This window comes from Anomaloglossus baeobatrachus, chromosome 3, assembly GCF_048569485.1.
Source record: "Anomaloglossus baeobatrachus isolate aAnoBae1 chromosome 3, aAnoBae1.hap1, whole genome shotgun sequence".
NCBI classification, from domain to species: domain Eukaryota; kingdom Metazoa; phylum Chordata; class Amphibia; order Anura; family Aromobatidae; genus Anomaloglossus; species Anomaloglossus baeobatrachus.
The window spans coordinates 583113906-583235801 of NC_134355.1; the positions used below are offsets into that span (position 1 = coordinate 583113906).

Genomic DNA, 121896 nt, shown 5'->3' on the forward strand with positions numbered 1-121896 from the left:
CAAAGCTCACTGTTTTTACCCATCATGCGATGTTTCTTGTGTGGCATCTTTTTATAGGTCATCAGTGGAACCAGTTGATAAAATTTTTCACTAAGTGGCAGGATTGCTTTTTAATTACTGATAGATTACAGATGGAGTCATGACTTTTCATGGCTTTTTGCAACTCTCTCTTCCTGTGTTTAATAATTTTCCCCGATGCCATTTCTCATTATTATTGATTGTTCTCAGTGGGAGAAACAAAATAATTATCTTGTAGTTATCATACCTTTTAATGGCTAACAAACATAAAATAAATGATGTTACAAAGCAAGCTTTTGTAACATTTATTTTATTTCTGCATTATTTTGTTTCTCCCGCTGAGGACAATCAATCTTTCTTCAACTGGCGAACATGCTACCAAACCTTTTCTGCTCTTTTTCTCATTATTACACAATCCTTAATTTATGGACATCTATGGTTTGATTTCTTTGCCTGTGTGGGTTAGATGGGTTGTTACTGATATCTGGTTCGAATTTTATGTCAATAGCACTTTTATATTAACTTAGAAAATTGGTAACGTGTTCAATATTTATTTCACCTACTGTGTAAATGTATATATATATATATATATATGTATACACTTTTGCACAAGTATGCATGTAAATAAGATGAAAGCAAATGAGGAAGTGCTGATCATACCGCCGAGAACACGAGACATATCCCTTGCATATTGGACACTGACCAGTAATTTAATATTCTTTAGCCATTTCCTCTATACTATTAGCACAGCGGGATATAATACTTTCCAAATACATTTGTCATTACGCGTAATCTTATGTTTTGTTGCTGATCTAAGCTACAGACGGCCTGTAAAGAGTAGTAATTGCCAGCTAAATCATGTACTCACCAAATATGAATGCTAAAAGTCTCAGTATCTCTTGGCAAGTCATGAAAAGTAACATTATCAGTTACACTGAGAGGATTAATAAAAAGACCGGGGCTAATGTAAGCACATTGTACTTACCCAGCAGCTTAGCAGCGGTAACAGCTGAGAATATTAGCGCGCAGGGCTCTGATTAAATTGCTGAGCTTGCTGAGTCTTGGTATTTCAGCTCTAATGCACTATGGCATAGAGGTTTACTCATTCTAGTAATTTGTAGAGTGGCCCATGCCACCATGTAGGGCTATATGCTCACAAGAAGTTGTTGCCGTATTATACCTTCACTGGTGGTGGTCTTAAAGAGGAGCTGTCAGCAAGATATTTCATTCCAAAACTAAAGCTAGGAGTGTAAAGACCCTATAAGGCTTATTACATTTATACCTTTCTAATAGAATTTCATTGGGGCATTAGTAAGAAATCTACTTTTCAAGGTTTATTCTCAAGTGCATTGGGGCATGCACTTCACTCATTAGCTCTGCTGTACTTCACTGCCCACCAGTTGTTGATTGACAGGTGCCTCTTCCCTCGGTGACCTGTTTCTCTTGCGCAGGTGCCATTATTGCCTGAGTTTGTTTCATCAGAAGAGACAGTGCCTTTGCGGCGAGTCCCTAATAAGCTGCGTGAACAATTTACCCCTCCAATAGCCCATTCTGGTGAAATGAACTTGGTCAATGACAGTGTCTGCACAGGGGAGACAGGTCCCTTAGGAAAGGGTGACCTACCAATCAACGTCTGGAGCTCAACAGTGAGCGGCAAAGTAAGGCGTCTTTCACACTTCCGTCTTTTTCCATCAGTCACAATCCGTCTTGTGACTGATGTGACGGATGCGTTGTAGATTGTGGTACAACTGATGGGATGGATCCGTTAAAAAATGGATCCATTGTAGCAGTTTGTACCTGGCAGAGAGAATCTAGCTGTAGCCGCGGGTAACCTGAGTGACGTCACCGCTGACAGTGCGACTCACTTCAGTTTCTCCGTGGAGCTCACAGCGAGCGGCGGTGCTATACGGCCGCTTCTGTCAGCTTCCAATGTAGCAGAGCTGAAAGAGTCATGGAACCTCGTGTGGATTACACCGGATCTGGAGGGGTTTAATAAAATGGTAAAGAGAGTGTTTTTTTCTTTTATTTCAAATAAAGGATTTTTCGGTGTTTGTGTTTATTTACTTTCACTACAGTTTAGTGATGGGGGGTGTCTCATAGACACCTGCCATTACTAAGCTAGGACTTAGTGGCAGCTATGGGCAGCCATTAACTCCTTATTACCCCGATTGCCACCGCATCAGGGCTATCCGGGATGAGCTGGGCAGAGTCCCAGGACTGTCGCATCTAATGGATGCGGCATTTCCGGGCATCTGCTGGCTGATATTTTTAGGCTTGGGGGCTCCCCATAACGTGGGGCTCCCCATCTTGAGAATACCAGCCCTCAGCCGTGTGGCTTTACCTTGGCTGGTATCAAAATTGGGGGGGAACACATGCCTTTTTTTTTTAATTATTTATTTTACTGCAAGATATAGACCAGCCTACCGGTGGCTGTGATTGGTTGCAGTGAAAAGGCTGTCACTCAGCGTGGGGGCTCATCTGACTGCAACCAATCATAGTCGCCAGTTGGCGTAGGAAGCAGTGAATATGAAATGTAATAATGAGCAGCCGGCATTTTCAAAAGAGGAAAAGCTGCCAGAGCTTTGTGACAGCTGTGCAGCGCCATGCCGGTGATCGGTGAGTATGAGAGAGGGGGTGAGAGGAAGAGGCTGACGGACCGACAGACAGAGAGAGACCGACAGAGAGAGACTGACAGAGAAAGAGACTGACCGACAGACAGAGAGATATTTTCTAACCAGAAAGGAATTTACACATCTGAGCATGCTCTGTTGCTAAAACACGGAACCGTCACCGGCATCCGTCATTTGACAGATTGGACGGATTGAGGCGCCCATAGGCTTACATTTTAACCAACGACGGATGCTGACGGAATCCTGCGCACTGCGTTTTTTCGACGCTACAAAAAACGTTGCATTCTGCGTTGCTTCCGCCCGGCGGTCAGTCATTCCATGACTGATCAGTCGCATAGCGGATGCAATGCAGGGCCATGAGTCGCAATCCGTTGTTAATACAAGCCTATGGAAAAAAAACTGAATCCTGCAAATTATTTTGCAGGATGCAGTTGTTTCTCTAAGCGACGGATTGTGATTGATGGAAAAAGACGGAAGTGTGAAAGCGGCATAAGTAGGGCTGGTGAGTAAAGTGCGCGCCCCAATGAACATGAAAATGAAGCTTCAAAAGTAGATTTCTCGCCAATACCCCGATGAAATTCTACAAGAAAGCTATGAATGTTACATGCGTTAAAGGGGAATTCCCATCCCCAATATCCTATCCTATCCCAATATGTATTATTAGCAAATACCTCCAAAGCATAGCATTGCCCCTGCCTTCTTTGACCCCTCTTCACCACCCCCTGGTAAGCTTTTTTAATTTTAAGACGCACCCCTCATTTTCCTCCCAAAGTTTTGAGAGGAAAAGGGCGTCTTATAATCCAAAAAATATGGTATATACAGAAGTTATTTTCAAGAAGGTTGGACTTTTCAAAAAAGTAGGAATCAAAATCGCTGGACGAATCATTAACAATCTTAAATATGCAGATGATACAACATTATAATAGCAACAAGCATAGATAGAATGAAGGGTTTATTACTGAGTGTCAAGATGGAAAGCTCAAACATGGGACTCCTACTCAATACAAAGAAGACAAAGATATGGACTATGGCCAGGTATGACCGGGGCACATCTGAGATGGACGGCGACAAACTGGAAGGTGTAAAGGACTTCAACCTGCTCAGATCAATGATCACTCAAGATGCAGCGATGACACCAGAAGTCAATGGGAGAGTAGCTATGGGGAAAAACAATGAAGTAACTCGATAAAATCCTCAAATCAAGGAACATTTCACTGGTGATGAAGACATGGCTCATATACTGTATAGTCTGGACTTTTCTGCAGTCACATATGGATGAGAAACCAGGACAATAAAAAATCAAAACAGAAGAATAAACGCCTTTAAAATGTGGTGCTGGAGAAGGATCTTATCAATACCATGGATGGCAACAAGAACAAACAAATCAATTTTGGAACAAATCAAGCCAGACACGTCACTAGAAGCAAGGATCACCAAGCTATGACTTGCCTACTTTGGACACATATGAAGAGAGCAATCACTGGAGAAGGACATCACGGTGAGAAGAATAGAAGAAACAAAGCGAAAAGGAAGACCAGCAACCTGATGGCTTGATACTATCAAGATAACAGCAGAGAAGACCCTGGTGGCCCTGTCTAGGTTTTGCACAAGATCGATTTCCCTACAAAGCATTTCTCCATCAAGTTGACATGGCTTGAGATCGAGATGAAGGCCGTTAAAAAATTTATAAGGACCCCCCACCAGAGACTATGCATTTTCCATACCTAGTGCCCTCCATCTTGCTGCCACTGCTTCCCTCTGGTGGATATTCAGCTCTCCACAATCACTGGAGTTCGTGTCCTGACTTGTATCTACTACCCTGGAAGAGCCGCTGAGTCCTGTGATTGGCTGCAGCGCTCATATGCACTATAGTCATGATGTCACCACTGCAGCCTGTAAAAAGACCTGAGCGGCATCAAAGAGACAGCGCTAGAGTGGGGGAGGGTGAGCATCAGTGTGATCATTATTCACAATATACGCAAGACTGTAGAAGAAAGGAAAATATTCCTGGTCAACCCCGTTAATGGATTTTAGGGTCTGAGGCAAGGGTCATGTGCACTATGCCCGATTTAAGGTCTTTATGTTGGGGGGCATTTGCTGGTATGGCCATATGAAGGGGGCATACAACCATAAACCTCGTGTGCATACAGACAACAAGGGTGTGTATAGCGCAGCCTCAGACATTGACCTTGTCCATACACAGCAGGCGCCGGCTGTGGTATACTGCCAGCATTTACCTCCACAGCAGTGATCGTAAGCACATAGAGATGGACGCTGCTGCCAATCACTGACAGCAGCACTAAAATGATCTGGGTGGTGGTGTGCCTGCTGCTGGGCGCACATAGATGGACGCTGCTGCCAATCACTGACAGCAGTATTAAAATGATCAGGCTGGTTGTGTGTCTGCTGCTGGGCGCACATAGATGGACGCTGCTGCCAATCACTGACAGCAGTATTAAGATGATCAGGCTGGTGGTGTGCCTGCTGCTGGGCGCACATAGATGGACGCTGCTGCCAATCACTGACAGCAGTATTAAAATGATCAGGTTGGAGGTTTGCCTGCTGCTGGGCGCATATAGACGCTGCTGCCAATCACTGACTGCAGCATTAAAATGATCAGGCTGGACGTTTGCCTGCCGCTGGGCGCACATAGACGCTGCTGCCAATCATTGACTTCAGCATTAAAATGATCAGGCTGGAGATTTGCCTGCCGCTGGGCGCACATAGATGGACGCTGCTGCCAATCACTAACAGCACAATTAAAATGATGTGGCTGGCAGTGTGCCAGCAGCTGAGCATCGCAAAACACTGCAACGATATCCCATCGTGTATGTAGCAAAAATGGCCTCAATAAATACAATAGGGAAAAACAAGCCCTCATACGGCTGTAGGGGGAAACAAAGTTAAAAAAAAAAGTTATGGCTCTTGGAAAGAAAGGAGGTAAATAACAAAAGCGCAAAAATAGAAAAAAACGGAAAAAAACAACGACACGGTCACGGTCATAGACTGTTTTTCCGCTCATAATGTTGTTCCCGGGTGTCCAGTAATAACTGAGGAGCAGGCGGAGACCGGAGCACTGTGCGACTTCACCACCAGAGAGCGCTCCACTAGTCAAATAGCGAAATGCACCCAAGACCGAGCAGCCGGCGTTAGCCAATCACAGTAGTGACCTGCTAAACGGCCACATATCACGTGACGTCCACAGATAGTAATACTGAGCTGCCTAGCTCTGCGCCCCTCCTACTTCTCAGGCTCCACCCCTCCTCAGTACGCAGTATTTATTCTCACCCCTAGAGCTTCCCCTTCTCCCCCGGGTTGGTCTCCACTGTATCCGCCATTTTTGTTGTCACTACGTTATCAGTTATTACCAGCATTGGTCTTCAACAAAATGCCGTCATGGGCGCACACTGTGTGGATTAGCAGCCGGTCTGTTCTGAAAGCAGCTCCAGTGTTTTGAAGTGCAATATTATTACCGGGACTTGACTGCTGGAGGAGTGATTGCAGGACGGGTGGTAGGTATGTGCCGTATATATTGTATAGTCTATGCACCTGGCAGCAGTGTACAAATAATGAGGAGCAAGTGTCAGAAAGCTGACATAGAAAACTAAGCTGTAGGATTATAGTCCCAGCAAACCTAGGACTAGATATAGGTATAACAGGAGACGGGGGTCCCAGACCATATTACTGCAGCCCCTACATAATTCCAGCTATCGCTGTCTATGTGCCGCCCCTGCAGCAGTCGAACCGCTCGGATCCGGGGGTCGCTGTGGCTCGAGGATCTCCGGACCCGGGGGCTCACGGCCACTTCAAATGAAAAGGGGGGATTTATAGGGGAGTGAGAGTTTGTGACGCCACCCGTGGTTCGCGGTAAGGGGAGTACCCGGGGGAGATGGAGTGGGACAGCCAGATGACATTCCCTCCACGGGTAGGGGAGGCCCCGGGACTCTGGATGGTGGAGGTGTAGGGGAGTGGTGCAGATTGGAAGCAGGGGAGGACAGCGTACGCACTCAGGCAGTGTTGCCACCGCAAAGCAGACTCTGACACATAAGTAAACCAAGTCTCTGGGTGCCGCTGCCACTTCAGGGGAGCTCGTCCGGGAGTCCGCTCCCGTTGGTATTGCTGATAATTTGTATCTTGCCTCCATGCACTGTATTTTAGATGTTCTGAGTGTCCCCTATACTTGAAGCTGTCGGGGGCCCACTCCATACTGTTAAGTAGGGAAGCTGTGTTCTCGATTGTCTGACACTTGGGATTTCAGTGGGCCGCATAAGCTGGAAAGCTCTATCCCCCTCGTTGTGTTGATGCCTTCGATCTCTGAGCTCTTGGGGAAATTTCATAAAGAGACTGTCCTCCACAGGTGAATTATCAGGTTGCGTGAAGCTACTCCCTGATCTAGGGTCCAGTACCCTGTCGTGCTCTGTACCGGTTCGGTTACTAGGTACTCCGGTGCCAACCGTTCCCCAAAACTAAGCCTGACACCTTTCTCCAATACCCTGCAACCAGGTCTCCTGCTCCTCCTGTCTCGGGCCACCGTCTGCGACCTAGCCAACATCTCCCAGGGAGCTCCAACTCCCCCAGCTCCTCACTCTCTGAGGGCTACCCCTCTTTTGACTCTGCTCCTCCCACCAGTCTGCCTGACCCCTAGGTGGGTGGCCCTGTTCCAGCTAGAACACCCACTGGCGTGCCTGACGGTGTGATGTGAGGTGTGACTAAGATTTGCATGCTGATGGAGTAAAACCAAACGTTAGGATCCCAGAACCATGGGTGGTTGAGCTCTGCACCAGAAGGAAAGACGTGCAGTTCCCTGTGACACCCTGACTAGTTCAGGGGCGTCACCTCTATAATAGTGTACTGCACGAGGCCTTCAGATTTTGCAGAAGAGTCATAGTTTTGATAATTTCATAAATTCCCAGTGCAGTAAAATAGATAAAAAAAAATCCCCCAAGCTTTAAAAAACAACCCAAAAAAACAACAACAATCATGAAGTTATTTAAAAAAAAAAAAAAAGAACTCAAAAAGGGGGGAAAAAAACGCTCACCTCTGCAGGAGCAAGCCTGTGTAAGTCCTCCAAATGAATATCCTGGGTCCCAGCACGGTTCTCAGCAGCCAGCCGTATGGTAACATGAAACAGGAAAAGGGAGGAAGGATCCAGCTCAGACTCCAAGGATTAAATAAAACTTAGACTTTTATTTCATCTTGTAAAAATAGTTATCCAAATAGGTATTCTGGCACTGGCTTGGTCACACCGACAGATGGCAGATGTGTAACACACAACGCGTTTCAGCGGAACGCCTTCTTCAAGTCATTAACCTGAAGAAGGCGTCCCGCCGAAACGCGCTGTGTTTCTGCCATCTGTCAGTGTGATCAAACCGGTGCCATAACACCTATTTGGATAACTATTTTTACAAGATGAAATAAAAGTCTAAGTTTTATTTAATCCTTCGAGTCGAGCTGGATCCTTCCTCCCTTTTCCTATTTCATGTTAAAAATTAAGACTTTATCTTTCTATGGTTAGGTGAATGTGTCTCATACCATTTCAGTCGTAGGGACTGTGCTATTGATGTCTTCAGTCATTGTCAATCAACATCAGTCATGCTGTTTTTAACTTAAATCATGCCCCCCTCCTACCCATTAGAAATGATTGCCGTGTTTGCCACGATGTGTGGTGAAACTCCGTCCACAGCTCAATCACTCAGGGAGACTGGGTCCCGCCTCGGTAATGTCAGGTCACCTTCCAATTCTGGAAGTTGAAGTGACATCACCAGACATCAGAAGTCACTGCAGCCCAGGTCATGTGATGGGGATGAGCGGGACAGCAATAGCGCCACTCACAGGCAGAATGGACAACAGAAGGCATTTAGAAAAAGCCTTCTGTCTCAGCTTTTCATCGATGTGGCCCCTATGCTTTGTAGTGGACCAGTCCTTTAAGGATGAGCCATTTTGTTTCTTATTGCTAGAAGAGCTAAGTAAAATAGAAGCCTGAAACCTCCCCCCCTAAGGCGGCTTTCACACTACGTTTTTTTAACATGCGTCATGAACGTTTTTTAACGCAAAAACGGATCCAGTGCAAATGCGTTTTCATTTCAATGCATTTGCAATGGACTCGCGTCAACATGCGTTCACCTGCGTTTGTGTGCGTTATAGTGAGGATCCAGCGACTTGCAGTTTTTTAACTTTTTTCAAAAACACTACTTGTAGCATTTTTGAGCTGTGTCCAAATACTGTTTTTCACTGGATTCTGACTATACTGCACGCAAACGCATGTGAACGCTGGCATGCTGATAGACAGGATCCTGCTTACTCTACTGAGCATGCCCAGAAACCAGCCTGGCGTGATCAGTCCCTCTCTGCCCCTCCCCTCTCTGCCCCTCCCCTCTCTGACCCTCCCCTCTCTGACCCTCCCCTCTCTGACCCTCCCCTCTCTGACCCTCCCCTCTCTGACCCTCCCCTCTCTGACCCTCCCCTCTCTGACCCTCCCCTCTCTGACCCTCCCCTCTCTGACCCTCCCTCTCTATGGTGTGATCCATGAAACACGTACCAGAAAAACACGGACATTTAGAAAAAGATAAAAGCTTTTTATACTCTCCTTCTCCAGCGACGCTGTGTTCAGCCTCTGCTGCCTCCTCCTTCCAGCCCGGCTTGTTACTCTCATGCATATTCATTTATGCAGCGAGCAGCCGACCCGGAAGTAGCTGCAGCTGGGGCGGAAACACAGCAGAGTCAAAGAGTTCAGCACCACGGACAGCAGGAGTGGGGACAGGTGAGTATACGTCCATGTGCAATCACGGATGATGAACACAGATAGCACATGGATAACCCACGTGTGCCATGAATCACGGCACACAGAGGGACATATGCGTTTTTTACACATCAGTGAAAAATGTCTGTTTTTCACTGGCGTGTGAAATAGGCCTAACACTTTTATTTTTGCTCTGTGATTACTTTCTAGAATTCTCTATTAAGGTGCGTCTGACAGTAGATTTCACAGTTATCTGTATGCATTAATAAGTCTTAGACCTGATGATCCGTCTGTGCTGAGTTTGAAGATCCTGATATTAAAATTAGCCTTTTATGAGTCCATTTGTAGCTGCATATTTTAATACCAAGTGGTAAAACTTTTAAAAACATTAGAAAGCCATCCTGATTTGGATTTTCCAAGAAAATATACCATCTGGTATAAGAAATCTTTTTACTAATATACAGTACAGACCAAAAGTTTGGACACACCTTCTCATTCAAAGAGTTTTCTTTATTTTCATGACTCTGAAAATTGTAGATTCACATTGAAGGCATCAAAATTATGAATTAACACATGTGGAATGAAATACTTAACAAAAAAGTGTGAAACAACTGAAAATTTGTCTTACATTCTAGGTTCTTCAAAGTAGCCACCTTTTGCTTTGATTACTGCTTTGCACACTCTTGGCATTCTCTTGATGAGCTCGGTGAGAACGGCTGTGGAGCTGCACTGGCTGCACGCCCTCTGCTGCTGTGACCCGGGGAGGGAGATTCTTTGCACCCACACTCCTCACTCCTAGAAAATGGGGGACACGTTCTTTTTTTTTTTTGTTTATTTTTTTCTTCTACTTTTATTACTGACAGTTGGTGATGTCGGGTATCTGATAGACGCCATGACATCACAAACTGCTGGGCTTGATGTCAGGTGACATTAAACATCTGGTATCAACCCCATTTATTACCTTGTTTGCCACCGCACCAGGGCACAGGATGAGCTGGGGCGAAGCGCCAGGATTGGCGCATCTAATGGATGCGCCACTGCTGGGGCAGCTGCGTCCTGCTATTTTTAGGCTGAGAAGGGCCAATAACGATGGACTTTCCTGCTCTGAGAATACCAGACCACAGCTGTCCGCTTTACCTTGGCTGGTGAACCAATTTTGGGGGAACCCCATTTTTTTTTATTATTATTTATTTATAAATTATAAAAAAGAGCCTGGGGGCCCTCCAAATTGGATCCCCAACCAAGGTAAAGCTGCCAGCTGTGGTCTACAGGCTGCAGCCATCTGGTTTACCCAAGCTGGCTATCAAAATGGGGGGACCCACGTTGTTTTTTTTTGTTGTTGTTTTTTTTTTTACTTATTTATTTTTTTGGCTAAATACAAGGCTAGGCACCCTTTAGTGCCACATGAAAATCACTAAAGAGTGCCAGATTAGAATATGCAGGGAGGTGGGACCTTATATATGTGTTTGACATCGGTCTGCCTGTCTATCTATCCATCTATAATTTTTTTTCTATCCATCTATAATTTTTTATCTATCCATCTATAATTTTTTATCTATCCCTCTATCTATCTGTCCCTCTATCTGTCCCTCTATCTGTCCCTCTATCTGTCCCTCTATCTGTCCCTCTGAGGGATAGAGGGATGGATAAATAATGGATAGAGGGATGGAGGGATAGAGGGATGGATAAATAATGGATAGAGGGATGGAGGGATAGAGGGATGGATAAATAATGGATAGAGGGATGGAGGGATAGAGGGATGGATAAATAATGGATAGAGGGATGGAGGGATAGAGGGATGGTTAAATAATGGATAGAGGGATGGAGGGATGGTTAAATAATGGATAGAGGGATGGAGGGATGGTTAAATAATGGATAGAGGGATGGAGGGATGGTTAAATAATGGATAGAGGGATGGAGGGATAGATGGATGGATAATGGATAGAAGGATGATAGAAAGAAGATAGCTTTTATTTGTGATGTATATAGATAGATGGATAGATAGATGATAGCTTTTATTTGTGATGTATGTGTTCCCCTCCCGCCCCCAACAGTATGTGTGATGGAGCAGTGACGCTGCATGAGCTTGGATCTGAGTTCTCGCAGGGTTACTGACGGTCAGTGACGTCACTCTGAGTTGTGCTTTACGGCAGCACTGAAGTTCTCGCGAGCGGTAATGTATTAACATCACCGACCGTGAGAAATGACCTGGAGTTACCCCTGCAGCGTCATTCATGGAATGAGGCTGCATTGAGCACTCACAGAAGTCGCTGAATCACTGTGGATTACGCCGGACCTGGATATTTGGGGGGTTAATAAAGTGGTGACAGAGGGGCTTTTTGGTGTTTTGTGTTTATTTACTTTACTTACAGATTAGTGATGGCGTGTCATAGACGCTGCCATTACTAATCTTGGACTTAGTGGCAGCTATAAGCTGCTATTAACTCCTTATTACCTTGTTTGCCACTACATCACGGTAACACGCCGGGACTGCCGCATCTAATTGATGCAACATTCTCGGCGCAGCAGTGGGCTAATATTCTCGGCTGCGAGAGGTGGGCCGTAACCATGGCCCTCGCCCTCCCCAGCCTGAGAATACCGTCCCGCTGCTGTGTGCTTACCTCGGCTGGGTATCATTTATCATTGGGGGGGGGGACCGCACGTTGTTTTACATTATTTATTTATTTATTTATTTATTTATTTTACTACACGATATAGACCCGCCCACCAGCAGCTGTGATTGGTTGCAGTAAGACAGCTGTCACTCAGTGTGGGGGCGTGTCTGGCATGTGTGACTGCAACCAGTCATAGGCCCCGGTGGGTGGGGGAAGCAGGGAATACGAGATGGAGTATTGTGCGGCCGGCATTTCCAAAGCTGGAGCACCCGCCACAGTGTGACAGCCGTGCAGTGCCGCGATTGTGATTGGTGTGTAAGAAAGAGAGAGGAAGAGACCGACTGACCATAATGGCCGCTGGCCTATATAGCCCCTATGACGCTGTGCGGCCAAGCCAATCACAGTAACACCACAACAAAGATGGCTGCGGCGTTACTGTGAGGGCAAGCAACGTCAGATGTGTTCATTTGCTGGAAAAAGGCGCCAGGAAGTCAGAAATGAAAATTAAAGTATCAAAGTGAATACCATATTAGCCATCAGATAGCGAATACCTCGAATACCCCATTATCTGCCGGATACCGAATAGTGGCAAATACATTCACTCATCCCTAGTGCTGATACATCTGAAAATTCACATTGCGGTGCAGGATAACGTCACACAGTAATTGTCAGGTGGCCCTATAGAGTTGTTTGGAGGTGAAATGTGCACCAATATAAGCGATTTTGTACTGTGCTCACTTTTTTTTTTTTTTTTTGCTTGTACCACAGGCTCCTAATGAGCAGGATGGAGGCCTTGCTACAAGGAATGCAGGAGAAGAAGATGGGGTGAGTGTAACACAATTTAAGAGATTGTACCAAGTATTTAAGTTACCCCCTCCAACCTGTGTGGCCTCACTGGAAAGTGACGTAGCCTAAATAGACCAAACTTTTGGTGCAGATTTCTGCCACAGAGCTAATAGCTGGATGCGCACACTATAAATATCAGACAGCCTTAAAGGGAACCAAACATCAGGATTTTCATGTATAAGGTGCAGCCAGTGCAGTACTGGCACTATCAGGCACATTATGTACATACCATTAGTGGGCAGCTCGGGTGTTTAGGCAGTGAAATCCAACTTTATAAAGTTTGAAAATTCGTGCACTTTTTTTTTTTTTTGACGTGTGCACCTCTCTTCTAATGTCCGGGGGTGTTATGGACGTTTATCCCTGCCTCCCCCCGCCGCCTGTTCCTCCCTCACTGGCCGTATGTAAATTTCTCTCTTCAGAAACATGGCGCCGGTGATAAGCGTTATGCGCAGCTGCCAACTCCGGCGCCATGTTTCTGAAGCCCGCTGTACTTAGTATTTTGGAGGAGAGGGCGGCGCATGCGCCCTCGCTTCTTCAGATCGCGTTGTGACCGCGGGAGCGCGCGTGGTCACAACAGGACTGCAGAACAGATGATGAGAGGACGCGATTGCAGCTAATCAGGGTAAGATCAGCTGTTCTGCAGTTCTGTTGTGACCACGCGCGCTCCCACAGTCACAACGCGATCTGAAGAAGCGAGGGCGCATGCGCCGCCCTCTCCTGCAAAATACGAAGTACAGCGGGCTTCAGAAACATGGCGCCGGGGATAAGCGCTATGCGCAGGTGCCAACTCCGGCGCCATGTTTCTGAAGAGAGAAATTTACATACGGCCAGTGAGAGGGAGGAACAGGCGGCGGGGGGGCAGAGATACAAGTGCATAACACGCCTGGACATTAGCAAAGAGGTGCACACGTCAATCAAAAAGTGCACACAAGTTGGATTTCACTGACTAAACACCCGAGCTGCCCCCTAATGGTATGTACACACTGTGCCTGATAGTGCCAGTGCTGCACTGGCTGCACCTTATACATGAAAATCCTGATGTTTGGTTCCCTTTAAAGGGAACCTGTCAGGTCCCTGGTGCTCTAACCTACAAGCAGGGTGATGTGTGGCCTAGAAACCTGTTCCTACCCATCCCTGTGTTGTAATAGTGTTTAATATGAATGTATAAAAATGTTTTATTACTTACATGTTCCGTATGTAAATGAGCAGAGACACTAGCCCCCCGGGCATCGCATCGCCCTGTGGGCATTTGCATGTTTTCCGTGGTATCACGCCCTTGTGGGTGTGATACCATAAAATTACATGAGCGACGTCCCCGTCGCTCCTTGAGATCCCGCGTGTGCGCACTTACCATTCCCGCAACCTTGGTAGCCGGGTGCTTGCTTTTTGGCTTTAGACGTGCACTGCACATGCTCAGAAGACTCCTGCGGTTCCAGTCATGCGCTGTCTCGGCTGTTTACTTGCCGGCTTCAGACGCGCTCAGACATTGCACATATGGCAAAGATCAGTTGCACTTCAGAATTTTTAATAATATAAATCTTTTATTATATAGAAAACGTAAAAAAAATAGAAAAGACAAATAAAAACATCTACAAATGTGCACATTGCACCACAATTTGTTAACTAGGCCAAAATCTGGCACTGGGATACAACCCATATGATCAGTATGATAAACATCAGAGCCATGTATACAGTGAAGGAAATAAGTATTAGATCCCTTGCTGATTTTGTAAGTTTGTCCACTGACAAAGACATGAACAGTCTATAATTTAAGGTTAAGTTCAATTTAACAGTGAGAGACAGAATATCCAAAATAAAATCCTGAAAATCACATTGTATAAATTATATGAATTTATTTGCATTTTGCAGAGAGAAATAAGTGTATCATTCCTCTGGCAAACTAGACTTAATAGCAAAACCCTTGTTGGCAAGCACAGCAGTCAGACGTTTTTTGTAGTTGATGAGATTTGCGCACTTGTCAGGAGGAATTTTGCTCCACTTCTCTTTGCAGATCATCTCTAAATCATTAAGATTATGAGGCTGTCGCTTGACAACTCAGAGCTTCAGCTCCTCCATAAGTTTTTTATGGGATTAAGGTCTGGAGACTGGCTAGGCCACTCCATAACCTTAATGTGCTTCTTTTTGAGCCACTCCTTTGTTGCCTTGGCTGTATGTTTTGGGTCATTGTCGTGCTGGAAGATAGAGCCACAACTCCTTTTTAATGTTGTGGCGGAGTAAAGGAGGTTGTCACTTAGGATTTTACGGTACATGGCTCCATCCATTGTCCCATTGATGCGGCGAAATAGTCCTGTGCCCTTAACAGAGAAACACCCCCAAAACATAATGTTTCCACCTCCATGTTTGACAGTGGGGATGGTGTTCTTTGGGTTATAGGCAGCATTTCTCTTCCTCCAAACATGGCGAGTTCAGTTAAGGCCAAAGAGCTCAATTTTTGTCTCATCTGACCCCAGCACTTTCTCCCAATCACTCTTAGGCTCTGTGCGCACTGGGAAATGAAATTTCCTTGCGTAAATTCCGCATGCTCTCAAAGATTACCGCACCCGCGGTAAAAAAACGCGGGAAACCGCACCCGAAAACCGCATGCGGTTTGCCGCGGTTTGCTGCAGTTTTACCGCGGTATTGTTTGCGGTATTGCCGCGGTTTTGCCGCGTGCAGGTTGGGATGTGCTTTATTGCATTCAATGCAATAAAGCACATTGAAGAAAAAAAAAAAAAAAAATACATTTAATTCTGATAGTAGATAGACAGAAGAATAGATAGAGGGATAGATAGATAGATAGACAGACAGATAGAGGGATAGATATTGGACAGATCGCTGCATTTCCCACGGTCGGCAGTGAGTTCACATTACCGGCCGTGGGAAATGACCGGTAATTACCTCTGCTGTCTGCTGCTTTCATTCAGCAGTGTCTGTGTCAATCGCGGCTGGATGGAAGCAGTGCAGGACGTCGGACCTGTGGATTACGCCGGAGCTTTGTTTGGGGGGGGTTAATAAAAGGGTGAACGAGGCTTGTTGGTTTTATTTAAAATAAAGGATTTTTCGGTGTCTGTGTTTTTTTCACTTTACTTACGGGTTGATCATGTCAGCTGTCACATAGACGCTGCCATGATCAAGCCTGGGGTTAATGGCGGTGGTCCCCCCATCACCATTAACCCCTTGTATTACCTTGCCACCACTGCTACACGGTGGCAAGAAGAGCCGAGGACACTCCCGTTGCTGCCACATATTGCATGCGACAGTGCCGGGGCAGCTGCGGCTGATATTCTCGGCTGCGGGAGGGAGAGTGAGGCGGGGGACATTAACCCTGCCCCTCGCCCTCCCCAGCCTGAGAATACCGGGCCGCCGCTGTGTGCTTACCTCGGCTGGAAGGTAAATATGCAGCGGAGCCCACGTTCTTTTTTTTCTATATTTCCGTTTGCTTTCTATGTGTGTTCTATGTGTCTGTGTCTGTGTTCTGTGTCTGTGATGTGTGTGTCTGTGATGTGTTTGTGTTTACTCTCTGCTTTGCTTCCTCTTCCTGTAATGACATCACTTCCCTGCAAAACCGCAGACAAGCGATGCACATTACCGGAGGTAAACCGCGAAATACCGCAGGGAATAACGCAGGAAAACGCAGTGAACCGCACAGAATTTGCTGCCTGCGTTATTCCCTGCGGGTTTTTATGATTAACATTGGAGTCAATGGAGTGAAATCCCGCAGCGACGTGCGGAAAAGAAGTGACATGCACTTGTTTTTGCTGCGGGATTCCCGCAGCAAAACATGCAGCTGTCAAATTCCGCCTAGTGCGCACAGGATTTTTTTTCTCCATAGGATTTGCTGGTGATTCACTGCAGAGATGTTATGAACATTTTCTGCAGCGAAACATGCAGCAAATCCGCGGAAAATCCGCGGCAAAATCCGGTAAGTGCGCACATAGCCTTAGAATCATCCAAGTGTTCATTGGCAAACTTCAGATGGGCCGGCTGCACATGGGCCTTCTTGAGCAATGGGACTTTGCGGGCACTGTAGGATTTTAATCCTTTACGGCTTAATGTGTTACCAATGGTTTTCTTGATGACAGAGGTCCCAGCTGCCTTGAGATCACTAACAAGTTCTCTCAGTGTAGTTTTAGGCTGTTCTCTCACCTTCCTCATGATCCTGGATACCCCATGAGGTGAGATATTGCATGGTGCCTCAGATCGATGTCGATTGACAGTCATTTTGTATTACTTCCATTTTCTTACTATTGCACCAACAGTTGTTTTCTTCTCACCCAGCGTCTTACTTATGGTTCTGTAGCCCATTCCAGCCTTCTGCAGGTCTATGATCTTGTCCCTGACATCCTTAGAAAGCTCTTTGGTCTTGTCCATGTTGTAGAGGTTAGAGTCTGACTGAGTGTATGGACAGGAGTCTTTTATACAGGTGACAATTTAAGACGGCTGTCTGTACTGCAGGTAACAAGATGATTAGGAACATCTAAGTGTCTGTAGGAGCCAGATCTCTATAATGGTTGGTAGGGGATCAAATACTTATTTCTCTCTGCAAAATTCAAATAAATTTATATAATTTTTAAAATGGGATTTTCTGGATTTTATTTGTGATATTCTATCTCTCACTGTTAAAATTAACCTACCCTTAAAATTATAGTCTGTTCATGTCTTTGTCAGTGGGCAAACTTACAAAATCAGCAAGGGATCAAATAAATATTTCCTTCGCTGTATATAATGGATAGGAGAAATAGATTTAAATAGAGACTACCCCTAAAATGATGTCAAGTAGTATTGAGTAAGGATAAAATGTACAATACAGACAATTTAGGCTGCTTTCACACTACGTTTTTTTAACATGCGCCCTGAACGTTTTTTTGCTGCAAAAGCGGATCCTCTTTTTTCCAAAGAGAAACGCATGCTAACACATGTGATGCATGTGTTCTTTTACAGGATCCTGTCACTTGAAATTATGGGCGGGTATAGGAGTTATGTGATCGGGAGTGAGGGGAACTGAACGTGATAGACTGGAAATTCAGAATTCAGAGGTAGAGGAGAGGGGAGGAGAGGAGAGGGAGGGAGAGGAAGGGAGAGGAGAGGGAGATATGGAGAGGAGAGAGAGAGAGAGAAAAAAAGAGAGAGAGACACTACCGCCCCCATCATCGCCGCACAAACGCATACACTACCGCCCCCATCATCACTTCACACACACCGGCACTACCTTAGTTACGTGACCGCTGACAGCGTGATTCACTTCAGTTGCTCTGTGGAGATCACAGTGAGCGGCGGTGTTCTACTGCCACTCCTGTCAGCTTCCGATGTAGCAGAGCTGGAAGCGTCGTGGGACCTCTGTGGATAACGTCGGACCTGGTATTTGGGCATTTTAATAAAGTGGTGAAAGAGGGTGTTTTTTGTTTTTTTTTTTTGTCTTTTATTCCAAATAAAGAATTTTTCGGTGTTTGTTTTTATTTACTTTCACTTACAGGTTAATCATTGGGGGTGTCTCATAGACGCCTGCCATGATTAACCTAGGACTTAATGGCAGCTATGGGCTGCCATTAACTCCTTATTACCCCGATTGCCACCGCACCAGGGCAATTCGGGATGAGCCGGGTAGAGTCCCGGGACTGTCGCATCTAATGGATGCGGCAATTCCGGGCGGCTGCTGGCTTATATTTTTAGGCTGGGGGGCTCCCCATAACGTGGCTCCCCATCTTGAGAATACTAATCTTCAGCCGTGTGGCTTTACGTTGGCTGGTATCAAAATTGGGGGGAATCACACTTCGTTTTTTTAATTATTTATTTATTGTACTGCACGATATAGACCCGCCCAACGGCGGCTGTGATTGGTTGCAGTGAGACAGCTGTCACTCAGCGTGGGGGCATGTCTGACTGCAACCAATCATAGGCGCCAGTGGGCGGGGAAGCCGGGAATACGAGATGGAATAATGAGCAGCCAGCATTTTCAAAAGAGGAGAAGCTGCCAGAGCCGTGTGACAGCTGTGCAGCGCCTCGCCGGTGATCAGTCAGTGATCGGTGAGTATGAGAGAGGTAGTGAGAGGGAGAGACTGACAGAGGGAGAGTGAGACTCTGATCATGCCAGGCTGGTTTCTGCCCAACAGGAATCCTGTCGATCAGCATGCCAACGTTCACATATGTTTGCATGCAGTATAGCGAGGATCCAGTGGCAAACAGTATTTGGACACAGCTCAAAAACGCTACAAGTAGCGTTTTTTCAAAAATGTTAAAATACTGCAACTCGTTGGATCCTCACTATAATGCACGCAAACGCATGTGAACGCGCGTCCATTGCAAATGCATTGAAATTAAAACGCATTTGCAGTGAATCCGCTCTTGCAGCAAAAAAACGTTCAGGACGCATGTTAAAAAAACGTAGTGTGAAAGCAGCCTAATTTAGTATGAAAAGTGACACTGCAATAAAGTGCAGAGTTGAGTAAAGTGGCTCAAACCTTAAGCGTCATCAGGGCCGTATTTGCCACTAGGCACCCGTGGTCCCGTGCCTAGGGCGGCACGTTGCGGGGGGGCGGCACTTTCTGGCAGCAAAAAAAAAAAAAAATATATAAATTTTTTTTTTTTTTTTTAAATCCCCGCCCCCCGCCCCTCCCTCCGTTGCACTTCGCTGTGTTGTCGGGGGGGGAGGGGGGCGTTGAGAGGGGGAGGAAAGGCGCACTTCTGCCTCTTTAAATACACGGAGGGCGCCAGGCATAGTGAGCTGATTAACCCCGGAAGTTCCAGCGCCTGCACTTCCGGGTCAGAGGCGCGCGGGCGCGCCAATCAGCTCACTGCCCCGTGCTGCAGCGTCCAATTCTGCAGCTGACACACGCCGCGGAGGAGGACGCGACTGGAGCTGGAGCCAGCCAGAAGAGGATAATAGCAGAGCAGGGCAGCAGGCACCGGAGCAGGTATGCGTAAGGCAGAGCCTAGAATGTATGGGCACCTTACAGGTTAGTTAATGATCGTTGCGATGCCTCTTTTTGGCTGGGGGGAGGCTGGGAAAAGAGAGAGGCTGGGGGGAGGCTGGGAAAAGAGAGAGGCTGGGGGGAGGCTGGGAAAAGAGAGAGGCTGGGGGGAGGCTGGGAAAAGAGAGAGGCTGGGGGGAGGCTGGGAAAAGAGAGAGGCTGGGGGGAGGCTGGGAAGAGAGAGGCTGAGGCTGGGGGGGAGGCTGGGATGAGAGAGAGGCTGGGGGGAGGCTGGGAAAAGAGAGGCTGGGAAAAGAGAGAGGCTGGGGGGAGGCTGGGAAAAGAGAGAGGCTGGGGGGAGGCTGGGAAAAGAGAGAGGCTGGGGGGAGGCTGGGAAAAGAGAGAGGCTGGGAAAAGAGAGGCTGGGGGGAGGCTGGGAAAAGAGAGAGGCTGGGGGGAGGCTGGGAAAAGAGAGAGGCTGGGGGGAGGCTGGGAAAAGAGAGAGGCTGGGGGGAGGCTGGGAAAAGAGAGAGGCTGGGGGGAGGCTGGGAAAAGAGAGAGGCTGGGGGGAGGCTGGGAAAAGAGAGAGGCTGGGGGGAGGCTGGGAAAAGAGAGAGGCTGGGGGGAGGCTGGGAAAAGAGAGAGGCTGGGGGGAGGCTGGGAAAAGAGAGAGGCTGGGGGGAGGCTGGGAAAAGAGAGAGGCTGGGGGGAGGCTGGGAAAAGAGAGAGGCTGGGGGGAGGCTGGGAAAAGAGAGAGAGGCTGGGGGGAGGCTGGGAAAAGAGAGAGGCTGGGAAGAGAGAGGCTGAGGCTGGGGGGAGGCTGGGAAGAGAGAGGCTGAGGCTGGGGGGAGAGGCTGAGGCTGGGGGGGAGGCTGGGGGGGAGAGAGGCTGAGGCTGGGGGGGAGGCTGGAGGAGAGAGAGGCTGAGGCTGGGGGGGAGGCTGGGGGGGAGAGAGAGGCTGAGGCTGGGGGGGAGGCTGGGGGGAGAGAGAGGCTGAGGCTGGGGGGGAGGCTGGGGGGAGAGAGAGGCTGAGGCTGGGGGGGAGGCTGGGGGGAGAGAGAGGCTGAGGCTGGGGGGGAGGCTGGGGGGAGAGAGAGGTTGAGGCTGGGGGGGAGGCTGGGGGGAGAGAGAGGCTGAGGCTGGGGGGGAGGCTGGGGGGAGAGAGAGGCTGAGGCTGGGGGGGAGGCTGGGGGGAGAGAGAGGCTGAGGCTGGGGGGGAGAGAGGCTGAGGCTGGGGGGGAGGCTGGGGGGGGGGAGAGAGGCTGGGGGGGAGGCTGGGGGGGGAGAGGCTGAGGCTGGGGGGGAGGCTGGGGGGGGAGAGAGGCTGAGGCTGGGGGGGAGGCTGGGGGGGGAGAGAGGCTGAGGCTGGGGGGGAGGCTGGGGGGGGAGAGAGGCTGAGGCTGGGGGGGAGGCTGGGGGGGAGAGAGGCTGAGGCTGGGGGGGAGGCTGGGGGGGAGAGAGGCTGAGGCTGGGGGGGAGGCTGGGGGGGGGGAGAGAGGCTGAGGCTGGGGGGGAGGCTGGGGGGGGAGAGAGGCTGAGGCTGGGGGGGAGGCTGGGGGGGGAGAGAGGCTGAGGCTGGGGGGGAGGCTGGGGGGAGAGAGGCTGAGGCTGGGGGGGAGGCTGGGGGGGAGAGAGGCTGAGGCTGGGGGGGAAGCTGGGGGGAGAGAGGCTGAGGCTGGGGGGGAGGCTGGGGGGGAGAGAGGCTGGGGGAGGCTGGGGGGGAGAGAGGCTGGGGGGAGGCTGGGATGAGAGAGAGGCTGGGGGGAGGCTGGGATGAGAGAGAGGCTGGGGGGAGGCTGGGATGAGAGAGAGGCTGGGGGGAGGCTGGGAAAAGAGAGAGGCTGGGGGGAGGCTGGGAAAAGAGAGAGGCTGGGGGGAGGCTGGGAAAAGAGAGAGGCTGGGGGGAGGCTGGGAAAAGAGAGAGGCTGGGGGGAGGCTGGGAAAAGAGAGAGGCTGGGGGGAGGCTGGGAAAAGAGAGAGGCTGGGGGGAGGCTGGGAAAAGAGAGAGGCTGGGGGGAGGCTGGGAAAAGAGAGAGGCTGGGGGGAGGCTGGGAAAAGAGAGAGGCTGAGGCTGGGGGGAGGCTGGGAAGAGAGAGGCTGAGGCTGGGGGGAGGCTGGGAAGAGAGAGGCTGAGGCTGGGGGGAGGCTGGGAAGAGAGAGGCTGAGGCTGGGGGGGAGGCTGGGAAGAGAGAGGCTGAGGCTGGGGGGGGAGGCTTGGAGGAGAGAGAGGCTGAGGCTGGGGGGAGAGGCTGAGGCTGGGGGGGAGGCTGGGGGGAGAGAGAGGCTGAGGCTGGGGGGGAGGCTGGGGGGAGAGAGAGGCTGAGGCTGGGGGGGAGGCTGGGGGGAGAGAGAGGCTGCGGCTGGGGGGAGGCTGGGGGGAGAGAGAGGCTGAGGCTGGGGGGGAGGCTGGGGGGAGAGAGAGGCTGAGGCTGGGGGGGAGGCTGGGGGGAGAGAGAGGCTGAGGCTGGGGGGGAGGCTGGGGGGAGAGAGAGGCTGAGGCTGGGGGGGAGGCTGGGGGGAGAGAGAGGCTGAGGCTGGGGGGAGAGAGAGGCTGAGGCTGGGGGGGAGGCTGGGGGGAGAGAGAGGCTGAGGCTGGGGGGAAGGCTGGGGGGAGAGAGAGGCTGAGGCTGGGGGGAAGGCTGGGGGGAGAGAGAGGCTGAGGCTGGGGGGGGGCTGGGGGGAGAGAGAGGCTGAGGCTGGGGGGAGAGAGAGGCTGAGGCTGGGGGGAGAGGCTGAGGCTGGGGGAGGCTGGGGACAGAGGCTGATGCTGAAGGCGGGGGAGAGAGGCTGCTGCTGGGGGAATGGGAGAGAGGGGCTAATGCTAGAGACAGAGGACAAGGGTTGAGGGATAGTGCAATGACAAAATCGATGGGGGGAGTGTAAGGACTCAGAATGAGAGGGGGGCAGCATTGGGAGCTCATTATGGAGAAGGGGCAGCATGTGTGGGATCAGTATGGAGTGGAGCAATGTAGGGGAGTCAATATCAAGAGTGGGGTAGTGTGTGTGTGGGGGGTGGGGTCTCAGCATAAGCGTTAGTGTGGTGGTCTTAGTATGATGAATGGGGCAGCATGGAGGTGTCATTATGGAAAAGAGTAAGGCAGCATTAGGAGCTCATGGAGAGGGGCAGCATGCATGGGACACTGAGGAGGGGGCAGCATGCATGGGACATTGTGAGGAGGGGGCAGCATGCATGGGACATTGTGAGGATGGAGCAGCATGCATGGGACACTGTGAGGAGGGGGCAGCATGCATGGGACACTGTGAGGAGGGGGCAGCACGCATGGGACACTGAGGAGGGAGCAGCATGCATGGGACACTGTGAGGAGGGGGCAGCATGCATGGGACACTGTGAGGAGGGGGCAGCATGCATGGGACACTGAGGAGGGGGCAGCATGCATGGGACATTGTGAGGAGGGGGCAGCATGCATGGGACATTGTGAGGAGGGGGCAGCATGCATGGGACACTGAGGAGGGGGCAGCATGCATGGGACATTGTGAGGAGGGGGCAGCATGCATGGGACATTGTGAGGAGGGGGTAGCATGCATGGGACACTGTGAGGAGGGGGCAGCATGCATGGAACACTGTGAGGAGGGGGCAGCATGCATGGGACACTGTGAGGAGGGGGCAGCATGCATGGGACACTGTGAGGAGGGGGCAGCATGCATGGGACATTGTGAGGAGGGGGTAGCATGCATGGGACATTGTGAGGAGGGGGCAGCATGCATGGGACATTGTGAGGAGGGGGCAGCATGCATGGGACATTGTGAGGAGGGGGTAGCATGCATGGGACATTGTGAGGATGGAGCAGCATGCATGGGACACTGTGAGGAGGGGGCAGCATGCATGGGACACTGTGAGGAGGGGGCAGCATGCATGGGACACTGTGAGGAGGGGGCAGCATGCATGGGACATTGTGAGGAGGGGGCAGCATGCATGGGACATTGTGAGGAGGGGGTAGCATGCATGGGACACTGTGAGGATGGAGCAGCATGCATGGGACACTGTGAGGAGGGGGCAGCATGCATGGGACACTGTGAGGAGGGGGCAGCATGCATGGGACACTGTGAGGATGGAGCAGCATGCATGGGACACTGTGAGGAGGGGGCAGCATGCATGGGACACTGTGAGGAGGGGGCAGCATGCATGGGACACTGTGAGGAGGGGGCAGCATGCATGGGACACTGAGGAGGGGGCAGCATGCATGGGACATTGTGAGGAGGGGGCAGCATGCATGGGACATTGTGAGGAGGGGGTAGCATGCATGGGACATTGTGAGGAGGGGGCAGCGTGCATGGGGCATTGTGAGGAGGGGGTAGCATGCATGGGACATTGTGAGGATGGAGCAGCATGCATGGGACACTGTGAGGAGGGGGCAGCATGCATGGGACATTGTGAGGATGGAGCAGCATGCATGGGACATTGTGAGGAGGGGGCAGCATGCATGGGACACTGTGAGGAGGGGGCAGCATGCATGGGACATTGTGAGGAGGGGGCAGCATGCATGGGACACTGTGAGGAGGGGGCAGCATGCATGGGACACTGTGAGGAGGGGGCAGCATGCATGGGACATTGTGAGGAGGGGGCAGCATGCATGGGACATTGTGAGGAGGGGGCAGCATGCATGGGACATTGTGAGGAGGGGGCAGCATGCATGGGACACTGTGAGGAGGGGGCAGCATGCATGGGACACTGTGAGGAGGGGGCAGCATGCATGGGACATTGTGAGGAGGGGGCAGCATGCATGGGACATTGTGAGGAGGGGGCAGCATGCATGGGACATTGTGAGGAGGGGGCAGCATGATGTGAGGACAGTACAGATCATATTTCATTGAGGAAGGTGTGGTGGGTATAATTTATAAGGGAGGGCAGTGTGTAGTATATTAGGGGCAGTGTGACAGTCACAGTATATAAGTGGGGACGGTGGGAATATTTTATACTCATGCTATGTTTTGATGTGCCTGTGGTGATCCCCATTGGGGGGGGGGGGTAGTGCCCTTCGTTTCTCATTTATACTTTTTAAAGTGTTTTACAGAGTAGATCTGCCTTAAACAGATGTCGAGTGCGAAAACTCAGTTTTACGTTGTCACTAAGGGGCGCGACCACTTAAAGTGCCTAGGGCAGCACGAAGGCAAAATACAGCCCTGAGCGTCATATTTGAATGAGGACCCCATATGTATTGCCACAGGAGGTGGCCTACCCAGGGGTATGTTTTACACGTATTTTGGGTAGCTCTCCAGTAATATACAGGTGGTGTCTGTTCCATTTATATTTTTATATTCACATATAGCTCAGCAGGGCGCCCCCCTGCCCCAAGGGATGTGATCAATCAGATACCCCGAAAGGTCCTCTGCCTCCGTACAACATTGATGAACATGCTTATTAAACAAGATTATTTTCTTGCTAAAATTTGCATCTTATAGTAAAAAAAAATCCAGTATATTATTTGCTGCCATATATACAGCGCTGGCAAAAATTAAGAGACCACTGCACAGTTTTATAAAAATCATCTTCTCTACATGTCTGTAGCCATTCCATTCCAGTGTCAGTTGAATTTCATCCAGAGCACACCTCATTCTACCTAATGTGCTTCTGATTAGGTGATCACCTGAACCAAATCTTATTTAACGAGGGAAAGTATAAAAAATACTGCTGTGGTCTTCACAATCCTCTTGCAATAGGACAAGCTGGACGGCAAAACAAGTTGTAGGAATATCCCAAAAGTAATAGGAATGAAAAAATAACTTTTAACCATGCCAAAGGAGTTGAAAAGAAAAGTCTTGAGTGAGGAAAATTAAATGCTCAATTCTGGCTTTACTAGCAGAGGGATACAGTGAGCATCATGTTGCCTCCATCCTTAAATTTCTAAGACGGCAGTCCATTACAACAAGGTCAAGCAGCAGACATTGGGGACAACAAAGCTACAGACTGGCAGAGGGCGAAAGCGACTCTCCACTGACCGAGATGACCGTCATCTTATTTGAATGTCACTCAGCAACCACGGGATGACATCAAGTGACCTACAAAAGGAATGGCAAATGGCAGCTGGGGTGAAGTGCCCGGCAAGAACAGTTCATAACAGGCTCCTAGAGGCAGGGCTCAAGTCATGTAAAGCTAGAAAAAAAGTCTTTCATCAATGAGAAGCAAAGAAGAGCCAGGCTGAAGTTTGCCAAAGACCATAAGGATTGGACCATTGAGGACTGGAGTAAGGTAATCTTCTCTGATGAATCTGATTTTCAGCTTTGCCCAACATCTGGTCATCTAATGGTTAGACGGAGACTTGGAGGGGCGTACAAGCCACGGTACCTTGCACCCTCTGTGAAATTTGGTGGAGGATCGGCAATGATCTGGGGATGCTTCAGCAAGGCTGGAATTGGGCAGATTAAACTTTTCGAAGGACGGATGAATCAAGCCACATACAAGGTTATCCTGGAAAAACAGTTATTTCCTTCTGCTCAGGCAATGTTGCCAAACTCTGAGGACTGTTTTTTTCCAGCAGAACAATGTGCCATGCCACACAGCTAGGTCAGTCAATGTGTGGATGAAGGACCACCACATCAAAACCCTGTTGTGGCCAGCTCAAGCTCCAGACCTGAACCCCATTGAACACCTCTGGAATGTAATCAAGAGGAAGATGGATAGTCACAAGCCATCAAATGAAGAACTGCTTACATTTTTGCACCAGGAGTGGCATACGGTCACCCAAAAGCAGTGTGACTGACTGGAGGAAAGCATGCCAAGACGCATGAAACCTGGGATTAAAAATCATGGTAATTCCACAAAATATTGATTTCTGAATCTTCCTGAGGTAAAACATTAGTAATGTTGTTTCTAAATGATTATGAATTTGTTTTCTTTGCAGTATTTGAGGTGTGAAAGCAATGTATTTTTTTGTTATTTTGACCATTTCTCATTTTCAGAAAATAAATACAAAATGTATTGCTTGGAAATTCAGAGACGTTGTCAGTAGTGTATAGAATAAAACTATTTACATTTTACTCAAAAATATACCTATAGAGAGAAAATCAGAAAAACTGAACATTTTGCAGTGGTTTCTTAATTTTTGCCCGAGCTGTGTATCAAGGACTGGCTTGTGATACTTGAACAAATGATTCCTGGATCCCTCCCAGCTATAAATATAGGCCTGTAATAGCAGTATGTCGGATAATTGCACTCTTCTGGTAGAAGCCCGCGTTCCACTGTACTGCAGATCTTTTCCATGGTGTGTCCTGACAGTCAGTCCGTTACTTTCCTTTTTTTATAGTCTGCTTTGTTTTGGGTTTTTTTCAGAACGATATTTGGTTCCTGTGAAGCTGAATTACAAGAACTCATGAGGCAGATAGATATAATGTTGGAGCACAAGAAGTCTGAGTGGGACGCCCATACCGAGACCCTCAACACCCTCCTACAGCTGCGGGATCAGGAGCTCAGCTCTGCTAGAACACGAGAAGATCGGCTCGGCCACGAGGTGCGGGCTCATATCGCTTACAGACGACGTGCTGGGCAGTGCCCTGTGTGTACAGATACCTGAGAATCTGCGGTGTACTGCCAGTGCTTGCCTCCGATATGTGTGGAATATAATGGGAACTATTCAGTCCTGTGCTGGATCTCTCGGCATTTGTAACATGTCCATTAGTAAATATAGGTGTAACACCATTTATTAATAATTCTGGATTGTGACGTTCCTCTGTTATTCCTCCTGAATATTTTTTAATAACCCCCCCCCCCCCCCTTGTCACATGGGGTGTGCTTCCACAATCTGATAGTGATTGGGACACAGCCCCGACTTCTGATCCCCAGCTGTCAAATATTTATACATTTACACAGGAGGAACAACAGAGGGACGGTACAATGTAAAGCTCTAGGACAAGGTGTTCCAAAATTGTCATTTCATGTTACATAGGTTGGAAGAAGACCTAGGTCCATCTAGTTCAACCTTCCTCCACCAATTATATATTTTGTCATTAAATCATTTATAACCAACAATGTTATGTGTATTGAGGAAATCATCCAGCCCTTTTTTAAAAGCTGTTATAGTATCTGCCATTACTACCTCTTGTGGTAGGGCATTCCACAGTCTGACTGCTCTAACTGTAAAGAACCCTTTCCTATTTAGCTGCCGGAATCACTTTTCTTCCACTCGCAGTGAGTGCCCCCTGGTCCTTAGTACTGTCTTTGGAAGGAATAAGTCATGTGCCAGTCCTTTATATTGACCACACATGTATTTATACATATAAATGAGATCTCCTCTGAGACGTCTTTTTTCTAAGCTAAACATATCTAACTTTTTCAACTTGTCATCATATGGGAGGCCTTCCATTCCTTGTAGTAGTCTAGTTGTCCGCTTTTGAACTGACTCTAACTTCTGAATGTCCTTAAAATGGGGAGCCCAACACTAGATCCCATATTCCAGATGTGGCCTTACAAGTGATTTATAGAGGGGTAACAATACGTCGGGATCACGGGATCTAATCTCTCTTTTTATATACCCTAGAATCTTGTTTGCTTTAGCAGCTGCTGCCTGACATTGAGTGCTGCTGCTCAGCTTATTTGTAATGAGAATACCCAAGTCCTTCTGTTCTGTAGTCCTGAGTTTACTTCCATTTAATGTATACGCAGCTATAGGATTACTCCGTCCTAGAATACAAATATTTTCTAAAATGCACTTGTCGGGAGAAGTAACAGATCCACACTTTTTACATTCATTTCATCATTCAGAATGTTTACTCTCCGTGTATTTTGTTGCAGCCCCTTATTATCTGCACAGAGACCCCAACCCATTTTTTAAATTGGAAGACAACACATGTACAAGGATTTTTTTTTTTAGCGGATGAGTTGTAAGAAATAACTAACTTAATTATCATCAAATATCTGAGTGCTTTGCAGGGCTTGGGCTGAAGCAGCGGCACGATCAGTGGTAATGCTTTGTTGTTCGGCCAGACATTGTGAAGAGCTGTGGCCTTGGCCTTCGGTTGCTTTGAAGTTACACTATGTACTATGATTATGGCGTATCACTATGTACTTCTCAGTATGTCTTTTTTATACATATTTTAATGAACACATTTGCAGATTAGGTCTCTGAGAAAGCAGCTGTCAGAGCAAGAAGACACCAATCGCAGCAAGACCGCGGACTATGAGTCCCAGCTGGCACGCTTTCAGGCAGAGGTATGTTATCACCTTTATTATTCCCATAGTCCACACACTGAGCCCCCCATATACTCTAGATAGCTGTCGTCCTGCTGACAGCAGCCACTTCTATCTCCTGCATACACAGGAACGATCAGCTCGGATCAGAGTCGTGTGCCTTACATAACTGTAAAGGTCTAGTACTTACAAAAAACAAAAAGGGCAATACTTTGTCTCCAATGTAACCTCAGGATCCAAAAAGGGGGGAGAGATACGGTGGCTAACCTCCACCAGTATGCAATAAAAAAGGATAAAAAATCTCTCACCCAAGTAGTGAAAAATGCTTTATTGTGCTAACACACAAATAAAAACATAAGGGAGGAAACATTCGCTCCACAACGCCTTACACGTTTCGGTGGAAAGAACCACCTTACTCATAGGCTTACAAATGCAGAGACTTTGCATTTGTAAGCCTATGAGTAAGGTGGTTCTTTCCACCAAAACGCGTAAGGCGTTGGAGGGGATTTTTCCTCCATTATGTTTTTATTTGTGTGTTAGTCTAATACTTATACTTTTATCTGAAACCTAAAACATAGTTCAAAAAGCAGGCCCCCCCCCCAAATTCCTTTTACCTTAACTGTCCTATTCTATAGGGGACTTAACCCCTATAAAAATCTTCCTAGCATTGTATTGGTAATAGTATAGAGCTTGAAAATATAACTTTCTTCAGCGCTCTATTGGGAGACCCAGACGATTGGGGTATAGCTACTGCCCTCTGGAGGCCACACAAAGCACTACATTAAAAGTGCAAGGCCCCTCCCCCTCTGGCTATACCCCCCCGTGGTATCACGGGTTCTCCAGTTTTAGCTTTGTGTGCGAAGGAGGTCAGACATTCCATGCATAGCTCCACAGATTTTAGTCAGCAGTAGCTGCTGACTGTTTCGGATGGAAGAAAAGAGGACACATATAGTGTCCCCAGCATGCTCCCTTCTCACCCCTGGATGGTGTTGTAAGGTTGAGGTACCTATTGCTGGTACAGGGCTGGAGCCTGACATGCTGTTTTCCTTCCACATCCCCTTGTAGGGCTCTGTGGAAGTGGGATCCTGCCGGCCTCTCAGCTCTGATGCCGGGCTCCATCCACAGACCCATTAGAACCTGATGGAGACGGAGCAGGAGTACGATCAGGGACAGGCCCTGCATCATACAGGTACTCTGTGTCCCCGGCAGGCACAGACACACTCCGGGCTGGCTGGGTGTTGTAGTGCGCCGGGGACCGCAACGTGGAGTTGGTGTCCCTACAGATTACTGGGGGATTGTTTGTGTTTGGGAACGCAGCGCCGACCCCCTCTGGACCGGGCGGCGCTGCTGTGACTTGTGGTGCGCCGGGGATCCGCCGTCCGCGCTTTTACGGCGGCGGCGGTTATAAATTTAGTCCCCGGCTTTTTGGGCCTAGGACGCCGGCAGCTCCGTTTCGTTCCCGCCCCCACCCTGTCATTCAGGGTAGGGGAGAGACGCTGTTCGCTAGCAGCGACGAGGGCTGGAGCCTGATTTACATGCTCCAGCCCTCTCACTTGGCACAGAGGGAAGCAGGCTTCCCGCTCTTGGCCAGGAACGCCCAGGGCCCGCCCCCCTTCCTCTCTCGAGACGCCGGCAGCCATTACATGCATGCCTGGCTGGAGGAAGGACGCAAGGCTCTGGGAGACCTGGACTAGGGGCTATCTGGCGACCACACACCCGCTTTTTAAGCGGGCGGTAAGCGATTTTTCTGTGCTGGTCCCTCTAGTGCCTCACTGTGTATCAGTGTACTGGGTACAGATATATAGTTATTGTATTACTTGCACTGTGAGGTGCGCTTCTGGCTGCATATCCCAGATCGCTCTGTGGAAGCAGCAACATGTCATCCTCAAAACGCAAGGCGGCCAAGGCAAAAAGGGCTGTGTATACTGCGTGTGCTGCATGTGGGGCTAATCTACCAGCAGGCTCCGATGACCCCCATTGTGTGCAATGCTCCGACCCGGTGCTGCTTCGCCAGCCGGAGTCAGGAGAGGTAGCGACCCAGGCTGAGACGCTTGTAAGTTCTGCCCCGGTGACAGGGACAGACTTTGCAGTTTTTGCAGATAATATGTCTGTATCTATGGCAAAAATCCTTGAGACCTTGCAATCTATGCATGGGGCTCAGTCTCTGGGCACGGCGAGGCCTCTGTCCTCAGGTCCCCCTTACTTGGAATGTATCCAGCCCACAGGGGGGTCCCCGGCTTCACAGGCCGAGGATTAAGACTCAGATGATGGCCCCAGCCACCCTAAGCGAGCTCGCTGGGAAAGACCCTCGACGTCTTCACACTGCTCAGGGTCTCAGCGCAATCAGTCTCCCTGTGATGTGTCTGATGAGAGTGATCAGGAATCCACTCCTGGAACCCCTCTCAACCTGGATACCCCGGATGGGGATGCCATGGTAAACGACCTTATCTCAGCCATCAATAGGCTGTTGGATATTTCTCCCCCAGCCCCTTCAGCAGAAGAGGCGGCTGCGGAGCAGGAAAAGTTTCGTTTCCTTTATCCCAAGCGTAAATTGAGTGCTTTGTTAGATCACTCTGACTTCAGAGAATCAATCCAGAAGCACGACGCTCACCCAGAAAGGCGTTTCTCTAAACGATCTAAAGATACGCGTTTCCCTTTCCCCCCTGAGGTGGTCAAGCGCTGGACACAGTGTCCAAAGGTAGACCCCCCGATTTCCAAACTTGCAGCTAGATCCATAGTTGCAGTGGAGGATGGCGCTTCACTTAAAGATGCCAATGACAGACAGATGGACCTTTGGTTAAAATCTGTCTATGAAGCTATAGGCGCGTCGTTTGCTCCGGCATTCGCAGCCGTATGGGCACTCCAGGCTATTTCAGCTGGCTTAGCAAAAGTGGATGCTATCATGCACCCAGCAGTGCCGCAAGTGGCGCAACTTACCACGCAGATGTCGGCGTTTGCGTCTTACGCTATCAATGCGGTCCTAGAATCTACCAGTCGCACCTCAATGGCGTCCGCCAATTCGGTAGTTTTGCGCAGAGCCTTGTGGTTAAAGGACTGGAAAGCAGATGCTGGTTCCAAAAAATGTTTAACCAGTTTGCCTTTGTCTAGAGATAGACTGTTTGGCGAGCCATTGGCTGACATCATTAAGCAGTCCAAGGGTAAAGACTCCTCTTTACCACAACCCAGAACATCCAAACCTCAGCAGAAAAAGTGGCAGCAGAGGTTTCAGTCCTTTCGAGGTTCGGGCAAGACACCATTTACCTCGTCCAAGGGGACTCAGAGGACGCAAAGAAACTCAGATTCGTGGCGGACTCACACACGCCCCAAGAAAGCAAATGGAGGTACCGCTTCCAAAGCGGCTACCTCATGACTTCCAGCCCCCCCCCTCCGCATCGCCGGTCGGGGGCAGGCTCTCCCGCTTTTCCGGCATTTGGATGTCACAGGTCAAAGACCGGTGGGTGACGGACATTTTGTCTCGCGGGTACAGAATCGAGTTCAATTCTCGTCCTCCAGCTCGGTTCTTCAGAACCTCCCCACATCCAGACCGAGCAGATGCTCTGCTGCAGGCGGTGGATTCCCTAAAAGCGGAAGGAGTGGTTATCCCAGTCCCTCCTCAGGAACAAGGGCAAGGGTTTTACTCCAATCTCTTTGTGGTTCCAAAAAAGGACGGCTCGTTCCGTCCTGTTCTGGACCTAAAACGGCTCAACAAACATGTGCACGCCAGGAGGTTCCGGATGGAAACCCTCCGCTCTGTCATTGCCTCAATGTCCAGAGGAGACTTCCTTGCCTCAATAGACATCAAAGATGCTTATCTCCACGTGCCAATTGCTACAGAACATCAACGTTTTCTACGTTTTGTGATAGGAGACGACCATTTTCAGTTCGTAGCTCTTCCATTTGGTCTGGCGACAGCCCCACGGGTCTTCACCAAGGTCATGGCGGCGGTGGTAGCAGTCTTGCACTCTCAGGGACACTCGGTGATCCCTTACCTAGACGACTTATTGGTCAAAGCTCCTTCTCAGGAGGCATGTCAGCACAGCCTGAATGCTACGCTGGAGACTCTACAGTCTTTCGGATGGATCATCAACTTTCCAAAGTCGATCCTATCACCGACTCAGTCACTAACGTATCTTGGCATGGAGTTTCATACTCTAGCAGCGATAGTGAAGCTTCCGCTGGACAAGCAGCGGTCACTACAGACAGGGGTGCAATCTCTTCTGCAGGGCCAGTTGCATCCCTTGCGGCGCCTCATGCATTTCCTAGGGAAGATGGTGGCAGCCATGGAAGCAGTTCCCTTTGCGCAGTTTCATCTGCGCCCACTTCAATGGGACATTCTCCGCCAATGGGACGGGAAGTCAACGTCCCTGGACAGGAAAGTCTCGCTTTCCCAGACGGCCAAGGACTCTCTACAATGGTGGCTCCTTCCCACCTCATTATCTCAGGGAAGATCCTTCCTGCCCCCATCCTGGGCAGTAGTTACGACAGATGCGAGTCTGTCGGGGTGGGGAGCAGTGTTTCTCCACCACAGGGCTCAGGGGACGTGGACTCCGCAGGAGTCCACCCTTCAGATCAATGTTCTGGAAATCAGAGCAGTGTATCTTGCCCTACTGGTCTTCCAGCAGTGGCTGGAAGGAAAGCAGATCCGAATCCAATCGGACAACTCCACAGCGGTGGCATACATCAACCACCAAGGAGGGACGCGCAGTCGGCAAGCCTTCCAAGAAGTCCGGCGCATTCTAATGTGGGTGGAGGACAGAGCATCCACCATATCCGCGGTTCACATCCCAGGCGTAGAAAACTGGGAAGCAGACTTCCTCAGTCGCCAGGGCATGGACGCAGGGGAATGGTCCCTTCACCCGGACGTGTTTCAGGAAATCTGTCGCCGCTGGGGAGTGCCGGACGTCGACCTAATGGCATCTCGGCACAACAACAAGGTCCCGGCATTCATGGCGAGGTCGCGCGATCAAAGAGCTCTGGCGGCAGACGCCTTGGTTCAAGATTGGTCGCAGTTTCAGCTCCCTTACGTGTTTCCGCCTCTGGCGCTCTTGCCCAGAGTGCTACGCAAGATCAGATCCGAGTGCAGCCGCATCATACTCGTCGCTCCAAACTGGCCGAGGAGGTCGTGGTATCCGGATCTGTGGCATCTCACGATCGGTCGACCGTGGTCACTGCCAGACCGACCAGACTTACTGTCCCAAGGGCCGTTTTTCCATCAGAATTCTGCGGCCCTGAACCTGACTGTGTGGCCATTGAGTCCTGGATCCTAGCATCTGCAGGATTATCTCAAGGAGTGATTGCCACAATGAGACAAGCTAGAAAGTCGAATTCTGCTAAGATCTACCACAGAACGTGGAAGATTTTCTTATCCTGGTGCTCGGCCCAGGGAGTGTCTCCCTGGCCATTTGCATTACCCAAGTTTCTTTCTTTCCTGCAATCGGGGTTAGAAAAGGGCTTGTCGCTCAGCTCCCTTAAAGGGCAAGTTTCGGCACTATCCGTGTTTTTTCAGAAGCGTCTAGCACGTCTTCCTAAGGTGCGCACGTTCCTGCAGGGGGTCTGTCATATTGTGCCCCCGTACAAGCGACCGTTAGATCCATGGGATCTGAACAGGGTACTAGTTGCTCTCCAGAAGCCGCCCTTCGAGCCTCTGAAGGAAGTTTCCTTTTCTCGGCTGTCGCAGAAAGTGGCGTTTCTTGTTGCCATCACATCGCTTCGGCGAGTGTCTGAGCTGGCAGCTCTGTCATCCAAGGCTCCCTTCCTGGTGTTCCACCAGGACAAGGTTGTGCTGCGCCCCATTCCGGAGTTTCTTCCTAAGGTCGTATCCTCTTTTCATCTTAATCAGGATATTTCCTTGCCTTCTTTTTGCCCTCATCCGGTTCACCGGTATGAAAAGGACTTACGTTTGCTAGATCTGGTGAGAGCACTCAGAATCTACATTTCCCGCACGGCGCCCATACGCCGTTCCGATGCACTTTTTGTCCTTGTCGCTGGTCCGCGCAAGGGGTTGCAGGCTTCTAAAGCCACCCTGGCTCGATGGATCAAAGAACCAATTCTTGAAGCCTACCGTTCTGCGGGGCTTCCGGTTCCTTCAGGGCTAAAAGCCCACTCAACCAGAGCCGTGGGTGCGTCCTGGGCATTACGTCACCAGGCTTCGGCTCAACAGGTGTGCCAGGCAGCTACCTGGTCCAGTCTGCACACTTTCACCAAGCATTATCAGGTGCATACCTATGCTTCGGCGGATGCCAGCTTAGGTAGAAGAGTCCTGCAGGCGGCAGTGACACCCCCATAGGGGAGGGCTGTTTTGCAGCTCTAACATGAGGTATTTATTTACCCACCCAGGGACAGCTTTTGGACGTCCCAATCGTCTGGGTCTCCCAATAGAGCGCTGAAGAAGAAGGGAATTTTGTTACTTACCGTAAATTCCTTTTCTTCTAGCTCTTATTGGGAGACCCAGCACCCGCCCTGTTGTCCTTCGGGATGTTTTTTTGTTGTTTGCGGGTACACATGTTGTTCATGTTGAACGGTTTTTCAGTTCTCCGATGTTATTCGGAGTTAATTTGTTTAAACCAGTTATTGGCTTCCTCCTTCTTGCGTTGGCACTAAAACTGGAGAACCCGTGATACCACGGGGGGGTATAGCCAGAGGGGGAGGGGCCTTGCACTTTTAATGTAGTGCTTTTGTGTGGCCTCCAGAGGGCAGTAGCTATACCCCAATCGTCTGGGTCTCCCAATAAGAGCTAGAAGAAAAGGAATTTACGGTAAGTAACAAAATTCCCTTCTTTAATGCCTATGCAGATGATGGCACTGTGGTGCACTCTTGTCGTGGCCCAGAGCTTGGATACACCATTATGCCCCCTGATTTTGCATGTTGGGGATTTCCCCTACTTCTGATGGACTTTGTAGAGAGAGAGTGTGTGTGTGTGTGTGTGTGTGTGTGTGTGTGTGTGTGTGTGTGTGTGTGTGTGTGTGTGTGTGTGTGTGTGTGTGTGTGTGTGTGTGTGTGTGTGTGTGTGTGTGTGTGTGTGTGTGTGTGTGTGTGTGTGTGTGCGTGTGTGCGCGCGCACTGATGGGCTGTGTCGGCCGCGCATCCGCACAGTGGTTGGGCACATTCCCCTACCTGGCTTCTCTCTGCCGACGCCGCTCACTTTTGTGGTACACCTAAAAGTGTAGCAAAAGAGGGTGGATAAAGCTACTTTCACACATCAGGTTTTTTCCATCAGGCACAATCCGGAAAAAAACGGGTAAAACGGATCCGGTACCGCATCAGTTTTATCCCCATAGATTAGCATTGTTACCGGATTGTGCCTGATGGCTTTGTGTTGCATCCGTTTTTTTTTCCGGATGCGGCAAAATTAATTAAAGCGGCGGCCGGAGGCAACGTATCTTGTAACGTTTTTTTGTCCGGCAAAAAAAACACATCGCGCCGCATCCGGTCGCTGCAGCGCATTTTTCAATGCATGCCTATGGACGCCGGATGCGGCGCGATGCGGAAAAAAACGCATCCGTCCTGCCGCATGCGGTTTCTTCCACTGCGCATGCTCAGTAGTGTGCTGCAACCGGAAAAAAACGGACGGGCCGCATGTAAAAACTTACGCAAAGGATGCGGTGTTTTCGCCGCATCCGTTGCATAGGTTTCACAGCCGGATTGAGCCGCACTGCTCAAACCGGATGTGTGAAAGTAGCCTAAGTGCGTCTCTTACCTTTATTGCATCCCTACTGCTACCTCACACATATCCAAAATACATATATTAATACTGTGTACATATATATAGGGGCAGCGTTCAATCCTGGAGGCAAGAATTGCCAATTCAGAGGCGGGGGATGTTTCCAAGATGCAAAGTGAGGGTGCATAATGGTGCACTGAGCTCTAGGCCAAGCCAAGTCTGCACTGAAGCCTCCTCATTTGCATAGGCAAGTAATTGTACACTGCTAGTATGATTTTTATAGGGGCAAAGTCCCCTATAGCACTGTATAATTGGTTTAAAAGGCATTTGGTGTATACCAGACACCCTTTAACACCTGTCTCCTTACTAGGACGCCCTCATATCTCAGAACACAGGCTAGTGGCTGCACCATTAGGGCAGAGCACTCTTAGGCCGGTTTCACACATCCGGCTGTTCACCGGTTTGCCGGATTCGGCACACGCCAGTACAGTGTGTACAGTACAATGGCAGCGCCGCAACTTCCGGGTCACATGACAGCATGTGACTGGCGCTTGTCGCACTGCCATTGTACTGTATACACTGTAATGGCGTGCGCCAAATCCGGCAAACCGGCAAAAAGCCGGATGTGTGAAACTAGCCTTAGCTGGGGTCTATTAATTATACATATTAGGACCAAGAACTGTGATCCCAACACATGGGGCATTTTTCACTTTGCGTGATTTTCGAGGAGTAGTATTGGGGTAGTTCAGAAACCAAAATTTTGCCAAAAGAGCGTTTATGGAGTTTGACTCAATGTTCCTTTTTATAATCCACAGCCCTTTAGCCACAATAGTTTGTGCTTTTCCAGAAAGCTGGGTTCACACTACTGACCGTGGGGGTAACATTTGCAGCCTCTTCTCTTTTGGTGACAAGAATAGGGCATTCATTAGTGGGAACATGCAATGGGTACAGCACTGCTATAAGTGGAAGCCATGATGCAAATGTAAACATGGCCCATAGCGAACCCTTTGCATGTCCCAATAGATTACTGCCGCCCTTATTATTCAGAGCTGGGGGGCACAGCCTGCTGCTTGGGGGCTACACGCTGTTCACAATACTATTCTATGTGGACTCCATCTGGTCATGGACCTGCTTGTTTTTGTCTGGTGGCTGCTCACATGTAGTCAAAGAACAGAGCAATGGTATGAAGTGTGTGCGCAGAGATATCTTCTCATGGAGATGTAGAAGTTAGGGTTAGGACACAAGTAACCTATGTGGATCTTGTGGAAATATGCTTTTAAAGGGAATCTGTCATGAAGTTTTTGATATCTAATTTAAGAGCAGCATAATGTAGAGACCATCCTGATTCCATCAATGTGTCACTTACTGAGCTGCTTGCTGCAGGTTTTATAAATTGCTTTATTAGCAGGAGATTATCAGTACAGCATTAGTAAACCTGCTGCCATGTAGTCCTCTATGTTCTTAAGCTCTGTATAACCTCACCACTATCTGTGATTGATTTCTGCCTATGCACAGTGTACACACAAAGCTCCCAATCAGTGGTATGGGCTGGGTTATACAGAGCTCAGTATTCAGAGAACTGGTGAATCTGCAGCAAATAAAACTTGGAATAAAATATTGTTGATGTATATTAATAAGGCGAAAGCTTTTATAACCGCCGCTCACAGTGCAGTAAGAAAAACTTTGGAGGAAGTTTTTGTTGGTAACCAAAAATGTGTTTGTTGTTTTTTCTTTTGCAGTTAAACAAATTGAAAAAAACGTACGAAAAAGTCCAGAGAAGGCACCAGAGGTTAGAGGTGAAAAGCAGCGCTGGGGAAGACCGGTCAGAGGTCAATCGGCTGACACGCCGGCTGGAGGTAAACATGTGTCACAATAGCAAACTTCATACTCCATTTATTGAAACGGAGCCTGTCACCAGGATTTTCCCTTATGAGCTGGTCACCTCCAGCAAACCCTTATATACAGCGTTCCAGAAAACTGTATATAACAGCCCAGACTGCTCTGTAGAACGAAAAAAACAGCTTTATAATACTCAGCTATGGGGGCTGTTAGGTCCGATGGGTGTCACTGTTCTCCGGTTCACCTCCTCTCTGCAGCGATCGCTGTCCCCCTTCTTCTGAGGTCCGTGTGCATGACGCGTCCTATGTCATTCACACTAGCTGGCATTGAGGTCCTGTGCAGGTGAACTCTCTGCCCTGCTCAGGGCAGATCAAAGTATTGTCCAATCCAATGGGCGTTGCTGGTCTTGGTCCGGCACATCTTCTGTCCTGTGCATTCGCCGTCCTCCTGCCCAGCCCCGTGTGGATAACATGTCTGCCATTGCGTTCCTGCACATGTGCACTTAGATCTGCCCGGCTAAGTGCAGCAAAGTACTGTAATCTGCAGGCGCTAGGAAAGGTCAAAGACCTTTAGGGCGGCTTTGCACACTACGACATCGCAGGTGCGATGTCAGTGGGGTCAAATCGACAGTGACGCACATCCGGCGTCACTTGCGATGTCGTAGTGTGTAAATCCTAGATGATACGATTAACGAGCGCAAAAGCGTCGTTATTGTATCATCGGTGCAGGCTCCGACATTTCCATAATGCCGGTGCTGCGACAGGTACGATGTTGTTCCTCGTTCCTGCGGCAGCACACATCGCTGTGTGTGAAGCCGCAGGAGCGAGGAACATCTCCTTACCTGCCGCCGGCCAAAATGCGGAAGGAAGGAGGTGGGCAGGATGTTTACATCCTGCTCATCTCCGCCCCTCCGCCGCTATTGGCCGCCTGTCGTGTGACGTCACTATGACGCCGCACGACCCGCCCCCTTAGGAAGGAGGCGGGTCGCCGGCCAGAGCGACGGTCGCAGGGCAGGTGAGTGCATGTGAAGCTGGCGTAGCGATAATTTTCGCTACGCCAGCTATCACAAGATATCGTACCTGCGACGGGGGCGGGGACTATCGCGTCCGACATCGCAGCATCGGCTTGCCATGTCGCAACGTGCAAAGCCCGCCTTAACATATAGTGGTGTGGTTTATTAACCACTTAATGACAGCGAGCTGTAACGGTATATCCTAAGCCATATACTTATAATCACTGTCGGCTGCTGTAGTGAGCCAGCGGTGATTCCTGCACATGTCAGCTGATTTGAACAGCTGACGTGTGCCTCACAGGCACAGGACGATCCGCGATCCACTTGTGCCTGCTAACCCTTTAAATCGCACTGTCAAAATGTGCGTCGACGGGCACCATTTTTGGGTGTATACGTCTACTGGAGGTTGACTCCTTAACATAGTAGACTGCTTCTGGGTGTCCACCTCCAGAAGGTGTATACACCCAGAAAAAAAGAGCACACAATTACTCCGTCTGCACTGTTATAGTCAATGGCCCTGTTGGCGCATACATCCGAATCTCATTTTGTGAAGGTTTCTGATGTTAACCCTGATGGGATCACTGAACGAGGAATAAAATGCAGTGTGAAAGTGATCTTAATGTAATCAGCCCAGCACATGGATTCTGATATGATTATCTCTTGAACGAGGCAGGCCATTACTAGGTGATTGATGACTTATGCGTTCAATAGGTGAATAAGGGGGTATTCTCAGGTTGTCTCATGAGTAGCTCACAGCTTTGCAGTCTCCTCACTTCCCGGTTTCTGGAAGGGCGGGCAAACCTCTTTGACAGGTCTAGTGAGTATCAGAGCTGTAGCATTAGTAGAACTCTGAAGTGGTTTGTTCTGAGTCTACTCTGCAATCACTGCATATACACACAGAGATAACAGGTCATTTGAACAAACACATGGCTTCGAACTGTGAGAGCTGTGATGCTGTGTGGTTGATAAGAATTAGCAGATGCTGCAAGCTTGTGATTTTGCAAGATTTATAATAGCAGCTTGTCAGGAGTTGAGGGGTGGGGGGGCAAGCAGCTATTTTCTATGTGGTAATGACTTGGAGAAAGGTAGCTGGGATATTAGGAGTTAGTCCCTTTCCTAGAATGTAACTACTGTGCACAGTTGTCCAGTGTCTAGGCAGGCACTAGTGGATGAGCTCCATGGAAACCAGCTGAACACTATGTGAGATAAATGCTCTCATTGCAAGATAATGACATTAGATTGAAAAAGCAAGCAAATTGCAAACTGCATAATTTTCTTTCTGTCTAACTAATTATTTGAGAATGCCCCTTTAATATAAGATTGGTGGCATACACCCTCCACACTAACTGAACAGCTGTTACAAGCATGGCTGCTGCTGAATGTAAACTGTGTATGGAGTAGAACAGCTCCAAACACTGTTGTTTCTTCTCATGACTTCAAATAAATAGCAGCTGTCCGGCAGTACCCCATATCAGCCACTAAGCAAAGTGTGGCGCTGTGATGTTTCGCTCTGCACATGCCAGAGCTAATTACAGCTGTCGGTGGGGGTACCAGGTGCCTGACCCCCACCAATCTGATGTTGCTAACATATCTTAAGGACAGCTCATCAATATGATAATAGTGGAAAACCTATTTAAATTCATCAGACCTTTTTTTACTTAAATACCACTGTAATTCATCCTCTTTCTTAACTGTCTTAATGTTTGTTATAGGAATTTCGCCAAAGGTCTCTGGATTGGGAAAAGCAGCGTCTTTTGTATCAGCAGCAGGTAGCTGCATTGGAAGCTCAGCGTAGGACCTTGGCTGAACAAACGGAAAAATATCAGGTACCTGAAGGATGTGTAAAGGATCGCCGTGTATAATTATATATTATAGTTATATCGGCTCACTGCCGTGGTGCAGGGTGTTCTCCAGACAAACGGATAGACCCAGAGTCCAATCTTATTGCAGTTCACCAAGATCCAAAAAAACAAGCCCTATTAAAAGGGAACCTGTAACCAGATTTGGCGACTATAAGCTGTGGCCACCACCGCTGAGCTCTTATATACTGCATTCCAGAATCCTGTATATTAGAGCCCAGGCCGCTCTGTATAACGTAAGAAACTGTTTTATAATACTCATCTAAGGAGTGGTTGGGTCTCATAGGCATCGCTGGTCTCCGGTCCAGCACAGCAATCACCGTCCTCCTTCTTCTCAGGCTCGTGTGCATGAAGTGTCCTATGCCATCTACACTAGCCGGCATTAAGGTTCTGCGCAGGCGCACTTTGATGTGCCATTCTCCGGGCAGATCAAAGTACTGTAGTACGCATGCTCGGGCGGTCTTTAACCTTTCCTCGCGTCTGCGCATTACAGCATTTTGAGCGGCCCTCAGCATGGAAGATCAAGGTGTACCTGCGCAGGACCACAATGTTGGCCTGGGCTGGATAGAAGGAGGATGGAGATCGCAGCAGAGAGGAGGCACCAGACCAGAAAGAGGAAGGGCCGTACCGGAGACCAGCAACACCCATCGGACCAAACCGCCCCTAGGTGAATATTACAAAAGTGTTTTTTGTGTTATACAGAGCTCCCTGGGCTCTTATATACAGTATTCTGGAATGCTGTATATAAGGGCTCACTGGTGGTGGCCGCAGGTTATAGTCGCCAAATCTGCTGACAGGTTCCCTTTCAATATGTTGTGAATATATTGTTTTATAGGACCTGCTTGTGGTGGTAGGTTTTTTTTTTTCCTCATTCTTGTCTTGGCTCTCATTCCTGCCACTTCAGATTCAAAATAAGGATTTGTGAACAGGAACTATGGTTCCATGAGAATTATGAAGATGCTGAATGAAAAACCATAGTGTTAGGTCACATTGAGTATGTATATTAACTCCTTCACAGCTTGCTCCGTGCCCGGCAGGTAAGGGCTGTGTAACAGAACCTGCCTCTAACAATCCGTCGCCCACGATTTAACACAGCAGCATGGGGGCGTGCCATTCTATGTGCTGATCGGTGTGATTGCGGGGTGCTGATAGGTTGTTAATGCAGCTGGTGGTCTGCTGAAGACCCCTGTGCCTGTCATTACTGAGCTCCCTTGAAGTCCTGCCTGTAGCCAGACTTTAACGGAAACCAAGATTTTTGCTATATAAAACAAACATAAAGATTTAAGTCACCATCCTTTTCCCCCTTAAAAATAAAGATAATAATAGAAAAAAAAATTACACATATGTGGTATTGCCGCATACAGAACAGTCTGATCTCTCAAGATATAAAAATAATTAACTTAATCGGTGAGATCGTAAATGGAAAGAACTCAAGATTGCTAAAATTTGTTTTTTTGGTCTCTGCAATATAGCAAAAAATGCTGTAACAAGCGATGAAAACGTAATTTCTTTGTCGCTCCATTGGGAGACCCAGACAATCGGGTGTATAGCTTCTGCCTCCGGAGGCCACACAAAGTATTACACTTAAAAGTGTAAAGCCCCTCCCCTCTGCCTATACACCCTCCCGTGCATCACGGGCTCCTCAGTTTTTATGCTTTGTGCGAAGGAGGCACACATGCACGCATAGCTCCACATCTTAGTCAGCAGCAGCTGCTGACTATGTCGGATGGAAGAAAAGAGGGCCCCTAACAGGGCTCTCGGCATGCTCCCTTCTCACCCCACTCTGGTCGGCGGTGCGGTTAAGGTTGAGGTACCCATTGCGGGTACATAGACAGGAGCCACATGCTGTTTTCCTTCCCCATCCCTTAAGGGCTCTGGGTGAAGTGGGATCCTAATCGGTCTCCAGGCACTGGGACCGTGCTCCCTCCGCAGCCCCTGGGGAATCTGCTGGACAGGAGCCGAGTATCGTCAGGGACAAGGCCCTGCTACTGTGAGGTACTCTGTGTCCCCGTGGGGACGGCGCATGGAGCGCTTGTGTCATACACGCTGCAGCACTGCTGGGTGTGTTAGTGCGCCGGGGACTACCGCGCTGACCGTGCTTATTTGCCGGCCGCGCTTATAACTTTAGTCCCCGGCTTTTGAGGCCTAGTACCGCATATTCCCGCCCCCGGGTCTGCCAGTCAGGGGAAGGGCGGGACGCTGCACAGGACGTCAGCGCTGAGGGCTGGAGCATACTTTGTATCCTCCTCCCCCCTCACTGAGCACCGTGGGGCACCAGATTCTCGCACTTTCTAGGGCACGCCCACGGCCCCCTCCTCCTCACAGAACGCCGGCAGCCATTCCTGTCAGCACTTCTGAAGCTGGAGAGGAGAGACAACACGGCTCTGGGAGGCCCAGGCAGGGAATCTGGTGATCACACAACCGCTTTGGGCGGTCGGTAAGCAGCACCTGTTTCTAGGTGCTGGCCCCACTGAGTGCCGAAGTGTGTGTGTATATATATATATATATATATATTTATATGCTATACATTTACACTGTACGGTTGCACTGTTGATTTTTGGCTATATACCCTCCTGGATTGTACTCAGGAGATAACAGCATGTCGTCCGCAAAAAGCAAGGGTGCCAAAGCACAGGCTTACTTTGCAACCTGTACCTCATGTGCGGCTATACTACCGGCAGGTTCCACCGACCCTCATTGTGTGCAATGCTCGGCCCCTGTGACACTCAGCCGGAGTCTCAGCCACTGGTGGCCCAAGTGGAACTACCTGCTACCACTGTCCAGGTGACAGGGACGGAGTTTGCAGTATTTGCTGACAAACTTTCTGAGAGTATGGATAAATGGTCTGCTAAGATACTAGAAGCCTTGCAGTCCAGGCCGGTAACACAGGCCCCGGGCACTGTTGAATCATTGACCCCAGGCCCCCCTCGGTTGGAGCAGCAAAGTGCTCCTGGGGTGACTCATAGGTCCCAGAGTGAGGTCTCTGACACGGACCGCAGTCCCAGACCGCCTAAGCGGGCTCGCTGGGAAATTCCCTCGACTTCATCACACTGCTCAGGGTCTCAGCAGGAGGACTCTCTGGAGGATGAAACGGAGGTGGCAGATCAGGATTCTGATCCTGAGGCCGCTCTTAACCTAGATACGCCTGAAGGAGACGCCATAGTGAATGACCTTATAGCGTCCATCAATCAGGTGTTGGAGCTTTCTCCCCCAGCTCCTCCAATTGAGGAGTCAGCTTCTCAGCAGGAGAAATTCCGTTTCAGATTTCCCAAGCGTACGATAAGTACGTTTCTGGATCACTCCGACTTCAGAGAGGCAGTCCAGAAACACCGAGCTTGTCCAGATAAGCGCTTTTCTAAGCGCCTTAAGGACACGCGTTATCCCCTTCCCCCTGACGTGGTCAAGGGTTGGGCTCAGTGTCCCAAGGTGGATCCTCCAGTCTCCAGACTGGCGGCTAGATCCATAGTTGCCGTGGAAGATGGGGCTTCACTCAAAGATGCCACTGACAGGCAGATGGAGCTCTGGTTGAAATCCATCTATGAAGCTATCGGCGCGTCCTTTGCTCCGGCATTCGCAGCCGTATGGGCACTCCAAGCTATCTCAGCGTGTCACTCGCAGATTAATGCAGTCACACGTGCCTCTGCTCCGCAGGTGGTGTCCTTAACCTCTCAGGCGTCGGCGTTTGCGTCCTACGCCATTAATGCTGTCCTGGACTCTGCGAGCCGTACGGCGGTAGCTTCCGCCAATTCGGTGGCAGTCCGCAGGGCCATGTGGCTACGTGAATGGAAGGCAGACTCTGCTTCCAAAAAGTTCTTAACCGGTTTGCCATTTTCTGGCGACCCGCCTGTTTGGTGAGCGATTGGATGAAATCATTAAACAATCCAAGGGAAAGGACTCATCCTTACCCCAGTCCAAACCAAACAGACCTCAACAACGGAAGGTACAATCGAGGTTTCGGTGCTTTCGGCCCGCGGGCAGGTCTCAATTCTCCTCGTCCAACAGGCCACAGAAGGGTCAGAGGGACTCCGATTCATGGCGGTCTAAGTCACGTCCTAAAAAGACCGCCGGAGGAACCGCTCCCAAAGCGGCCTCCTCATGACTTTCGGCCTCTTCACACCGCATCCTCGGTCGGTGGCAGGCTCTCCCGCTTTTGCGACGCCTGGCTGCCACAGGTACAAGACCGTTGGGTGAGAGACATTCTGTCTCACGGTTACAGGATAGAGTTCAGCTCTCGTCCTCTGACTCGATTCTTCAGAACATCTCCGCCCCCCGAGCGAGCCGATGCTCTTCTTCAGGCGGTGTGCACTCTGAAGGCAGAAGGAGTGGTGATCCCTGTTCCTCTTCAGCAACAGGGTCAGGGTTTTTACTCCAACTTGTTTGTGGTGCCAAAAAAGGACGGATCTTTCCGTCCTGTTCTGGACCTAAAACTGCTCAACAAGCACGTAAAAACCAGGCGGTTCCGGATGGAATCGCTCCGCTCCGTCATCGCCTCAATGTCCCAAGGAGATTTCCTAGCATCAATCGACATCAAAGATGCTTATCTCCACGTACCGATTGCACCAGAGCATCAGCGCTTCCTGCGTTTCGCCATAGGGGACGAACACCTTCAGTTCGTGGCACTGCCTTTCGGCCTGGCGACAGCCCCACGGGTCTTCACCAAGGTCATGGCAACAGTAGTAGCAGTCCTACACTCTCAGGGACACTCGGTGATCCCTTACTTAGACGATCTGCTTGTCAAGGCACCCTCTCAAGTGGCATGCCAACACAGCCTGAACATTGCTCTGGAGACTCTCCAGAGGTTCGGGTGGATCATCAATTTTCCAAAGTCAAATCTGACACCGGCCCAATCACTGACATATCTTGGCATGGAGTTTCATACTCTCTCAGCGATAGTGAAGCTTCCGCTGGACAAACAGCGTTCACTACAGACAGGGGTGCAATCTCTCCTTCAAGGCCAGTCACACCCCTTGAGGCGCCTCATGCACTTCCTAGGGAAGATGGTAGCAGCAATGGAGGCAGTTCCTTTTGCGCAGTTTCATCTGCGTCCACTTCAATGGGACATTCTCCGCAAATGGGACAGGAAGTCGGCGTCCCTCGACAGGAACGTCCCCCTTTCTCAGGCAGCCAAAGCCTCCCTTCGGTGGTGGCTTCTTCCCACTTCATTGTCGAAGGGGAAATCCTTCCTACCCCCATCATTGGCGGTGGTCACGACGGACGCGAGTCTATCAGGGTGGGGAGCGGTCTTTCTCCACCACAGGGCTCAGGGTACCTGGACTCAGCCAGAGTCCTCCCTTCAGATCAATGTTCTGGAGATAAGGGCAGTGTATCTTGCCCTAAAGGCGTTCCAGCCGTGGCTGGAAGGCAAGCAGATCCGAATACAGTCGGACAACTCCACCGCGGTGGCATACATCAACCACCAAGGCGGAACACGCAGTCGGCAAGCCTTCCAGGAAGTCCGGCGGATTCTGCTGTGGGTGGAAGCCACAGCCTCCACCATATCCTCAGTTCACATCCCGGGCGTAGAAAACTGGGAAGCAGACTTTCTCAGTCGCCAGGGCATGGACGCAGGGGAATGGTCCCTTCACCCGGACGTGTTTCAAGAGATCTGTTGCCGCTGGGGGATGCCGGACGTCGACCTAATGGCGTCCCGGCACAACAACAAGGTCCCGGCATTCATGGCACGGTCTCAAGATCACAGAGCTCTGGCGGCAGACGCCTTAGTTCAGGATTGGTCGCAGTTTCAACTGCCTTATGTGTTTCCTCCTCTGGCACTGTTGCCCAGAGTGTTACGCAAGATCAGGTCCGACTGCCGCCGCGCCATCCTCGTCGCTCCAGACTGGCCGAGGAGGTCGTGGTACCCGGATCTGTGGCATCTCACGGTGGGCCAACCGTGGGCACTACCAGACCGCCCAGACTTGCTGTCTCAAGGGCCGTTTTTCCATCTGAATTCTGCGGCCCTCAACCTGACTGTGTGGCCATTGAGTCCTGGATCCTAGCGTCTTCAGGGTTATCTCAAGAGGTCATTGCCACTATGAGACAGGCTAGGAAACCACCGTCCGCCAAGATCTACCACAGGACGTGGAGGATATTCTTATCCTGGTGCTCTGATCAGGGTTTTACTCCCTGGCCATTTGCCTTGCCCACTTTTCTTTCCTTCCTTCAATCCGGATTGGAAAAGGGTTTGTCGCTCGGCTCACTTAAGGGACAAGTCTCAGCGCTCTCTGTGTTTTTTCAGAAGCGCCTAGCCAGACTTCCACAGGTACGCACGTTCCTGCAGGGGGTTTGTCACATAGTCCCTCCTTACAAGCGTCCGTTAGAACCCTGGGATCTGAACAGGGTGCTGATGGCTCTTCAGAAACCACCTTTCGAGCCAATGAAGGATATTTCTCTTTCACGCCTTTCGCAGAAAGTGGTCTTCCTAGTAGCAGTCACATCACTTCGGAGGGTGTCTGAGCTAGCAGCGCTGTCATGCAAAGCCCCTTTCCTGGTGTTTCACCAGGACAAGGTGGTTCTGCGTCCGGTTCCGGAATTTCTCCCTAAGGTGGTATCCCCCTTTCATCTCAATCAGGATATCTCCTTACCCTCTTTTTGTCCTCATCCAGTTCACCAATGTGAAAAGGATTTGCACTTGTTGGATCTGGTGAGAGCACTCAGACTCTACATTTCTCGTACGGCGCCCCTGCGCCGCTCGGATGCACTCTTTGTCCTTGTCGCTGGCCAGCGTAAAGGGTCACAGGTTTCCAAATCAACCCTGGCTCGGTGGATCAAGGAACCAATTCTCGAAGCTTACCGTTCTTCTGGGCTTCCGGTTCCCTCAGGGCTGAAGGCCCATTCTACCAGAGCCGTGGGTGCGTCCTGGGCTTTGCGGCACCAGGCTACGGCTCAGCAGGTGTGTCAGGCGGCTACCTGGTCGAGCCTGCACACTTTCACGAAACACTATCAGGTGCATACCTATGCTTCGGCAGATGCCAGCCTGGGTAGGCGAGTCCTTCAGGCGGCGGTTGCCCACCTGTAGGAACGGGCCGTTTTACGGCTCTATTACGAGGTATTATTTTACCCACCCAGGGACTGCTTTTGGACGTCCCAATTGTCTGGGTCTCCCAATGGAGCGACAAAGAAGGGAATTTTGTTTACTTACCGTAAATTCCTTTTCTTCTAGCTCCAATTGGGAGACCCAGCACCCGCCCCTGTTCCCTTCGGGCTGTTGTTCTTTGTGTACACATGTTGTTCATGTTGAATTGTTCTTGGTTATGGTTTTCAGTTCTCCGAACATCCTTCGGATTGAATTTACCTTAGACCAATTTATAAGTTTCCTCCTTCCTGCTTTTGCACCAAAACTGAGGAGCCCGTGATGCACGGGAGGGTGTATAGGCAGAGGGGAGGGGCTTTACACTTTTAAGTGTAATACTTTGTGTGGCCTCCGGAGGCAGAAGCTATACACCCGATTGTCTGGGTCTCCCAATTGGAGCTAGAAGAAAAGGAATTTACGGTAAGTAAACAAAATTCCCTTCATCTATCACAAAATGGTATTGATAAAGATGTCTTCTCACCCCACAAAAAATAAGCCATCAAATGACTCAATCGACTGAAGAATGAAATGGTAGGATTCTTGATAAATGGCGACACAACACCCCAAATTTATTTATTTTTTTTTTTACAAACGTCTGATATCTTTTTTTTCCCCACTATATACGGTAATAAAAAAAAGTAGATTTTGGGTACTCGCCGTAAAATCTTTCTTGGAGCCTTCATTGGGGGACACGGAGACCATGGGTTGTGTGCTGCTGCCACTAGGAGGCGACACTAAGCAAATCAAGGAAAAACTCCTCCTGTGCAGTACACACCCACCAACTGGCAATTGTTCCTCAGTTAGTGAGAAAGCAATAGGAGACAACAGTGAAGAACGAACAATCTTACAGAAGTGAACATTAACTCAACATTCAACAGTAACATTGAACAGTAACATATGTCCAACACAAGGGCGGGTGCTGTGTCCCCCAATGAAGGCTCCAAGAAAGAGATTTTACGGTGAGTACCCAAAATCTACTTTTCTTTATCGCCTCATTGGGGGACACAGAGACCATGGGACGTCCTAAAGCAGTCCCACGGGTGGGTCTAATGTTACTCTCAGGGCTGGCCTCGGTCCACTGCAGCCTGCAGAACTCGTCTACCGAGGCTCGCATCGGAGGATGCAAAAGTGTGGACCCTGTAGAACTTCGTGAAAGTGTGGAGCGAAGACCAGGTGGCCGCTTTGCAAAGCTGCGACGCTGGAGCGTGGTGACGGACCGCCTACGAGACTCCCACCGCCCTGGTGGAGTGGGCCATAATCCTGAGTGGGCGCGTTCTCCCTCTTACCCGGTAGGCTTCCAGTACGGCAGAGCGTATCCATCGCGCAATGGAGGACTTGGAGGCAGGTAGGCCTCTGCGCGGGCCGGACGGGAGCACAAAGAGGGAATCCGACTGTCTGAATTGAGACGTCCTGGAAATGTACAGGCGGAGAGCTCTGACCAAGTCCAGCTTGTGGAGAAGAACCTCACGAGGGTGCGAAGGTTTCGGGCAAAAGGAAGGGAGAACAATGTCCTCATTAAGATGGAAGGAGGAGACCACTTTGGGCAGAAAGGACGGTACCGGACGGAGGACTACCTTATCCTGGTGGAAGACAAGATATGGAGAGCGGCAGGAAAGCGCCGCTAGTTCAGATATCCGCCTGATTGACGTGATGGCAACTAAGAAAGCTACCTTCCAAGAGAGGAACGATAGAGACACCTCCTGCATAGGTTCAAAGGGGGAATGCTGTAGAACAGACAGAACCAGGTTGAGGTCCCAGGGCTCCACCGGAGGCTGAACGGGGGGTACCGAATGAGCAGCCCCCTGAATGAATGTGCGAACCTGAGAGCGAGAGGCAATCCTCCTCTGAAAGAGAATGGAAAGAGCAGACACCTGCCCTTTGAGAGAGCTGAGTGCTAGCCCAGCGTCCAGACCAGACTGCAGGAAGGACAACAGAACTGGCAAGGAGAAGGTCATGGCTGTGACCTGGTTAGCTTCGCACCAGCGGAAATAGGCCTTCCACGTACGGTGGTAGATGCGGGAAGAGGAAGGCTTCCGTGCTTTGATCATTGTCTGGACGACCCTTTCTGAGAATCCCGAGGAAGTCAATACTGCAGCTTCAACAGCCATGCCGTTAAATTGAGCGACTGTGAATTCTGGTGAAGAAAAGGCCCCTGAGTGAGAAGGTCCTGGACGTCTGGAAGTCTCCACGGAACGTCGGCGAGAAGGTGCACGAGCTCTGCGTACCATGGGTGACGGGGCCAATCTAGGGCCACGAGAATCACCGGAACTCCTTCTGCCTTGATCTTCTTGACTAGCTTGGGAATAAGCGGAAGCGGAGGAAAGAGGTATGGCAGAGAGAACTGCGACCAGGGGATCGCTAGGGCGTCCGTTGCGAGCGCCAGTGGGTCTCTTGCTCTGGAGACGAACTGGGGCACCTTGTGATTCCACCTAGAGGCCAGGAGATCCACGTCGTGGGTCCCCCACCTGGAACAGATCTGTTGGAAGATTCTGGGATTGAGGGACCACTCTCCCGCGTCGAGGCCTTCTCGGCTGAGGAAGTCGGCGGCCCAATTGTCCACACCCGGGATGTGGACCGCCGAAATTGCTGGGATGTTCTGTTTGGCCCAGTCGAGGATTTGAAATACCTCTCTCATCGCCTCTCGGCTGCATGTTCCACCCTGACGGTTTATGTAGGCCACAGTGGTTGCATTGTCGGACTGCACCCGAACTGGGTGTCCGCGAAGCAGAGCCTTCCAGTGAAAGAGAGCTAGACGAACTGACCTGAGTTCCAAGATGTTGATGGGAAGCTTGGTTTCCGGCTTGGTGCAACGACCCTGAACTGTGAGGTCCTGGAATGTGGCTCCCCATCCTAGCAGGCTGGCGTCTGTCGTGATAACCTTCCATCAAAGGGGAAGAAATGATCTCCCCTGGAGGGTGAGGGGAGAGCATTTCCACCATTCCAATGACTGTCTGACTCGAGGAGGGATCGCAATTGGCCGATCCAGGGAGTGAAGAGTCTTGTCCCATGCCGCCAGAAGGAGACCCTGAAGAGGGCGAGTATGGGATTGACTGTAGGGCACCGCTTCCAGTGACGCCACCATCTTCCCGAGAATGCTCATGCAGTACCGAAGGGAGCAACGGGGTGCGCGTTGGAGCTTCCAAATCCCCTTGAGGATAGCTGAGAGCTTGTCCTTGGGCAGAAGAACCCTCGCCTGCGTGGTGTCGAAGATCATGCTGAGGAATGAGATGCGTTGAGCCGGGATCAGAGATGACTTTGGTCTGTTGATCAACCAGCCGAGACGGGTTAGAGTATCCAGAGTGATGTTGAGACTGTCGCGGCACTCCGACGCCGAGGGAGCCTTGATCAAAATGTCGTCCAGGTACGGGATGGCTAGAATTCCCCGGGTCCGAAGGATAGCCATGACAGTAGCCATCACCTTGGTGAAGACTCTGGGAGCTGTCGAGAGCCCGAATGGGAGAGCAGTGAACTGAAAGTGTTGCTCCTGAACCACGAAGCGTAAGAATCTCTGATGAGCTGGAAAGATCGGGATGTGGAGATAGGCGTCCTGGATGTCCACCGAGCAAAGGAACTCCCCGGGTTCCATGGACGCTATCACTGAGCGCAGAGACTCCATGCGGAATCGCCGGAGACGGACCCGCCTGTTGAGGCGCTTGAGATCCAGAATGGGGCGGACTGTGTCATTCTTTTTCGGTACCACGAAGAGGTTTGAATAGAAACCCCGGAATCTGTCTTGAGGGGGAACGGGGGTGATGACCCCGGAGTCTCGCATGGACTGGATGGCTGTGAAGAAGCCCTTGATGAGGGAGGGATCCTTGGGGGGTTTGGACCTGACGAAGCGTGAGCCTGGGAGTGAAGAAAACTCTATCTTGTAGCCGTGAGAGACGATGTCTCGAACCCAGGCGTCTTCTATCACGGAAAGCCACGTGTCTCTGAACATGCGGAGACGCCCGCCGACCCTGGATGAGGATCCGGGGACGGGGGCCCAGTCATGCGGAGGAGAATCTGTTGGATCTGGAGCTGGAGGGCTTGGGCTGTTGGCCACGTGAACGCCAGGAACACCAGTGAGGTGTTGCCTTAAAGGAGGGCTTCCGTCTCTCCTGTCGTGCTGGGGACCGCTCCCGACGTGTGTTGGTGTTGGTAGAGAATTGACGAAAGGGGCGAAAGGGCAAAGCCCGCCGCTTTGGAGGGGCACGGGAGATCCTCTGTTGGGGGAGGAAGGTACTCTTGCCCCCCGTAGCCTCAGAGATGATCTTGTCCAGCTTTTCTCCGAAGAGTCTGGCACCAAAAAAGGGAAGACTGCTGCGGGACTTTTTGGATGCTGAGTCTGCGTTCCACGCTTTTAGCCACAGGGCTCTGCGGATTGCAGTAATGTTGCCGGCTGCCAGGGAGGCGGAAGCAGCAGAGTTGAGGGACGCAGCGACTAGATATTTTCCGGCATGTGCGATCTGATCTGCGAGATCAGCCAGCTCGGGTCTGGGAGCGTCCGCCTGGATACCACGCCGAAGGAGCTTTGCCCAGGCGGTGACAGCCTTGGAAACCCAGGTGGCTGCAAAGGCTGGGGTGATGGCAGAGCCGGAGGCCTCAAAGGCCGACCTGGCTAAGGATTCTATGGTCCGGTCCGAGGGATCCTTGAGGGAGGAGCCATCAGACAGCGGCAGGGTAGTGCTGGACGAGAGTCGGGAAATCGGAGGGTCCACTGAAGGGGCCACTGACCACTCCGGTGGAAAGGGATAAAGGACCTGTGCCCGCTTGCGCTTCTGGAAACGCTTGTCGGGATGTTCCCACTGTCTGGAGAAAACATCCTCAAACTCCCTGTGGTTGCCAAAGGTTCTTGGCAGTTTCTTGGCCCTTTTGAAAGGGACTGATTGACTGGTAGGAGCCGGATCAACATCATTCACCTCTAGGGTCTGATTGACAGCAATGACCAGACTGTCCATCATACTGGTCAGCTTGGAGATATGTTCAGAGTCCAGATCGGAGTCAGAAGCAAAGTCCTGGTCCGAATCTGGGGCTGCTGCAGAGGAGGCAGGAGACAGCGGGCGTGATGCTCTGGCGGCCATAGCAGGGCTAGGGGAGCTGGAGGATGACCCAGAGAGGGACCGCTTCCCAGACCACCTGTGAGTTCTGCCCTGCCAGGCTGGAGGCGCTGCGGGCTCAGACTCGCTCACCGGAGGGACTCCAGAGGAGGAGGCGGACAGACGCTCTATGGCCGAGGCTAAGGATTGAGACATGTTAGTTAGGTTGTCCACGGACTGAGAGAGAGCTGAGGCCCAACCAGGCATGGGGGCCGAGTCCTCATTACGGGCGGTGGGGGGCTCCGTAGTAGTCATGTTAGGGGTGCTACAGGCTAGGCAGATGGGGGAGGACTGCCCTGAGGGAAACTTTTTTAGGCAAGAGGTGCAGGCGAAGTGAAGCACTACGGCCTGTGGCTGAGAGCGGGTCGCTCTTGTGCAGGACATGGGACAGAAGAGAGAGAATGAGAGAGGCAAGGAAAAACAGACAGGAGGATGCCAGGTGGATGAGGTACTGGGGAAGGAGCTGCCTCCCAGTGGCAGGGCTTACCCAGACTCTGGCGTCCTGTGTGTGAGCTGGCTCTGTGTGCAGGCGCTGTGTCCTGTTCCAGTTTGCAGGCTGAGGGAGCAGAGGTGGGGGCTCCGAGGAGCTGCAGGGACGTGAGGCCGGTGGCTGCACGTGGAGCGTGTCTGCCGCACAGGAAGATCGCAGGGCAGTGATGGCGCTGCTGAATGCCCGGGCCGGAGGAGGAGCAGGAAAAGAGCGCGCGAAAAAACGGCGCGCAGGTGAGGAAAAAGCCTGCAGGGATTGGCCGGGAGAGAGGAGGCCCGTGGTTGGCTGGAAAAGGGCGCGCAGAGGCCTGCTGTGACTGGCTGCTGGGGCGGGCGGGCCTGCTGGAAGCGAGAGCTCACGCGATAGGCCGGCCGGGAGGGGGCGTGGCCGGACGTGAGCTAGGCCGGAGGGAAGCCGGGGGCTAAATTCTGAGGTGAGGCCGCAGGGGGGGCCGTGTACAGCGCCGAGGACGGGATCGGGACTGTGGAGGGAGCCGAGCGTACTTCCAGCCTGGAGGGGAGCTGACCCGGGGTAAGGAGAGCTAATTCTATGGATCATCATTTTAAAAATTATTTTATTTTTTTTTTTTTTTTTAAACGGAGCCCCCCATGACCCGGGACAAGGGATGGGTACCTGTCCCGGTGGCTGATAGTCCTCCTTGGTTTGATCCTGGCCTCCTGGGAAAGACATAGGGAGACTGGTATCTTCCAATGATTTTTCATCTCCCCTCCCTGTTCAGGCCGGCTGTGGAAGGCGAGCGTGCAGGGGGAGGGGGGAAAGGACCATCCGCCTGTCCCTCTGTGCGGATGCTCCCCAAACAGTCTTGAGAGTGTTGGGGGGGTAGGGTCCTGCCAGACAGGCATGGAAGACAACGGAAGTGGCGGACGGACCCCACTTCTGTGCGACCGGCCTCTAGGGGGGAGAGCAGGGTGAGCGATTACACCCTGTCGCCCGACGAGCTGTGTCTGAAACGAGAAAGCAAAAGATTAAAAAATACAAACCTGAGGGGCTGGGAGCAGCCCCAAGTGTGTCCACCTCCTATGGACACTAAGCTTAAACTGAGGAACAATTGCCAGTTGGTGGGTGTATACTGCATAGGAGGAGTTTTTCCTTGATTTGCTTAGTGTCGCCGCCTAGCCGCAGCAGCATACAACCCATGGTCTCTGTGTCCCCCAATGAAGTGATAAAGAAACAACTGCATGTGTTTGGTATTGCAATAATCGCACTGAGGAGAATCATACTATGAGGTAATTTTTACCATACAGTGTACACCGTAAAAGCAATTCCCAAAAATCTGTGTCAGAATTGCGGGGTTTTTTTCACGATTTCACCGCATTTGGAAGGTTTTTCCTATTTTGCAGTACACTATGTGATAAAATAAATGGTGTTAGTCTAAGGTACAGCTCATTCCACAAAAAGCAAGCTCTTGTACATCTCTGTGGACAGAAAAATAAAAAATGTATAGCTCTTGGAAGAAGGGGATGAAAAAACGAAAATACCAAAACAGAAATTGGCTGCATTGTGAAGGGGTTAAAGTGAACCTGTCAGGTGCAATATGCACCCAGAGCCACATGCAGTTCTGGGTGCAGATTGCTAATCCCTGCCTAACTGTCCCTGTATACACTACCATAGATAAAGAGATTTTTAGAAAAAATATTTCTAGAGATTCTTGATGATATGCTAATGATCGAGGGAACAAGTTGTGAGGGTGTTAGTTCCCCCGACTAGTCCTCCCTCTTAGCTTGTTAGCATGCCCACAGGGGCAAACTAACATGTTATTCAATGCCCATTGCCTAGGGTCATCGGTAGTGATGCGCGTACCTGTGTCCGTTGCCACCGCCTCAGACACCGGGTTTAGGCTCAAATGCACATGATCAGAAGTCATGTGGACTATGAAGCTGGGTTTATGTGTCCCAGGTTCAGAGAGGTCTAGTGCGCATGACTTGGAATTGCGGTGACTTATGATCATGTGCACTGATCCTAAAGCCGGTGTCCGAGACTGTGACAACGGACACAGGTACATGCATCACTGCTGATGACGCTGGGCAATGGGCATTGAATAGCATGTTAGTACACCCCTGTGGGCGTGCTAACATGCTAAGAGGGTGGACTAGTCAGGGGAAGGAACGCCCTTGCAACTAGTCCCTGCACTCATTAGCAAATAATAAAGAATCTTTAGAAATACTTTTTCTAATGATCTCTTTCTATGCTAGTGTATACAGGGCCAGTTAGGCAGGGATCAGAGATATACCCTAGAACTACCCGTGGTTCTGGGTGCATATTGCACCTTACAGGTTCTGTTTTAAGCAGATTTGTTACCTGATTTTACAATGAGACTAAACAAAGTATTAAATAGATTTCTTTGTCGCTCCATTGGGAGACCCAGACAATTGGGTGTATAGCTTCTGCCTCTGGAGGCCACACAAAGTATTACACTTTTAAAAAAGTGTAACCCCTCCCCTCTGCCTATACACCCTCCCGTGGATCACGGGCTCCTCAGTTTTATGCTTTGTGTGGAAGGAGGCACACATCCACTCATGCATTCTCATACATAGTTATGTCGGATGGAAGAAAAGAGGACCCCGATGGGGTCCCCGGCATGTTCCCTTCTCACCCCACTATGTCGGCGGTGTTGTTAAGGTTGAGGTACCCATTGCGGGTACGGAGGCTGGAGCCACATGCCGTGTCCTTCACCATCCCTTATGCGGCTCTGGGAGAAGTGGGATCCTAAGCGGTCATCCATGAGCTGGGACCGTGCTCCATCCGCAGCCCCTGGTGGAACCTGCCGGACCGGAGCTTCTTCACCCCCAGGGACCGGGCCCTGCAACTGGAAGGTACTCTGTGTCCCCATGTGGGGACTGTACTGAGAGGGTCGCACCTTATCCCCGGAAGCCGCGGTAGTTCCGTCCGTTGTCTTTTCAGCGGACTTCCGCGCCGACCGTGCCTGCTTGTCGGGCACGGCCTCAAATTTAGTCCCTGGCTTCGCCACAGCCTAGTTGCGAAAACTCCCGCCCCCGAGCCTGCCTGTCAGGGGTTAGGGCGGGATTGCCGACATGACGTCGGCTTTGAGGGCTGGAGCATCCTGCATGTTTCCCTCCCCCCTCATTGACCACTGTGGGGACTCCAGATTCCCGCTCTTTGCTGGCGCCGCCCTCGGCTCCACTCCCCCCCCTGAGAGCTCCGGCAGCCATTTTTAGCATTCTGCCGGTGGATGCTACTCAGCAGCAAAGCTCTGCAGCTCCGGGGGATCCACGACAGGGAATCTGGAGGACACACTCCGCTCGTTAGCGGTTGGTAAGCCACACCGGTCACGGTGCTGGTCCCCCTATCTGTTCGGAAAGGCTGTATACCCTTTTCCTATATACCCTCAGTGGTCACTCTCCTAAGAGACAACAGCATGTCATCCACAAGGAGCAAAGCTACTAAGGCACAGATTTTTTTCGCGGCCTGTACCTCTTGTGGGGCTATGTTGCCTGCGGGACCCACCTACCCTCACTGTGATCAATGCTCGACTCCTGCCACGCTTGCTCAGCCGGAGCCTAGGGCACTTGTGGGCCCCTCGGCTCATGTAGATCCCCCTGCTCCCATTGAACAGGCTGCAGGGACAGAGTCACCGTTGTTGGCCTCTTTCGCTGGAAAACTCTCTGTCACTTTCTCAGTCCATTGCACAGTCTATGGACAAATGGTCATCTAAGCTCCTTGAAGCTTTGCAGTCCAGACCGGGCCCTTCACAGGCCCCGGCCCCTGTTAGTCTGTCTCCTCCAGGCCCTTCTCGGTCCGCGCCGCAGCGCGCTTCCAGGATAGCCCCTAGGCCCCAGGCGGAGGACTCCTGCCCGGACCGCAGCCCCAGACCGGCTAAGCGGCCTCGCTGGGACTCTTCCCCGGCCTCCTCACGCTGCTCTGGATCCCAGCTTGAGGACTCTCAGGATGACGAGGCGGACGGGGGAGCTCAGGGCTCTGACCCTGACTTCGCCCTTAACCTTGATACCCCTCAGGGGGATGCCTTAGTAAATGATCTTATCTCGTCCATCAACCAGGTGTTGGATCTCACACCACCGCCGCCTCCTGCAGAGGAGTCGGCTTCTCAGCAGGAGAAACACCAATTCCGTTTCCCCAAACGTACGCGCAATACGTTTTTTGATCACTCTAACTTCACGAACGGTTGGATGAGATTATTAAGGAATCCTCGGGAAAGGACTCCTCCTTACCCCAGTCCAAACCTAAGAGACCTCAGCAGAGAAAAATCCAATCGAGGTTTCGGTCCTTTCGTCCCTCCGCCAAGTCCCAATCCTCTTCGACCAACCGGCCGGAGAAAGGCCAGAGGAACTCCTATGCGTGGCGGTCCAAGTCACGCCCCCAAAAGGCCGCAGGAGGCACTGACTCCAAGACGGCCTCCTCATGACTCTGGGCCTCATCTAGCCACATCCTCGGTCGGTGGCAGGCTCTCCCGCTTTGGCGACGCCTGGTGGCCACACGTTCAAGACCGATGGGTGAGAGACATTCTGTCTCATGGTTACAGGATAGAGTTCAGCTCTCGACCTACGGCTCGTTTCTTCAGAACCTCCCCACCCCCTGCGCAGGCCGACGCACTTTTTCAGGCAGTGGACGCTCTAAAGATTGAAGGAGTTGTGATTCACGTTCCCCTTCAGGAACGTGGTCGCGGTTTTTACTCCAACTTGTTCGTGGTGCCAAAAAAGGACGGGTCATTCTGTCCCATTCTGGACCTCAAGCTGCTCAACAGACATGTGAGAACCAGACGATTTCGGATGGAATCTCTCCGCTCGGTCATCGCCTCGATGTCACAAGGAGACTTCCTAGCATCGATCGACATCAAGGATGCTTATCTCCATGTGCTGATCGCACCCGAACATCAACGTTTCCTGCGTTTCGCCATCGGGGACGAACACCTCCAGTTCGTCGCATTGCCCTTCGGCCTGGCGACAGCCCCACGGGTTTTCACCAAAGTCATGGCATCCGTCGTGGCGGTCCTGCACTCTCAGGGCCACTCGGTGATCCTCTACTTGGACGATCTCCTAGTCAGGGCTCCTTCTCGGGTGGCGTGTCAACGAAGTCTTTCCGTCACTCTGGAAACTCTCCAGCAGTTCGGGTGGATCATCAATTTCCCGAAATCCAAGTTGACGCCGACCCAATCACTGACTTACCTCGGGATGGAGTTTCATACCCAGCCAGCGTTAGTCAAGCTACCGAGGCGGTCGTGGTATCCGGATCTGTGGCATCTCGTGGTGGGTCAACCGTGGGCACTTCCAGACCGCCCAGACTTGCTGTCACAAGGCCCGTTTTTCCATCTGAATTCTGTGGCCCTCAACCTGACTGTGTGGCCATTGAGTCCTGGCTCCTAGCGTCTTCAGGGTTATCTCAGGATGTCATTGTCACCATGAGACAAGCCAGGAAGCCTACGTCCGCCAAGATCTATTACAGGTCTTGGCAAATCTTCTTATCCTGGTGCTCTGATAACGGTTTTCCTCCATGGCCGTTTGCCTTACCCACATTTCTTTCATTTCTACAATCTGGAATGGACAAGGGTTTGTCCCTCGGCTCTCTCAAGGGCCAAGTTTCGGCGCTCTCCGTGTTTTTTCAAAAGCGTCTAGCCAGGCTTCCGCAGGTCCGCACGTTCCTGCAGGGGGTTTCCCACATGGTTCCACCTTACAAACGTCCGTTGGAACCTTGGGATCTTAACAGGGTCCTGACGGCTCTTCAAAAGCCGCCTTTTGAGCCGCTGCGGGATGTCTCTCTCTCCCGTCTTTCCCAGAAGGTGGCCTTCCTGGTGGCAGTCACATCACTTCGGAGAGTGTCTGAGCTTGCAGCGCTGTCATGCAAAGCTCCCTTCCTGGTTTTTCACCAGGATAAGGTGGTTCTGCGTCCTGTCCCGGAATTTCTCCCTAAGGTGGTATCCCCTTTTTATCTAAATCAGGATATCTCCTTGCCTTCCTTTTGCCCTAATCCAATTCACCAGTGTGAAAAGGATTTGCACTCTTTGGATCTAGTGAGAGCACTCCGGCTCTACGTGTCTCGCACGGCGCCCCTGCGCCGTTCAGACGCGCTCTTTGTCCTTGTCGCTGGCCAGCGCAAGGGCTCTCAGGCCTCCAAGTCAACCTTGGCTCGGTGGATCAAGGAACCGATTCTCGAGGCCTACCGTACTTCTGGGCTTCCGCTCCCTTCAGGGTTGAAAGCCCATTCTACCAGAGCCGTAGGTGCGTCCTGGGCATTGCGGCACCGGGCGACAGCTCAGCAGGTGTGTCAGGCAGCTACGTGGTCTAGTCTGCACACTTTCACGAAGCACTATCAAGTGCATACCTATGCTTCGGCAGACACCAGTCTAGGTAGGCGAGTCCTCCAGGCGGCGGTTGCCCACCTGTAAGAGGGGGCCGTTTTCGGCTCTTTCTATTGAGATATTGTTTTTTACCCACCCAAGGACTGCTCTTGGACGTCCCAATTGTCTGGGTCTCCCAATGGAGCGACAAAGAAAAAGGGAATTTTGTTTACTTACCGTAAATTCCTTTTCTTCTAGCTCCTATTGGGAGACCCAGCACCCACCCCTGTGCCCTTCGGGCTGCTGGTTCTTTTGTGTACACATGTTGTTGATGTTGATTTGTTATTTTGGTTCATGGTCTTCAGTTCTCCGAACATCCTTCGGATTGAATTTACCCTAGACCAATTTATAAGTTTTCTCCTTCCTGCTTTTGCACAAAAACTGAGGCGCCCGTGATCCACGGGAGGGTGTATATGCAGAGGGGAGGGGTTACACTTTTTAAAGTGTAATACTTTGTGTGGCCTCCGGAGGCAGAAGCTATACACCCAATTGTCTGGGTCTCCCAATAGGAGCTAGAAGAAAAGGAATTTACGGTAAGTAAACAAAATTCCCTTTTTTATACCTGAGGATGCAGGTGTAATTGCTTTGCAGATTCATGTCAGAATGACTGACTGTATATTTCTGATATTAAGATTAGTAATTTGTTAGCCCAGCTATAGAATGAAATAGCTCATGAGTCCATATGTATTCAGTCTCCACACACCCAACCTGAGTGACAGCTGCAGCCTGTACTGATCAGTGTGAGATCTCAGCAGGGAGGAGGGACACTGAGGTGCTGTCAATCACACTATGTGGCCGGAGATTGAGTTAAACTTTCATAAAGGATTATACAATTATTCTTTAGATGAATATATATTTGCTGTGGGATCTGTGCTATAATATTGCATGATTGTTTTATATATCTTTTAGTTGGTTTATCCTTTATCATTTTTGACCCTTCCTATTTCCATCATCGCCATATTTTTGTATAGAACAGACTTTATTTTGGTTGTCTTAATCCTTTTACAGTTTTCTTGGTTAAATAAAAAGATTGAAAAGAAAGGTTCAGAGGATTATGTTACTATGAAAACCTTTGAGATGCCCCTTGTTACTCCACCAACCCTAGCATTGCCTCTCCTTTTATTTCAGTTTTCCTCTTTTTCCGTGAATTTTGATAATATATAGAATCTTGAATCTTCTCTCTCATCTATGTAAGGAGGAGTCTCACACCCGAAAGCATATGTTAGAGAAAACCAGTCTGAGTGGCCGCTCCGAGCTGCAGCACCTCAGCGGTCATCTGGTACGTGCTAATGACAGTCTTTATGCCAAAGATGAAGAGCTTGAAGGTGTAAGATTACAGCTGGACTCTGCTACTGCAGGACGAGAGCGAGCGGAGCGGGAACTTGAGCAAACTCTGCAAACCGTAAAGGTGACACTTGTGTGTTGTAAAAATTAAATCCGCCGTCCTTCATCAATCACTGCTGCAAAATACTGACATATGCTGGATGCTCTCTGCCACACCAGCCGGTGTTTGGTAACACAGTGCTGTCTACACACAGAATACACAGAGGAAGTCTTATAGAGAATCGTCACGTCATCATTTTCTGCTGGTAATAGACGTTTCACCATTCACATGCATATCACATTATTAGTTAAAGGGAACCTGTCACCAGTTTTTTGGCCTATAAGCTGCAGCCACCACCACCAGGCTCTTATATACAGCATTCTAACATGCCCAGGCCGGGGGTATAACATAAAAAACACTTTATAATACTTACCTAATGGTCGCACTGTGGGCCTAATGGACGTCTCCGTTGTTTGGTGCGGGTGCCTCCTCTTTCGGCCATCTTTGTCCTCTTTCTGAAGCCTGGGTGCATAATGTGGCTACATCATACACACTCGCCGGTCCTGCTCAGGTGCACTACAATACTTTGATCTGCCCTGCTCCGGACCTGAATGCCAGTGAGTGTGGATGACGTCAGACCCGTCATGCACCGCGGCTAGAGAAGAAGGAGGATAAAGATGGCCAAAAGAGGCGGCTCCGGCACCGGACAACGGAGACGCCCATTAGGCCCACAGCCCAAATGTTAGGTGAGTATTATAAAGTGTTTTTATGTTATACCCCCGGCCTGGGCTCTTATATACAGCATGTTAGAATGCTGTATATAAGAGCCTGGTGGTGGTGGCCGCAGCTTATAGGCCAAAAAAGTGGTGACAGGTTCCCTTTAAATGGAATCTGCCACCAGGTCTATTGCTTCCTAATTTGAGAGATGTATAATGTAGGGACAAGGATTCTGATTCCGGTAACCTGTCACTTACTGGACTGCCTACTGTAATTTTGAAAAAAAAATCACTATTATGGCAGAATAACTAGTAAACTTGCTGCCATGAAATACTTCATATTCATGAGCTCTCTGTAATCCCCCTGTTCCCACCATTCATTGGCAGCTTTTTGCCTATACACAGGATTTAAAGAATGCTGCCAATCAGTGGTGTGGGCAGAGTTATACAGAGCTCAACATACAGAGTAGTTGGAGATCTGCAGATAAAAAAAACACGTTTAATCAAAATTACAGTAAGCAGCCCACTAAGTGACACATCACTGGAATCAGGGTCTCTGCCCCTAAAACCAACTGCTCTCAGATGGGGGGGGGGGGGGGAGTCAAAAACCTGGTGACAGATTCTCTTTTATTGAAAAGTGTTTTTTAACATTGGATATGTAAAGCATATCTACAGGATATGAAATTAATGCAAGGTTGGCTCTGAAATGTACAAACTTTCTGCTGTATGCAATAAACCCATGAAACAAACAGTGCACATAACTCAGCACAACTACAGTGCCATGCAAAAGTTTGGGCACCACTGGTCAAAATCCTTTTATTGTGAACAGTTAAGCAAATTGAAGATGAAATGATGTCTAAAAGGCATAAAGTCAAAGATGACACATTTCCTTTTGTATTTTAGGCAAAAAATATATTTTTTAAATCTTTTATATTTGAAAAATTTCAGACGTTAATTAGCCTGTTAGGGTTATTGTTTGTTGACTATCATCGTTACGAAAGACTAGGTGATGCAAATTTCACAGCTTTATAAAACCCAATCCTCTAACCTTGTATCAAAAACCATCAGCCATGGCTTCTTCTAAGCAAGCTGCCTGGCACTCTGAAAATGCTGCAGGCCCACAAAGCATAAGAAAGGTATAAGAAGATAGCAAAGAGTTTTCAAGTTTCCCTTTCCTCGTTCAAAATGTAACTAAGAAATGGCAGTTAACAGGAACAGTGGAGGTCAAGATAAGGTCTGGAAGACCAAGCTAAATTTCTGACAGAGCTACTCATAGGATTGCTAGAGTGGCAAATAAGAACCCCTGCTTAACTACAAAAGACCTTCAGGATGATTTAGCAGACTTTGGAGCTGTGGTATATTGTTCTACTGATCAGAGACACCTACATAAATATGGTCTTCATGGAAGGTTCATCAGTAGAAAATCTCTTCTGTGTCCTCACTATAAAACTCAGGGTCAGAAGTATGCAAAAGAACATCTGAACAAGCCTGATGCATTTTGGGAACAAATCCTGTGGACTCATGAGGTTAAAATAGAACTCTTTGGCCAGAATGATCAAAGGTATGTGTGGAGAAAAAATAGCACAGAATTTCAGGAAAAGAAAATCTCGCCAACCATTAAGTATGGAAGTGGATCAATCATTCTTTAGGATTGTGTTACAGCCAGTAGCACTGGAAACCTTTCATGAGTAGAAGAAAGAATGGATTCTATGAAATTTCAACAAATTATTGATAGAAACATACCACCATCTGTAAAAAAAAGCTGAAGTTGAAAAGAGGATGGCTTCTACAAATGGACAATGATCCTAAACACGCATCACATTAAACGATCGCAAAAGACACAAGCTGAAGGTTTTATAATTGCTCTCACAGTCCCCTGATCTGAACATCATTGAAATTCTGTGGCTAGACCTCAAAAGAGCAGTGCATGCAAGATGAGCCAGGAAGCTCACAGAACTGGAAAACGTTCCCAAGGAAGAATAGAAGAAAATCTCTCAGACAAGAATTGAAAGACTCTTGGCTGGCTACAAAAAGTGTTTACAAGCTGTTATTCTTGGCAAAAGATGTGCTACCAGGTACTAACCATGCAGGGTGCCCAAATTTTTACATCTGCCCATTTTCCTTTTTTGTTAATTTAAAAATGAAAATATATATATTTTTTTTTTTACTTTAAAATACAAAATGTGTCATCCTTAAATTTATGCCTTCTGGAGATCATTTCATCTACAACTTGTTTAACTGTTCACAATCACAGTAATTTTGAGTAAAGGTGCCCAAACGTTTGCATGCCACTGTAATATAAGTGGTTTCTACAAATTCAGCTGAAATGCAGCTTTTACGGACTACTGCAGCCTCAGAATTATTCACTCACCTCATGACAAGTGTTTTTAGTAATATTAGTACCTATTGTGATTTGCTGCAAAAAGAATTCATAAACCGCAGCGTTCCTTATAAATCTTAGCCCCTTTCCTCATCAGCAATGGGCCTACACTTCACTAATATCCAAACGCAACAGCCTCCTGTATGCCTGTGAGTATGGACCGCAACACATGGGTGTGTGAATGTAGCTGAATTCTGACTCTATGGTAGTTATTCTAGTTATCAAATGGTTCTTTTTGTTTGGAATTGGGAGAAACCGCTATATTAATATATTATATATTATGATTGGTATATTCGTTATACTGAGCTATTCATCTTGTTCTTGTTTCATTTGTCCAAATGGTCTCATCAGAGAGGAAGAAGATGACTTCTAGGGCTACCTATTGGAAGTAGCAATCCTAAAAGTCAAAAGTGGCCCTTTAACGGGCCTTGTCATCTGACTTAGGATTTATGCCAGATCAGAGCCTCAATTTTCAGACAGTGTTTCGGGATTGCCCCTCATCAGTGCAAAGTATGAGGTCTGATCTGGCTGTATGAGAAGCTATACTGGGGTCTAAGGCTACTTTCACACTTGCGTTGGACGGCTTCCGTTGCTATCCGCAGCCTTGAGGAATTACGGTAATCGTTGCAGGAAACCGTTATATTCCTCATAGACTTCTATTAGCTACGGATAGCAACGGATGGTCTTGCATTGCATCCGCCTCGCGGCGCATCATTTGTTTTGACGCTGACCGTCAGTGACCGTTGGGCGGATGGAACGCTGCATGTAGCGTTTTTCTGCACTTCAAAAAAACGCAACCTGCAGGATTCCGTCGGCGTCCGTTGTTTTTAGAATGGACGCCTATGGTGGCAGATTCCGTTAGAATCCGTCATTTGACGGATTCCGTTAACGCATCCGTCTTTACACAACTGCGCACGCTCAGATGTGTAAAGTCAAGGAAAAAAAACCTATAACGGATTGCGTTATTTTGTACGATGTGTAGCATCCGTTGTGCCACTATATGCAACGCATCCGGTGCATCCGTCACACAACGCAATGCTACGGATCCCATCCAACGCAAGTGTGAAACTAGCCTAAGGGGAAAAACTTTTCTCCTTGCGGAGACTGACAAACTGTTTCATTTGTGTATTGCAGAAAGTTTGTATATTTTGCTAATACACCTAATTTTGCAAATGTTGAATACATTTTGATTGCAACAGTATAAGAAAAACAGGGAGAAAGTTGTGTAACCTCATCTATCACACATGCATATAAAGCCATTCCTGTGATGACATATACAGTATGTCTGCAGTAGGAGTACCCTTTTAATGGGAAGGTTTAACATCCACTGGATCGGCAATTGTCAAGCCGTTGTATGTCAAACATGACATTCCTGGAGCCTCACTGAATAGTGAAAGTAAAGAACCCTCTAAAATATATATGGTCTCATGATCAGCCATTTACATCTCAAGGCTCTGGCCAACTGGTCCAGGAAGCCATTATCTATCCCCCATGAGATGGCTGGATTGTCATTGTAAATAAGCACTTGTACCTTGCCCCTCCCCCCACCTCACTGTAGATTGTAAGCTCTCACGAGCAGGGTTGCCATTTTTCCCTTTAAATATTGTAGCTTCTATAATTGTTACTTGTTTGTATATGTTTATGTATATGATATGTATATGAGCCTCCTGAATTGTAAAGCGCTGCGGAATATGTTGGCGCTATAGAAATAAAGATTATTATTATTATTATTATTTACCATAGTAATGATAGATATTTTTTTTACCATAACCTACCTCATGCACAACATTTTGCAGAGCTGAGGACCACAGGTGGGGCCCATGAGTGAAATTTTGTGAAATGGGCCATTGGTTAAAGCAGTTGTCCACCACTTTAATATTGACGGCTTGATCTTAGGATTGGTCATCAATGCCAGATTTGTGGGGGTGCAATACCTAGCTCCCCCACCAATCTGCTTTTCACCTAGCCATTGGTGGCTGGATGTGCTTAGTTGCAGAGCTCCATCAATTACATTGTGTCCGCAGTCAGGTACTGCAGATCCACATCTATTCATTATTATAGGGTTATATGTGCAGCACCCAGCAGCGGCCGCTATACAGTTGATGGAGCGGTGCTGTGCAACTTCGCTACTGAGAACATCTGGCACCAGAAACAGCAGATCTGCAGGGGTGGTGGTCGTCACATCCCTCATCAGTCTGGTATTGATTACCTATCGGAAGAATAGGCCATCAGTATTAATAGGTCATCAATACAAGACGTTTCCTGCAATCCGGATAAGCAACAGTGAACAGCCTACATCGACTAATGTATCTTTTTAGTTGCACCATTTCTAACAACTTTTTATGCCCTTTGGGGCATCATTTCGAAACTGTATAATATTGAGCGCCCCTAAAAAGCAAAGACGAAGGCACAGGAAAGCGATTAGAAAAATTAGCCATGAAACGCGGCCTTCTGAATGCTGACATTACTATTATGCATTGAAGGGGTTCTTCAAGAACTAGAAGTCATTCCATATTTATAGGCACAGGGATTACTTACTGATCGCCGGGGGTCCACCCTCTGGGGTGAGGGCTGTATGTTGGCTTTCTCCAACAGTTCCCTAGTCAATGAATAGTGCGGCAGTCGAGAATACGGATATCTGCTCCATGCACGACACTTTTCTGCAGAGCCCCATTCTTGGGATCGCTGGGGGTCCTCCGCTATCAATAAGATGTTCTTTATGCTATGAATATGACATAGCTTATTTCTGGGAAATATAAGTAAACCAAACGTAGAGATTATAGTATATTTTCTGAAAGGCTGCTTCTTCTGGTGTTTATGCGGAGTTGATGTAAGCAGTTTTAGAACACTGCTTGTAAATCAATATGAAATAATTTTTTAGAGCCATCACACCCACTGCGTCCTGGAGCTAATGAGTGGACATTTGAGAATTGGCAGAAGCCATTGAGACGTTTCTGGCCAAATGTGATTTTTTTTCTTTGGCTTTGTAGGTTCTCCAGGAGGAGAAGGCTGAGCTGAGGGCGACCATACAGGCTCATACAGACTTTTTGGAAGGATCTAAAGCTCAGAAAGAGGAGCTTCACCGAGAGGTGCTCAGGGTCACAGACGTGCTGAAGGACAAGGAGAACAACATCAGGTGATCCCTTTACGGCAGCACTGTGTGATACAGTTTTAACATTTCATGGTCTCTGATATTTGGTCATCACAGAGCTCTTGATGGCAACTGAAATGGCCCCAAATGTGCAGAGTACAATTTGTTTCAAATTACTTAGAAATGAAAGGTTGCATGGTTCAAGGGAGGACATTCCTGCTACCTAAAGATGCAAATCTAGTGAGTCACATAAATATACCAAATACAATAGTGATATAATGCACTAGAAGCCATATACATGCTCAGTGTCTGCTTAGGTTATTACTAGTTATCTATGTACAGGATATGTGATAACTTGTGGATCAATGGGAGTTCAACACCGATCCTGAGAGAGGGTTTCTGAAATGCGGACGTATCACTGCTGGACATAGTGGAGTGCCACTCTGTTATCTCCTGCATTCCCATAGGAAGTGAATGTCACAAGGCGGTTTTTACAAACATCACCTACTGTCATAGAGGTGTCGGAATCTGTTCAGACTACTGATTTTGACACTTTGATAACTTCTCTGAGGTCTGGAATCAGAACAGGCAAACTCCAGTGTCGACTAACAGATTGGTAGTTCATAGACAGGGTAGCAAGAGTTAATCTCTGCTGGTCTGTTTGTGAGTCATCTTTGATCACATCTTTTAGAGGAGCCAATCATATCTGTTCCCCCTCCTATATATGCTAGCTGGACACTTCCATTAGTGCCAGCTTTAGTTAATCTTAGCTGGTCTGGTGAAGTATTGTGATCCAGACTAACTGGTGGTTGTAGTTCTTGTTGCTGTGTGCGGTTGTTGAGTTAATCCTTGTTGTCTTTTTGTTTCTACCTTTCCGCTCTTGCTTTTCTCCTGGGTCTTTCATTGTTGGTTCCTGTGTGTTTGCAGTGTGTCAGAGCTTTGGTTTGCCCCTGTCTGTCTTTATCTATGTTTCCATCTCTCCTAAGATCAGTTCTGGTCAGGAGCCTAGCCAGGCCACAGGACTCTGGCACTTCCACCATTAGGGGTAACCTTGAGTTTAGGGATAGCCTAGGGACCCCTAGCATGAGCTACAGTATAACAGCCCTGTCGGTTGTTTTCCTACAGTCACACCGTGCAGGTGAATGAATAGAGGGATATTTTCACATACACGGCCGTTGCTCCATTTTGTTGGGGTGTTTCAGAGCCTGAATGAAGGCTTCACATACACAGCATTTATTTGAACTTTGCTGCTTTCTGTGATAATTTAGCTACTGCCATACAATATAAGATAATATGAATATAAGAAATTTCTATAGATTAAAGATATAAAAGATAAAATAAAACCTCAAGCTTTAGCCATGCTCCAATAATATCTCCTCTCCCAGATAAAAAGGTAGCAGATTGATACAGCAGCAATAGGTGTAGTACAATTGAACAATCTATGATAAAATTCAAATATTTTCATTGCCATAATATATCAATGATTGGGCTTTAATATCTGTCATACCAATATAGATATAGAAGTTCTCTGTCCAAAATATTCTCCCCTCTTATTTTTCATATTTTCCCTTTTATTAAAGGTATATCTCTGATGGTTATCTGTGAACATGTCCAGTAAAGATAGGGATAAGAAATTCCCCTGAGTGTGTTTTTATTCTAAGAAAATATTAGGGGTTAATGTACATGTATTTACCTCTCATATAAAAGTAGGAATAGAGCAACAGAATATGTATGTATCTGAGGTAGTACAAACGTTTCTTGGATATACACTCCATGATATAAAATTTCCAAAAATGCTGTTTTTGAGTTTATATATACGGTTTGCTCCTATCCTCAGTGGTGGGAGTAGGCATAGATCCCCATACAGAGGATATGAAAGGGGATACTGCTCTAATCTTCTAAGTCCCAGAGAATGCGCTGTGTAATACAAAATCCTGTTTTAATACTAAGTCTTAACGCATGCGTGCTGAGAGATAACAGTGCTTTAATGTTCTAAGTCCAGGAGCACGCGTGGTGTGATTATCTCTTAGTAAACACAGGGACTGATGAGGCATAGCAGGAGCAAGCACAGTGTGTGTAAGGGTACCTTCACACTTAGCGATGCAGCAGCATGTTTACCTTAGTTACCAGTCTCCGCAGCTTCCAGACGGCGGCTCCGTGCAAGCGTAGCGTCGCTTGCACATCGCTGCTGGCTGGGGGCTTTTCACTGGTCGCTGGTGAGATCTGCCTGTTTGACAGCTCACCAGCGACCATGTAGCGATGCAGCAGCGATCCTGACCAGGTCAGATCGCTGGTCGGATCGCTGCTGCATCGCTAAGTGTGAAGGTACCCTAAGTGACAGCGACCACGAGGTCGCTGTTACGTCACCATTTTCTGTGACGTAACAGCGACCTTGTAAGTCGCTGTTATGATCGCTGCTTAGCTGTCAAACACAGCAGCCGAAGCAGCGATCATAACCACGAGAGCAGGGAGCCGCGCACACTGCTTAGCGCTGTCTCCTTGCTCTCCTAGCTATAGTACACATCGGGTTAATTAACCCGATGTGTACTGCAGCTACATGTGCAGAGAGCAGGGAGCCCGCGCACACTGCTTAACGCTGGCTCTTTGCTCTCCTAGCTACAGTACACATCGGGTTAATTAACCCGATGTGTACTGCAGCTACATGTGCAGGGAGCCGGCAGCACAGGCAGCGTGAGAGCTGCGGAGGCTGGTAACTAAGGTAAATATCGGGTAACCACCTTGGTTACCCGATGTTTACCCTGGTTACAGCTTACCACAGCTGCCAGACGCCGGCTCCTGCTCCCTGCTCGCTTCATTTCGTCGCTCTCTCGCTGTCACACACAGCGATCTGTGTGTCACAGCGGGAGAGCGCCTTTGAAGAAAACGAACCAGGGCTGTGTGTAACGAGCAGTGATCTCGCAGCAGGGGCCAGATTGCTGCTCAGTGTCACACACAGCGAGATCGCTAATGAGGTCACTGTTGCGTCACCAAAACCGTGCCGTAGCAGCGATTTTGGTAGCGATCTCGCTATGTGTGAAGCACCCCATAGGAAGAATGAGTCTGTATAGGGAATTCCCTGTGGCTAAAGTAATGGCTTTTGTGATATAAGACAGATCACTGCGCTCAGTGCTTTTAATTGTGTTTGTCCCCTTATCTTAATACGTTGATTAAAAGTTATATATTAATAATTAGTCTTTAGTGTGGGGATCTAATTGCCTTTGGCAAATTGTAAAGTAATGCTTTCAGAGCCTCAATCTCAGGATCAGTAAAGCTGGTGTCACACTAAGCGACAGCGACAACGACGTCGCTGTTACGTCACCATTTTCGGTGACGTAACAGCCAGGGCTGTGGAGTCGGTAAGCCAAACCTTCGACTCCGACTCCTCAAATTCTCTTGCACCGACTCCGACTCCGACTCCGGCTCCGACTCCGACTCCGACTCCTACATATATTGCTTATAGTTAGGTGAAAAATTTATTGTAGTACATGAATATGTGTATGTGAACATTAGACATTTAATAATTTTTATGATACAATAATCAAGATATTTGGATAGAACATAAAATATATTTATTGGATACAACTTTAGAACACAAACTGTAATAAATTGTAAATATGTAATACACTATGTAATATACAGTAGATTACATATATATCTTGTGTGTGTATATACACTGTGTATATATATATAATATTACATATTTACAATTTATTAGTTTTTTGTGTTCTAAAGTTGTATCCAATAAATATTTTATGTTCTATCCAAATATCTTGATTATTGTATCATAAAAACAATTAAATGTCTGATGTTCACATTATACTACAATAAATTTTTCACTTAAATATAAGCATTATACTAAATGTTATTATTTAGTAAAATATTCAGCACATTCTGCATTGCACTCCTGTCCCCAATTTATTATATATTTTAGGAGTCGAAGTCGGTGCATTTTATACCGACTCCAACTCCGACTCCGACTCCACCAAAATGAGCTCCGACTCCGACTCCACGACTCCGACTCCGACTCCACAGCCCTGGTAACAGCAACCTTGTAAGTCGCTGTTATGATCGCTGCTTAGCTGTCAAACACAGCAGAAGCAGCGATCATAACGTCGCTGTGCTACATGTGCAGAGAGCAGGGAGCCGCGCTTAGCGCTGGCTCCTTGCTCCCCTAAGTACAGTACACATCGGGTTAATTAACCCGATGTGTGCTGCAGCTACATGTCACAGTGCAGAGAGCAAGGAGCCGCGCGCACTGCTTAGCGCTGGCTCCTTGCTCTCCTTGCTACAGTATACATCGGGTTAATTACCCGATGTGTACTGCAGCCACATGTCACAGTGCAGGAGCCGGCACTGGCAGCAAGAGCGGAGGCTGGTAACCAGCGTAAACATCGGGTAACCAGGGAAAGGTCTTCCCTTGGTTACCCGATGTTTACGCTGGTTACAGCTTACCGCAGCTGCCAGTGCCGGCTCCTGATCGCTTCATTTCGTCGCTCTCTCGCTGTCACACACAGCGATGTGTGTGTCACAGCGGGAGAGTGACGACCAAAAAATGAAGCTGGACATTCAGCAACGACCGGCGACCTCACAGCAGGGGCCAGGTCGTTGCTGGATGTCACACACAGCGACAGCGACAGGACGTCGCTGCAACGTCACAGAAAATGGTGACGTAGCAGCGACGTCGTTGTCGTCGTCGTTATGCGTGACACCAGCTTAAGGTTCTCTGCAGTCGGACCCTCATGGATTTGCAAGTTAGCACCTGTATGGATAAGTGATAACCTCTAATGTTCGGAATAAAGGCCCCTTTACACACTGCAACATCGCAAACGACATCGCTGTAACGTCACCGGTTTTGTGACGCAATAGCGACCTCCCCAGCGACATTGCAGTGTGTGAAACACATCAGCGACCTGGCCCCTGCTGTGAGGTTGCTGATCGCTACACATCTCTCAGGACCATTCTTTGGTCCTTTGTTTCCCGCTGTGTAGCATGATCGCTAGAAAGTCTCAGTGTGTAAAGGGGACTTTACAGCGACTTTGTTAGCGACTTCCCTTTCAAAAAGCTGCTTTACAACGTCCCCAATGACTAGCTAGGTCGTTCTGCAGGTCCGTATCGCTGTTGCGTCGTTTTCCAGGTTTGCCTGTTTGACAGCTCACCAGAGACTTTGTAGCGATCCCGGCCAGGTTGGGATCGCTGGTGGGATCGCTAGAAAGTCTGTGTGTAAAGGGGCCTTAACTCTTGATCTGTTAACTAATTTCTGTGTAAATCCCACTAACAGAATAGTGTGATATCTTCATAGCAGATGTAACTCAGTACGGAGGAACCTCTATTAGGTGCTTCAGATACCAACAAATGAATAGTGCAGAAAATCCCCCAAAGCACAGATATTAAATGAAAAATATACAGATGTGTCTATAGGAGATAATCTGTACAGAGCGTGTGAATGCCAGATATCGCCATGTATTCTTTGTAGTTGCTCCTTCTGGGTTTAGCTGGAGTCAGATTCTAAACTTTATACATCCCTGATGGCCTAGTAGAAGCTGCTGCGACTGGTGCCTTATATTAGTATCTTCTACACCCTAAGGGTAGGTTCACCAGTATCAGTTTTATGCATTTTTTTTTCTTCATGAAAAATACAGGCCACAGCTAGAAATGTGCAGTGTAAATTATTATTATTATAGCGCCATTTATTCCATGGTGCTTTTACATGTGAAAAGGAATATACATAATAGGGAGAGGTACAATAATCAAACAATACAAGGCACAGGCTGCTACAGGAAGAGAGAGGACCCTATGAGTGAGGGCTAACAGTCTACAAGGGATCGATGAGGATACAGGAGGATATAGTAGGTGAGGGTAGAGATGGTCGTGCGGCGTTATGGACGACTGAGGGCTACTGCAGGTTGTAGGCTTGGCGGAAGAGGTGGGTCTTTAGGTTCCTTTTGAAGCTTGTCAAGGTAGGTGAGAGTCTGATATATTGGGGTAGAGAGTTCCATAGTGTGGGGGAGGCACGGGAGAAATCTTGTATGCGATTGTGGGAAGAGGAAATAAGAGGGAAGTAGAGAAGGAGATCTTGTGAGGATCGAAGGTTACGTGCAGGTAATTCCCAGGAGACTAGATCACAGATGTATGGAGGACACAGGTTGTGGATGGCTTTGTAGGTCATGGTTAGGGTTTTGAACTGGAGTCGTTGGGCAATGGGAAGCCAGTGAAGGGATTGACGGAAAGGGGAATTCGGGGACAGGTGGATTAGTCGAGCAGCAGAGTTTAGAATGGATTGAAAGGGTGCGAGACTGAAGAGAGGCCACAGAGCAGCGGTTTGCAGTAGTCCAGGTGGGCTTTAATAAGGGCATGCGCTAGTATTTTCTTTGTCGCTTCATTGGGAGACCCAGACAATTGGGTGTATAGCTTCTGCCTCCGGAGGCCACACAAAGTATTACACTTTAAAAAGTGTAAGCCCCTCCCCTCTGCCTATACACCCCCCCCCGTGCATCACGGGCTCCTCAGTTTTTATGCTTTGTGCGAAGGAGGCACACATGCACGCAAGCTCCACAATTTAGTCAGCAGCAGCTGCTGACTATATCGGATGGAAGAAAAGAGGGCCCATAACAGGGCCCCCAGCATGCTCCCTTCTCACCCCACTCTGGTCGGCGGTGCTGTTAAGGTCGAGGTACCCATTGCGGGTACAGAGGATGGAGCCCACATGCTGTTTTCCTTCCCCATCCCTTAGGGGCTCTGGGTGAAGTGGGATCCTAATCGGTCACCAGGCACTGGGACCGTGCTCCCTCCACAGCCCCTGGGGGAATCTGCTGGACAGGAGCCGGGTATCATCAGGGACAAGGCCCTGCTACTCTGAGGTACTCTGTGTCCCCTTGAGGACGGCGCATAGAGCGCCTGTGTTATGGACGCTGCAGCAGCTGCTGGGTGTGTTAGTGCGCCGGGACTACCGCGCTGACCGCGCTTATAACTATAGTCCCCGGCTTTTGCGGCCTAGTACCGCATACTCCCGCCCCCGGGCCTGCCAGTCAGGGGTAAGGGCGGGACGCTGCACTGGACGTCAGCGCTGAGGGCTGGAGCATACTTTGTATCCTCCTCCCCCCTCACTGAGCACCGTGGGGCACCAGATTCCCGCACTTTCTGAGGCACGCCCACGGCCCCCTCCTCCTCTCAGAACACTGGCAGCCATTCCTGTCAGCACTTCACACGCTGGAGAATTTCAGAGGGGAGACAACACCGAGCTCCACAGCTCTGGGAGGCCCGGGCAGGGAATCTGGTGGTCACACAACCGCTGCAGGCGGTCGGTAAGCCGCACCTGTTACTAGGTGCTGGCCCCCTGGGTGCCGAAGTGTATATTTATATACTTATTTTGTATACATTTACTCTATACGGCTGCACTATTTGCTTTTGGCTATATACCCTCACTGATTGCTCTAAGGGGAGACAACAGCATGTCGTCCGCAAAAAGCAAGGGTGCCAAGGCACAGGCTTACTTTGCAACCTGTACCTCATGTGCGGCTATGCTACCTGCAGGTTCCACCTACCCTCATTGTGTGCAATGTTCGGCCCCTGTGACACTCACTCAGCCGGAGCCTCTGCCACTGGTGGAACCCCCGGCCCAGGTGGAACCACCTGCTGCCACTGTCCAGGTGACAGGGACAGAGTTTGCAGTATTCGCTGACAAACTGTCTGAATCTATGGATAAATGGTCTGCTAAAATACTAGAAGCTTTGCAGTCCAGACCGGTAACACTGGCCCCGGGCACAGTTGAATCATTGACCCCAGGCCCCCCTCGGTTGGAGCAGCAAAGTGCTCCTGGGGCGACTCATAGGTCCCACGGTGAGGACTCTGACACGGACCGCAGTCCCAGACCGACTAAGCGGGCTCGCTGGGAAATTCCCTCGACTTCATCACACTGCTCAGGGTCTCAGCATGAGGACTCTCTGGAGGATGAAGCGGAGGTGGCAGATCAGGGCTCTGATCCTGACACCGCTCTCAACCTTGATACACCTGAAGGGGACGCCATAGTAAACAACCTTATAGCGTCCATCAATCAGGTGTTGGATCTTTCTCCTCCAGCTCCTCCGATTGAGGAGTCAGCTTCTCAACAGGAGAAATTCCATTTTAGGTTCCCCAAACGTCCACGGAGTGGGTTTCTTGATCACTCCGACTTCAGGGATACAGTCCAGAAACACCGAGCCTTTCCAGATAAGCGCTTTACTAAGCGCCTTAATGACACTCGTTATCCCTTCCCCCCTGACGTAGTCAAGGGTTGGGCTCAGTGTCCCAAGGTGGATCCTCCAGTCTCTAGACTGGCGGCTAGATCCATAGTTGCAGTGGCAGATGGTGCATAACTCAAGGATGCCACTGACAGGCAGATAGAGCTCCTGATGAAATCCATCTATGAAGCTATTGGCGCGTCCTTTGCTCCGGCATTCGCAGCCGTATGGGCACTCCAAGCTATCTCAGCTTGTCAGTCTGAGATTAATGCAGTCACACGTGCCTCTACTCCGCAAGTAGTGTCCTTAACCTCTCAGGCGTCGGCGTTTGCGTCCTACGCCATGAATGCTGTCCTGGACTCTGCGAGCCGTACGGCGGTAGCATCCGCCAATTCGGTGGCAGTCCGCAGGGCCATGTGGCTACGTGAATGGAAGGCAGACGCTGCTTCCAAAAAGTTCTTAACCGGGTTGCCATTTTCTGGCGACCGCCTGTTTGGCGAGCGATTGGATGAAATCATTAAACAATCCAAGGGAAAGGACTCGTCCTTACCCCAGTCCAAACCAAACAGACCCCCACAAAGGAAGGTACAATCGAGGTTTCGGTCCTTTCGGCCCTCAGCCAGATCTCAATTCTCCTCGTCCAACAGGCCACAGAAGGGTCAGAGGAACTCCGATTCATGGCTGTCTAAGTCACGTCCTAAGAAGACCGCCGGAGGAACCGCTCCTAAAGCGGCCTCCTCATGACTTTCGGCCTCCCCAAACCGCATCCTCGGTCGGTGGCAGGCTCTCCCGCTTTTGCGACGCCTGGTTGCCACATGTCCAAGACCGATGGGTGAGAGACATTCTGTCTCACGGTTACAGGATAGAGTTCAGCTCTCGTCCCCCGACTCGTTTCTTCAGAACATCTCCGCCCCCCGAGCGAGCCGATGCTCTTCTTCAGGCGGTGAGCACTCTGAAGGCAGAAGGAGTAGTGATCCCTGTCCCCCTTCAGCAATGGGGTCACGGTTTTTACTCCAACTTGTTTGTGGTGCCAAAAAAGGACGGATCTTTCCGTCCCGTTCTGGACCTAAAACTGCTCAACAGACACGTGAAAACCAGGCGGTTCCGGATGGAATCTCTCCGCTCCGTCATCGCCTCAATGTCCCAAGGAGACTTCCTAGCATCAATCGACATCAGAGATGCTTATCTCCACGTGCCGATTGCACCAGAGCATCAGCGCTTCCTGCGCTTCGCCATCGGGGACGAACACCTTCAGTTCGTGGCACTGCCTTTCGGCCTGGCGACAGCCCCACGGGTCTTCACCAAGGTCATGGCAACAGTGGTAGCAGTCCTACACTCTCAGGGACACTCGGTGATCCCTTACTTAGACGATCTGCTTGTCAAGGCCCCCTCTCGGGCGGCATGCCAACACAGCCTGAACATTGCTCTGGAGACTCTCCAGAGATTCGGGTGGATCATCAATTTCCCAAAGTCAAAATTGTCACCGGCCCAATCACTGACATATCTCGGCATGGAGTTTCATACTCTCTCAGCGATAGTGAAGCTTCCGCTGGACAAACAGCGTTCACTACAAACAGGGGTGCAATCTCTCCTTCGAGCCCAGTCGCACCCCTTGAGGCGCCTCATGCACTTCCTAGGGAAGATGGTGGCAGCAATGGAGGCAGTTCCTTTTGCGCAGTTTCATCTGCGTCCACTTCAATGGGACATTCTCCGCAAATGGGACAGGAAGTCGACGTCCCTCGACAGGAACGTCTCCCTCTCTCGGGCAGCCAAGGCCTCCCTTCAGTGGTGGCTTCTTCCCACTTCTCTGTCGAAGGGGAAATCATTCCTGCCCCCATCCTGGGCTGTGGTCACGACGGACGCGAGTCTGTCAGGGTGGGGAGCGGTCTTTCTCCACCACAGGGCCCAGGGTACCTGGACTCAGCCAGAGTCCTCTCTTCAGATCAATGTTCTGGAGATAAGGGCAGTGTATCTAGCCCTAAAGGCGTTCCAGCCGTGGCTGGAAGGCAGGCAGATCCGAATTCAGTCGGACAACGCCACAGCGGTGGCATATATCAATCACCAAGGCGGCACACGCAGTCGGCAAGCCTTCCAGGAAGTTCGGCGGATTCTGCTGTGGGTGGAAGCCACAGCCTCCACCATCTCCGCAGTTCACATCCCGGGCGTAGAAAACTGGGAAGCAGACTTTCTCAGTCGCCAGGGCATGGACGCAGGGGAATGGTCTCTTCACCCGGACGTGTTTCAAGAGATCTGTTGCCGCTGGGGAACGCCGGACGTCGATCTCATGGCGTCTCGGCACAACAACAAAGTCCCGGCATTCATGGCACGGTCTCAAGATCACAGAGCTCTGGCAGCGGACGCATTAGTTCAGGATTGGTCCCAGTTTCGACTACCTTATGTGTTTCCTCCTCTGGCAATGCTGCCCAGAGTGTTACGCAAGATCAGGTCCGACTGCCGCCGCGCCATCCTCGTCGCTCCAGACTGGCCGAGGAGGTCGTGGTACCCGGATCTGTGGCATCTCACGGTGGGCCAACCGTGGGCACTACCAGACCGACCAGACTTGCTGTCTCAAGGGCCATTTTTCCATCTGAATTCTGCGGCCCTCAACCTGACTGTGTGGCCATTGAGTCCTGGATCCTAGCGGCTTCAGGGTTATCCCAAGGGGTCGTTGCCACCATGAGACAGGCCAGGAAACCAACTTCAGCCAAGATCTACCACAGGACGTGGAGGATCTTCTTATCCTGGTGCTCTGATCAGGTTTTACTCCCTGGCCATTTGCCTTGCCCACTTTTCTGTCATTCCTTCAATCAGGAATGGAAAAGGGTTTGTCTCTCGGCTCTCTTAAGGGACAAGTCTCGGCGCTCTCTGTGTTTTTTCAAAAGCGTCTAGCCAGGCTCCCGCAGGTACGCACGTTCCTACAGGGGGTTTGCCACATAGTCCCTCCTTACAAGCGTCCGCTAGAACCCTGGGATCTGAACAGGGTGCTAACGGCTCTTCAGAAACCACCTTTCGAGCCAATGAGAGATATTTCTCTATCACGTCTCTCGCAGAAGGTGGTCTTCCTAGTGGCAGTCACGTCACTTCGGAGAGTGTCTGAGCTAGCTGCACTGTCATGCAAGGCCCCCTTCCTGGTGTTTCACCAGGACAAGGTGGTTCTGCGTCCGGTTCCGGATTTTCTCCCTAAGGTGGTATCCCCTTTTCATCTCAATCAGGATATCTCCTTACCTTCTTTTTGCCCTCATCCAGTTCACCAATGTGAAAAGGATTTGCACTTGTTAGATCTTGTGAGAGCACTCAGACTCTACATTTCCCGTACGGCGCCCCTGCGCCGCTCGGATGCGCTCTTTGTCCTTGTCGCTGGCCAGCGTAAAGGGTCGCAGGCTTCCAAGTCAACCTTGGCTCGGTGGATCAAGGAACCAATTCTTGAAGCCTACCGTTCTTCTGGGCTTCCGGTTCCGTCAGGGCTGAAAGCCCATTCTACCAGAGCCGTGGGTGCGTCCTGGGCATTGCGGCACCAGGCTACGGCTCAGCAGGTGTGTCAGGCGGCTACCTGGTCGAGTCTGCACACTTTCACGAAACACTATCAGGTGCATACCTACGCTTCGGCAGATGCCAGCCTAGGTAGGCGAGTCCTTCAGGCGGCGATTGCCCACCTGTAGGAAGGGGCCGTGTTACGGCTCTAGTACCGAGGTATTCTTTTACCCACCCAGGGACTGCTTTTGGACGTCCCAATTGTCTGGGTCTCCCAATGGAGCGACAAAGAAGAAGGGAATTTTGTTTACTTACCGTAAATTCCTTTTCTTCTAGCTCCAATTGGGAGACCCAGCACCCGCCCCTGTTCCCTTCGGGCTGTTGTTCTTTTGTGTACACATGTTGTTCATGTTGAACTGTTCTGGGTTCATGGTTTTCAGTTCTCCGAACATCCTTCGGATTGAATTTACCTTAGACCAATTTATATGTTTCCTCCTTCCTGCTTTTGCACCAAAACTGAGGAGCCCGTGATGCATGGGGGGGGTGTATAGGCAGAGGGGAGGGGCTTACACTTTTAAGTGTAATACTTTGTGTGGCCTCCGGAGGCAGAAGCTATACACCCAATTGTCTGGGTCTCCCAATTGGAGCTAGAAGAAAAGGAATTTACTTTAAGTAAACAAAATTCCCTTCTTTGCAGCTTCATAGGAAAGGAATGTACGAAGCCAGGAAATAGTTTTGAGTTGGAGGCGGCAGGAGGTGAAGAGGGTTTGGATGTGTGGCTTGAAGGCGAGAGCAGAGTCGATGGTCACCCCCAGGCAACGAGCACGTGGGATTGGGGAGAGGTAGCAGCCATCGTTTTTGATGGGTTGTTTTTTTTGTTTTTTTTTTTTTTGTGCAAAGTCATTTTGATCTCAATGGGGATGAAAATTGCTGTAAAAACAATGACATGTTTCAGTTTTTATAAAACTCACCACAAATTTAAAAAAAAAAATGGAAATCTCGTTCATTTTGTTGTTATTTTGATTCTCTACTTTTTGCGTATACAAAGACATCAAAAAGAAATTTGTGAAAAAATCCTTTTGGCTGTGTCCACACAATGTGTTTTCAATGCATCTTTTGCTGTGTTTTTGTAATGTGCAGTAAAAAACACACTGCAAAACTATTATGTGAATACACCTCATAGGTGTAACATTTTGGAGCTGGAGAACATAGTCCCTCTGGAGACATTGATTCCATTGTAGACTTACCAAAAGCTACCCACAATTTAATGTTTTACTGCTGATTGAATTGCAGATCATTAGAAGAAAGACTAAGACAGACAAAACTATCAGATGGGCACCCAGAGATGGACGTCCTGCGCTCGCAGCTGTCAATCAGCCGTTTGAATGAGCAGAGATTAGAAGAAGAAGTGATCCGTTTGGAGGAGCACGTCAGGTCGGTGACCGTCCAGAGTCAGCAATTCTCCCAAGAAATGAAGGTCATGGCTGAATCACGGCATCTGTTAGAAGAGGAGCACAACAAATGCTGGACAGAGATTAAAAAAGTTAGTGATTTTTTTTTTTTTTTTACACTTAAATCGAATAAGCTTTTATAATCTATCATATAAATTATTTCCATATCTTGCAAAATGCTGATGTTCCATTGAGAATGATTAATGGCAGCGCCGCATGACCAGCCCTACCCTTACCTACTGTATCTTCACCCATCCCTTGTAGACTGTGAGCCCTCGCGGGCAGGGACCTCTCTCCTCCTGTACCAGTCTGTGTTTTGTATTGTTTAGGATTATCGTACTTGTTTTTATTATGTATACCACTTTCACATGTAAAGCGCCATGGAATAAATGGCGCTATAATAATAAATAATGATATTATATTTAGAACCAGTATACTACCTTAATTTAAATCTTATAAAAACACTATTTATTGAAATTCATTTAAAATTCAAAAAAGTTCCACCTGTGAAAAAAATGACACACAGAACACATATATCAGGACCATGGAATGACTCCAAAATATCTGCCCACAGGAACCAAAAACCAATTAGTTCATATGTTGATAATAGTCCTGCCCAAGATCAGATCTAAATGACCCTTACTCTTTCTCTCCTCTACCTGCCAATGGACAGTCGGCTCCTTTCAGAACTTTGTGAAACACCTGAACAGGAACGATATAGGTCTGTCATTTACCTATGATATAGGCATTGACCAAATGGCCTTTCTGGATGTCCTTCTGATGAGGGGAACTGGGGGGCAGATAGAAACCCAGGTTTTTCGAAAAAAGACTGCAACCAATAGTTTTTTACATTAGACCAGTCACCATCCTGAGCCGTTAAAAAGAGGGATACCAAAGGGCCAATATTTAAGACTGAAACGTAATTGTTCCACGAGCGACGCCTTTTACAGACAGGCGGGGGATCTGTGTCAGAGGTTCACTGAAAGAGGGTATCCGGCTGGTCCCCTTAAAGAGGCATACAAACACGCGGTATTGAGAGATAGGGAAGAGCTACTAGTAGCTAGAGAAAGGGAGGAATCGGAGAACATCACAAGGGTGATTGGTACGTTTGATAGTCGTAACCGGGAGGTTTTCAAAATCTTGGACAAACATTGGGGAATTTTGAGGGCGGACCCGAACCTAAAGGATTTCATTGGGGTACGGCCCATGATTACTTTTCGTAAGGGGAGGTCCTTAAAGGATAGGTTAGTACACAGTCTTTATCAAGCCCCACAAAAAGAAGGGACATGGCTGGATAGGAAGGTGAATGGAGTTTATAGGTGCGGACGATGTAAATTCTGTAACTGGATTTCACCAGGGAAGAAGGTATTGTCGGCATGCACGCATCGTGAATATGACATTCGTGATTTTGCCAATTGTAGTACCGAGGGGGTTATTTATGTGGCCAAATGCACTTGCCCCCTGGACTACATTGGGAAAACGAAAAGAGAACTGAGAAAGCGGATCGGGGAACATCTGGGGGATGTACGAAATGAAAGGGATACCTCGATCTCACGACATGTTAGACAAGTACACGGGGGAAATCTGAACTCCATAAGCTTTAAAATCATTGAAGTGGTCCCGGAACCAATTAGGAAAGGCAACTGGAATAAACTTTTGCTACAAAAGGAGACCAAATGGATATACCGCTTTGACTGTGTACATCCAAAAGGTCTGAATGAACAGCTGACGTTCGGTTGTTTTCTATAGGTGGCGTCTGTCCTGAAGAGATAAAATACCCTAGGCTGCATCAGAATAAATTTCTATCTATACCCGCCAGGCTAATATCCTTCCGTAAAGGAAGAAGTCATGTTTGGATGAGTGGAATTATTTTTCACCATCCCATTTTCAATTAATCTGTATTCATCTATATTACCCCATTCTCTGAACCTATATGGGATGCTGATTTATGGGAACCAACGTGTTGGAAACAACTTTATGGATGTTAACATCATTGCAGTGATTATCTTTGGTGGTCTCTTTGGCCTCCCCCCCCCCCCCTTCCCCCTCCTCCCCCCCCCCCCCCCCCTTCCCTACCTCCAATTCCCCTCGAACATAGGGTCGATATGTGCCTTTGATATATATTGCCCGGTATCATGGCTTGTCCTGTTATATTATCAGGAGGGAACATTTGGGTCTGTATACTATCGGTGTGACCTCAGGTTTCTATGTGAATTGATGATATATTGGGATGATTGAACTGTCTATCGTCTATATTCAATTTCCCCTGTATAGTACTTAGAGGCTGTGGTTGGGGTCTGGATTTGAATTTGATCAATACTATGTGTAGGATTTGAGGGTTTTTGAATCAGGTGGGGGGAGTGCATGGGGGACGGCCCGCGCTGTCAGGTTATCGGCGGCGACGCCCACTTGGGCGGCGTGAGCTGGGATGCGTGACATTTCGAGATCGTACGTCACTTCCGTGTTTCCCCATATCGTGCTGGGAGGAAGACGTGAAGACCGGATGACGTGGTATTTTTAGTCACTTGACCCGTACGTGAGGTTTTTCACTTCCGGTTTGGGGTGTGTGACGTCTCAGATCGTACGTCATTTCCGGGTTTCCCCATCCTGTGCCGGGAGGAAGATATGATGATCCGATCACGTGGTATCCTGGAGCCACGTGACTCGGGCGGGTCACGTGGGTCTGTTTACTTCCGGTTGGGCTCCGGTTTCGTCCACATGGCGAATGCACGTGCTGTATACCTCCGGGGTCCTTGAGCAACAGGGTATTTATGGAAGGTAATCGTCATCCTGACTGGGGATGGTCTGTGCCCTTAGATGATAGTGGGCGATGCCCACCTGGGCAACGTGAGCTGAGATATGCGATGATCTGGACTATATGTCACTTCCGGTTGTAAAAAAATGGTGATTGCACGTGTAGCATACATCCGGTTTCCTAGGGGACGGGATGTCTGTGGGGGTGGTTGCCCAGGAGGATGGCAGCTAATTATCTGCATGTGATGTATACATCGAGGAGGTCCCACTCTAATGGGGCGTTCCTGGGGGCGGTGATTGAACGGGCCAGCCCCTAATTTGAGGCAATTTAAGGAGGGCGAGGCACATGGTAAAGCGGCCATTATACATACCCACAAGGAGAGGTGTGTGCTACTAAATGAGTAGCCCCCCTAACAGCTATCAGGTATGTCTTCCATGTGCCTCTGGGACTCTGTTTTTGTGTGGTTTAGATTTGGGGTTCTGATATTTGTTTGTTCCACAGGCGATTGGGCCAGCTATCTTTCATTTTGTCTCCTGATGAACCCTGACTAATCATTTGGGGAGAAACGCGTTGAGACTGAGACTATGTGTATCTATGTTATTGGGTTGAGGACCATGGAAAGCTCGGATGCCTGCACATTATGAAAAGAATGGACTGCTGAGGGACTACTAATTTTTGACTCATCTCTCAGATAAGTTTAATTCTCCATCTTCCCCTCTAAAAAATTGAGTACCCCTAGCTTACATTATAAGTTGAGGGAGATTAGGGATACCTGTAGAAGGGAAAGCCGCCGAGGAATGGGGGCACCTCATTACCTTTAGGGTGAATTGTGACTATGTCACACCTCCATTGGCAGGTAGAGGAGAGAAAGAGTAAGGGTCATTTAGATCTGATCTTGGGCAGGACTATTATCAACATATGAACTAATTGGTTTTTGGTTCCTGTGGGCAGATATTTTGGAGTCATTCCATGGTCCTGATATATGTGTTCTGTGTGTCATTTTTTTCACAGGTGGAACTTTTTTGAATTTTAAATGAATTTCAATAAATAGTGTTTTTATAAGATTTAAATTAAGGTAGTATACTGGTTCTATATTTGATTTTCTACCTACACAAATAGATTTCTAAGTGTCTAAAATGATATTATATTCCCACTTCTGCAGAGCTCCTGTGTGTGTCTGTGTGTGTGTGTGTATATACATGCGTGTGCACCGCCAGCCTCTTCTGATTATTATGGTTTAATCTTGGAGGACCCCCATACACATTAGATATTAGGCCTATCCCTCCAAACTCTGGTGGGGTGCTGCCAACTAACACCTAATGTGTATGGCCGTCTTCCAGCAGAGAGCATGCGCTGGATGTTTATTTGGCCGAATAGGCTTTTCTTTTGCAGACTTTCTCGCCTTTAGCCTGTGTAATGCTTTTTATGCTGATTTTTGTGCAGCTAAAGAGCCAGCTTACCCAGGCTGAGCTGTCGTACAGCAGTGTCCTTGATGGGATGAAGAAGGAGATTTCTCAGCTCACTGAGGAGCTGCACCAGAAAGACATTGGCAATGCCTCCTGTAGCTGTAATACCAAAGCCTGGGAGAGGAAGGTTCAGGCTGAGAAAGAAAGAGCGGACAGAGAAGCTTCAGAGCATAAAGTAGGTGCCAATATTAGCAGTTATCCAGGCAGAAATCAGAAGGATTAAAAGCATAGTTCTTAAATATTGGTTGGGCTATACGTATCTGTAGCATAATTTATCATTGGGGTCTCTGGAACCCTTATCGTCCCTAAAGCAGAGCTCTGCAGAGTCCCATCTGAATAGAGTGGAGGTTTTGCATTTATTGCCTATGGTTCTGCAGTTAAAGCTGCATTCACACGACCGTCCCATTTTTGCAGTCCGCATAAAATGGTCCTGTTTTTCCATGTATGCATCTGTGTGGCAACCGCATCAGTTTCGTTCCATATATAGTCTGTGTGCTATCCATGTGCCTTCCATTTTTTGTTTTGTTTTTGCGGACGGCAAAAAAAAAACCAAAACGGAAGGAGGGTTAAATACAGTCAAAAGCTAGCTAGATAGATAGCTGGATAGATGTGTATATATAGTTAAGAAAGACATATATAATGTTATATAATGTTTCACTCCCCTGACTTTCATGTGGCACTAAAGGGTGTTTAGCCTTGTTTTTAGCCACAAATTCATTCTTTTTCCCCAAAAAACGACGTTGGGTCCCCCACAAATTGGATCACCAGCCAAGGTAAAGCAGACAGCTGTGGTCTGGTATTCTCAGACTAGGGAGGTCCACGGTTATTGGACCCTCCCCAGCCTAAGAATAGCAGGCCGCAGCTGCCCCAGAAGTGGCGCATCCATTAGATGTGCCAATCCTGGCGCTTCGCTTCGACTCATCCGTTGCCCTGGTGCGGTGGCAAACAGGGTAATATATGAGGTTGATACCAGCTGTGCAATGTCACCTGGCATCAAGTCCTGGCATTAGTGATGTCACGGCGTGTATCAGATACCCAAAATCACTAACCCAGTCAGTAATAAAAAAAAAATAATAGACAAAAATTTTTTTTTTGAAAAAACATTCACCAACACATTCCCTCTTTTACCAATTTATTGAGAAGAAAAAACAAATCCGGGTCCGGCATAATCCATATTGGAGGTCACATGACGATCCATACTCGTCCCAGTCAATGAGGAAGAGAATGTTCCCCATTGGCTGGGAGAGCAGTGCAGTGACCTGAGCTAACATCAGTAGGTCAGCCCAGGTCACCGCAGGGGATGACGAATGCCAACGCCTTGAGGTTAGCGAGGTACATTACCTGCGGCGATGAACTCCGCTGAAATCGTGACGTCAGCGCTAGTCACTGAGTTCCATGACCGCTGCAAAGTATCGCGGGAGCCTGCAACGTCACCTCTAGTCACAGCCTTGAGCCGCTCGCAAGATTTTATTTGAGAACATGGCAGTCAAGGAACTTAGTGATGCGTGCTGATGTCATGAGTTCAGCGGACTTCATCACTGCAGGTAATTAACTTGACTAACCTCATGGTGTCCGCACTAATCATCCCTGAAGCTGCTCACACACTGCTGTGAGCCGCTGCGGGTCTAGCAGGGGCACTCAGACGGAAGCCACCCAGAAGTGCTTCCGTGTATTTTGCGGACCCATTGACTTGTATTGGGTTATGGTCCAAATTTTGCAGAACAGAATAGGACATGTTCCATAATAAAGGAACAGACATAAGGACAAGGATGGCACACAGAAGCACTTCGTCTGCCATCTGTTCCTACACAAAATACGTTGAAAACATGGTCCTGTCTGTAGGTCCGCAAAAAAGGAACTGACCAGGACAAACGGAACAGTCGTCTGAATGAGACCTAATAGTATAGCGCTCTGATATCTCTGGCTGTAGGATGAACAAGGCCATTGATTACTATGGGCAAGCTTACGCTGGAAGGGTTTCTGGACCATGACTTCTTAAGTTTTCTCTTCTGCTGGTGCTTCACCAGAGTTCAGAGCCTGTACCAAAGTTAAAAATACAATTTTTTTTTTTTTTTTTGGTATGACACTACAATGGGCACATGGGTAATCAGTGGCAGCCGAGTCACAGAATACTGCAGCCAGAAAAAAAGCCCGTTCTTCAGGAGTAATTCACATGTCCATGTCGTGGCGTTCTTTTGTTCTTTTGTATATATTAACTCAATTTATTTTGTGGATTAATGTATGCCAATTTTATTGTTTTAAGGTTTCGCTGGCCGCTCTCAAGACCTTGCGGGAGGAGAACCAGCAACTGACTGCGATGATGGAGAAACAAGAGCCATCTGTGCGTCTGGTAAGATGCTGTACGGTATACACAAGACATGCAAATCTTACCTCCTCTCATCTTTGTAATAATCCCTAATGAACTGACTTTGGCTTTTTATGGCTTTGCTTTTCATTGTTTGCATTTTTGCCCCATGTTATTTCCATTCTCAGGCGTTGGATAACCTGGAATGTGAGAATCAGAGGCTACAGAAAGAATTGTCACAGTCGAGGAGAAATCTGGAGCTTGTTCTGAACACCAGGCAGTCTGACATCCAGAGTGCAGTGGAAAGGTAAGACAACTGGCTAACTGTCAAGATAACGCTTTAAAGAGTCTGTCAGATTGGACTTAAAGTATGAATTAAGCATATAGCCCTGTAGGAGACATTGCCCCTGTAAAGGATCATACCTATATTGTTCTAAACGCTGCGTCCGTGCTGCAGAAACTGAAGCGTAAATATTCTAATTAGGGTACTTTGTGCACCCTGGGTGTGGCCAAGAGGCTCTGTACACCATTCCACCCACAGTCTTTTTTACTTGTCTCTGCTTCCTTCCAAGGTGATTGACAGCGCTGGCTTGCCTGGAATGAAAACTCTAAAGCTGAGTCAGGCCAGCACTGTCTATCATCAGTGAGGGAGGCAGAGACATGCGAATCCAGTAGGTGGAACATTGCACAAAGTCTCTTGGCCACACCAAGGGTGCACGAAGCACCATCATTTACATATACCATATTTTTCAGACTATAAGACGCACCCTGGTTTTAGAGGAGGAAAATAGGAAAATAAAATTTTAAGCAAAAAATGTGGTCATGACACACTGATATGGGGCGAGGATCTGCTGCTGACACTGTTATGGGGGTAATGTCCCCAACTTTTCTACTAAGGTACCCCATCCTGGTAATAATCCTCCTGCCTTGTATATGATCCCCATCCTTGTATATATGTCCCTCATCCTGATAAATACCCCCATCCTGCTATATACCCCCATTCTGCTATATACCCCCATCCTGCTCATAATATACCCCCATCCTGCTCATAATATACCCCCATCCTGCTCATAATATACCCCGATCCTGCTCATAATATACCCCCATCCTGCTCATAAAATACCCCCATCCTGCTCATAATATACCCTCATCCTCCTGCTAATATACCCCCCACCTCCTGCTAATATACCCCCAACCTCCTGCTAATATATCCCCATCCTCCTGCTAATATACTCCCATCCTCCTGCTCATATACCCCCATCATGCTCATAATATACCCCCATCCTGCTCATTTACCCCCATCCTGGTATATGGCCTGCATCCAGTGGCACAGAAAAAAAATAAACGTTTATACTCACCTTTCCCCACTCCCTGCAGCATCCTCTCTGTGTCAGCAGCAGCGCCGCTGACCTTTGTGGAGCCGTTCCCCTGCAGCATCGCGATTTCCTGTCTGACGGCTCGCTGATGTGTGTGGAGACTAGCGGTGCGCACAGAGATGACGTCATCGCTGTGCTCACCGCTCTACACAGATCAGCGTTCGGCAGACAGGAAGACATCGCGATGCTGCAGGGAACTGTGACCAGTGAGTATACCATACTTATTCACTGCACCCCGTGCTGATGATGATGCGCGGGGGGCAGTGAATACAACCGCGCATGATCACTCCAGGCTGTAGTAGCTAGGGGTGATCAAATGGGCCGGCACTTTACCATGCGCGCACCCCCCGCCCATCATCCCGCCGCCCACCTGTCAGCGCTGGCTTCAGCGCTGAGAGATGATGGGCGGGATGGTGGGCGTGCATATGAAATGAGCGGGCCCACGTGGTCACGGCAGGCGCTGCTACAGCCTGCTTATGCCCCCGGTGACCCGCTCCACCGCAGCACCCTCATTCCCCGCAGCCCTACATTCAGACTATAAGACGCACCCCCCACTTTCCCCCAACTTTTGGGGGGAAAAAAGTGCGTCTTATAGTCCGAAAAATACGGTTTATGATTTGAATACTTCAGTTTCTGCAGAATGGAGGCAGCAATTATAATGCTAAAGGTGAAATTTTTTTAGACAGTCTATATCCCCTATAAGACTGTGTGCTTAGGTTATGCTGCCAGTTTGAACTGACAGACACCCTTAAAGGACACAGACAATTTTAATTTTTGCTCTAAAGCTTATTCTTCCTAGTCTTTGAAAAGCCATAACTATTCTATGTTTACATAGACTTAGACTTTACATAGCCTAATGTGAGCTTGTTTTTTGTGGGACGAATTGTGTTAATTTTACCATTAGGCAGCACGGTGGCTCAGTGGTTAGCACTGCAGTCTTGCAGCAATGGTGTTCTGGGTTCAATTCCCACCAAGGACACCATCTGCAAGGAGTTTGTATGTTCTCCCCGTGTTTGCGTGGGTTTCCTCCCACACTCCAAAAACATACAGATAATTTTGATTGTGAGCTCCAATGGGGACAGCTATGATCACATCTGTAAACCGCTGCTAAATTAATAGTGCTATATAAGTGAGTAAAATAAATACTATATTGAAAAACAGAAGAAAAATTCCAAGTTCGCTGAGATTTTGATAAAAAATGCAATCCCACCATTGTCTTTTGGGTTCCTCTTTTTGTCTGTTGAGCTCAGTTTTTATTTGTAAACTTGGTTTCTTTGCCATTTTAAGGTATGTGCGCACGTTGCTTTTTACCTGCTTTTTACCTGCTTTTTTGCTGCTTTTTCTTCTGCACTGTTTAATGCCAAAATGGATGTGTTCTTCTATTCAAGCAAAGTGTATGGGAATTTGGGTTTCTTGTTCACACTATGTTGTTCAAAATGCTGCCTTTTTGTGGCAGAACTTTGGTCAAAAACTCAGCTTTGCAGTGCAAAACCCAAATGGCAAAAACAATTGACATGTTGCTTCTTTGAAAAGCTGAGTTTTTGACCAAAGTTCTGCCACAAAAAGGCAGCATTTTGAACAACATAGTGTGAACAAGAAACCCAAATTCCCATAGACTTTGCTTGAATAGAAGAACACATCCATTTTGGCATTAAACAGCGCAGAAGAAAAAGCAGCAAAAAAGCAGGTAAAAAGCAACGTGCGCACATACCCTTAGGCTATGGTAACGCAGGGCATTTTTGCTGCATTTTTTTCATTGGTTTTATGCAAATCCATGCTTATAAAAAGCTGCTTTTTACAGTACCAGCAAAACCTATGATATTCCAGATATCTGGGAAAACACCGCTGGGGAGGAAGGCCTGAGGAGGCTGGAAGGGCACAGGCAGCCGTGGGGAGGCTGGAAGGGCACAGGCAGCCGTGGGGAGGCTGGAGGGGCACAGGCAGCCGTGGGGAGGCTGGAGGGGCACAGGCAGCCGTGGGGAGGCTGGAGGGGCACAGGCAGCCGTGGGGAGGCTGGAGGGGCACAGGCAGCCGTGGGGAGGCTGGAGGGGCACAGGCAGCCGTGGGGAGGCTGGAGGGGCACAGGCAGCCGTGGGGAGGCTGGAGGGACACAGGTAGCCCTGGGGAGGCTGAAGGGACACCCGGGGGCACAAACAAACCTAGGGAACGCTGGGGCAGCCCCTCCTCTTCTATGAGACGAGAGCGCATTTAGTGCCTACCCCACTCACAAAGTACGTCCTCACGTGGGCATTGCTGTATACAGGATTTAAAGGGCCAAGTTCTGTAAGCCTAGCCAAAAGAAGGATTTTGGTTCTGCCTCAAACCAGGCATCTGTACAGCTATGGCATCAGAAATGGTGTGAAATTTGGTACCCTTGAGGTGTTTCTTCAGGTTTGGAAAAAGATGATAGTTGGAGGGAGTTGGATCTGGTGAATAAGGTGGGTGGTTAACCTGCTGGAACCTAGCTCTGCCAGCTTTGCAATGGTTGAAAATAAAAAAGTGGTTGAAAAAAAGCTTCCTTTTGGACAGCATGCCACGCCTTTTGGCCTTCAGAGCTGGCTTCAATTGGTCCAAAAGTTCTGTAATACCTTGCATTGATGGTGGAACCCTTTAGAAGGTAGTCCACTAGCAGCTCGCCCTCCTTATCCCAGAACACAGACGACATCACCTTAGTGGCTGATTTTTGCACTTTGACCTTTGGACGAGGAGCACCACTGTGCCTCCATTCTTTCTTCAGCGCTCTATTGGGAGACCCAGACGATTGGGGTATAGCTACTGCCTCCGGAGGCCACACAAAGCACTACACTAAAAAGTGCAAGGCCCCTCCCCTTCTGGCTATACCCCCCCGTGGTATCACGGGTTCTCCAGTTTTCAAGCTTTGTGCGAAGGAGGTCAGACATCCACGCATAGCTCCACTGTTTAGTCAGCAGTAGCTGCTGACTATTTCGGATGGAAGAAAAGAGAGCCCATATAGGGCCCCCAGCATGCTCCCTTCTCACCCGTTGATGGTGTTGTAAGGTTGAGGTACCTATTGCTGGTACGGAGGCTGGAGCCCACATGCTGCTTTCCTTCCACATCCCCCTGGGGGGCTCTGAGGAAGTGGGATCCTGCCGGCCTCAAAGCTCTGACGCCGGGCTCCATCCACAGACCCATTTGAACCTGCTGGATACGGAGCTGGAGTACCGTTCAGGGACATGGCCCTGCACCATTACAGGTACTCTGTGTCCCCGTACACACAGGCACAGCACACTCCAGACTTGCTGGGTGTGCTAGTGCGCCGGGGACAGTAAAGGGTTACAGTCACTGCAGCTTTGCTGAGTGACTTTGTGTATTGGGAACTACCGCGCCGGACGCTCCGGGAGCGGCGGCGCGGCTGGGACTTGTAGTTCGCCGGGGACTGGGCGCCGACCGCGCTTTTACGGCGGCGGCGCTTATAAATCCAGTCCCCGGCTTCTGCGGCCTAGTGCCGCTTCGTTCCCGCCCCCTCCCTGTCAGGGAAGGGGACAGACGCTGAGCAATCAGCAGCGCCGAGGGCTGGAGCCTTATTTACATGCTCCAGCCCTCTCACTGCACACTGTCGGACGCCGGATTCCCGCTCTGACTTGGGGCACGCCCACGGCCCGCCCCTCCTCACACGAGCTGGGGAAGACGCCGGCAGCCATTACTGCAGTCCGAGCTCGGACTTTCGGCAACCAGGCAGGACGGTGGCGACCATACACCCGCTTATAGGCGGGCGGTAAGCGGCACACATAGTGCTGACCCCAATATATACTGCAGTGTGTACATGTGTATTTTAACTGCATAGGTCGCTATATGCCCGCTTGGAGAGCGACACATCAGCAGCAGGAAAGCAGGTGTGCTAAGGCACAGGCTTTCTAGGCTGCTTGTATTGCACGTACTGAAGTGTTCATTTGTGTTTATGCTTGTATGCTATACACTGCACTGTACAGTCGCTAGTCTTAGCTATATTCTCCTGGAATGGCTAGACTACAGCAGCAGAAAACCAAGGGTGCTGGGGCACAGGTTTTTTTCTATGCTGCTTGTATTGCATGGGCTGCAGTGTGCATTTGTACTTGTGCTTGTATGCTATACATTGCACTGTATGGTCACTCTTCTGGGCTATATTCCCCTAGATGACTAGTCTACAGCAGCAGAAGAGCAGAGGTGCCAGGGCACAGGCTTCTATGCTGCTTGTATTGCTTGTGCTGCAGTGTTCATTTGTACTTTATGCTTGTATGCTATACATTGCACTGTACGGTCACCAATCTTGGCTATATACTTCTAGATGGCTAGTCGGCAGCGGCAAAAAAGCAACACAGATTTTCAGTGCTGTTTTTACTACATGGGATGCTGTTCATGACACCGTCCCATTGTGTGCATGCTCCCCTGTAGCACTTCGTCTGCCGGGGTCTCTAGCGCTTCGTCTGCCGGGGTCTCTACTAGTCGTGGCCAAAGAAACCACCTGTCATCCCTGTCCAAGGACAGGGACGGAGTTGCAGTTTCGACAGATATATTGTCATAAGATAGAGACTTGCAGTCCAGACAGGCCATGGGCAATCTTCCTGACCAACCTCATTTGGAACGGGGGGGTCCCAGGAGGACTCTCTGTATGATAAGGCAGCTCTCCAGGACTTTGATCCTGACATCGCTATCAATCCGGATACACCGGATGGTAACGCCATACGGAATGATCCTATAGCGTCCATCAATGGAAGGTTGGATCTTTCTCCCTCAGCTCCCCCAGTGGAGGAGTCAGCTTCACAGCAGGAGAAGTCCCTTTTCAGTATCTCAAACGGATATTGAGTATTTTTCTGGCCACGCTGACTTCAGAGAAGCAGTCCAGAAACACCACGCTTACCAGATAAGCGTCTTCTCCAAACGTTTTTAAGATACACGTTATCCCTTTTCCCCTGACGTGGTCAAGCGCTGGACCCAGGGTCCAAAGGTGGATTCTCCAATCTCCAGGCTTGCGTCTAGAGCCATAGTTGCACTGGAGATGGGGCTTCACTTAAAGATGCCATTCACAGACAGATGGACTCTGGTTGAAATCTGTCTAGGAGGCTATCGGCGTGTCGGTTGCTCCGGCATTCACAGCCGTATAGGCAACCTAACCTTTTCAGCTGTTCTTGCGCAGCTGGCCTTGAGCACATGTACATCTGTACCGCAGAGGCGTCCGTAACTCCGCAATGTCTGCACTGCGACTTACCCTATTAATGCTGTCCTAAAAGTACAGTCGAGGTTTCGGTCCTTCCCAAGCTCGGGCAGGTCCCAATTGTCCTCGTGCAAAAGGGCTACAAAACCTCAGATGGGCTCAGATTCCGGCCGGGCTCAATCACGCCCAAGGAAGGCAGCCGGAGGAACCGCTACCAAGGCGGTCTCCTCATGACTCTCAGCTCTCTCTCTCTCTCCGCATCCGCGGTTGATGGCAGACTCCCCCGCCTTTGGCGACATTTAGCTGCCACAGGTCACAGACCGGTGGGTGACGGACATTGTGCTCACGTGCACAGGACAGTGTTCTGTTCTCGTCCTCCGACTCCATTCTTCAGAACGGCCCCACCTCCCCACCGAGCAGATGCCCTGCTGCAGGCGGTGGACGCTCTAAGAGCAGAAGGAGTGGTGATCCCTGTCCCCCCTCAGGAACGAGGGCGAGGGTTTGTACTCCAATCTCTTTGTGGCTCCAAAAAAGGACGGCTCCTTCCGTCCTGTTCTGGACCTAAAACTGCTCAATAAGCATGCGAACGCCAGGCGGTTCCGGATGGAATCCCTCCGATCCGTCATTACCTCAATGTCTCGAGGAGACTTCCTTGCCTCAACAGACATCAAAGATGCCTATCTCCACGTGCCAATTGCTACGGAGCACCAACGTTTTCTACGTTTTGTGATAGGAGACGACCATCTTCAGTTCGTAGCTCTGCCATTCGGTCTGGCGACAGCCCCACGGGTGTTCACCAAGGTCATGGCAGCAGTGGTAGCAGTCTTGCACTCTCAGGGACACCCGGTGATCCCTTACTTGGACGATCTACTCGTCAAAGCACCCTCCCTCGAGGCATGACAACGCAGCCTGAATGTTACGCTGGAGACTCTCCAGACTTTCGGGTGGATCATCAATTTGGCAAGGTCAAATCGGTCACCGACTCAATCACTAACGTATCTCGGCATGGAGTTCACACTCTATCAGCGATAGTGAAGCTTCCGCTGAACAAGCAGCGTTCACTGCAAACAGAGGTGCAGTCTCTCCTTCAAGGCCAGTCGCACCCCTTAAGGCGCCTCATGCACTTCCTAGGGAAGATGGTGGCAGCCATGGAGGCAGTTCCCTTTGCGCAGTTTCATCTGCGCCAACTGCAAGGGGACATTCTCCGCCAATGGGACGGGCAGTCAACCTCCCTGGACAGGAAAGTCTCCCTTTCCCAGACGGCCAAGGACTCTCTGCAATGGTGGCTTATTCCCACCTCATTATCACAGTGAAGATCCTTCCTACCCCCATCCTGGGCAGTGGTCACGACAGATACGAGTCTGTCAGGGTGGGGAGCAGTTTGTCTCCGCCACAGGGCTCAGGGGACGTGGACTCAGCAGGAGTCCACCCTTCAGATCAATGTTCTGGAAATCGGGGCAGGGTATCTTACCCTACTAGCTTTCCAGCAGTGGCTAGAAAGAGAGCAGATCCGAATCCAGTCGGACAACTCCACAGCGGTGGCATACATCAACCACCAAGGAGGGACGCGCAGTCGGCAAGCCTTCCAGGAAGTCCGGCGAATCCTCATGTGGGTGGAGGACACAGCATCCACCATATCCGCAGTTCACATCCCGGGCGTAGAAAACTGGGAAGCAGACTTCCTCAGTCGCCAGGGTATGGACGCAGGGGAATGGTCCCTTCACCCGGACGTGTTTCAGGAAATCTGTCGCCGCTGGGGGGTGCCGGACGTCGACCTAATGGCGTCTCGGCACAACAACAAGGTCCCGGCATTTATGGCACGATCGCGCGATCACAGAGCTCTGGCGGCAGACGCCTTAGTGCAAGATTGGTCGCAGTTCCGGCTCACATATGTGTTTCCACCTCTGGCACTCTTGCCCAGAGTACTGCGCAAAAAATCAGATCCGATTGCAGCCGCGTCATACTCGTCGCCCCAGACTGGCCGAGGAGATCGTGGTACCCGGATCTGTGGCATCTCACGGTCGGCCGACCGTGGTCACTACCAGGCTGGCCAGACTTACTGTCCCAAGAGCCGTTTTTCCATCGGAATTCTGCGGCCCTGAACCTGACTGTGTGGCCATTGAGTCCTGGATCCTAGCGTCTTCAGGATTATCCCAAGGGGTCGTTGCCACCATGAAACAGGCTAGGAAGTCCACCTCTGCTAAGATCTACCACAGAACGTGGAAGATTTTCTTAACCTGGTGCTCGGCTCAGGGAGTGTCTCCCTGGCCATTTGCATTGCCTACTTTTCTTTCCTTCCTGCAATCGGGGTTAGAAAAGGGCTTGTCGCTCGGCTTCCTTAAGGGGGAAGTCTCGGCACTATCCGTGTTTTTTCAGAAGCGTCTAGCACGTCTTTCTATGGTGCGCACGTTCCTACAGGGGGTCTGTCATATCGTACCCCCGTACAAGCGGCCGTTAGATCCATGGGATCTCAACAGGGTATTAGTTGCTCTCCAGAAGCCGCCTTTCGAGCCTCTGAAGGAAGTTTCCTTTCTCGCCTGTCACAGAAGGTGGCGTTTCTCGTTGCGATCACATCGCTTCGGCGAGTGTCTGAGCTGGCAGCTCTGTCATCCAAGGCTCCCTTCCTGGTGTTCCACCAGGACAAGGTAGTGCTGCGCCCCATTCCGGAGTTTCTCCCTAAGGTCGTATCCTCATTTCATCTTAATCAGGATATATCCTTGCCTTCCTTTTGTCCTCATCCGGTTCACCGGTATGAAAAGGACTTACGTTTGTTAGATCTGGTGAGAGCACTCAGACTCTACATTTCCCGCACGGCGCCCATGCGCCGTTCCGATGCACTTTTTGTCCTTGTCGCTGGTCCGCGCAAGGGGTTGCAGGCTTCTAAAGCCACCCTGGCTCGATGGATCAAAGAACCAATTCTAGAGGCCTACCGTTCTGCGGGGCTTCCGGTTCCTTCAGGGCTAAAAGCCCACTCAACCAGAGCCGTGGGTGCGTCCTGGGCATTACGACACCAGGCTTCGGCTCAACAAGTGTACCAGGCAGCTACCTGGTCCAGTCTGCACACTTTCACCAAGCATTATCAGGTGCATACCTATGCTTCGGCGGATGCCAGCTTAGGTAGAAGAGTCCTGCAGGCGGCAGTGACACCCCCGTAGGGGAGGGCTGTTTTGCAGCCCTAACATGAGGTATTTCTTTACCCACCCAGGGACAGCTTTTGGACGTCCCAATCGTCTGGGTCTCCCAATAGAGCGCTGAAGAAGAAGGGAATTTTGTTACTTACCGTAAATTCCTTTTCTTCTAGCTCTTATTGGGAGACCCAGCACCCGCCCTGTTGTCCTTCGGGATGTTTTTGTTGTTTGCGGGTACACATGTTGTTCATGTTGAACGGTTTTTCAGTTCTCCGATGTTACTCGGAGTTAATTTGTTTAAACCAGTTATTGGCTTTCCTCCTTCTTGCTTTGGCACTAAAACTGGAGAACCCGTGATACCACGGGGGGGTATAGCCAGAAGGGGAGGGGCCTTGCACTTTTTAGTGTAGTGCTTTGTGTGGCCTCCGGAGGCAGTAGCTATACCCCAATCGTCTGGGTCTCCCAATAAGAGCTAGAAGAAAAGGAATTTACGGTAAGTAACAAAATTCCCTTCTTTGACTGCTCCTTGTTTTCAGGGTCATACATATAAATCCAGGTCTCATCCATAGTGACCAGTCGATCCAGGAAGTTCTTATCAGTCCGGAAATGCTGACAAATGGACTGGGAAGTTTTCACACTCATGCTTTTCTGATCTGTTGTCAAACATTTGGGGACCCACTTTGCAGATAGCTTCTTCATGTCCAAATGTTCATGGATAATGACACAAACACGTTCACAGGAAATCCCCATGATGTCTGCTATTGCTTTAGCTGAAACTTGTCAATTCTCCAGTGTGAGGTTGTGCGCAGCATCGCCGATCTCCGGAACAACAACCACTCTGACGTTCCTCATCATTGGTGCTGAAGTGGGCCGTTTTAAATTTGGCAACCCAGTTCTTAACTGTGGAATATGAAGGGCATTGATTCCCCATATGCAATATATATAATATATTTATACATAATATATTATGTATATTTTGTTAATCCCTCCAACTAAGTGTATCCTCATGGACCGGGATTGAAGTCCCACAGGCTACCTTTTGATCAAGCAAAAACATAAAATCTCTAAGCAGTGTAGCAAACACTAGATGGCAGTATAGACACTATGACACTATTGGTGGACTTCAATCACACAGGGTCACACTGTACTCACCTTACGCCTAGAATCAGCAGAAGAAGATGCCTAGCTGCTCGTGTCACCCGGCTCTGATTCTTGTGCTGCCTGCGGCGTCACCAGAGTGAATTAACTGTCAGGTTCCCTTTATTCACTAGCAATTTTTTTCTGTTTTTGACTCTTCCTGGGGTTTCATTCTCTGGTGCTGTTTTAGTGTATATATAAATCACTGGAAATCCTAAACCACACCAAATAATCTGTCGAATTAATTCTCCAGAGTACTTTTTTTTTGTTTTTGATTTTTTTTTTTTTTTGTTTTTGATTTATGCATGTAATGTGTATTTCATATATTTATTTTTTTTTTTTATTGCAGTAAGGACTATTTTTATACCATTTCTTTTCCTCAAGAGATCATAAGACCTCTGGGAAACATATATTTTTTTTTCTTTTTAGTAACTTTTTCCACTGTAACTGGAGCATCCATAGGATTCCCAGTTACAGGAGAAAATAGGTAGCTGAATTTCTTATTACTGCTTCTGTCTTTTTCACCACTATAAATTTACAGTTATCCAGGGTTAAAGACCAGGATGAACAAATATACTGTATTTGATTATCAGGTTAGTGTGTGAAATTCTGCTATTTTGTTTAACTCTTTCATGATGAAATCTACAGATCAATATTTGTTCATAAGTGAAAAAACGAAACCGTTTGTGGCCACATTCCATCTTCCAATGTTTCTGTGATTCCTTAGGAGGACACAAGAGCTGTTGGGAAGACATGAGGATGAGCTCAAGTCACTGAACGAGCGTCTGAATGAAGTATCCCAGCGATATGAGGAGCTGCGGCAAACGTCAGACTCCAATCGGGAAGCTGCCTGCGCTCTGCAAGGTTTCAATAGGACAAGTCCTGTGGAGCGCGTGTCTTCTGAACTCCGCAAGGTGGATGATGGGAGTGCTGAAGATTCCTGCCTAGAGGCACAGGTGATACTTGTACTGCAGTGATCGGGGGGTGATCTGTTCTCTGCCTTTAGCATCACTTTCATTTCTTCTTCACTTCCTAGCGTTGTACCAGTTGGGATCTCAAAGTCCAGTGTGACTAGTGCGGTGATGCACATGTGCCCTTTCATCCCCTTGTATTTGGGGATGGTAGCCAATCATACATCATGTATTATTGCACTATTGCCATTTATAAAGTTAAAAATCACCCCTTCTTCCCCATAGTTACAGTACAACATCATATATTGTATTTTCCAGACCACACGAATCAACCTACTAGAAGATGCACTCCAGTTTTAGACATCAGAAAATAGGGAAAATATATTTTTTAGAATTACAACTTCCCTTGTGTAGATAAGTAGTGGGGTCAATATCAATAAGTGGAAGGGTAAATATTGTCAGGGGTCTATAAAGTACTAAAGGCAGTGCTTTAAGGAGGTAATATTTAGGTTAAGGGTTCTCACACTGGCATATAAAATCACATTGCACTTGAGCCAATGTTAATCAATAAAGCAGAGCAAATCTGTAATTTTTTTATTTTCTTCGGCGCTCTATTGGGAGACCCAGACGATTGGGTGTATAGCACTGCCTCCGGAGGCCACACAAAGCAATTACACTAAAAAGTGTAAGGCCCCTCCCCTTCTGGCTATACACCCCCAGTGGGATCACTGGCTCACCAGTTTTCTGCTTTGTGCGAAGGAGGTCAGACATCCACGCATAGCTCCACTGTTTGTAGTCAGCAGTAGCTGCTGGCTCTATCGGATGGAAGAAAAGAGGGCCCATATAGGGCCCCCAGCATGCTCCCTTCTCACCCGCGGTGGTGCTTGTAAGGTTGAGGTACCTATTGCTGGTACAGAGGCTGGAGCCCACATGCTGTTTTCCTTCCACATCCCCTGGAGGGCTCTGTGGAAGTGGGATCTTGCCGGCCCCCAAGCCCTGGGGCCGGGCTCCATCCACAGACCCATAGAACCTGCTGGATTGGGAGCGGGAGTGCCGTTCAGGGACAAGGCCCTGCAACTTTCAGGTACTCTGTGTCCCCGGCAGGCACGGACACTCTCAGGGCTTGCTGAGCGTTGTAGTGCGCCGGGGACAGTGGCGCTGTACGCTGGGGGTTAGGTCACTGCAGCTTTGCTGAGTGACGTTGTGTGTTGGGAACTACTGCGCCGACCGCTCCTGGAGCGGCGGCGCAGCTGCGACTTGTGGTGCGCCGGGGGCTTTGCGCCGACCGCGCTTTTACGGCGGCGGCGCTTCTAACTTTAGCCCCCGGCTTCTGCGGCCTAGCGCCGCTTCGTTCCCGCCCCCACCCTGTCAATCAGGGTAGGGGAGAGACGCTGCTCAATGGCAGCGCCGAGGGCTGGAGCTTTATTTACATGCTCCAGCCCTCTCACTAGGCACAAGGGGAAGCAGACTTCCCGCTCTTCGTCGGTGTACGCCCAGGGCCCGCCCCCCCTCTCCACAAGGACGCCGGCAGCCATTACACATGCGATCTGGCTGGGGAAAGGCAGCAGGCTCTGGGAGACCCAGACTAGAGGGATTTCTGGCGACCACACACCGCTCCTAAGCGGGCGGTAAGCTGCACAGTAGTGCTGGCCCCACTAGTGCCTCAGTGATATATTAGTGTACTTTTTTCTTGGTACCATATATATATATAGTTGCACTGTAAGGTCGCTTCTTGGCTGGACACCCTGTACTGCTCTGAGGAGGCAGCAACATGTCATCCGCAAAACGCAAGGCTACCAAGGCACGGGCTGTGTGCACTGTTTGTACTGCATGTGGGGCTGATCTACCGGCAGGCTCCAATGATTCACATTGTGTGCAATGTTCAGTCCCAGTGGCACTTCGTCAGCCAGAGCCTATTGTGGTGGTAGCCCAGGCAGAGACGCCTGTGAACCCTGCCCCGGTGACGGGGACAGACTTTGCAGTGTTTGCTGATAAAATGTCTGAGGCTATGACAAAAATCCTGGAGACCTTGCAGGCCAGGCCAGTTCCTCAGACCATGGACACTGCTGTGGCTATGCTCTCTAATCCCCCTCAGTTGGAACTAATCCGTACTTCAAGGGGGTCTCAAGCATCACAAGCTGAAGTCTCTGACTCAGATGACAGTCCCAGGCAGCCTAAGCGAGCTCGCTGGGAAAGACCCTCGACGTCATCACACTGCTCAGGGTCTCAGCGAGAAGAGTCTCTCTGTGATGAGACTGAGGACGGTGATCAGGATTCTAATCCTGAGGCCCCTCTCAATCTGGATGCCCCTGATGGTGACGCCATGGTTAATGACCTTATATCGGCGATTAATAGACTGTTGGATATTTCTCCCCCAGCTCCTTCAGCAGAGGAGGCAGCTGCACAGCAGGAGAAGTTCCATTTCCTGTATCCCAAGCGTAAATTAAGTGTTTTTTTGGACCACTCTGACTTCAGAGAATCAATCCAGAAGCACGACGCTCATCCAGACAAGCGTTTCTCTAAACGTTCTAAGGATACCCGTTATCCTTTTCCCGCTGAAGTGGCCAAACGCTGGACCCAGTGCCCAAAGGTGGATCCCCCAATTTCCAAGCTTGCGGCTAGATCCATAGTCGCAGTAGAGGATGGCGCTTCACTTAAAGATGCCAACGACAGACAGATGGACCTTTGGTTGAAATCTGTCTATGAAGCTATCGGCGCGTCGTTTGCTCCAGCATTCGCGGCCGTGTGGGCACTACAAGCTATTTCAGCTGGTTTAGCACAGGTGGATGCTATCATGCATCCAGCAGTGCCACAGGTGGCGTCCCTAACTTCGCAAATGTCTGCGTTTGCGACCTATGCTATCAATGCTGTCCTAGAATCTACGAGCCGTACCTCTATGGCGGCCGCCAATTCTGTGGTTTTGCGCAGAGCCTTATGGTTAAAGGACTGGAAAGCAGATGCTGGTTCCAAAAAATGCTTAACCAGCTTGCCATTATCTAGAGACAGACTGTTTGGTGAGCCATTGGCTGAAATCATAAAACAGTCCAAGGGTAAGGACTCTTCCTTGCCACAGCCCAGAGCAAGTAAACCTCAACAGAAAAAGTGGCAGTCGAGGTTTCGGTCCTTTCGAGGCTCGGGCAAGCCCCAATTCTCCTCGTCCAAAGGGACTCAGAAAGGACAAGGGAGCTCAGATTCCTGGCGGGCTCACTCACGCCCCAGGAAAGCAAATGGAGGAACCGCTTCCAAGGCGGCTACCTCATGACTTTCGGCCTCCTCCCTCCGCATCCTCGGTCGGTGGCAGGCTCTCCCGCTTTTGCGACATTTGGCTGTCACAGGTCAAAGACCGGTGGGGAACAGACATTTTGTCTCGCGGGTACAGAATCGAGTTCAGTTCTCGGCCTCCACTTCGGTTCTTCAGAACCTCCCCACACCCCAACCGAGCAGATGCCCTGCTGCAGGCGGTGGACTCTCTAAGAGCAGAAGGAGTCGTGATCCCTGTCCCCCCTCTGGAACGGGGGCGAGGATTTTACTCCAATCTCTTTGTGGTTCCAAAAAAGGACGGCTCCTTCCGTCCTGTTCTGGACCTAAAACTGCTCAACAAGCATGTGAACGCCAGGCGGTTCCGGATGGAATCCCTCCGCTCAGTCATTGCCTCAATGTCCCAAGGAGATTTCCTAGCATCAATAGACATCAAAGATGCTTATCTCCACGTGCCGATTGCTACGGAGCACCAACGCTTTCTGCGCTTCGTGATAGGAGACGAACATCTTCAGTTCGTGGCTCTGCCATTTGGTCTGGCGACAGCCCCCCGGGTGTTCACCAAGATCATGGCAGCAGTGGTAGCAGTCTTGCACTCTCACGGACACTCTGTGATCCCTTACTTGGACGATCTACTGGTCAAGGCACCCTCTCAGGAGGCATGCCAACTCAGCCTGAATTTTGCACTGGAGACTCTCCAGGCGTTCGGGTGGATCATCAACTTCCCAAAGTCAAATCTGTCACCGACCCAATCACTAACGTATCTTGGCATGGAGTTTCATACTCTCTCAGCGATAGTGAAGCTTCCGCTGAGCAAGCAGCGGTCACTACAGACAGGGGTGCAGGCTCTCCTTCAAGGTCAGTCGCACTCCTTAAGACGCCTCATGCACTTCCTCGGGAAGATGGTGGCGGCAATAGAGGCGGTTCCGTTTGCGCAGTTTCATCTGCGTCCACTTCAATGGGACATTCTCCGCCAATGGGACGGGAAGTCGACATCCCTGGACAGGAAAGTCTCCCTTTCCCAGACGGCCAAGGACTCTCTGCAGTGGTGGCTCCTTTCCACCTCATTATCACAGGGAAGATCCTTCCTACCACCGTCCTGGGCGGTGGTCACGACAGACGCGAGTCTGTCAGGGTGGGGAGCAGTGTTTCTCCACCACAGGGCTCAGGGTACGTGGACTCAGCAGGAGTCCAGCCTTCAGATCAATGTTCTAGAAATCAGAGCAGTGTTTCTTGCCCTACTAGCCTTCCAGCAGTGGCTGGAAGGGAAGCAGATCCGAATTCAATCGGACAACTCCACAGCGGTGGCATACATCAATCACCAAGGAGGGACTCGCAGTCGGCAAGCCTTCCAGGAAGTCCGGCGCATTATGATGTGGGTGGAAGCCACGGCCTCCACCATATCCGCAGTTCACATCCCCGGCGTAGAAAACTGGGAAGCAGACTTCCTCAGTCGCCAGGGCATGGACGCAGGGGAATGGTCCCTTCACCCGGACGTGTTTCAGGAAATCTGTCGCCGATGGGGAAGGCCGGACGTCGACCTAATGGCGTCCCGGCACAACAACAAGGTCCCAACATTCATGGCACGGTCTCGCGATCAAAGAGCTCTAGCAGCAGACGCCCTAGTGCAAGATTGGTCGCAGTTCCGGCTCCCTTATGTGTTTCCACCTCTGGCACTCTTGCCCAGAGTGCTACGCAAGATCAGATCCGACTGCAGCCGCGTCATACTCGTCGCTCCAGACTGGCCGAGGAGGGCGTGGTATCCGGATCTGTGGCATCTCACGGTCGGCCAACCGTGGGCACTACCAGACCGACCAGACTTACTGTCCCAAGGGCCGTTTTTCCATCGGAATTCTGCGGCCCTCAACCTGACTGCGTGGCCATTGAGTCCTGGATCCTAGCGTCTTCAGGCTTATCCCAAGGGGTCGTTGCCACCATGAGACAGGCTAGGAAGCCCACGTCTGCTAAGATCTACCACAGAACGTGGAGGATATTCTTATCCTGGTGCTCTGCTCAGAGAGTGTCTCCCTGGCCATTTGCATTACCTACCCTTCTTTCTTTCCTCCAATCTGGGTTAGAAAAAGGTTTGTCGCTCGGCTCCCTTAAAGGGCAAGTCTCGGCGCTATCCGTCTTTTTTCAGAAGCGTCTAGCACGACTTTCTAAGGTGCGCACATTCCTACAGGGGGTTTGCCATATAGTTCCCCCGTACAAGCGGCCGTTAGATCCATGGGATCTGAACAGGGTACTAGTTGCCCTCCAGAAGCCGCCCTTCGAGCCTCTGAAGGAGGTTTCACTTTCTAGACTATCACAGAAAGTGGCTTTTCTGGTAGCGATCACATCTTTTCGGAGAGTGTCTGAGCTAGCAGCGTTGTCTTCCAAGGCTCCCTTCCTGGTCTTCCACCAGGACAAGGTAGTGCTGCGCCCCATTCAGGAGTTTCTCCCGAAGGTGGTATCCTCTTTTCATCTTAATCAGGATATCTTTTTGCCTTCGTTTTGTCCTCATGCAGTTCATCGGTATGAGAAGGATTTACATTTGTTAGATCTGGTGAGAGCACTCAGAATCTACATTTCCCGCACAGCGCCCCTGCGCCGTTCGGATGCACTCTTTGTCCTTGTCGCTGGTAAGCGCAAAGGGTCGCAGGCTTCTAAGGCCACCCTGGCTCGATGGATCAAAGAACCAATTCTTGAAGCCTACCGTTCTGCGGGGCTTCAGGTTCCATCAGGGCTGAAGGCCCATTCTACCAGAGCCATGGGTGCGTCCTGGGCATTGCGACACCAGGCTACGGCTCAACAGGTGTGCCAGGCAGCTACCTGGTCGAGTCTGCACACTTTCACCAAACATTATCAGGTGCATACCTATGCTTCGGCGGACGCCAGCCTAGGTAGAAGAGTCCTGCAGGCGGCAGTTGCCTCCCCGTAGGGGAGGGCTGTCTTGCAGCTCTAACATGAGGTATTTCTTTACCCACCCAGGGACAGCTTTTGGACGTCCCAATCGTCTGGGTCTCCCAATAGAGCGCCGAAGAAGAAGGGAATTTTGTTACTTACCGTAAATTCCTTTTCTTCTAGCTCTTATTGGGAGACCCAGCACCCGCCCTGTTGTCCTTCGGGATTTTTGGTTTGTTTGCGGGTACACATGTTGTTCATGTTGAACGGTTTTCAGTTCTCCGATGTTACTCGGAGTGAATTTGTTTAAACCAGTTATTGGCTTTCCTCCTTCTTGCTTTTGCACTAAAACTGGTGAGCCAGTGATCCCACTGGGGGTGTATAGCCAGAAGGGGAGGGGCCTTACACTTTTTAGTGTAATTGCTTTGTGTGGCCTCCGGAGGCAGTGCTATACACCCAATCGTCTGGGTCTCCCAATAAGAGCTAGAAGAAAAGGAATTTACGGTAAGTAACAAAATTCCCTTCTTTTTCTTAGCGCAAATCAAACTGGTGAAAAAATGGCAGCATACTGCGATTGCACTCGTCTGTCAGACATTACTCATCAATGGGTGCAAGAAAAACAACGAATGGCACACTGACCATCCTAGTGACATCCGTTTCTTATGGATACATTACCATTCTGTAGCATATAGAACACTGTAAATGATTGTAGAATAAAATTTGCTGAGAAAAAAAAACGGATTTTTGTGTACTCACTGTAAAATCGTTTTCTCTTAGCCATCATTGGGGGACACAGGACCATGGGTGTTATGCTGCCTATCCATAGGAGGACACTAAGTAGATGCAAAAGCATAGCTCCTCCTCTGCAGTATACATCCCCTGGCCGGGCCAGGCAAGCTCAGTTTTAGTACACAAGCAGTAGGAGAAAAAAACAGTAAAAACTTCTCAACAGAGGAACATGAGAAAAAAAGAGTCAAAACCAAATAAGGTACTGAGAGAACCAAGGCCCAACAGGGTGGGTGCTGTGTCCCCCAATGATGGCTAAGAGAAAACGATTTTACGGTGAGTACACAAATCCGTTTTTCTCTGACGCCTCATTGGGGGACACAGGACCATGGGACGTCCTAAAGCAGTCCATGGGTGGGAAACATAAAAGAAGACAACACAACCCAAGGACTAGGAACCAGTCCCGGACAGCCTGGAGCGCCTACTAAGAGAGGTGCTCTACTGCCGTTTGCAGAATTTTCCTACCCAGATTTGCCTCAGCTGAAACCTGGGTATGGACTCTGTAATGCTTTGAAAACGTATGTAGGCTAGACCAGGTTGCAGCCTTACACACCTGTTCCACTGAAGCCTGATGCCGAATGGCCCACGAAGCGCCAACTGCTCGAGGGGAATGAGCCCGCAGCCCACTAGGAATGGGCTTGAGTTGCAAGCGGTAGACTTCCTGGATCGCCTTTGAAGCTGCCTGTCCCTTCTTAGACCCCTTAGGAATGACGAACAAAGAGTCCGTTTTCCTAAAGGGGACTGTCCTGGATATGTAATATCTGAGAGCTCTGACGAGGTCTAACGAATGCAGAGACCTTTCCACCCTATGAACTGGGTGTGGACAAAAGGAAGGCAGGACAATGTCCTCGTTCAAATGAAACTAGGTAAGAACCTTTGGAAGGAAATCCGGGAGAGGGCGCAGAACCACCTTGTCCTGGTGAAAGATCAGAAAAGGCTCGCGGCAAGAGAGTGCTGCCAGCTCCGAAACCCGTCTGATGGACGTAATTGCCACTAAGAATCCTTCCAGGACAGAAGAGCAAGGGAGGATTCCTTGAGAGGTTTAAAGGGAGACCTCGAGACCGTCCAGAACGAGGTTGAGGTCCCATGGTTCCAGCGGCCGTTTGTACGGGGGAACTAGATGGGAAACGCCCTGGAGGAAGGTCTTGACTTGCGGTTTTTGAGCCAGGCGGCATTGGTAGAAGATTGAGAGCGCTGAGACCTGCCCTTTAAGGGAACTGAGAGCCAACCCCGCTTGCAAGCCAGACTGTAGAAAATCGAGAATTCTGTGGATGGCCAGAGGCATAGGCTGGACGTTAGTTTCCCTGCACCATGAAAGGAAGATTTTCCACGTACGGTGGTAAATGCGGGATGAAGCAGGCTTTCGGGCGCTGATCATGGTGGCAATAATCGCGGGGGAGAATACTGCTCTTGTTAATATCCAGGTCTCAATGGCCATGCCGTCAGCTTCAGGGCTCTGGAGCTCTGATGGGAAATGGGCCCTTGGGTCAGCAAGTCTGGGATGTCTGGAAGGCGCCACGGTGTGTCTGTGAGCATTTGTACTAATTTGGCATACCAGGCGCGCCTGGGCCAGTCCGGTGCTATCAGTATCACCGGGACACCCTCTGCCTTGATCTTCCTGATTACCCGCGGCAGCAGGGGTAGAGGTGGAAATATGTAAGGCAGGCGAAAGTGGTGCCAGGAGCAGACTAGCGCATCCGCGCCGATGGACCGCGGGTCGCGTGACCTGGCTATGAACGCGGGTACCTTTTACATTCAACCTTGAGGCCATTAGGTCCACGTCTGGGGTGCCCCAGCGAGTGCAGATGTGTAGAAACACATCTGGGTGGAGGGACCATTCTCCGGCAGCCAGGCCTTGGCGACTCAAAGTCTGCTGCCCAGTTCTCTACCCCCGGTATGTGTACCGCTGATATCACTGATCCCGTCGATTTGGCCCAGCTGAGGATTTTGTGGGCCTCGAGATAAGCCGCTTTGCTGCGGGTGCCCCCCTGCCGATTGATATAGGCTACAGCTGTCGCATTGTCCGATTGGACTCGAATCTGACGACCCGCTAGCAGAGGGCTGAACGCTCTGAGCGCGAGGAAGATCGCGCAGAGTTCCAGGATGTTGATGGGGAGGAAAGACTCCTGGGGCGTTCAACGTCCTTGACCAGTGTGGTGCAGGTACACTGCTCCCCAGCCTAGGAGGCTGGCGTCCGTGGTCAGGACCAGCCAGTTCACTGGGAGAAAAGATCTCCCCTTCGATAGGGATGAGGACCGAAGCCACCAGCGGAGTGCGTACCTGACTGAAGGCGTCAGGTGAAGATGTCTGTCCAGGGAGAAGGGGCTCTTGTCCCAGGCCGCTAGAAGGGCTAGCTGCAGTGGGCGGAGGTGCAGTTGAGCAAAGGGTACTGCTTCCATAGCCGCCACCATCCTGCCGAGCACTTTCATGCTGAATCGAATGGAGCGAGACGGAGGACGTAGAAGGCAGCGTACCGCTCGTTGAAGAGCGAACGCCTTGTCCTGAGGGAGAAGGATCAAGCCCCGACTGGTGTCCAGGGACATGTCCAGGAAGGTGATGGATCGTGATGGGATCGGGGATGATATGTCCAGATTCACTAGCCACCCTAAGCGGGATAGGGTGTCCACAGTGATTTGTACGCTGGTTGAGCAGTCGCGGAAGGAGGGGGCCTTGATGAGGAGGTCGTCCAAGTAAGGGAGAACGACTACTCCCCTGGCGTGAAGGATGCTCATGGCGGCCGCCATGACTTTGGTGAAGACCCTTGGTGCGGTGGCAAGGCCGAAGGGTAGAGCTACGAATTGAAAGTGGGAGTCCTGAATTGCGAAGCGTAGGAACTTTTGGTGATCTGGGGCGATGGGTATGTGCAGGTACGCGTCCTTGATGTCTATGGAGGCGAGGAATTGCCCTTCGACCATGGATGCAATAATGGACCTTAGGGACTCCATTCTGAATCTCCATACGTGCACATGTTTGTTTAGGTGTTTGAGGTCCAGGATGGGTCGAACTGACCCATCCTTTTTGGGGACCTCAAAGAGGTTGGAATAAAACCCCCCGAACTTCTCGTCGACTGGGACAGGTATTATCACTCCTGCTGTTTTGGAGCGAGTGGATAGCTGAGAAAAAAGCTTTGCGTCGTTTTCGAGTCTTTGGGGGGTTTGAGAGAAAGTACCGACTCTGGGGTCGGGTCCGAAATTCTATGTGGTAACCGGAAGACACAAGGTCTCGCACCCATTTGTCGTCTGAGGCAGCAGCCCAGATGTGTTGAAAGAGCCGCAGTCGACCTCCTACAATGAGTGTGTCTTCCGGGGCGCCGAAGGAGTCATGAGGGGGGAAAACGTCGTGGCCGAGTCTCCCTAGTCCTGGACTGTTTCGGTCTAGGCTGCCATGACGAAGTGGGTTTCGGGGAGAGCTGAGAAGGTCAGTCCCTGCGTAGTCCGCGGCCGGTGGCGGGGACAGTACGGGATGTCGACCAACCAAATGAGTTCCTAAAGGAGCGGAACGAGGACTTTGGACGTCTGGTGAAGGACGTCCTGGACTTCAGCTGGGGGAGGGAGGTACTCTTTCCTCCCGTGGCGTCAGAAATGAGCTTGTCCAGACGTTCGCCAAACAATCGGTCTGGAAAAAAGGAAGGCCCGTGAGAGACTTCTTGGAGGCAGAGTCCGCTCGCCATTGTCGGAGCCAGAGAGCTCTACAGATGGCTATGGTATTTGAGGCGGCAAACGCTGCGCAGGTAGCAGCGTCCATGGAGGCCTGGATGAGGTACTCCGCCGCAGCGGCAATTTGAGCTGTTACCTCTGTGAAGGTCTGAGTGAACTGGGATTCCTCAAGCGAAGTGTTAAGGGATTCTGCCCAGACCAAGATCGCCTTTGCGACCCACACAGAGGCAAAGGAGGGCGAGAGGGAGGAACCCGCAGCCTCAAAAGCAGAGCGGGCGAGGTGCTCCACCTGTCTGTCTGTCGGGTCCTTAATGGAAGAACCATCGGGTAAAGACAGGAGTGTCTTTGTGGTAAGGCGGGAGACTGGGGGGTCGACCGAGGGCGGATCGGCCCAGCCCTTAGGGGCAGGTGAGGCAACAGGGTACCGGGACTCCATGAGTTTTCGGTTACCGAAGCGCCTGTCAGGCTTCTCCCTTTGCTTTGTGAGGATATCCTGAAACTCTGGGTGATCAGCGAAAATCTTTTGGTGTTTCCTTGCCCTCTTAAAGGAGACCGTATGGTCAGTGGTAGTGGATGGGGGATCCTCCACATTCAGAGTTTGGTTGATTGCTGCTATAAGGGAGTCTATTGCAGTTTGATCATCTGGGGGTGATGAAACCAAGGAATCCTCCTGGTACAAACAGCATTCTTCCTCCTCCAGCTCTTCAGAAGCCATGGAGCGTGTGGGAGAGCGTGCCCTGTGTGCTCCCGAGGGAGAGCCCGCTGGAGACACCCGGCCGTGTGCCCTTTTCCTGATCCCTGCAATCGGTGAAGCATGTGCCCGGATTACCTCAGAAGGATCCTCCATAGGGGTATCCTCAGGCTGCGTTCCGTCCAGGGACCCAGAAGGGTATGGAGGACGACATTGCATAGCCAGAACCAGGTTCTGTGACAGTTTTTCCATGGATTGGGACAGAAACTGTGCCCATTCCGGTGGGCTGGGGGCCCTAGGCTCTGGGCTGCCGGTTGCGGCGGTGGTGGCAGGGGGGTCTTGGGGGGCTATAGGGGCACAGGACTCACAGAGAGAAGAGGTGTGTTTACGTGGTAGCTCAGTGTGGCAGGCAGTGCAGGCTGAATAATAAACTATGTGAGCCTTAGCCCTCTTAGTGCCTTTTGAATTCTGCATGTTCCTAATAGGAGTATGCCAGGAGGGGGAGCAATGCTCAGCAGAGCTACAATTGATAGCAAGCACCTCACCAGAATCAGCCGATGACCCTGTCCTCAGGAAGGCTTAAGCTCTATGAAGATCTCGCACGCTTCCCTGGGGGGGCGGGGCTTATCACGGTCGCGGGGGGCGGGGCTTAGCGCTAAAAGAGCGGGAAGATGAGTCAGTGTGCCCCCCCCCTGCTGTGGGTAGTAAACGGCGGGAAGGGAGCTTCTGAGTTTTCCTCCCTCTCTCTACAGTCAGCACACAGCTTGTCACCGGTCGTTATCAGCCGGCTTTTGCTGAAGCAAATAAACAGAGCAGATAATACACAGCGAGTCCCTGAGCCCTGGGTCCTCCCCCTGCCACGGGAAGTTATCTGCAAGACTTTCTGCAAACAGCAGAACTTCCCCCAGCCAGCAAGCTAGAGAAAGTTAACACTGTGTGTGCAGGATCCTTGCTCCTTGCACATAAATACTGTAAATGGCCTGGGAAACTTCCCTGCAGCGTCCTTTCTCCCTTTGTCTGGGAAACCAGTCAGGGGGGATCTCACCTTAAAACACTGCTTTCCAGGCAGTGAAAATAGCAGAGCCAGCTTGTTGTGTCGTTGTCATATTCAACTCAGAGCCTGCAGAGAGGGGCTGAGGAATTGGGCTATAGGGCACAGGCCTCTACCCTGGGCTTTGGAAAATCGGTGTCTGTGGAACCCGTCGTCCAGCCCAGGATCCAGCGTCGCGGGAGGGGGTATGTGTAGGCAACGCTTCACGTTCCCGCCCGTTGATGGTAGTGGGAGATCGGTCCCAAAAGGAAACCGTCGCCCTCAAAAAATAACAAACCTTGAAAGGATGTGCCTCTTACAGACACTAAGCTAAAACTAAGCTTGCCTGGCCCGGCCAGGGGGTGTATACTGCAGAGGAGGAGCTATGCTTTTGCATCTACTTAGTGTCCTCCTATGGATAGGCAGCATAACACCCATGGTCCTGTGTCCCCCAATGAGGCGTCAGAGAAAAGAATGTCATACGGATGCTAGGAGAGAAAACCATCGCACACTCACATGATAAAAGGTTATCCATATGGATTCATCTCTTCCAACTTTTCAGGAGCGGAATCGGACCAGATTTTTACATGTCGGTATGAGAGTACCTTTATAGACAGCTTCTTCTAGTGTTGTTCTGCAGCATGCACATAATGCACACAACACTGCTGCATGCACAATAGACATACACAGCTCTACTACACAAACAGTACGTATACACACAACTCTGCAGCACACACCACTGCTGCATGTGCAGTAAAAACACACAGCTCTGCTGCATACATACTGTCATGGGGTCCTTCTCCGATATCACACTATCAACAGAGCGAGAGATGGGTGAAGAATTAAAAAAAAAACATTTATTCCAAGCAAGTCAGAAGATCCGTAATATAGTCCACCACACAGAGGGTAAACTAGTCCAGTAATGGCATAAATGTCCCAGGAGGTTAGTCACAATCCTCCAGCAGTTCTTTTCCAGGGAAATCAGGGTTTCTCACTGTCTCTCTAGGGTGTCAGCTTCTCACTCAGAGGTTCAATCTTGCTTCTTTTCTCTTGTAAGTCTCACCTAGAATGACTGACCAATTCTTCAGATAAGCAGAGAGTTTAGGTGGATCCCAGGCCCCCATCCCCCAGACTTAGGGACAGGAACACTTCAGGGGGTGATTACCTACAGACAATACCTACAGACAATACAATGTACACACAAGGAATACAAATAATGGACAGAGTACCACGCCTAAAATACGAACTTACACAACATGATACACAACCCCCCATATTCCACCATCACAACCATAAACACATACAGTAGGTCTGATACATCCACATAAACACATAGGTGTACTGCATACACATACATACACCTCTGCTGTTTCCAAACTATAGGACACTAAAATGGTATCTTCCCAAAAAAGTGCGTCTTATACTTTTACTTTAGCTTTAATTTGGAGGATTCATTTTCTATTTCTGCAGCTCCCATTGCCGTCCTCCTCCCCACCGAACACCATAGCGACAAGATTTCTTCAAGAGGAAGAGCTCCGATCGCAGGATCTTATTCAGCGCCTGGATTCTCACATTGAGGAGCTAAAGCAAGAAAGTCAACGGACAGTACAGCACTTCAGCAACCTAAAATAAAATGGCATCATAAAGAAGTGGTCTCCTACATGTGACATCAGATCCAAGACATCTATCTAATAATATCAGTCTGTCTTGTGAAAAATGGTGACAGATCCGCGTTACGGTGACTGTAGAAGGCCGATGGACAGTGAGACGACTGCAAGAAGCTGTGGGTATACTATGGATATAGCCAATATGTATTGGATCACCTTCGGTAAATAAACCACAGCTTCATGCTGCTCACAGCAGAACGTCTGAGATCAAACTTGGTAGTCTTGAGGCACAGAAAGAAACCTAATCTATGTGCTGATATACAGCCTGTCTAGTAACCAGTAAATGAACATTATATCACATCTACATTGCTTTTATGGTGCTGAAATGTGCGGAGAGGATATTCCTTTTTAATATGATATTACCCCTTGGCTTCCCTTCCATTATTTTTAGGTAGGTCATTAAAGTCTATCAGGTTCCCTGCTCTCAAGATCAATTTCAGGACCCAACGGAGTGTATTTTATGACGTGACGTATTGACTTGGCATACATTGTGTGGAGAAAACCACCTTCAAATTTAAAGGGGTTGTTTTATGCTATATCTCCAGATGCACTGCTCGCCAAGTTCCTTGCTTCCTGCTTGTCTGGGGAAGATGTGCTCTTGATGATTGAAAGTTCAGACGAGCGGCATGACTGCTGAGCCATCGGCTCGCATGTGGCCTCTCAACACACCGCTACCAAAGACAACTTTGCTTCTGCAGCATTGAAGGAGCTCAGAGGCAACTTCAAACAGCACTTGCAAGCGGAATAGCAAAGAGACTGCAGCTATGATTAGTAAACTATAACCAAAAAAACTCCCTGTTCTTGAGAATGGACATGATTTTTATTGCAAGGCAAATTACAAAACTGCTTGTCTTTTTAGAACACCCCTTTTAATAAAGGTGTACAAAACTCCGGTATTGCCTCAAGCAGTCACATACTGTATGTATGTGTGGATATATTATATATTTACATACACACATACAGGTTGGTCCAAAAGTAGGTGGACAGTATGTGTAATAGGGTTATCAAACATGGTGTAAAGTGAAATTGACTCAGTTACACTTAGCAACCAATCAGATTTCACCTTTCATTTCCCAAAGAGTCTGTGAAGAATGAAAAGTGGAATCTGGTTGTTAAAGGCAACTGCGTCAGCTTCACTTTGCACCATGCTTGGTAACCCTTATTATACATACTGGCCACCTGCTTTTGGACCACCCTGTATATGTATATATGTATGCATATACGTGTGTGTGTGTGTGTGTGTGTGTGTGTGTGTGTGTGTGTGTGTGTGTGTGTGTGTGTATGTGTATATGTATATATAATATGGTATTACACACCGTATTGCACTTTTCCTCCTTGGCAGGAAGATGAGGGGTGGGTCTTATAAGCCAAATGTAGCTTGCCGGGTTGGGGGGGGGGTGTTGGTAGTAGTGCTGGAGAGATTTCACAAGAGGTAGGAGTGATGCTGTGGGTCCTGTGGCGCTGTGGGCTCTGCTGCACTGCAGGCGGTGAGGCAGGGGCTATTATGTCGGTGGTGCGGGCTTCAAATAATGGCACCCGGAATTGGCGCGTGCACAGATGGAGCTCTCGGCACAAGATCTCATCTGAGCACACGTTGCCTCCTGCCTATTGATCTCCCAGCTGAAGACTTAAGGAAAATGGTGCCTGAAGGTGGCGCCTGTGCAGATGACATCTCTGTGTTTGAGGCAATAGCTCAATCTGCGCAGGTGCTGACCCCAGGCGCCATTTCTTTGAAGTATGCACCTTCAACAGTTCCTGGATGTTTGTCCTGCCTCAGCGCAGCCGTCTGCAGCAGGCATCTGGGACACCCGCTGCACCGACTGCAGCATCGTCCTACTCCAACACCGCACCTGCCTCCTGTGACCACACTCCACCACCGCTACCTTCCCCTCTCCGATATGACACCACCAGATTATAAGATGTACCCCATTTTCTTTTTCCTCTCTAAATTTGGGATGCATCTTATAAAATGAAAAATATGGTGTTTTCTCATTCTAACTCCTTAGACCCTCTTGTAAGTCTGTTTCCAGCATTCTGTTATTTGGGAATGTACTCTGTATGTATGCTGTGATGACTAATTTATCAGTATGAGATAAAATTGTGGTTTATCCTGAAAGTTTAATTTATTTTTCTATGAATTCCGCCCTGACTGCCACGTCTCATTTTAAATGTAAACATTTTTCAATTTAAATATTCTATTATTAAATAAATTGCAATTTGTACATTTCTGTCCTGTTCATATTGTACATGTGTCACGATAGTTGCACAATTGCTTTGTTTGGTACCATTTCAGGAGGAACCTGTGACGTCACTTCAGCATTTTCATTAAAAAGTTGTATAAAGGGACTCGGTCAGCAGAGAATGACTATTCACACCAAGCACAGAGCGCCTTTAAATTCTGCCAGGAAAGTCTGTAATTCCTGTGTCCACCGCTCCCTGAGAGCCAGGTCTACCTGAACACAAACTCATACAGAAAAAGCACCAGTCTCTGTATAGAAAAGATTAAATACATAAATCCCAACATCTTACACATTGGCTATTTCTGTATACTAATTTTAGTGTGACATTAATTGTTTTATAAATTAATTTTTCATTCCATTTTATTATTTGTATTAATTATCTGTTTAAAGGGAACCTGTCACTAGATTTGGGGCCTATAAGCTGCGGCCACCACCACTGAGCCCATATATACAGCATTCCAGAATAATGTATATAAGAGCCCAGGCCACTTTGTACAACATAAAAATCCCTTTTATTATAATCACCTATTGGGCAGTCCGGTCCAATAGGTGTTGCTGCTCTCCGGCACCTCCTTTCTGCTGCGATCTCCATCCTCTTTCTACCCAGCCCAGTATGGATGACATGTTTTAAGTCATACATTGCTGTCCTGCACAGGGGCACTTTGATCTACTCTGCTGAGGGCAGATCAAAGTAATGTAGTGCACATGCGCGGGCAGTCTTTAACCTTTCTTCGCACCTGCACATTACAGTACTTTGATCTGCCCTGAGTAGGGCAATCAAAGTGTACCTGCGCAGGACCGCAATGCCGGCCTGTGTGGATGACGTAGGACACGTCATCCATACTGGGCTGGGTAGGGTAGAAGGAGGACAACAATTGCAACAAAGAGGAGGCACCTTTTAGGTGAGTATACGAAAATAGATTTTTACGTTCTACAGAGCGGCCTGGTCTCTTATATACAGTATTCCAGAATACTGTATATAAGTGCTCACTGGTGGTGGCCGTAGGTTATAGGGGCCAAATCTGATGATGGGTTCCCTTTAATATGTGATGATTGCACCTGTCTTATATATGGACTGCAGTCAGGTAATCTGTTTGGCACCTGATGAAGGGGACGGCCTGTCCTGGAAATGCATTGTGATTAAAGAGTTAATAGTACACCTGTTTTGGAGCAAGTGATCTGCAGCTCCCCAGCACCGCACTTTTTTGGTTTTCTATTCGATCCTCTATATTCCCATTTGGGAGAGGCGGCTGGTGCAGCAGCAGTCTCCATAGCCCACTGGGAAACTAAGCCAAAGAGTAATCACCACCCACCTGGTGGCTGATCGCAGGATTACAGGACGTGACTCAGCGTGGAGGTCTTCATGCAATTAGTGGTGATCATAGCATTGTGTGAGGTGTTCCAGGCAGCTCTCGAAGTGGAGATCTTCCGGGCTTCTTCAGATCCTTCGATACTGCTTTGTTTCAGCGTTGTGCCTGCCAGCATAACCATTACAGGTGAGCTGAACTCACCTGTAGTACACCATGTTCCAAATTATTATGCAAATTGGATTTAAATGTCAGCGATTTTAATTTTTTTTTCTTTTTCAATGAAACTCATTGATGGCATTGTGTCTCAGGGTTCTTTGGATCACTGAAATCAAACTCGGATACCTGTGATAATTAGTTTGCCAGGTGAGCCCAATAAAAGGAAAACTGGATGTTCCACAATATTAGGCAGGCCACAGTTTTCAAGTAACATGGGAAAGAAAAAGGATCTCTGCTGCCGAAAAGCATCAAATAGTGCAATGCCTTGGACAAGGGATGAAAACATTAGATATTTCGCAAAAACTTAAGCGTGATCATCGTTCTGTGAAAAGATTTGTGGCTGATTCAGAGCGCATACATGTTCGTGCTGATAACGGCAGAATGAGAAGGTTTCTGCCAGGCAAGTCCATCGGATTAAGAAAGCAGCTGCTGAAAAGCCATTGCAAACCAGCAAACAGATATTTGAAGCTGCTGGTGCCTCTGGAGTCCCTCAAACCTCCAAGGTGTAGGATCCTTCAAAGGCTTGCTGTGGTGCATAAACCTACTATTCGGCCACACCTAACCAATGCTCACAAGCAGAACGGTTGCAGTGGGCCCAGACATATATGAAGACTAATTTTCAGTCTTGTTTACTGATGAGTGTCAAGCAACCCTGGATGGTCCAGATGGATGGATGGAGTGGTGGATGGCCACTATGTTCCAACAAGGCAGCAACTAGGTGGAGGAGTCATGTTTTGGGCTGGAATCATGGGGAGACATCTGATAAGCCCCTTTAGGGTTCCTGAAGGTGTGAAAATGACCTCTGCAAAGTATATAGAGTTTCTGACTGACAACTTTCTTCCATGGTACAAAAAGCAGAAACGCCTTCAGGAGCAAAATCATCTTCATGCATGACAATTCACCATCTCATGCTGCAAAGAATACCTCTGTGTCATTGCTATGGGCATAAAAGGAGATAAACTCATGGTGTGGCCACCATCTTCCCCTGACCTCAACCCTATAGAGAACCTTTGGAGTATCATCAAGCAAAAGATCTATGAGGGTGGGAGGCAGTTCACAACTAAACTGCAGCTCTGGGAGGCTATTTTGACATCATGCAAAGAAATTCAAGCAGAAACTCTCCAAAAACTCACAAGTTCAATGGATGCAATAATTGTGAAGGTGATATCAAAGAAGGGTTCCTATGTTAACATGTAACCTGGCCTGTTAGGATGTTTTGGATTTAAATAGTTTATTTCAGTGAATGTGACCCCCTAATGCTGCAAATTCCACAAATGAGCATTTTCAGTTCTTTGAAACATATAAAATGTTTAGAAACTCTACTGTGCCTAATAATTTGGAACAGTGAATGTTGAGGGGTTTTTAATTTTGAAACTTATACTGTTATCATTGGGAGGTTTCTTCAATAAAATTCGGTTTACTCTAACGGGTGATCACTTTTATTACACTGACTGTCATTTGCACCAACCATTTAGGAAAACCCGAGAAAAATTATAATTTGCATAATAATTTGGAACATGGTGTATATGCTCTCTTACAATAGAGATACACACAGAAGTGCTTCTTTGTTGTTTTTTGTTTCCATACAGCAAATACAAGGTATACCAACCTGATGGAGGCCAAAAGGGAACTCTTCTGGCCTCTGTTTGGTGTATGAAGGCCTGTCAATACATATGACGTATACAGCTTACTGGCGCATATCTTAAACTTTATACTGAGCGTAGAGCAAAGTTCTGTAATGGGCATGTCCCGGAAGCGGGCAAAGAGCCCTGGTTACCTGTAAGTACAACATGTATATTACCTTACTTTGCTGTGCCCTCAGCAGGTTGGAGTGAAGTACGCCTGTGCAGGAGTGAGATTGGGGATGTTGTGTGGATAACTTAGGATGTACAGCATCAGCCACATTAAGCAAGGCAGGAGGATGACCAGTTCCAGGGAGCAAGGGAGGCGCCGAGCAAGACCAGCAAAGCCCATATAAAATATGCATATGCAGAGTGGACTAGGGTCTTGTATACAGGTTGCTGGACTGCAGTGAAAGAGGCGTTGAAGGTGGGTGCCTTAGTTTATATGGGGAAAACCTGGTGAGAAGGTTCCCTTTTAATTGAGAATTATACCTAAGGCTAGTTTTAAAAGTCCAATTTTCCAGAAATTGCACAGACCATCATTTCCTCGCCAGCCATGGTTCTCTTGGCTTCAACTCAACCGCAAAATGGGCATATATGAGTTTTTTGAGTTCAGGTCAGGAGGCCCTCAGTCAGTACATAGTTATGAAACCAACCTTTAAAAAGTGGGTATGCTTGTGTTATTACGTTTCTTTAGACCGTATGAAAATATTCACATTTGCAACTAAATTTGTTTTTATCTGCTGTTGTTTTCCTGACATGAGAGCTTTTTTCATCTTGCATAGTGTACAGCTTGTTTCCATGGACCATAGCAACTAGTGACTCTCCAGACCGTGGCCAAGAGTGCACAGTAGTTTCAGAAAAGGAGTTAACTCCTAACATCCCAGTCGCCTCTCTTCAGCCTATTGATTTCTATACAAAGGTTATCTGCTTACTTCCCTCTCTGCTCCTGACAAGCTGTTGTTATTCATATTGTATAATCACAAGCCCACAGCATTGGCTGCTTCCAGATCATACCTCCTAATCATGGCTCTCACTGTCATGAGCCATTTGCTTATTCAAATACTGTTATCTGTGTAAATATAGTGATAGCAGTGTAGATTCATAGCAAACCACTGATAGCTGAATGTGATAAGCTGGGTTCACACTAAGCGACAGCGACAACGACGTCGCTGTTACGTCACCATTTTCTGTGACGTAACAGCGACCTTGTAAGTCGCTGTTATGATCGCTGCTTAGCTGTCAAACACAGCAACCGAAGCAGCGATCATAACGACACGCGTCGCTGTTCTGCAACATGTGAGCCGTGCACACTGAGCGCTGGCTCCCTGCTCTCCTAGCTACAATACACATCGGGTTAATTACCCGTTGTGTACTGCAGCTACATGTGCAGGGAGCCGCACGCACTGTTTAGTGCTGTCTCCCTGCACTCCTAGCTATAGTACACATCGGGTTAATTACCCGATGTGTACTGCAGCCACATGTGCAGAGAGCTTGGAGCCGGCGCTGGCAGCGAGGGCGGACGCTGGTAACGAAGGTAAATATCGGGTAACCACCTTGGTTACCCGATGTTTACCTTGGTTACAGCTTACCGCAGGCTGTCAGATGCCGGCTCCTGCTCCCTGCACATTCAGGATTGTTGCTCCCTCGCTGTCACACACAGCGATGTGTGCTTATCAGCTGGAGAGCAACAATAAAAAAAACGAACCAGGGCTGTGTGTAACGAGCAGTGATCTCACAGCAGGGGCCAGATCGCTGCTCAGTGTCACACACAGCGAGATCGCTAATGAGGTCACTGCTGCGTCACAAAAACCGTGACTCGGCAGCGATCTCAGTAACGATCTCGCTGTGTGTGAAGCACCCCTTACAGCAGAACTTGTGCTGAGCTTTATAGTTGTACTACAGCTCTGCTATCACCATGACTGTCAATCAAGGAGGAAAGATAGCAGGAAATAATGAAAAAGCAGAGATGCAAGCTACTCAAGAGGCAACTTCAGTATAACCTTTTGAGGCTACGGTTACATGTTTTGCACCGTATTTGTCACTTTTAGGGGGGGGGGGCGTGTTACATGCGTGCTTTGTCTATAGTACATATGTAATATTTTATTCAACAAAAAATTGCAGTGAAAACTGCATTGTGTTTTTTCACTTTCTCATTGTTTTCTATGGATGAAAGAATTGACATGATATGGTTTTAAAAAAACATTTAAATGCAGTCAAGAAAATAATAAGCATGTGCCAGAGATTTCAGCAGTCTCATAGCTTTTGCTGATATTGGACTGGAGAAAGAAACAGCTTTTTATACAATGATATCTGACAAATTTTCTTATATTCGCTTGCACTAGTGATTTATGCAGTTTGTTGAAATGATGGCAGCCATTTAATTGGAAGGGTAGCGGTATGCTTTAAGTAAGGTATTGCAATTAAAGAGGTTGTCCACTACTTTAATATTGATGGTCTGTCTTTAGGATAGGACATCAATGTCTAATCGGGTGGGATATGATACCTGACCCCCCCACCAATCAGCTGTTTTCGGTGGTAGTAGCAGGGAGCAAGGAAATGCTCAGTTTCGGAGCTCCCCCTTATGTTTCCAGCGTACACGGCTTATGCACATCCGGCTACTATCAGAAGACAGGTACAGCTCCGGAACTAAGTATTTCCAACCGCCCGCTGCTGCTGCCGGCACCGAGAACAGCTGATTGGTTGGGGTCCGACACCCAGCAACCCTGCCAATCAGACATTGATGATATATCCTAAGGATAGACCATAATGTTAAAATAGTAGATAACCTCTTTAAGAACATTTTTTGCTTTTTCTGAGATTTCACAAATACTTGAAGGGACTTTTAAGTCTCTTACTCCTCACTGCATAACAAAGGTGAGGAGGGTTTTGAATGAAGCAGCAATAGACCATGTGCGTTGCTTCTCCATGCAAAGTCTATAGGACTAATATAAACTTTGACAATCACGCAGACTTTACACAGTCCAACTGCTGCTCCAGGCAACTTCCTCCTCAATTCCCAGTGTGTTCAAGCATTTCTTTTTAACCTGTGCTATAGATGAGACAAATGGCATTAGTGGGAAAACCCAGGTTTCACAATACAAATTTAAAAACTACATTCAATAATATATACAGTGTGTCCACCGCCATTAATTGAGAACGGCGGCAGCTATAGGCATAGAAGTGGTGTAGTAAAGTAGCCATGCGCTACGCAATGAAACCACCTATAGCGCCACCTGGTGGGAAACAACGGAGTTAGAATTTTTATCGCAAACGGAACGAGAGAGAAAAAAAGTGAATTACAAAGTTGCAGGGCATCATCAATTCAATACGAATCAACACCTTGCATACAGAAATGCTATGATATGAAACACATGACTCCCCAAAACTATGAATGCTGGTCACGCATATGGCGCTCATTC

At 49.2% G+C, this 121896-nt stretch overlaps 1 protein-coding gene across 3 annotated transcripts; it reads left to right on the forward strand.

Annotated features, from left to right (window-relative positions):
- The first annotated feature begins 5883 nt into the window (after positions 1-5883).
- CEP63 (centrosomal protein 63) lies at positions 5884-115314 on the forward strand. 3 transcript variants are annotated; one of them, XM_075341006.1, is made up of 14 exons: positions 5884-6164; positions 12771-12827; positions 27045-27222; positions 28824-28919; positions 38298-38414; positions 41122-41235; positions 61432-61644; positions 67647-67792; positions 80728-80977; positions 85084-85281; positions 87370-87456; positions 87600-87718; positions 98932-99160; positions 112890-115314. In XM_075341006.1, exons 2-14 carry the CDS (start codon positions 12778-12780, stop codon positions 113049-113051), a joined length of 1959 nt encoding a protein of 652 aa, XP_075197121.1. In that variant the 5' UTR covers positions 5884-6164; positions 12771-12777; the 3' UTR covers positions 113052-115314. The 3 variants fall into 3 exon arrangements, with proteins under 3 accessions (XP_075197121.1, XP_075197123.1, XP_075197122.1); XM_075341008.1 differs by having other exon boundaries at positions 61432-61515; XM_075341007.1 differs by having other exon boundaries at positions 5884-6160.
- The last annotated feature ends 6582 nt before the right edge of the window (positions 115315-121896 follow it).

Excerpts from the sequence above, each read along its gene's own strand:
- CEP63 (XM_075341006.1), top strand. The coding sequence starts at position 12,778 with ATGAGCAGGATGGAGGCCTTGCTACAAGGAATGCAGGAGAAGAAGATG. Across the intron at positions 41,236-61,431 it reads AACAAACGGAAAAATATCAG|GAGGAGTCTCACACCCGAAA; the intron begins GTACCTGAAGGA and ends CATCTATGTAAG. Across the intron at positions 87,719-98,931 it reads ATCCAGAGTGCAGTGGAAAG|GAGGACACAAGAGCTGTTGG; the intron begins GTAAGACAACTG and ends GTGATTCCTTAG.